The sequence below is a fragment of the Gossypium arboreum genome, chromosome 10 (genome assembly GCF_025698485.1).
Source record: "Gossypium arboreum isolate Shixiya-1 chromosome 10, ASM2569848v2, whole genome shotgun sequence".
NCBI lineage: Eukaryota > Viridiplantae > Streptophyta > Magnoliopsida > Malvales > Malvaceae > Gossypium > Gossypium arboreum.
The window spans coordinates 5,297,417-5,414,501 of NC_069079.1; the positions used below are offsets into that span (position 1 = coordinate 5,297,417).

Genomic DNA, 117,085 nt, shown 5'->3' on the forward strand with positions numbered 1-117,085 from the left:
AACAAAATAACGAGCTTTTAATGAAAATCACGAATCCCATTTTATTGGATTTGCTCCATTCCATGAAGTAAATGCATACATAATGAATTTAAAATATGTAATTGTGGTCGTGGTAGGTTGAACTATAATAATCATCAAAGAGATTGTAACACCCCTCACCTGACTTGGTCACTGGACTTGAGCTATGGAAATGCTATTACTATTACCAGAGCAAATCACATTAAAATTTTTAATAATAAATCATTCAATCATAAATGCATGCACAATGCAACATATAATTAAAATCGAAACTCAATCAAGCTTGCGAAAGCTTTCAAGTTAACCCGAGCATGATTAAGGATCAAATTGCAAACCTTTCAAAGTATGAGCATCGGTATTGATACCTAGGTCAAGTACCAATACTATCATTGGCTTCGATATTTCAAAAAATCAAGTTAAAATTCAAAAGTACCGATACTAGAAATAAGTTATCGATACCCTCATTAGGTTGTATCGATACCAAATTAAGTATCGATACTGTTTAAGCATTCTACCATTTTCAAAATTTTAGTCACAAGTCAAAATTTGACATGCATGTAATCCTTGTTATCATAGACTTTTATATAAATCATTATATAGTGAAAGTTTATATTAAAATCCTTTAAGGGTATAGAAATTCCCAAAAATTCTTCAATATGCTTCCACAAATATTTATATGAATTGAAATCGAATATATATGTTAAATTTGACTCAATGAACAATAATTGAAGGAAGATTATAAAATGATTCAAAATATTCATATGTATTTTTATAGAATGATCATGATCAGAGTTTTCTATGATTATTATTGGAACTCCTAAAGAGATTAAAATATATTTCCCCTAAGTTTTTCCTCACTCATTGACTTTGAAAAGGATGGTGATATAAATGCTTAGTAAATATGTTCAAATGATCATTTGAAAAGCTAGCATTCAAAATTGAATATGTAGAATTTGAGATATCATATGATGTTGTCATTAGGGGAGTAAATACGACATTGTACTCTTTTTCCCTTAATCGAGGTTTTGTCCTACTGGATTTTCTCGGTAAGGTAGCATGTTATGTGTATTATGATAAGGTACTCTTTTTCCTTCACTAGAATTTTTTTTCAAGGGGGAGTGTTATAAATATTTTATTGTTAAGCGAATATCTATCAAGATCAAGATAAGTTTGATATACATTAGAACTCTAATAGTTATTTGAGGTAGAACTTTATTTCATTTATCTACTTCTTATATCTATAATATAGACTTTGAAAAGAGAAGTATTTATGAATAAATTTTATAAGTTCTCTTTGCTCCTTCATTTTTATTCTTTTACTTTCTTTGTTATTTATTTCAAAGCAATTGACTTTTTTTAATTAAACTTTAAAAATATATGAAAACTAAGTATCGATGTGCCTTTAAATTGTATTTAATTAAATAAAATTATATAAGATATATAATGATAATAATTCACATATGAATTTATATATTTTAACCGTCTGTTATATATCTATTCTATTGTAAAATTTTCATTTGATTCAAAAACACAAACTCGATATAATTTTTACTATATAAGAAATTACACATTATTCATTTTGTAACATTAATCTCATTATAGGTTTTATTATATCTGTTTTTTTTATTGAATGCTTAAAACTATTCATAGCTCTTTCCCATAATCCTTAAATAGGAGGATAATGCGCTTCAGAGCACTAGAGTTCACATCCTCCTACAATGACAATAATACTAATATTAATCGAGTTAAGACTCAATCGATTATTCATCTAATTTTTTTTACCTATACTAATAAACAACTATAATTAAAAATAACCATATACTAAAAAACACTCTTTATTTTTAAAATTTTAATTTTTTTCTTTCAAAGTATTTATCTATAACAAATATTATATAAAAAAATGTTTTTCAGATGTAATGTATTCTACACACAAAATTATTTTGTTTCTAGAACATGTGAAATGTCTATTCATGCATCTTTTAGTATGATATTATCGAGACACCCCTTCACACACATTTCACTTAACCCAAACTAGATTTTTGCTTTGCTATTACTTGTTTGACAAAAAATTCTCAATGATTGTATCTTGGTGTTTGTAGCTTGTACACTGCATCAAGTATAACTTTTGTATTGCTATTTTCTATTATTATCTTTTAAAAAATACAATAAAGAGTATTTATACCAAAAAAAAAACATTTCTATATATATAATTCACATCTTAAACTCTTCGACTTAATTTGATAAAAATATCGTAAAGATCTTTGTAATAAAAATCAGATTTGTATCTTATTATTTTTACTCAAAATAAGTGAATTAATCTATAGATTAATTATTTTGTTAAAATTGCATCCATTTTTACTAACCGGTCATTATACACTTGCATAATGTACAAATGACAACCCAAATGTTATTGTCGATTATTTTGTCAAGCACGTCACCTTTTAACAGTACAAACAAATAGAATTTTTAATAGAAACGACTAATTTACTGTTTAATCTAATGTATAATTATTTTTTATTTTTATTTTTTAATAATAGAGACAAAATGTGATTTTACTTCTTATGGAGGGAACTCTATCATATATAGTGCTTGTCTGGTATATGTATATATATATTTGCCAAATTAAGTTCCTCCACCAAGTGGTTAAAATGGTATAGCATTGGGCCTTGGGATAAAGTTATGATAATGAAAAGGATCTAGACAAGTAGCTGTTGTAAGAATATATGGCAAAGTAGACAAGTTGAGGAATACAACAATCACTTAAACAAAAAGTACAAATTGATGTTAAAGTTTGATTTATTCATATGATGTCAACCTTTTTGTACTATTGGGGCTAGCAAGCTTACCATTAAATTTAATTTGGGTTTCCATTTATGAATAATTCTACTTATACCTCTTCAAAAACAGGTTTTGAATTCAAGCCCACCCACTTCAACATTCTTTCTAATGAATCAGCCAGTGACCATTCCAGCCCATAAAACAGCTTGTTCAGCCCTATTTTTCGAGAGGCAATGCCTAGCCAAAGTTGATGTAACCATTAGATGTAATGATTGACCGTTAAACCCTAACTACCATGTTGACGTAATGTACCACGTGTTAACGTAATGGTTTTTATATTTTATTTTATGTTAACATGACATGTAATATAAAATAGTATTATATCAATAAATTTGTACATGTAGGATTCCATATCAAAACGGTTTATTCTTCAATTGTTAATGACCACATTAGCAATGCCGTTAAATTTAATAATCAAATGATTTAATTGATCAATTTATTTGGATTAAAAATTTAATTAAATGTAAAAAAAAAATAGAAAAGGTTTGGTTTTTCCAAAATAATTCAAAGCTTACAATACTATTAAGCAAAATATATATATTATATTGTATTTATTAATTTTTATTTTGTGCATAGATTTAGTTATATATATATCAATTAAAATATATTACATTTGTTTATTAAAATTTAAAATTTTAGAATCTTAATAGTTTTGTATTTGATATTAATTTTATTCAATTTCTTTTAATTTTTTATTTTTAAATTATCAAATGTATGAAATTATATTTGATATTAGTTGAATATGTTTGAGAAAAGAACTATGCCAACAAATTATAATTTTCATTTTGTGACCTAACATTATTTTAGTGTATATATATATTATAGATGCCCAACTTTGATCTCTTAACTTCAACTTAAGTATTTGTCGTATTAATTTATGTTTTGATGTATATAATTAATTAATGAATTAAATAATGATGCCTCACTTAAAATAAAATTTAATAATTTTATTTTTAAAATTTTAAATATCGTATTATTATTTAAATTAATAACAACATATAAAATTATACCACTAACATATCAAATATCAATCATATATATTCTACATCATATTCCATCCATTTTTAAAAGCATGGCACATCCATTGTAGGAAATAAAGATATAGATAAATTAGTTTATTTTTCAATAAATTATCATCAGTCATTAAATTATAGGTAAAATTTTGTTTTGATCACTTAAGTAAAAAGTTACAATTTGGTCGTTAAATTATTCTGAAATTATCATTTAAGTAATGGGGCTATTAAAATTAATGTCATATGACTTTCTCTGTTCACATTGCATGCACTAATCGAAAGTTATCTTTTTATTTCTTTTGTACAGTTCAGTGTTTTCTTTTTCATGAAACAGCTTTAGATGTTACAAATCTACAAACTAAAATTCAAATAGTTTTTTCTTTTGATTTCTAACACTAACCATCAGATCGACTGGGATCTAAGGTATGTTCTTCTACTCGCCAATGGGTACTGATCTACTGTACCAATCATAGAATTGTCGCTTGGAGCTTACTAGCGAAACTTAAAATTAAAAAAAAAAAACTTAACAACTTAATAACTTAAATAAAAACTTTTGAATAGTTAGTGACTTAAATGAAAACTAGTTACCAAATTATAATATTTTTAGTTAAGTAACCAAAACAGAAATTTACCCATAATTTAGTGATTAATGGTGTAGTTTATTGTTTTATTTTTTATAAAAAGCTGATTTTATTTTTATTTTATATTGAAAAAATTGAAAGATATAGTAACACCAAAAAAGAAAGAAGTATCTTATCATTTGTAGATTTATAAAGAGAAAACAAAAATTTAAATATTTAGTGGGTGACATCAAACTAAGGGCTTTTATGTGTAAATGGACCTCCTAACTATATATCTCTCATTTAACTAATAATTTGGTAAACCAAATCTTTAAGAAAAGTAGGTTCCATTGTTAGCCTATCAGTGAAATTAATTCTAGTGATATTGGAACCTACGGTGATAGAAAAATATTTAATTTCTTCCATAAATTATTGGGTAAAAGTATTATGAAAATTTTTGTTTTAAAAATTAGATTGTATTTTATTTTATTTAAAATTTGAGTAAATTAGTCCTTGTACGTTATATTAAAGAGCAAATTGATATTTTTGTTAAAAATTTTATTCATTTATACTGTTAAAATATGGTCTATGTACACCGACCTGAATTTCTACAACGTCAGAAAATTTAATTTTTGGATCGAATTTATTAAATCGAGTTAATCGAAAATTAGAATTGAATGATTGTGTATCAAGTATAGAAGTATAGAGTCTAATTAATAAATGAAATGAAATTAGATTGATTTTTAATAATAGTACAATGACTAAATTGTAGAGTGAAAAGAATAGGATAATTTTATTAAAAGAATTTAAAAGGGATTTAAGGTGTGAATTTCACTAAGGTCCTTAGGATAAATATACCATTTAAAATGGCTATAATGTTGAACAAAATAGCATCAACCCATTCCCACTATCTATTACCATCAAAGTGTGGTTAATTATAAAATTAATAAGTTAATTAAGTAAATTAAACTAAACATTTTGCTAATTATATATATAATAGTTAGTGGGAGAAAAGAGAAATGTTTATCATCTCTTCTCCTTCTGTCGGCTAAGACAAACTAAACAAGGAGAAAGAAAATTTCCTAAAGGTAATCACCATTGCCGTAGCTTGCTCAAGGAAATTTAATAAGTGTTCTTTGTGATTTTGGTTGAATTTTTAATAAGCAATGATAGATATGAATGGCCCAATTATTAGATTTGTGCATTAATAAGTTTTTATTGGATTTACCATTGCAAAATGCTTAAAGAAAAATTTAGATGTTAAAAGCTAAAATTCATGTATGAGTGGGATAAATTAATTTATAAAATTACATTATAAAAATATTTGAATTGATTATAACACCCTGTATTCGACTCGATTGACGGGTTTGATTACTAAATGTCACGTTATCTCCGAAATAAACTATAAACAATTTACAATTAAATTGTACGACTAACATGACTAAAACAACCAAATATGCATTTTTCTTCTTTTTTTGATAAGTAAGGAAAGCATTCAAGAGCCTTAAGGTCTAATATTTCTTACATGGAAGTCCCCCATTTGATCTTGTAAAAGAAGTTGCCTAACATCAAAAATAGGGAAATCAATAATTTCTAAATCATATTTGTTCCTAGAACAAGACTTAGCTATGCAATCAGTCACTTTATTCACTTCATAGAAGACGTGTTGAAATTTGACATGTAACATCCCCACTTTTAACAAAAAAAAAAAAAAAGAGAAGAATAATATTTATGGTAGAAGTCCTAGAATAAGTGATCTATAAATAAATAGTAATATAAGAAATTGTGATTGTTTTTAGAGAAAACTGCGACATGAAAACATGGAGGATTATTAGTAGGAGTATGTGGTTAAGTTAAAAATTTTATATTGAATTTAGAGATTAAATTGAATAAGTTTGAAAAGTATAGAGATTAAAGTGCAATTATCCTATTTTATTTTAATAGGAAGGATTTAATAGCAATTTTTCTATTACTTAAAAAATCAATAGTTTCATAATCGCTTTTAAATGATTTTTTATTAAGTAATAGTATTTTAATAATTAATATTAATAATATTATATATATATATATATATATATATATATATATATATAAAAGAGAAAAATGAGAGAAAGATAACATCTTTCTTATCTTCTTTCTTTTCATGTCAAACAAAGAGGGGAAAGAAAAAAATTCTTCCATCTTTTTCCTTCAAATTCAAGTTTAAGGTATGATTTTTCTTCAATTTTTTTTATAGATTTTGAATCTTTGAAGCTTGCTTTATATATATACCAATAGTTTTTATTTTATCAAGTATTTTAAAAGTTGTCATTAAAGGACATTGATGGAAGCTTAGAAAACTTAAGTGAAATAGATATATTTTTAGATAGGAAATTATTAGAAAATGAGTTCTAGCTTGTTAGAAGTGTGAAAAATAAACAAAAATGGATGAAAAGTTTATTTGGTATATTTGCCCATATTAAAGGGGAAGTAGAGAATATTGGCCACTTTGTGTAATATTGGAGCTAAATGATAGCTTGTGAAGAAGTGAGTACTCTGGTAAAGACGGAATTGAAAACGAATAATCGAGTCGAAAGATATGCAAATTTCAGACTAGAAAACTTAAGTTGTCAATATGAGCAATCATGCATATTTAAGTTTGTTTTTATTAGTTTTAGTTTTAGAATGGAAACATGATATTGTTTCGTATTGAATTGCTCCTATTGTAGCTAAAAACGAAGCGAACATCTTGAAGGAGAAAGGCGAAGAAAAGGAGCAGAGCAATTAAAATTTTGGTTTGTGCTAATATCTTATTTTCATTACATAAAGCTTTAGAATATTTAATTTAATATGACTAGTTATTTTTATTTTCTTTTATTTTATTTTTATGAGTTTTGGATGAGTTTGACTGATTTAGTTAATGTTTATAAAATTATGTTCGAGATGAATACTATATTTTTCATAAGATTAAATTAGCAAATTTATGGTTATGATTTGGATTTGAGTATTATGATTTTAGATAATTGAGCAAGAAAATATTTAATATGTTTCAAATTGGAAGCCTATTTTACATTAAGGGATATGTGATTTGAACATGAAACAGAATTGAAATGAGAATTATATGAAAATGGAATTGAAATAGATCATGAAATTTGGTTTTTACCCCGTTTCACTAAGTAGACTAAATCAGATATAGTTGGCATGCCATAGAGTCTTTATGTCAGAGAATTTAGATCTCCCCAATTCCCAGAGAGTCAATGGAGAAAAGGCCAAGTTGGTCAGTTGTTATTGTTAGCCCCAATTCTCAGAGGGTTGTAGGCAGTCCCAATTCCCAGAGGGTTGTGGACTACTCTGATAGCCATCGTTGCCGAACAACTCGAGGTGGCAAATTCTTGTATCTGGTTATGAGTCTAAACTTTAGTACGGGGTCTAAATTGAAAAAAAATAAAAACAAAACTTGAATTTATTTGAATTTCTATATTGTGCAAATTAAATTAATTACACGATTTTGAATTTAATTAAAAAGCTTATTTTCTTTATTTGATTTGTCAATATCAAAATATTAAAGTTTATTAATATTAGAATTTTTTTATTGTGATGTTATTAATGATATTTATGATCATGTTTTAGTTTATTTCTATTAATTAATTTGTGTCCAATACTTATGTAATGATTTATATGATATTAGACCATTGAGCATAAAATTGCTCAACAGACGATTTGACTATTTTTTAAATGCAGGTAGTTAGATTCGTTAGATCGTTTCAGCAACATTCGAAGAACCGAAGCTCAGTTTAAATAATGTTAGTGAAGAGTTTACTTTATAGTTGATGTAAATGGCATGTACCTAGACTTATAAATATATAATATTATGTCGTAAACTGAATTTAAATATTTTCATTATGTTTTCTTAGCTAGTATTTTATAACTAATGTTTTGATAAAATAGTAAAGCATAGAAATCTAGTTTATTGATATATTTTGAGAAATTGTAGTGCTAGGAATTAATTTGGGAGATAATTTGAATGTGGATATTTTGTAAAAACCTAAATTTTGCAGGGGTTTTATGTAAAATAGGCAGAAATGCTGCCGAAATTTATATAAAATAATTTTACCACTACGTTTCCTTTTTAAAAAAATGGAAAAGTGAGTTGGTTCGGTAACGAAATGTGACATTTTATATTTGAATCTAACGACTAGATCGGGTATAAGGTGTCACATGACAGTTCAATTGCGCTTGCATTCCTCCTTTATTCTTCGAACTAAGGTTGCTGATAATGACCTTAGTCAATCATCTGTTAGCATATCCACTGCACTTTTATTGCCAGATTCAATTATCACCTTGGTGTATCCCTTCCTCCAATCTAGTTCAAGACCATGGATATAACAGGTCAATTTCGGTAAAATTGGAACAGTAGTCTCAAGACCATAAATTCGAGCCTAAAAATATAATTTATTTTTATTTTATTATATGATCTATATTATACTAGAAATGTCATGTGAAAATTTTGATAAGAAAATTTTATCGATTAAGTGTCTAATTACAAGAAGGACTAAATCGCATAAAATACGAAAATTGAATTCTAGTAGCTATAAGGATTAAATAGCTATGGAGTTCAAAAGTTAAGGTCCTTATATGGTAATTAGACCATTAATAAAAAGTATGTAAATATTTTTTGGATGATTCATCCAAGGAAAATAAGAAAAAGGCTAGGGACTAAATTGGAATTCCATTAAATTAGTTAATTAAAAAGATGAAAAGAAAATAAAATTGATATTTTCTCATCTTCTTCCCCAAAATAAGACATGTAAACCCTAGCAGAGAGAGAAGAAACTTTCATTTCCAAATTGGGTAAGTTTTCTTATCCCGTTTTTAGTAATTTTGATATTTTTGAAACTGGGATAGCCTAAACTATCTATTTGGGGGATCAATTTGAAAATTTATCAAGGTATAAAAATTGGTTCAAGGATATATATGCTGGAAATTTGAAATTTATGGTAGAAAACGAAAGACTGATGATAGATAAACAATTTTTACAAAGTGATTTTTCATGAAAACTTGATTTAGGGACTAAAATGAAAAATGGTGAAAATCTATGGAAAATACTGAAATTTGTGAAATGTATGTGCTGTAAAAGTTGTATGTATATTTCGACTAGGGTTGGGTTTGTATGTATATTTCGGCTAGGGTTGGGTAGAGGTTCTGATTTCATGAATTTCATTTTCCGAGCCTAAAGACAAAATGGTAATTTATGGGAAAGTTAAGGGCAAAATGGTAATTTCACCTAGAATGTATGTAACACCCCTATCCCGTATCAGTTTTCGGAACAGAGTTTCGGGACATTATTAGTATTTACATATTATTTAACAAAAAAATTCAATTAAATACTTACTGATTCAATGCATCATATAAATAAACATATTACCGTTCAATCAATAGCTTGGCATTTGTCTAAGTATCAAACAACAACATTGTTAGTATACTTGTACATATTTCATATAATTTCAACATTGATATACTTATTTTCTCGACATATCACACTTGAGTTTAATAATAGTCTCAATTTACATAATTTCCTTGTATCAACATATCAAAGATAATCATATATGTACATGTCATGAAAACATATTATTCTCTTGTCGTTTCTTCATAAGCATATATCATTCATTTCATTATATCAATATTTCATGCACCATCATTTTCATATATCTTATATATATTTATTTCAATAATTGTTCATGTTAAACTTAACATAAATTAAATTCCATGTACCTATACTTATTTCATTTATCTATCTTCTTAATTATTTCATACAACTATTTTGTAGATATATTTTCATATGACCAATTCTTGTAAACATTTCACACAACCATTTTGTATAACCAATTCATATAACCATTCGTCATCCGGTACATATTACCTGAATATTAGTTGTTCAACAGATGTCTTGGCATCTCTCATCCACGATCTTATTTATCTTCGACATGATGCCATAGTGTCTTTCAACTATGGTCTTGCTCATTTTCTGTCATGTTGCCATGGTATCTTTCAACCATGGTCTTATTCATTTCATGTCACGTTGCCATGGTATCTTTCAACCATGGTCTTACCCATTTCATATCATGTTGCCATGGTATCTTTCAACCATGGTCTTACACATTTCATATCATGTTGCCATGGTATCTTTCAACCATGGTCTTACACATTTCATTTCAGAAAGCACACTCCCTCGAACCTCATCCTTACAATGGGATTACCATCGAGCTAAATCCTCATAATATAAACTCATAGTGTATTGTCGGGATTACGGTCAGGCTAAATCCTGCAATGACAATTACTCTAATGAGCTTAGATCCGAATTGCCATCAAAGCTAAATTGGACCTAATTGGATTACCCGTCCGGACTAAATCCATTTTACAATATTCTTCAAGAGGGCTATATCAGGATAATATCTTACTATAGAAATTTTGGGCTATTACAACGTAAATTGAATCCAAATAAATATGAGATGTGTGAAATTGATGTAAAATTTACTCACTAGATCTGGATAGACCAAATTCAGAGTTAGAACGAGGAAAAAGAGGAAAATGTCAGATTAGTAGATGTTTGTACACGAACCTTTGTAGAGATAAGTTCGTGTAACTAAATTATGTTTATTTACATGCTTGTTTTGATTGTGATTTTGTAAATTGTATAAATTTCATATATATGTGAAAGGATTATATATCCAATCAAGCTCGATAAATAAAAATGTTCAAATTAATTGATAATGCCCGATAGATGTTAAAAGGGTAAACGATGGAAATGTTGTTTTTATGCTTGGAAGGGATGTGGAATATTATCACATGAATTATATGGATGTTAAAGATGTATGAAATGATCACATACCGGAAAATGCATGGAAATGTTAAATCTCGTTTGAATAAATGAAAATCGATGGATAAATATAATTGTCTGAAATAAATGAGGTTCTACATTTGTTGCAGAATGGATTTAGCTCAGGCGAGTAATCCTAATGACTTTATTACAGAAAGGATTTAGCCCGAACAGGTAGTCCTAATATAAGTCCTCTCGACAGTATATAATGGATTGGATTTAGCCCGGACGGGTAATCCAGATCAAGCTCTTTAGAGCATATGACACAAAAAGGATTTAGCCTGGACTGGTAATCCTGTCGTATACATGTGTAGCTCGAGAGTATACTCTCTGAAAATTTTACCTTAAGGGTACTGTTGGACATGAATTGACGGATTCTGATTTGTATACCTTGAGTGTACTACCTGTGTATCCATCAATATTTCGAATAAATTCAACGGGTAAAGTTCTGATAAGGGCAAAGATGAATTTAAAACAAATTAACATGGAATGATATATATGATAAGGAAATATGACATTAAAAGAATATTACATGAAATACAAGAAGATGATATTTGTATATGGAAATTACTTGACAAGAATGTTCATCCTTAATCATAGACTTGTACACCTTGAATGTACTATTACTTGTGTGACTTTAATACTTGAATAAAATGAGTAAAGTCTTGACATGAAATGATCTGAACTCAAAACGAACTACTATGAAGCTATACTTGTAATAATAAGAGATGGTCTATACATGTTAAATGAATACATGTTGTAAAAAGTATATGTGCATGAAAACTTGATTGTTGTTGAACCCATACATGTCTTGACGTTACTATGGAATATAGGACTAATAAGGGCAATGAGGATATGTGTAGGGCTTGGGATCAAAGTGGTTGAATATGCCTTACTTAGTTACCTCAAATAGGATGAATAGTAAGTTAAGTACCATGTTATATGAACTTACTAAGCATTTTATGCTTACTTTGTTTTATTTTCCCCTGTTTTAAAGTAAATCGGAAGCTCGTTGGATTGGAAGCTTGTCGGAGATCATTCACACTATCCATCGGCCTATGTCGGTATATATATGGTAAATCAATTATGGTTGTAATGTATAGGTTATGTTGGCCATATTGGCATGAAAATGCAAATGACTATTGTAATCTAGCCATTGAAATGGCTAGTGATGGTTATATTTTGGTATATGTATATATGTATTTAAATTCATGTTATGGTGATAACATAGGTACTATATATTGTTTGATTAAGAAAGGGGAAACAAGTATGCTTATTAAAGAATAAGATTGTAAACATGAATACTTGTGATGATATATATGCTTATTAAAGAATAAAATTGTAAATATGAATGCTTGTGATGATATATCATGTTGAATGATAGAGTTTTCTTATCTTGAATGCTTGAAATAGTTGGTATTTGTATGTGTGATTCAAGTGCAGGTCATGGGTGAAATTTTGGGTGAGAAATAAAGCTAGAAATGGTTTTATTTTATCCACACAAGCGTGTGTCTAAACCGTGTGTGACATACGACCTGGTAACACGGGCATGTGGTTAGGCCGTATGTCCCCTGCATCTTAATTTTGAGAAATAGAATGCTTAGAATTGAGCACACAAGCATGCGTCTTAGTCGTGTGTGCCACACGGGCGTGTAGCATGGCCGTGTGTGCAAGTCAGAAAGTTACACAGGGTCGGACACGACCTCTAATATAGGCGTGTCTCAGGGTCACACGAGCATGTGAGCCCTGCACCTTGGAAAAATTTTAAAAAGTCACAAAAAATTCTTAGAGGTCTCAATTAAGTCCCAACTCGATTATAATGTTCGTATTGGGCCTCGAGGGCCCAATCAAGGGACGTTATTAATGATCTCGGTAAATGAATAGTAATTTGCATAAATTATCTAAGTAATGTTCTGAAAAATCTTGGTAACGTTCCGTAACCCAGTTCCGGCGACGAATATGAGTATAGGGGTGTTACAATAGAGGATCACCCATAACTCAACCGTTAGAACTGAACCTATCCTAATAAATCATTAAAATCCTACTAAATAGTTACCATGTGAATAACGTAAAATGCCATCTACAGCTGACCAATTTTCTCTCTTTGTTGTAGCTCCATCCGAGTTAATTTTTACCTAACCATGGTTAGATGCCTTCTATTTGATGGCAGTAGTTCTTGATGATTCTTCTTTCGACTCTGCTGCTGCATTGCTTGTATGAATAGTGAGTGTTTCAGCTTGTCCAACTATCATTTCAAAGCTACCGTATTTCCCCTGAAATATTACTACATTCATGTGCTTCCAAATAAACTAGCAAGTAACTACAAAAAAAATCCCTATTTAATCGCGATGTTGCAATCTCGCAATGTGTGGATGAGAGTTCCTTGGCAGTTCCCACATAGAATACAACTACTATTGTTTGTCAATCTTCTTCAGACTCTTTCGTGATTTGTTAACAGTCTTTTCTTCAACATCAACCGTTTAAAAAATTCTTTATTCTAGGAGGCAGAAATTTCTTCCAAATTACTTTCGAGATATTGTTATGAGTAGTAGGGTCAATTTGAATCTGACTTTTATAAGCCTCCTTAACTGGGAACTTACCCGAGTCATTATTCTTTCATAAGCAAGTATCATCTCCCAAAACCTCCACTGGTGGAGGGCAAGAGCTATATACTCAAAAATCTCCTAATCAAAGCATTGAGCTAGTACACTCCAATTCCAACCACCATTTGGGTTTGTCATAGCCGTAATTTTAGCCTCCATAGAAACGACCGTTGATTACCGTAAGTATCTGTGAAGAGATCCCAGTTTTGATATCCAGTTATCCGTGAGGAAATTAACTGACATTCCATTACCCATACTCCAAAAAGTATTTGACCGAAAGCTTTCCCACACCATATTGATTAATCGCCAAGTATACGAGCTATTAGTTCTGTATAAAGAAAGAGGGCAAATCTCAAGCATATTATATTTCTGCCACAGAATCTTAACCCATGACTTATCCAGGTTAGTAATAAGTTGAGAAGCCAATTTCATTAGAAAGGAATAGTTTTGGGAAATTATTTTTCTCAAATTTAATCATCCATACATCACTGGTTCACAACAATTCTCCCAGCTCACTAACGACATTTTCTTTTCTTCATTAGAAGACCCCCACACAAATCTTGTAACACCCCTATTTCCTTTCTCTACAATTTTTTTCATCACTTTCTCTTATTTTCCTTTACTAACATATCAAGAACATAAAACTTTATATAAGAAAACTCTACATTCACATCATTCCATTGCTTTTTTCAATAATATTACACTTAAAAATATATTGAAATCTTGATATTCTTACATTGTTCTATTGATTTCAATCTCTAATTTGATTTTCTCTCTCCTCTAGCTTCTATTTCTTGAATCCAACTTGATATTCTAGCTCCCCATAGTCTCCTTGTCATCTTTCTCTCTTGATGGCTATGGAAATTCTTTTAATTTCTAAGTGAAAATGGTGGATTTTTTGTGAAAGGACCAAATTGTAGAGGAAATGAAGTTTCTTTCTTTCTTTTCTCTTCATATGTTGTGTGCATGAGAAAAAGATGATAGCTCTTCATCTTTCTTTCCTTATACATACTAAATAAAATAATAATAAAATAACATTTAAAAATCAAATAAAAATATTAATAAACTAATATTTATTTAATTAATTAATTAATCTAAAATATCTTCAACATCATCATTACCTTCTAAATTTCTATCTCCTTCTAATTGACCATTTTTCCATTTATGATCTTTTAAAATTTCATCATCGAGTCATCATTTAAATTTGGTAAAATTGCAATTTATTCCATCATTATTCTTCACCTATTCAATTTGGTCCTAATTCATCCATTTTCCTTAGTTTCTATATCATTCCACCCTTAAAATATTTACACTATTAGTCCTTCAAATTTTTTATATTTACACTTTAACCTCTCAAATTTTGAGTATTTACTCTTGTGCAACAAAACTTTTCTCACTTTTATAATTTAGTCCTTTCTTGAATTAATATATCATAATATACTCCCCAATGTTGACATAACTCAAAATTTCCCTTTTTGTCACTTTATTTATTTATTTTACTATATCAAGGATAATATCTTACTGTAAAAATTTTCGTGCTCAGTTTTTTAACACACTTCCACTGTTTTCATTGTTGATTGCATAAGATAACTAGGAATAGTTTATAACACTGATTTCACTAGGGTGATTTTTCCAGCCATTGACAATAATCTAGTAGCAAATCCATTCAACTTGCTTTGGACTTCATCAATCAAGAATTGAAAAGTTTCCTTAGTCATTCTATTGTGCAATAATGGAACTCCCAAATATGTGCCTAAATCATTCACCAACTGGAAACCCACCTCCTTTCTTAGCATCTCTTAGTTCGATTATTGTCAATAACATCTTAACATGTTTAATTAGTTAACCTGCTAAACGAAAATACAAACTATAACTTTCTAGTTTAAAAATCTTAACAGACGGACTTATGAAAAATTAACAATAACAATTTTAATATTTTGAATTGATTTCTCTTCATTGTAAATAAAATACTATATATGGTTAGAAAAAAACTGACCTGGAGGCTCAACCTCTAAGCCAACCCATTATATACATGTTACAACTAAGAACAAACACCTAAGCTTAAACAAATTCTAGCTTGATCCCTCTTCAACTCTTTACATACACTAATATATTTGGAAAAACATAACAAAAACTAAGTAAGTTCAAATGAACTTAGTGAGTTACTAAAATAACATACCGTCTAAGATTTTATAAATTAGAACTTCATGGGTCTAATCTCCTGTTTAACATCACTTGCACAAGTCTAGTTCACACATCTTCCTGGTGTATTGTTGTCCTCCATTGCTTTAGCTTAACTTGAAAATTTTTTCACTTTCTATATTGTCACAATCCTCCATTTCTATCGCTTGTGCTATAGGCTACAATGCAGAATGATTTCGTTTACCTATTTGCATTAATTTTATACAAGATGGATTATTATCTCTTTTTCTAGCAAAACATATGCGAATTACTTTAACAATTATTACCATTGTGGGTTAACGTACGACGGATTTATTCTAGAAAACTCATGTATAGAGATTCACACTTCGAGAATTTTGCATACGGATTTACACATAAAGTTTTATATACGCGGACTCGAGCTTGGTAAATATCTACTTGCAGACTATACATGCGAACCTTTATATGTGGAACCATAATCACAAATTCATATATGCGGGTTCTTACTTGTGAACTCATTCTTAAATGATAGTCATTGCCGGACTCTTGTTTGGCGGATGGTCACTGCGGACTCTTGATTTAAAGTTGTCCTTGGCGGACTCCTACTTGAAAAAAGATCCCTGTAGGTTTTAGCTTGAGAAAAATAATTTATACGAACTCTCATAGCTTGAACATAAGGACAAGCCCATGCGATCTCTTGCTTGGATAATAGTCCATACCGACTCTTGTGAAAGATAGTCCCTTTGAACTCTTAAGCTTGAAACATGAATATAAGATCAGCAAATTGTCATAGCTTGAACCATAAAGATAAATCTAGCTGATCGTCATACATACAAATTCATATAGAAGATTCATGGATGTGAACTCATATTTTGCAGACTCATACATGCGGATCCATAGACAAATATTTACATATAGATGCAGGTTCATATATGCGAACCATTCCACGAACTTTCGTATAGAGAAATTCCATGTACAACTTTGTCATGAAACTTAGAGAACAAGTCTAGTGGACTGTCGTAACTCAAATCATGAGATAAGTTCAGCGGTCGCCTTATCTTGCGTGTGTCCATGGCCATGGGACTTGCATATATACATGAGGCTTTAAGCCTTAAACTCCGCAAAGTCTCATACTTTAAAGTTCCCACGTAGGGTTATCATAAATATGTGTGCATATATCTCCGTACAATCCAACTGAACCTCCGCAAAACCAATAACATGTGGCATAAGGTGCACAACATGACATTTCTTCAATGTCCATCCACCATCACATACCTCTACGCTTCGCATATTATTCATTTAACGAATGACATATAACAAGCATTCAACTAAACATAATGATAATAACACAACATAGATCATACAAAACATATCACCTATCGGACTATTTCAATGATAACCTATTTAGTAATTACTTTACCAGTGATAGTTCATCAAAACAAAAAACTTATATGCATCTGTAGATCATTACTTTGCATGCTTCAACCGTACGACAAACATCCCACAATAATTCAACTCCTTATCATCATCAGAACATGAAGTCAAACATACTACAACAACACCGTACTGATATACATAATACAAACACTAAGGATTTGAGTTTAAAAACTTACCAGCAAAATACCTAAAAGCTGATAGAGACTACATCTGCTTAATTTTCCCTTATTGTTTGAGCCTCCTCTTTCTCGGTTAGCTAACCATAACAACCACATCAGAAACAAAACGAAGGCATACATATGTAAGAAAACCATGATTCACTTGCATACAGAGAAACTTTAAAGGTTAACAATGACCTTAATCATCACAATACAAATTCAATGAATTAAACTGAGATCCTCAATTTTTCTTCCATTTTCCTTAATCAAAAGATACAGAAGAGTTAAAAAGATTATCAATTTCATATAATACGTTAGTTTCTCCTCCCATGCAGACTACTTCTTAATTTTCCTCTATTTCAAAACAAACCAAAGAAGAAGATAAAAGAAAAAAAAATGAATACAAAAATGAGAAGAGTGCTCCCAGAAGATTTTACTAGCCTCTTCCCCAAAATCTTAATCCTAGGATCCACCACTATAGAAATGAATGAAAATTTTAATAAAAATGACCAATATGCTATTTGAACTAATGTATAGGGATTAATTGCCCGTTTTTAGTAGAGGAGACATGGTGTAATCTAACTTCTAGTATAATAGTCTCTATAATACTTTTACCTACATTATTGTTGTGTGTAAGTGTGGTTTCATTTTTCGTCTAATTGTGCATGTGATTTCTTATTTGGCTAATATTTGCAGTGAAGAAGTTAAGTATTTTTAGTTAAGATTTGAATTTTTTTTTTTAAATAATTGGAAGAACCATTATACATGGGTTAACATTTAATACATCATTATTGATATAATATAAAGGAATATTGAAGACTTGAAAATAATTATAATTAATTTTATTTAAATATTAATTGTGTACAGGCCAATTTTGGGCCAAACCCCTAAACCCTTACAAACCCAAAACCCATTAAACCTAACTAAACCCACTAACCTACCCTAACTTAAACAACCCAATACCCACCAAGCCCAATTAATACATCACCAACCCAAAACAAGAAAGCCCGATAGGCCCAAACTCGAAAAATTTGGAAAGCGAAACCCTAGGGTTTCAGGCGCCATGTCCCATGTGCTTGCCACCACGCCTCGACACTAGCCCCATACCCAGTACACCACTCCCCACGACGCCCCATGCCTCCATGCACGCGCCTGGTCCTCCATGCCCCGCAAAAACAATGTAAGCAAAGCGAGCGGATAGCAAAAAGAATAATAAAAGTGTGACAAAAATAGGCTATAAAAGGCGAACAATAATGTAAAAGGGCTTTTTTTTCTCCTTTCTTTTTTCTTTTTCGCTTTCTTAACAAAAAACAATTGATACTACGTTTTAACATCAAAAGGCGAGATTCAATACCCAAAACCAAGAATCAACAAGGCAAAATTAGAAATCAAAACCCTAATATGATTGTTTTTTTCTATTTCTATCTTCGATTTAATTTTTTTACACCCATAAATACATATAAATAAATAGATAATAATATTTTAAAACATAAAATAAAATACAAAAAGAAAAAATTTACCTCTCCGCCACAGATGCGGTGGCCGGCCAGGCCGGCCGATGATGGCCGATGACCGTCCGTGTGACCGGACCCCGGTCAAGTCCCACCGAGCTCCCTCCCTCTCCCTTTCTTTTCTCTCCTTTCTCTCTTTTTTTTTTTCTTTCCCACCTCACAATTGATTTTTTTAGATTTTAGGCTATTTATAGCCAAATAAACGGTACCGCTTTTGGTACCGGATTTAAACACAAAACGACGCTGTTTTGAGACGGGTCGGTCGACCCGATCCGCTCCAGGTCGATCCAGTGTTTTTGCGGAAGGGTCTAATTGTGCGAATGACCCTTCCGCTTTTTAGGCGTTTACAATTTAGTTTATATTTTTTAAAATTGGCCCGTTGATTGTTGCGTTCGCAATTTGGTCCCCTATGATACGCACCGCTTAAATGCGCCAAAAATTGCGCTGTAAGCCCCCGTCGCTCCAAGCGCATTCAAATAGGTCCTTTCCTTTTATTTTTTTAAAATTAAGCCCCAAAGCTTTGTTTTTAGTTCATTTTTGTCCTTTTTCTTATTTATTATTATTATTATTATTAGTATTATCATTATTATTGTTATTATTATTACTATGTATTAGTATACGCTTTTTACATGTGAATATTGTATATATTCATATATAATATTATTTTAATTATTGTATTTTAATATTATTATTATATTATATATACTTCTTCGTATTTTATTATTATTATTAGTATTATTATCGTTATTCATATTAGCATATGTGTGTTATCATATATATATATACACATTTCATATAGTATTATCTTTTACTATTATATTTATTATTATCCTATTTTCACTATTATTATTATTATTTTCATCATTATTATACATATATGCATATATCTACGTAATATTATTAATAGGTGTTCTAACATTATTATTATGTATGTATGTACATTCTAATATTGTGCATGTGTATGATTCTATTCAATTGTTAGTCTTGTATACTAAATTCATACGTATATTTCTCATGTCATTTCATGTATCCATTTTATTATTATATATGTATATAGGTAATAATTTTATTCAAAACCTCGTTTTAACCTTATGCATTATTTGTTTCGTTCCTTTCATAGTATCGTTATATATATTGGTATATATGTTCTTTAGGTGCATGTGTTCCTCGATATTTATTTTGTGTACATACGTAAATATTATGAATATATATTTAACATCACTAGTTATATATTTTATTATCTTATACATCTTGCTAATACCATTAATATTTACATATACATATTTTACATATATACTCTTAATTATTTTCATGTGTATATTCATCGTATTCTTTTGTGTTCTTGTATTCAATACTATATCATATTTAATCTTGCATGCACGGTTATTGTTTTAATATTTTTGTTATGTTTGTCATTTGCTTAAATATGTATACCTAGTCCTTTCATTTGTTTATTTATTTCTGTATTCGTTTTGTCTTACACGTTTTAAAAAATCACGTTTTTGTTTCTAAATTAATTTCGATAATCAAAGGCAACATATCGGTTTAATACCAAGTCGACGGTTCCATTGCTATGTTGAGTGGAATTTGTCGGTTCGTATTTAATCGGTATACCCTTCTCAAAAAGGAAATCAAAATTGAAAGTTTTCGTGTTTTGAATCGGATCACGATTGAATATTACTTTGAACTCATATTTTGAAAATCAAGACAACACTTGTTTATGAGATACCAATTTTTGGCGTCGCGAGGGTGCTAATACCTTCCTCGCGTAACCAACTCTGAACCCTAATTTTTCTCTGACTTTTTAACGTAGACCTTAACTCGGCCTTTTTCTCGTTTTTAAAAAAGGAAATCTAATAGGTGTCCGATCACACCTAGAAAAAGGATCGGTGGCGACTCCCGGTTTATTTTAAATCAAACTTTAATTTCCAAGTTTTTAATCGCCACAATTAGCGACCGAAGCTAAAGCTAATTTTTACGTCGCTACAAATTGTAATTTATTTTGTTTCTCTTTTGAGTTTTGAGTTTCCAGTTTCAAATTTTTGAGTTTTATATTTTGAATTTTAAGTTTCGAAAGTGATGTTTTTGTATTTATTTATGAAAAAGGGTTTATAGGACCAGTCGTTTGCATGAGGGGAAATGCATTGTACTCATTTGTTACACATGAAATTGTGGCTGCTATTCAGTCTAGAGGAGACGGATAATGCCATATGATTTGGATTCCACCCATGGATTGCATTCATTTTAAATTGATGATATTTATTATCCTTTTAAGCAGGGCGTATCTAGGGGGTTGGAAAGGATCCCCCTTCTTAAAATGAAGTATTTTTATTTAATTCCTTTAATATTTAATTTTAAAATTTTAAATTAATAAAATAAATTATATTTTGATTTTCCTCAAAATGATAAATATTTGATTTAATCTTTTAAAATTATAAAAATATAAGCTAATCAAATGGTGAAATTATATTTTTACTATCATAAAAATTAAAATTTAGTTTCGCTCTCCTAAAAAATTTCTGACTTCACCCTTATTGATTACTCAATATGATTTGAATATATACTTTGGCAAAATTATCATTAAATACAATCTTATCCTAAATTAAAGTGTTTTAAAATTGATTCAATTACACTTTACATCCTTAAATTATGACTCTTGTTCTAAATTGATCTTAAAAGTTCAAAACATTCTAATTACATCCTAAACTATCAATATTTTATCAATCGATCCTTCATTATTGAAACCGTTAATTTAACCATTAAATGACATACAAATTCTTATGTGACATAATTAAAATAAATGTTTTAAAGAAAAATAAAATTTTGCTACATAACTTTTAAAATTAAAAACTAAACATAAAATAAAATCGAAGAAAAAGAGAGCGAGCAATTGCTTCTATAAAATCTTGAAAACCTCAAAAATAAGATTGTTACAATATTCATTTTTTTAAATTTTCATTTTAAATTATGCCACATAAGAGCTAATAGCTCATTTAACACTTAAACTAACAATTTTAATAATAATAGAATATTATTGATATAACATTGATAATTTTAAAATATAATTAAAATATTTTCAAATTTAAGAATTAATTTAAAATGAATGTGTATTTAGTGCAATTTACTCCTTTAACAATTTTATTAATTTAGAAAAATCCATGTGACACCGACTATTTAAGAGAATGGGGGCAATATAAAATTTCAAACCTTATGTAGTTGTGGTAGGGATGATATAAGGTCACCCTCATGATTCACTCACACCCTCCATTTTCTTTCAAATGATTTTTTAGATACCATTTACTTGCATGATGTCTACTGATGGAGACCACCAAACCCTCCTTTCAAATCATTAGTGAATCTCAACCGTTGTTTTGTCAAAAATCAATTTAACGACTTTTCTTTTAAACAATATTTCTTATAGATTTTGTAGAGTTTCAGGAAATTGTATCTATACGTTAGAATATTTTTAAAATAAAATCAATATAAAACAGAAATAAATTAAAAATTAAAACAATTCATGTTAAAATCAACCCATGTATAATAATAACACATATGAAACTGAAGATCCACACATAATAAATATTTATGGTAAGATTCAAGTTTAAATACTCATTAACAATATTTAAAAATGATTTAAGTGATTTTTATATTTCTATTTTTCTAATTAATATTTGTATTGTATTTAGAAATTTAGTGATTTCAATATTAATTAATATGTTAATTTCTCTTAAAATGAGATATTAATCTGCATATCATTTTCGAAAATTCAAGTTTTAAGTTCTTCAACCGATTAATAATTATCACACACTTTAATCATCAGTTGGGTAGAAACTAATAGAAGAAAATTACTTGCCTTCCAATTTGGATTAGAAAATAAAATATCATAGTTGTTGGCTTCTATTTTTAAAATTTTAATTTATTAGTAAAATAAATCTTTGTTATAAAATAAAGAGAGATGGAGAGAATAAAAAATAAAGCAATAGAGGATGTACTTTATTGATCAAAGGGATAATTACAATGCTTTATCGTAGTCTCTATATTTATAGGTATAAGAAGTATAAAAGAAGTAGAGATCTAATTCTAATAACTATTAGAATTTAAAGTACATTAAAACTTTATCTTAATCATGATGGACATTCGTTTAATAAGATATTCATAACAATATTCTATTTTTGGCATCATTTTTATCGAATAATTATTAAGAACAAATATAAAACATTTTTTTCTAAATTTTGAATATATAAAACATTTAAATCTTCAAAATTTAGACATGAAATAGCATAATTGTGCGTGTGGAATTTTTAGATTTTTAAATTTTATATATAAATTATCATGTATTTTAGATTTGGTGTTTACATTATATAACATTCACCCCCTTGACTGAATAATAATAATCAAAGATTCAATTGGAGCATTTTTAACTTGATGCTCATCAAAGTACGGAGTTGTAGAAAACTTCTACCATTGTCGAGTTGTATCAAGTGCTACCTAAGACAAATAAGTCAAGTATTTATCTTCTTTTTGATAGAATTATTCGTCTTGTGCTAACGTGTCTACTGTAACAACCGAACGAACATTTTCAGCCATGAAAATTGTGAAGACAAGGCTTCACAACAGATGGAGTATGATTTTCTTTCAACTTACTTAGTGGCGTACATCAAAAAAGAGATAGCTCGAGATTTTTAACAGATTCTGTCATTGATGAGTTCAATCTTATGAAAAAGCAGAGAGTGCAATTTAGGATACCTAGTATTGAGAAATAAGATTAAGACCAAAATTTTTAATTTAATTTTTGGAATTATAATGATATTTATGCGAATTTTAGTATAGTATTAGTTTTTTTTTTTTTTGCATATTGGGAAGAAATGTTTAATTTTATATAGTGTGATTTTTTTACAGTTAAATCATTCATGCTTTTCAGAAAATATATTAAATTGATTTATTTTATAAGAAAAAAAAGTATCAGAGAATAATTGACACTTTTTTATGTTCAAAAAAAAAAATAGTTCAGATTTAAAAGTTCTTATCCCCTTAGAGTAAAATCCTGGATCCATCCTCAATGTAATGAATTTAGGCTCTGTTTGTTTCAATGTAAAAGCTTTTACGGAAAATATTTTTAGCTTTTTTTTATGTTTGTTTCATGTAAAATATTTTTACCCCTTCATTTCCGTAAAATGTCCTACCAATTTTTTTTCCATATGACATTTTTCAGACTGATAAGACTTTGTTCACTGTAACACCTTCATGCCCAACCTAAACATCGGGTTAAAGTATTGGGATGTTACATTCGGGTTAAAGTACTGGGATGTTACATTCTATACTACATTCTTCACTTATCAAATATTTTTTTATAAACTTTTATAACTTTTCAATTTAGCTATTTTTTGTCATAAAAGTTCAATATTCAGTAATTAATTATATTAAATCAATTTTCTTTCTTATTACACTTTAATCACATAATTTATCTCAATATCTTGTTTCAGATATGAAAATTCTATGTATTTCACTTCTATTATTCCATCCACACATTGTTTCAACTTTAACAATTTAGTCATTGTCATCATAAAATTCCATATTTTTCCACAATTTCACTTTTACAATACTTTATGCATATTTTATCATCTCATAACACATTCATTAAAGTTTTATCATAATTTCTTATTCACATATTAAATTGGTTCGCACTTAAACTTTTGTACAATTTTCAATTTAGTCCCTATTGCCATGTAACTTATTTTTCACCATATAAGCACTTTAATCAAATAATTCATTATAATATCCTATTTCACATAAAAAAAAATTCATGCATATTGTCGAAACCATTTTTATTTTGAAAAACAGAGGTTGACTTTAAAACGAAAATGAAGTCGCCATCAATCCTTTTTGTTTAGGTGTGATCGGGTCACCTTGTGATCGATCATTTTAATAAAGCATTTCGGTTTATTAAAACAACATTTTTGGTCTACGAAAAACTAGAAAACAGATTCGGGAGTCGGTTATGCCCGAGGAAGGATTAGCACCCTCGCAACGCCCAAAATTGGTACCGTATTGATCAATTAACGTCCTAATGTTGAAAATTTGAAAAAGATTTTAAAATACAATTCCTTTAAAATGTTTGGATAACTTGAATTGGATATTGAGATTCTCTCGCTTAGAAGGAATAAAATATCATATCCAGCACGATAGGACACAACATTTCAAACCCTCGATACAATATCATCTTATAATTTCCAAAACTCATGCATTTGAAATTTCAAAAGAATATTTGGCTATCTGGTCAATCGGTAAGTCGAAACCCAGCACGATTGGGCATGATTTCTCGAATTTCCAAACACAACATATTGCCTCATTTTAATTTAAGAGAACATGGACAAATTTCAAAAGGATATTCAGTTATTTCGTTGAACGAAAAATTGAAACCCAGCACGATTGGGCACGATTTCTTGAATTTCCAAACACGAAATATTTTCTTATTTTTTAGAAATCCTTATCCCGAGATACAAAATGTCATATCCAGTGAGTTAGGACACAACATCTCGAATTCCTGAGAATAAGCTTTTATTTGAAACTTATATGTTTTGATTGAAAAAGGAAACCCGATTACTTAGATTCAACGAGAAAAATTGAAACCCAGTAAGTTAGGGCACAATCTTCTCGAAGATGTCAAATACCGAGTACTGCCTTATTTTGAAAACTTTTGAATAAAATGATTTTACAACTTAAATGCTATTAAAACACGACCCTTTAAGCGAATAAAATGCGATGGAATAATAATGTACAACGCAAAGTAATAATTCATAAACAAAATGTTATAATAATAAATCACAAATAACAAATAAATACAAAGTAAGAAAATCTAAAATAATATATAAAACAATTCTAAGCAAATAATATATAAAAAGATTTAAAATGGATGTTATAAAAGCGATCTAAAGTATATAAAATAATTAAAAAAATAGTATTCATTCAAGATAAAATAATGTATAAAACTCTTTAAAATTTTATGTAAACAATTCAAAATATATAATGTGTAAAAAGTTTGAAACACATAATATATGAAAATATTAAAGTAAATAATGTATAAAATTGAAATGAGCGTTATATAAAAAGTTAAAATAGATAATAACAAAAAATGTAAAATAAATAAATAAATAGAATGATAATAAAAAGAGTAAAAAACATATATAAGAAAAAAGTAATAATGAAAATAATATTAGTATATAAATAGAAATAAAAATATAATAAATAGAAATATAATAATAGTAGAAATATAAATAGATAAATAAAATTAGATAAATAATAATAATATTAGAATAACAAAATAAATATAAATAGAAACATAAGAATAATAGGAATAATATATTAAGTTAGTTAATTTGATAATAAAATAGCGAAAATAAAAAAGGATTAAATCGAACCTTAAAGCAAAATTCTGGGGCAAATCAGAAATAAATAAAAGAAAATGGACCAATTTGAACGTGCGAATAACAAGGAGGGATCAAAAAGGAAATAAACCCCACCCTCCAAAACACACAGCTTCAAGGAAGACCAAAATGTAGTCAAAACAAATTTTAGGGCAAAAATTAAGAATAATGAAAACTTAATTGCAAAACAAATAAAACAGAAGGGCTAAAAGCAATCGGACGAATTTAGAAAAACAAAGAAATTGAAATGAAATGGACAAAATTCCCAGGTAATCGAAAGAGAAAAGAAAATAATTCAATTCCAATGGAAATAGGAAAAGAGAGAACAATCCAATTCCAAATTGAAGTAGGAATACCAAAAGTCCTCCAAAAGTAATTCGTTTTTCTTTTAAAGAACAAAATACCCCTATTTATATATGGAGAAAGGATTGTATGAAACAGTAACGCCGCGTCATCTGTATCCCTTTCCAATAGTTTTATGCCACATCAGTTTTTTATCCTAAATTTCAGGATTTTATCCTGAATTTTAGTATTTTAATTTGTATTTGATTTTTTTCAAGATAAAATCCTGAAATTCAGGATAAGAGTACTGATGTGGCATAATATTATTGGAAAGGGATACAGATGACGTGGCGTCACTGTTTCATACAATCCTTTTCCTTTATATACGTGGGGTTTACTAAAAATAGCCTAACTAATTTAATAATAAAATAAAAATAATATCTTTCTATTTTTAGCCTTTTATCGAGTCAACAAAATTTGATAACCCCTTGGCTTTCTCTATCTTTTTGATTTGGCCACAATTTAATGATTGTCTTTCAATTTGGCCATTTTTAGCTTGTTTTCGACCGATTGCATCATTTGGCTTCGGTTATTATTTTTTCGGGCTCAGGACAAAATTGGCCTATTAAACATATCACTTCTCTTGTTTCAATTATAAATTTCACAAAGTTTACAATTTTATCCTTAACATCACTTTGTAATCAATTAACTACTTCATTTAAACTCTATCATAAATTTCAAATGTATGTTTGTTTCATTGAAAACAACTTTTATGAAAAATTTTTAAGAAATCTATTAGACAAAATAAAATATTTTACATAAATTCAACTAAACATCAAAAAAATATTAATTTTTCCAGAAATCATTTTCCGGAAGCTATTTTCAGTAAAACAAATGGAACCTGAGTTTGAGAAATTTTCTAAGAAATAGTAATGAATCAGAAAAGGTAACTGGAAACGATAACAGATTCATTCTTCCTGCTGAATAAGGTTAGAAGGTGTTCTTTGTATAATAGTGTTTAACTAACAAAACAAAGTAACTACTTTCTTAACAGCTAAATACTTTCTACAGTTTGGATGAAGCCGAATTTTAAATAAAATAATTTTATTTATGAATATATAAATATTAATAAAAAATTATATATTTATTAAGCAAAGGCTTAATTGATTATTTATTAAGAATTTAATTGATTTTTAATTATTTTATATTTTTTTGGAAAAATAAAACCATTGGCAAAAACAAATTTCTTTTTATTTTGGTTTTTCTAACAACAATTATGAGAAAAAAAAAAGAACCGTCTATATGTTGTTTAAGTCAGAAAACACAAACACTAATGGTCCTACCAAGAGTTAGAATGTAAACAAAGAAAAAAGAAAAAAGGGAATTATCATGTGATGTTGGAATTTAATTTTCAGCTATTAATTATCTTTGACATCTTTTTTCCCATCATTCCCTAAGAGTGAAGTGTAGTTAATTGATTTTGTTTTCAACTGTGGCTTCCCACCTCAAATCAATATTTGTAAGTCGGTGGAGGTTTTGTTTTCCATGTTTTAAACTAAAATTTAAAAATAGTTTAATAAAACCATGATATGCTTATTTTATTTGAATTAATGATCATAATTCAATTCCAATGGACGGTGATAAATGTCAAAGGGAGGCTGATTGCAAAATGCTAAAAGAATCTAATTTTGCTTCGCTCCTCATACCTTTTAAAATTTTTAAATTTTGATTCTTCTATTTTTTATTCTAACAATTTAGTCCTTTTTTTTGTTTGATTTAAAAATTAAAATCCAACTAATAACATTATTTATAGAGTGGTGTAGACAATTTAATAAGTTTTATTTGATATATTGATAGTGTATAAGTTCATACATTGTAAGTGACTTGTAGTATGTTTAAGGTAGTCTGCACCTATGGACACACTATTTTTTCGGCCATTTCAATCGATGCACACTATTCCTATAATAAATCGGTGCAATTAACTTTCTTTTTCGCACCGATTAAAATTTCAGTTTGTATCAATCATACCATCTATTCCGCTCAATTCCCATCTCATCGGCCTGAACATTATATGCAAGTTGGTGCATGAATAATATTAAAATATACTTTTTTTCTAATTTTTTACAATTATGGTAATAAATAATAAATAAAAAAACTTTTACCAAAGGTTGTTGTATGAATATTTTATATTTAAAATTTATTTAAAAGTTTACAATTTAAACATCCACGTCACATAGCCGTTCATTTTCGTCACTCCTATTTGAATATAACATCACATTCTTTTTTATTTTTATTTTATTTTCCATGTAATTAAAATAAAACCAACGTCATTGTAATTCATTGAAAAAGATTATGATTTGAGCCCCAAACTAATTTTAATTTAATTTAAATGAGGCAACCCTAAAAAATTTGGGACATTTGTATTTTAGCCACCCAAATGCAATTTACTAACATCAAGAAGCAAATCAATGAAAGCACCAAGGATATATCCATGGCTGCTTTCACTAGTAGCTTTCAAATACCACCCAAAATGCTCTTCAAGGCTTCCCCAGTATTTTAATCCCTGAGCTTCCACCATTGCTTCCATGGAGTCTCTAAAACCAACAAAAGGATCCGATGAATCCATTCACAAAATGGTTTTCTCTTTGTATGGTGACTTGGTTTCAAATTCGGTCCCTAACTTGGATTCACCGGGCTCGTAAAACAACCTCTCGAATATTAATCTTACCCCTGGAATGATTGTCTCGACTGAGTCGACACCACCACCCCTGGTTCCTGAGTCTTGACTCGTCTGAGGCTGTTGAGAAACTTAGTGACTCAGATGAGTTGGAGAACCATGACTCGAGCGTTTGAAATTTTAACAAGAATGATCGAAATGAATGAATTATATAATATGTGTGCTTAAATTATATTTTTTTATTTTATTTTGGTTGCTTAAAATGATTTTTTTTTTTAATAATTGAGTGACTATCCCGGTAGTTTACCCAATTTGTATGCACCAATTCCGGTAGAAAAACATGTGCCACCGGTGCTGTACTAACTACCTTAACTGGAATTAGAGCATACCAGTACTAGTCCATGTCAGTGTATCATTTCAATTTATCTATATTTTTGGAAAATATTTAATATATGTATATAAAAATATTTACAAACATCAAATGAATGGTATTAAATAAATTTCAAATATAAAATGTTGGTGCATCAGTTTTTACATAATATTTTGGTAAAAGTTATTTATTTATTTATTACCATAATTGTAAAAAGTTAAAAATTTTAATATTATTCATGCACCAACAAGTGCATAATGTTCCTGCTGATATGATAGGAATTGGGCAGAATAGACCAATGCAACAAGTACAGATTGAAATTTTAATTGACGCAGAAAAATTAGTTAGTTGCATCAATTTATTATTGGAATGGTACCAATACAATCGAAATCAGTGCGAAACTGACTAAATTGAGTATGCTACCTATCACAAAATAAAATAAGTATATTAAATTTTAATGATTTTTAAAATTATTCAATAATTTATTGTGTTTTAATATGGTTCATTGATGATATACGAACAGTGCCCTAAATGCATATCCTAATTTAACGAAGGTTCATTAGCAGTACTATTGATTGGACTTTAATTTTTAATCAGATAAGTGCAATGATTAAATTCTTAGAATTAAAAGTATTGGGATTAATTTTCAAAAGTTGGAAGAGTATAAGGATTGAGCATAAATTAAACAAAAAATTGAGGGCAATAGACCATTATTTTCTTTTTAGAAAAGGAAAACCGGAGTCAGTGCTTGAACCACACAATAGGAGCATTTTTCACTTTGGATGCCTTTTATTCTATTTCAAAAAAGAACCGGTAAAGTAGGAGAATAAAATTAAAGGGTATAATGGCTACTGTGATTTCTTCTGGTGCTACAACCGGTGAGGCTGAGGACGGTGGTTCGCTAGAAGATTGCTCTACCAAAAAAGTTTGAAACAAGGATCAACGAACAAAGTTGAATATGTCGATTACGAAGAATTTGACTCAAACGCCAATATTGACCTGGAAAAACAAATTAGTAGGAGGTTAATCGGTATCAGAAAGGCCGAATGAGACTCAAGAGATGGAACTGGGTCATGATCTGGAGTTTGTAGAAGGGGATATTAAGAAATCGACCATTACCAGAATCCCATCTATTGATTTCTCAGAAAGGGTCAACTAGTTGCTTATTAAGGACACGACCTTGACAGTCGTTGTCAAGCTCTTAGGCCGAAATATTGTTGTAAAACCTTTTTCAACTCTTCCTTAACCTTTAATTCAAACTGACTTAAGGTGTTGGACCCCGATCTATCCATTTCATTTTGAATCTCCGCAAGTTTCTTCATCAAAAGCCTCTTGCGGGTGCCAATATTGACGTAGATAGATTTACTCTACCCCTTAATATTCAAAGTAAACTGTTGGATAGCCTCTGTCATATTACCCTTGAAAACCCAATTTTCCTTGACAAAATTTGAAAAGTTAGGATGTTCAACCCAACCAGACAGGAAACTGAAAGGCCATCCCCTAGGTAAGTCGACCTTTGAATTGAGAGAAAGAAGCAGTGATCTGTGATCAGATTTGAGCCTAGGAAGATGGAAGATTGAGCAACTAGGAAAAACTCTAATCCAAGTTTCATTTTCGATCGCTCTATCTAGCCTCTCAAATATTCCTCATCGATGCCAAGTGAAAGGTGGTCCCTTAAAACCTAAATCCTGCAAATTATTCACATCGAGAAAGTCTCCAAAAGGAGAACATCCAATTCCATCTCTTTTAACTCCTCTTTTATCTTTAGATGAAAGTAAAGCATTAAAATCACTAATAGCAGCCCAAGGAACCACTCTAGGCGGTATAACCGTATTAAAACCCTCCCAATGTTTTCTCTTTTTTGTTTGTCAAGACCTCCATAAACAAAAACAACAATAACAACCTAGGTTTGACCCCTCTTTAAAATCCAAACAACAATAAATTAGAGGTGGTTACAAATTACCTCAACTGAAATATTATCCTCCCAGCCAAGCCAGATACCCCTTGAAAAACCAATACCCTCTACTCTATGTGAATTCTGAAAACCCAAACTGGCAATGATCTTATCTACTTTGTAACCACTTACTCTTGTCTGTATTCTCGAAAAATACAGTGAAAATTTTTATTTGACATCCATGACAATTCCAAAAAAACACAGATAAATCTATAAAAAATAATTAAAAGAAATAAAAAACCAATCTTACTGTTTGGGAGCCAGGACATCCTCCTCCTGCTTTTTATTAGCTGCTGAAGACTCTTTGTCAACCTCCTTGTTAAATTGAGCACTAATTAGCTAAATCATAAAGCTCATCGAGTTTGTCAAGGATACCCGAGCGATTCCAGTTTGCTTAAAACGGTCCCCACTATCTTTGATAGTTCAATTAAGCTTTCGGCCAATGCGAATAGACTTTTATACCCACGGTTTTTAAAAGTAACACTAATTTTTTTTTTATGTATAATTACAATTAATCAAAACTAACATTACAAATTATAAATTGAATCAAAATTTATATATAATTTTAAGATTAATCACTAATTTTTTTTAATTCAGTTTTCTCGTAGAATTAAAATCTAAGCTTTCCTTCTAATATTATTCCTTCATAATCTGATGGCAAAAGGAAATAATCTTCCATAAAAGAAAGCTCATAATAATAGGTCTTTAGTATAATTTATAGCGAAATATCTTTTAACATTTTTCTGTACATTATTATGAATTAAATGTATTCTCATTTTTTTAGGTAAAAGTATTATAGATATCTCTATATAAAGAGTTAAATTATATTTTGTCTCGTTTATTTAAAAATTAAGTAAATTAGTTATTGTAAGTTAGATTAAATAGTAAATTTATTTATTTTATTAAAGATTTTATCTATTTCTACTATTAAAAACTAGCGTAATCGACATAATAACTAGACAAATACATGTGTTATATTATGTGTACCTCATTATGTCATACAATGACTAACTTTTAATAGTAAAAATAGATAAAACTTTTAATGAATGACCAGCTTTACTTTTTTATCTAACGGATAATGACTAATTTATTTTTTAATAAAAAATAAAATCTAAACTAATTCTTGATAAAAAAACCTCCATGATTTTTGTTTACCACAATTTTCTTTTTCTGGTAAGATTATTACGCACATATTCCTTCATTAGGCTATACTTAACTGAAAAAATATTACAATCAATATCAACTTACATGAGATGAAAAATATATATTGATTTCTTTACTTTAGTTTTTTAATCCTTTTAAATTATTAATTTCTAAGGTTACATGTGTTGACATAATTTTATGTATTTAATTTTGTAGTTATTTTTAAAAGATATATTTTTAATTATTATAATTAACATAAAATTATATTAATTGTTCAAATTGTTAAACATAATTAGAATATATATATATATTAATTAATTTGACAATTCAAATTAATATAATAATAAATTTTCAAATAATAATTAAATTATTTCATCATATTCAATATAAAATAAAATCTCACTTGATATAATTAATACATAGTGATATTATTCAATAAAATAATTAATTAATATATATCAATTATTTTGAAAATTCGCCTTAATAAAAAATTTATAATCATTATTAAACCATTTGTAAAAACTAGACCAAACTCTTCACTGTTAAATTTTTTTAATAGTCAATAAATTGACCATTACTAATATACAATTAAAATAATTATATTATATTATATTATATTATATATATGTATTATTTATAATATTTTATATATGTAATATAAAGCTAATTATTTTATAAATAATTAAAATTTTCTATTCAAAATAAACTAATATATTTTTTCTTTTTACATTTTTGGTTAATGGAAACCTAATATTTTAAATATAAAGTAATTTAATATAAAAATTTTAATTTTATGTATTATATAAATTTTTTAATAATTTTTTAATGGAATCAGAAATCTTATTTATAAGTATCATAAATTTTTAGTCAAGTAAATTTATTTAAATAGATATTTTAGTAAAAAGAACCTAATTTAAAAACGTGATAAATTTTATATATAATTTAAAAGAATAAATTCAATAATATAATGAAGAATAAATGTTCTACTAATAAATTTAAAAAATTCCAAACTCATATTTTTATATATTATAAATTATACATAACTATGGAGGATGGTAGGTTTATTGGTCCTAAAATTGAATAAATTACACTATTTATTATGTTCCCCGATAAAAGTTTTTAATCAAAGAACATTATTATTATTTATTTAAAATGTCAAAATAATTTTATCTTCTTTTATGTTGAAATCTTAACATATAGGTTTGAAGTAGATTTATTTGGATGAGTTAGTTTAAATTGAATTAATTATTTAATTTAATATTTATAATAACTAATTCAAAAATAAGGTTAAAATTCAATTAAAATTTGTCACGTGTTATGTTTTAGTGTTAAATTTTGTATGGGTTGATATTTGATACAATAACATGTTTTAATTGTATAAGTGAGTTTCAAATATTCTCGTATGTCTTTTTTTTAAACTTTTTTAATTGTTATTTTTTTATCATGCCTAAATGAACATATGTCACTCTTAGAACGCTATTAGTGAAGTCTAAGAAAATAGTTGATCATTTGATCAATCTTCTTCAAGTGTTTGAGAGGTTGCGTTAATGTCAATTGAAGATGAATCCTTTGAAGTGTGCTTTTGTTGTAACACCTTATATCGGTTTGGTCATCGAACCTGAGCTATGGAACGCCACATTAGTCACCTAAGTGACTCCCCATTAAATCCCAACCTAACCTCCAACACGCCACAAATTAAAATACAAAATATGCTTAAGTTACAAACATGCAGCGGATTGTCGTATAAGTACATTCATTAATACACTTTGATTAAATTTTATTCAGGTGGTATTCTAGTTTAAGTAAACAATATACACATCTCAACATCAAGGTTCACTCCTAGTGTAGCTCGCACATTCTAAGTATTAGCAGTGCAAGACTCATTAAGCAGGGTAAGTTTCATGAACTACCCCTACATTTTTAGAGACTGCGAACTCAATCCGCAGGGTTTATCCTGTTCTACATATCAAAATTTATTGAAGGTTTGCGGATAACAGTTCGCCAATCGTTTAGGGTTTGCACTTTGTATAGTTCAACAACATTGTCACTTCGCAACAACTTTGGCAAACTCTATATAAGTTTGTCAATTTTGAATATTCCATGCTATTGCTTATGGCAAACACTAAGTTAGAAATTAATTACTTAAGTATGAAATTTGTAAATTAAGAAAACATCAATCAGACTTGGACTTTTTTCATATATTTAAAATTTAGATATGTTTATATGGTATTACCGGTTCGCCAATAAAAACATAAAGAAAAACATAAGAAAACATAAAAATAACTATGTCCTAGAACAATCGGCAAAGTCAACAAAAATATATCTCTAAGCACAAACAGAATCCCACATTGCCTATATGTCCAGAGTTCGCTTGTTCTACCTTTCCAGTGTTTATGCTTCACTTGGATCACTCGCCTCGTTGCTACTCATCGTGCTATCTAACTATCTATAGTGTTTAGAAAGGAATGTGCGAGCTCTTGCAAACTCAGTGAATATACAGGAAAGAAAAACCACATATCACGCACAAAACATAAGTTAAGCAAAAGCTTTGGCAAAGTTACTGAATTGTGAATTGGGTTCGCCATACTTATGTGAAGTCTAGTTCACAGTTACTAACTATCAGTTAGCTTAAAAAAATAAAACATAATATTTTGAAAAACACATTTTTATCATGTTCTTTCCTGTTGGATAAGTAGATCTCCTTATAACTCATCACTTTGACTGAAAGAGTCTTAACATGTCCCATAAGTGTAGCATAAAGCTAAGCACTCTCCAAACACACCAACATGTCCCATTGAATAGAGCTTAGCTTGACATTCCCTTATCTTTTTGAGCTGTCCCAAGGCCTCTTACTCAAAACAAAAAACATAAAGGTGAGAGTCACAATCCTATGTCACGCTATTATATCCAACGATTTCAAAAGATTATAGTGTAAAATCATTTACTTAAACATAGAGCTCGCAGTTTATGAGGAGCTCGCAAAACACTATTCATAATTAACTCACAATAAAGAGCTTGTATATCACTATTCATAAAAACACATATTTAAACACAATCACAAAATAAATTTTAGAGAACACTTACTCTCAGAACTTAGGATAAAACACTAAGCTCCTGATTAACTTTATGGTTCACACATACAAGTGGCGATCATGAACATTCACCAATTTGCTGAAAGCTTTTAAACAAGCTTTGTTTTTCCTGTATTTTTTCTTGAAGATGGTTTTGTCAGGATTGTAATTTCACAAACATACATAAGTCATTAACAGACAAAACACATTAAAACTCATACACGAACACAAGTGAACCTAAGTTTGTACATGCTAGTCTTTTGGCGAACCTAGTTTCTTTTATTACAAACCTTTTCAAGAGTTCTAAGAAATAGAGTCTTACCTTAAGTTTTAAGAGCCAAGTTATGGGTTATTGTTTTCATAAAAACTTGACAACAAAAAGTGATCGATGAAGAGATTTGAGAGAGTTTTGTTGTTTAAATGAATATGGAATTTTAATGAAAATAGTTTAATTTATAGGCACTAGGTGTTTTTATGTTCTTAGGATACCATAGTTGCAGTAGAAGTAGAAAAGAGTTACATGCATGGATGGTGTTGTAAAGAGGAAAGTAAGTTGACTTCCTAATTTTGGTATAATTACCTTTTGACTACTCCTACTTTTGACTCTTGAACCAAAACAACTATCACAGCTTGCCAGGCCCACTGACGATCCCTGCTTCATCAAGTCCACTGGCAATTATAGTTTGCTAAATCTACTGGCAACCCTAGTTCGCTAGGCCTTTTGACGAACCCCAACTTGCCAGGCTCACTGGCGATCCCTACTTCGTCAGCCTACTAGTGATCATAGTTCTCTAAATCTACTGGCAACCCCAGCTCGCCAGACCTGCTGGCGAACCTCTTCTTGTAACAGCCCGATTTTTAGTGGTGTCGAAAATAGTGGTTCGAGGCCACCAAATCTGGTAAGTAAGTTCATAAATATTATTCTTTAATATTTACGAGTCAAGTATGGTTTTAAAAAGGTTTTTTACCCATTATTGTAATTTTAATGTTTTTGAGATTGTTACAATTAGGCCCAACTAAACCTTACCTTAGTTTTTTATTTTATTAAAAATTTTGGAAGTTTCCATTGATGAATATATATGAATTTAGTTATTAAATTATGAATTTGAGATATTAATTGTTATTTAAAATTAATTTATTAAGCGACTTTTGATGAATTTCTCAATTAGGGATTAAATTGTTGAAATAATAAAAATACAAGGGTTTGTTGTGAAATTATTGCAAAAATTGGCTGTATTAAATGCCATGAATATTCGAATACCATGGGTTTTCATAAAAAATGGTTAATTTGCATGATTTGGGCTCAGGGACTAAATTGAATAAAAGTAAAGCTTTAGAGGCAATTTTATAAAAAATGTCAAAATGACCAAATTGCATGAAATGAATTGTTTTATTGTCTAAATTAATAAATTGAGTGAAATTATTAATTTAGGTCAAGATCGGGTGGAAATTGAGAAAAATAAAAAATTACCAAAATGTCTCTGAATCTTGGTATTTCTGCAATTTAACCAGGTAAGTTCGTATGAACTGTATTCTATATAATTTTGATTAAAGTGAATGTTAATTGGTGATTGGTATTATATATATATGTTCTATTGTTGAAATTGAATTATTATTGGAAAAATATTATCGAATTTAATACTCAGTTTAGATTGAACGCGAGATTTGAGTACTTTCGTAAATTGGTGTATGGTGGTATTGGAGGGAGACATCAACATATTACCCAAGTAAACTGGGGTTCAGTACTTGTTGCAAACTCTCGTATTTTACTTTCTGTTTGGAGTGATATAGGTGGATCAACTCTCACGAGCTTCTATTCAACTCTCACGAGCTTCTGTTTAGCTCTTATGAACTTCTGTTAACGATGTACTCTTATCCGTTAGTCGTTCTTCGATTTAGGAAAGTTTTGGTAAAGTGATTTATTTAATGAATTTGAAAGTTATCCAACGATATTCTAAATGGTTCAACAGGTAATGTTTTGTTACGAAACGATATAAGTTTGATACAAACTAATACAGATATATACATGAAATACATGGAAATGATGATACATAATATATTGATATATAATGATATATGTATATGAATAAACGGCAAGAGAATGATATGTATCATGACATGAACATTGTAAGACCCAAATTTTGCCCGGGGCCCAATAAAATCACAGCCCAAATACCAAAACTCAACTAAAACCCAAAATACCCCAAGCCCAAATACAACCCAAAATAAAAAATAAAAAAAAATGAAGAAAAAGAAAAAAACCTAACCTCTTCACCTATGTGCCGCCCTAAGCGCCGCCCTAGTCCTCTTTTGTCTACCACTTGTAAAAAGAAAAGATAGTAAATAATAAAAAAAATGTTGTAACAAGGCTATAAAAGCCATCATAAAATCAAATGTAAAGAGGGGAGGAGGAAAAGAAAAAAAAACATTGTATTTTCACATAGAGATCAAAAATCCAAAGCAAAAAAAAAAAGGTTGATTTTAATTTCTTGTATTTCCTTTGTTCATTTTTCATTTTGTTATTTTATTTTATTTTCTTTATTTTATATACATATATATATACATAATTTAATTGAATTACTTATTTGAATTTCCTTGCAAACATGTTTATATTTTTCCTTTAAATCTATTTATGTATACCATTTGTTCCCCAATTTTAAATTATACTTTGTTTATTTCAAACACTTGCCTATATTACTATTTTTTTATATACAATGTTTATACTAAGTTTTATGCTTTATGTATCTTGTTAATTGTTGGTAAGTAAATCTTGTTTCAAAATATTTTGTATAATTATTGATTTATATTATATAGTATGTCATTCGTATATTCTTTTGTATATTCTTACATGGTTACATTTATATAATTCATTTATGTTACAACTTGCTAATATGTACATTATTCGTTTTAAAGGTACACATTACTATTGCTATGCACATAATATATATATTATATATATATATATATATATATATACATTTTTGAATCTTGTTTTTAAATTATTTTGCATAACACTAACTTTAAATTTCCTCTTGTAATACTTATTTTGAAGCTCATTTATATGTTAAACTTTATATGCTTTATGTATTATTTATTTTACAATCTATTGTAAATTTTTTGCATGTATTATCTGTTTATGTATATATATATATATATATATATATATTTATATATAATTTACCTACTTTTAAATTGTTCATTTCAAGTTTATTTGTTTTAACATTTTTATTACCTTTTAAAATATTTTTCTTAAAATAGATTTTATTTAACCATTAGTTAGAAACGTTAAATAGTGTATGTGGTAAGATTATTATCATTGGGCATGTTTCGATTTTCATGTTTGCACTTTTCAAAAATTTGTATAATATATTATTGATATATGTTTTCCATATTTGTTACTTTGTTTTGCATCCCAATGTATTATATTATGATTGAGATTGCCAACCTATTTGCCTGAAATCAACCTATTTGCTTGAAATTATTCATTTCATTTTCTTTGCTTCAAATGAATCGAATAAATACGTTGCAAGTTTGTTTCCATAATCACTCCCTTTTAAAAAATAAAAAATAAAAAATAAAATTTCAAAGCGAGGTAATATTTCGTGTTTGGTAATTCGAGAAATTGTGCCCTAACGTGTTGGGTTTCGATTTTCTGTTTGACCAAATAAATATTCTCTCTAGATTTCGTCCATGTTTTTTAAAATTAAAAATAAGGCAATATTTCGAATTTAGGAAATTCAAGAAAATAGTACCCTAACTTACTAGGTTTCAATTTTTCTTGTTTAACCTAAATAACTAAATATCCTTTTGAAATTTCAAATGCATGAGTTTTGGAAATTATAAAATGATCTTGTATCGAGGATTTGAAATGTTGTGTCCTATCGTGCCGGGTTGCGCTTTTTCATTTGTTCAAAACGATCGAAGATCCTTTTGGAATTTCACTCACGTTTTCTAAAAACTCTTTAAAATGAAAGAAATGTTCGATGTTTGGCAACTCGGGGAATAGTGCCTTATCGTGTTAGGTTGCAATCTCCCGTTTGTTCAAAATAATCAAATGTCTCTTCGGAATTTCACTCGTATCTTCTAAGGTGAGGCAATGGTCAATGTTTGGAAATTCAAGAATCATGCCCTCTTGTCTTGGGTATCGATTTTCGTTGGACCAAATAGTTGGGCATCCTTTGTTATTTTCGAATTATAAATTTTCGAACGTCGAAACAAGAAGATTTTTGGCAAAGGATTCGGGTTATTCAAATGTTATTAAAAGAACCATATTTCAAAAACATTTTAATTTTAGACAAAAGGACATTATTTAATCGATTTGGTACCAATTTTGGGCGTAACGAGGGTGCTAATCCTTCCTCATACGTAACCGACTCCCGAGCCTATTTTCTCATATTTTCGTAGACCAAAATCATTGTTTTAGTAAACCAAAATGTTTTATTAAAACAACCCAAATTTCTAGGTGATCCGATCACACCTAAGCAAGAAAAGATTGGTGGCGACTATATTTTCGCTTTCCAAAAAGTTGATCAATCATTTTTACTTCGAAATATAAAAAAAATGGTTTCGACAAACATATATGAATATCTTTGATATGTTGATATATGGAAATTATGTAAGTTGAGACGAGTAATAAACTTAAGTGTGACATGTTGAGATAATAAGGTTATCTATGTTGAATTTATATGAAATATGTTCAAGTATGATAACAAGTGTTGTTGTTTGATGCTTAGGCAAATGCCAAGCTGTTGGTTGAATGGTAATATGTTTAATTATATGTTGTATTGAAATGGTAAGTGCTCAAACGAAAATATGCTTGTGATCATGAAAGAGTTGTAAGCCTTAAAGTTATTTAAAATCCTACTATGCTGGGGATGAAATGTATAAATTTCATATTTGAAATGAATTGATATGATTAAAGTTTATACGAGCTTACTAAGCATTCATTGCTTACGTAGTTTTTTTCCTTTACTTTCAGATTATTGGAAGCTCGATCGGGTTGAAAGCTTATCAGAGCTATATCACAATATCCATTGGTTCTGTCGGTACTTTCAGATGTTTTGATTTTGGTTATAATGGCATGTATAAATATTTTGTTTAATGTTGGCCTATATGTAATTTGATGAGATTAGCCACTTATTTTGGCTTGTTTTGGATGCCTAATTATGGCTTGTTGATATGCATAATATTGATTTTAGGTTGACACCAAATTGGGTGAGAAATATGGATTGTAAATTGACCTATTTTGGTCCACACGGGTAGAGACACGGGCGTGTGTCTCAGCCGTGTATGACATATGGCCAGGTGACATAGCCGTGTGTCCCCTGTATCTTTTAAAGAGTACAATTCAATATATTCACACGGCCTAGCATATGGGCGTGTAACTTGGCCGCGTGTTTTGGTCGTGTGACCAAGTCAGAGAGTTACACGGGCACGAACTTGGGCTGGGACACGGTCGTGTGTCCCTAATTCGAATGTCCACATGGCCTGAGACACGGACGTGTCTATTGACCGTGTGAATCACACGGCCTAGCCACACAGTCATGTAACCTCTGCAGTGTTGAAAACTTTTAAATGTTTCTGAAAAATTTCTGAGTTTTTGATTTAGTCCTGATTTGTTTCTAACGGGTATTTTGGTCCTCGAGGGCTCGAATAAGGGACAATATGTATGAGTTTGTTTGGTTTCTGACATGAATGTTATGCTATATGAAATGTTGAAATTTTTGTATGTTTGATCTGTAAACTTCGGTAATGCTCTGTAACCTAGTTCTGGCAAAGGATACGGTTTGGGGTGTTACACTTCTGGTGAACACCAGCTCGCCAGGCCTCAAACTCCTAAGCCATATTTTAGGATGTTACATTTGTTGTTTTTTCAAGCAAGTTATTGGGGTTCATTGTAAGACACCATATGATTAAAATAAATTGGTAAATGAGATTCAAGCATGGAAATGCTAGAGCCACACAACCTTCATGAACTTAAAAGTTGCAAAGAGGATTAGGCATACATTTGGCATTTCATATCAAGCTTGGCGATTCAATGTCAGTTATTTAGTTGTCTAATGAAGAAAAATGTTCCTTTTGTCTATAATGAAGCTTGTAGCAATGCTTTTAAAGTTATTAAAGCTTATCTTCTAAGGTCACATATTTTAAAGGCACCTACACTTAGTCAACCTTTGATTATCTATATTGTTGCTTAAGAACGTTCATTAAGAGCAATATTGGCAGAGGAAAATGATGAAGGAAAAGGAAACTATACTCTATTGTCTTATTAGAACTTTGAATGGAGATAAACTAAATTATACTCCAACTAAGAAGACTTGTTAGGCATTGATGTTTGCAGTTAAGAAACTAAAGCATTACTTGCAGACACACTTTGCCCGTTTCATTTTGCAAGTGAATCCTCTAAAGTATCTTATATTTGTGCTCAGTGGAAGATTGGCCAAATGAGCTCTTTTATTGCAAGAATTCAACATAGCATATGTTCCTTAAAAGGTAGTTAAAAGACAAGCACTTATTAGTTTCCTTACATACCATCCATTTCAGATGATTGGACGTTTTCTATAGATCTTTTTGATGAAGATGTTCTTTTCATTAAAATTTCAAGACCATGGAAATTATTCTTTGATGAGCCTGGTAGTCATGATGGAACAGGAACAAAATTGTTTTTGTCACTTCAGAAGGGGAAATATTGTCTTATGTATCCAGTCTTGCTTAAAATTGCTCCAACAATATGGTATAATATTAAGCACTCATTATTGGATTGGAAATGAACATGGAAATGAAGATCACACAACTCAAAAAGTTTGAAAACTTGAAATTGGTCATCAACCAACTCCTTCCACTCTTTAAATTTTTGGGCCAATTACAACGTGCTATGTGTCAAGCCGAAATTACTATGAGTAAAACTAATGACATCACATGTTATGCCATAATTATTTTCTTTAATTAATTAAGAGGTAAATAATAAAAATTTATATTATCGCTATTAAATTAAATTAATTAAGTAATAATATTAAATCTTTAATTAATTAAATTGATAAAAATAAATAAAAGAGTTTAATTTTTGTGGATCACTCCAAATGAAGAGTTTATATTCCATAAAACTCTTTTTTTAAAGGGCTGACACAAGTTCTTTGAAAGAAAGATTTTGCAAACTTGAAGCTCTTTTCAAAATCTCAAAAATTTTATGAAGAAATTGAAAAACTTGAAGAAATCCTAAATAACACTATATAAATTCTGAAGAATGCCACCTTTCAATATTATTCAGTTGAATAAACGAGGTTTAAACCCATTTTAAGAACAAGTCACCACAACACTTGGAAAAACAATCCACATCCTTTCAAGAGCAAGTCACCATGATACTTGAAGCAACCCGCAATCATCCAATATTAAGTCTAGACAATCATTGAATTGAAGCTCTATTAAAGAGAATAATTTATGGATTATTTATAATAAAAAATTTAAAGATCGTAATTTCTTTTCAAATTTATAAATAAAACTTTTCTTCAAATGTTCGGTTAATTTTGGTTTCAAAACTTGTGTCTACACAATGTTCTAAAATTCGAAAAATGTTTTCCAACGAGCTTAAAAAGCTCCTTAATAAAATTTGGTCGGAAGGACCTTTGGAAGGCTCACATACTCATTGGATGAAATGGACTTGTTTTGATATTCTTAAAAAACCAAAGGACCTTGATTTAAGGACTAAAAACTTTAATTTGCTAAACAAGTTTAGAAAATGATCCAACACACTGATTCTTTATGGGTTTGCCTTCTCGAAGGAATTTGTTTCTTATCTTCTTCTATTATTATTGAACGTGGAATAAGATTTATGAAGGGTTAAGTTTACTTGAAAAGGGATTTCATTAGAACATTGGTAACAATAAGAGCACGTTTATATGGCATGGTAAATGAATTTCAAACCTTCATTCATTCAATGTTAATTTTCCTTTACCTTCAACAAATAACGACCCTCAACTTGTTCAATATATGATTAGGTCGCTTGCATGGGCTTAGGATACAAAGCTCATTCACTCGTTTTTCTCACTTAAAGAAAGGCAAGCTGTTTAGAAAATTCCTATTGGCTCCTTAAATTCTTAAGATAGACTTGTATGACATTTTTCAATTAATTGAGTCTAGGATGTGTGATCAAGGTACAAGCTTTTATCCTAGTCATCATTCCTCTTTTAGGGTGTGTTTAGTATTGCTTCCAAGAAGCACTTTTGGACAAAATCATTCCTAAACAATTTGCTTTTTGAGGGAAAAGTGCTTCCCCCAAGCCAAAAATTGGTCCAAAAGCACTTTTTTGAGAAGCTGAAAATTTTAGTTTCTCCCTAAAAGTGCTTTTACTTTTGAGAATCATTCCTAAACTAGGCCTTAATCTCATGTCCTCTAGGTTGGTTGGATATTATCCATCTTCGGAGTGGCCTTCGAACTAGAAGGTGCAAACAACTTTAAGGTCAAAATTTTCATTTGTAAGGCTTACTACAAATTGTTGGACAACAAAGAAAAAATTAGCGAAATGAACCCATCATAGAGATCATATATTTTTAAGAGGTTATGATGAGTATGAGTCTTTGGAGCATGTATCCTTATTTGCCCTTATTCTTGAGAAGTCTGGGCAACCTCTAGCCTAAAGAATTGACCTTGTTGAGAGGGATTCGATTGTTTCAAAATTTGGTGGGATGAAATTGTAAACTTCCCTAACTTCGCTATGTTTAGTGTTAAAAGTCTTATTGTTTACACGTGATGGGACATATAAAAGCTTACAACAAGTTTGTCTTTAATGGCGTAAATGGCGATTCAACGCAAACATGACTTGGATGTTTGATGCTCTTATACTAGTTTTTCGGAGGTATTATATGACAACATTATTTCTATGAACATGTTTTGTGTTTCTTTTGCTTGATTACAACTATGTATCGGTTTCTTGAAATTAAATTGTGATACATTAATGAGGAATGATGCAACTTGGGTTGGTATGGCAATTTTTTGTCAAAACTATTTAGGAATGGTTGTTGATGGGTGTAGCTATTTGAGAACGGTTGATTTTTGTGAGACAATGGATGTTTGGGTAGTACAGGAGTCTTGCCATTTGGCCATTCGTAAAAGATGGGACAAAGTGATTGTAGAGATGGATTGTAAAGACATTATTAACTTCATCTATTCCACTTTCTTATCCTCTGCTATCCCTTGCCATTTCTCAATCATAGTCGATGACATAAGAAGGCTTAGTGCTATTATTCAACAAGTGCAATTATCGCACGTTTTTAGAGAAGCCAATAAATTGGCTAGATGTATAATTTTCCCTCTCATTGGATATATTGTTGTGATCATCTTCTACCATTTGTCAATTTTTAATTAAAAAACTTTAAATGGGTAATTTTAAATGAAACATTATGATAAATTGCATAGGTATAAAATCTATATGAAGTAGTTAGGTTATTTTCATTCAAACCATTAAAAAGTTTTGAAAATTTGTACATTTTAGATATATTCTAATAAATTTAAACTATTATTTGATAAACTGATAATGTAGCTTTATTTTATCTTTAAGATGTATTTAAATAGATAAAAATTAAGAAAAATTGCATTTGAAACTTTGCTCACAATTATCCTAATCTAACACATAATTAGTTAAGAAATAAAAATTGTTCATGAAAATTTAAATATTGAAAAAGCTAAATGTAAAGGAGAATATGGTAACTTGAAATAAAAAAAACAAAAAGATGAAGCCCTTTTCTGTAAATAAACATTAGTAGTGAAGAGTCCATCCATGTTTGAAAAATTGAAAAAGCACAAAAGCAAGGAAAACCAAACAACCAAAGAAACTTGTACTAAGAAAAACATAATCTCTCTCCTCTTCTGTTCTATTTTCTTTCACTCAAAAAAAAAAAAAAAGTCTCTTTCTCACTCTACTGTATCTTATTGGAGAGAGAGTTGCCTAGAGAGAGAAAGCAAAGTCATCATCCTCAGAAAAAGAAAGAAAAGATTTGCCATTTGAGTGCAAAAACCATCTTATCATTCTTAGGGTTATCTTCAAACTTAAAGAAATAAACCCCCCTCAAAGAAAAAAAAAGGAACCCATCAAGTTGAACTCTTAACTTACTCAAATGAATGAAAAGCAACCCAAATGCAGGTACCCATTTGAGAGTTGATTATCAGGACCCGATTCCCCACTCCAAGATCTCACTTTTTTTTTCTTTCCTTTTTATATACGGTAACTCCTTGGTTCTCAAGCGATCTAACACTCTCATTTTTTACTTCAAATAAGTTCATTTATTTCTTGGGGATTTTTAGCATGCAGTTTATTTTCATTTCATATTTTGTTAAGTTGCTTTATTTATTTATTTATTCTGTTTTCCTTGTGCCTGCATGTTCTTGAGTTCTTTATAAATGGTTTACTTTATTTTAGTACTTGAAGTTGGGCCTTTTGGGTGGAATCGGATCTGGGATGCATCTGATTTACATCAATGAATAATGGATTTCTATTTTTGTGCCAAGAGTCTATTGTTTACTATGTGAATTTTTTGTTTTTCATCTGAGTTTCTAGATTGAGATCCATTGTTCATTTTTGGTAAGTGTTAGGGTCTAAAATTGGTAGCTTTTTTTCCTTAATTCCTTTTTTTGGGTTTATAATTATCTTTATTCCAAATTTATTGTTATTATGATTCCATCTTTTATTTGAAATGTGAATTATTAAGGTATTGGTTTCCTTGTTTGATTTGCACATGTTCGGTTAAGTTAAAATTGCCTTTGTAAGTGAAATTGCTACATAATAAGTTCTTGTTTGGAACACTTTAGTTCACTGTTTTTTTTTTCTATGTTTCTTATTACAGAATCTTCTTTGTTGCTTTGAAGTCTTATTATTGAAGTTATACTGATTTTGACAACACTCACCAGCAGCAGCTTCGTCTACTTTGCTTATGTGAAGGGTTAGCCTAGGGAAATTTGTAAATATTATAGAGGGAAGATGAAGTCTGACACGCCTATTGATTATGCGGTCTTCCAGTTGTCACCAAAGCGCTCACGGTGAGATATAATTCTACAACTTTGTATGTTCTGCATTTTCTTTCAATTATACTCAGTACCGTTATTTGCTATTGGCAGATGTGAATTGTTTGTTTCGAGCAACGGAAACACGGAGAAGCTTGCTTCTGGGTTGGTAAAGCCCTTTGTTACTCATTTAAAGGTGGCAGAAGAACAGGTTGCACTGCCACTTCAATCAATTAAGCTTGAAGTAGAAAAACGTAAAGATGCCAAGACTTGGTTCACAAAAGGAACCCTTGAGAGGTTTGACATATTGAACAATTGTGTATTTTCTTATTATTTCTTGCAAAGACTTTTGGTTTCATATTTTGATATCATTGCAACTTGTTTCTAGGTTTGTCCGGTTTGTTAGCACACCAGAGGTTTTAGAGTTGGTGAACGCATTCGATGCAGAGATGTCTCAGTTGGAAGCGGCTCGAAGGATATATTCTCAGGTAGTAATGGTCTTCATCTCTAATGTTTAGCAGAAGTGTTGCTTTATTTGTTGCTATTTTAGTTTACAATTATATTGAATCATGGAATCCTTTTGCTTAACTTTCAGGGGGTGGGAGATCAGCCTTCTGGTGCATCAGGTTTGTTTTTTTTTTTCTTCTATCATGGACAGCTATATTTAACGATTTCGTTGTACTTTTCTGTTTCCCATGTAGTACCAAGAGTTTGTTGGTATTTTGAGCCCTTGTTTGTTACAATTCAGTTTTTGATTCCATAAGCACACAACTTCAATAATTTTTGTTTTATTGTGAGCCTTAAGGTGGTGATGAAGTTTCCTTTTATTTTGTGGAATACCGTTTGACAATTACTAGTTTTAGGATTTGTGTTTGCTTAATTAATTATGCTTGTTATTGTTAGCCCAATGTGGTGGTGCAATCAGGAGGTGAATCAATTTTTGAAAAATTAATGCAAAATTAAGGACACATTTATGTAAATTTAGAAATTAAGAAAATGAAGCAGTTAAGAGAGTAGGTAAAGTAGGTTAAACATGAGCAATTTATAGAGGTTTGGCCTTCTGCCCAAGGTGTCTTGAACTGGAACACCTTGACTATGCTACATTGTTATCCTAATAAATTTAACTAAAGATTGTGATGCAATATATTAAGGATTATGATACGATATTCTTGTTTGATTCTGTCCTATTTTTGGGATAACCTTCTATATATATGCATATATATGACACTTTTGTATAAACTTGTATGCAATTGAGAATATCAACAATGTAGTCCTTTGGGTATTTTTCCATAGATGTAGCACACCATGCTGAACTACGTATTTTTTTGTGTTATTCTGATCTTGTATTCTCTTACACTTTTCCTTCTACATTCATAATTGAAATACAAGAACTTATTTCCTTGTAACATGGTATTAGAACTAAGATTTATTATGCTCTGTTACGTACACACGATGAGGGCTTGTAAATTGGTATTATACCACTTTTTTAAATCCTATATTTTATTGCCATGTATTCTTATCTTGTTCCTCCCATATGTTTTGTCAAGGTAGATTATCTTACATGATGAGGGATACACTTTCCCTAGTGTATAGCTAAAGTAGTTTTACGTACTTTCATAACATTTTATACAATTAATTTTTAACAATCTAACTGTTGAATTTATCAATATAAATTTACTTGTCATGCATGTAAATTTTTAATTGATCTGATATTTTTATCATATTGATCTAAAATACTATCTATTCTTATATATATTTAACAATTGAAAGTTTTTACATAAGACAAATAATTAGAAAATAATTTACTCCAAACTTGACATGCATGATCTACGTGAATGGAACATGAGATATGATGGCTGGATTATTAAAAATATTAATTGTACAAAAGGTTATGAAAGTGTGTAAAACTACTTTAGTTGGATTCCTCCCCATACACACATATTGCTTGGAAGAACTTGATTGATGCAAGTTTTTGTTTTTTTTTTTTTTTTGGTAATTTAAGAGCCTTCTGCTGTTGTTGGTTCTTGCCTTCTTGGGTTGGTACTCTGCCATCTTTGTTACCTTTGCAAGTTATTTTGGTCCATCACTCAGCATTCGGGTTACCTTCTAATTTGGTTTGAGATGATACTTTACTGTTTGCCTTGATTTAAATTTATTACAGCTGTTTATACTTCTTCCATTAATCAGACACTTGATCTTATGTTTACTCTTAGATTTGTATATATAAGTCTGGCCTTTAAAATGTAATTGAAGTAGGCTTTGCGCGTTTCTGAAACAACTATTAATCATCATTCTTTTGTTGCGATGAGACAGGTGGCATTTAGGTAAAATCTCAAGTTTATGATCTTGTCCTGATTGTAAGCAATAAACTGACAGTGTATGGATAATTTGTGATAGGTGGGGATGCTGCAGGAATGACAGCAGCTGCTGATGCGACAAAGTAACTCGTTTCTTTTTCTAACTTTTACATCTTTGATGGCATAATTTGTTTGGTTGAGCTTATCATTAATTGGAACTTGTTTTTGTGGATGATTGTGACATTTAAATACTGTTCTACTTACATGTTTGCAAATGTTAAGTTGATTTATTTTAAAACTTTATACATGCTAGAAATTTGCATGCTTTAGGCATGGAAGGGACAGTCAACAAGTTAATAATGATCATATATGGGCCCACTGACAATCAATGAATGATGACATGTTCAAGAAAGTAAGGGTAGCCTTCCTTTTCTAGCCTTAGGATGTTTGGAGTTGTTCAAGTAGAGTTTATATAGCATTGCACAGAAACTATTGAAATGCTTAAGTTTCACTCGAGATATTATTTTAGCTGTGGTTGGGAAATATTATTTTAGCTATGCAGAAAGTGGACAGTTAATAAATATGCTGGAGTTATTGCATTTGTTAATCATATAGACAGAAATTGCTCTGAATGAAAAATTTCAGGCTAACGCAGCTTTTGTTTCTACAATTGGATCTTCCATTTGCTTCACCACCTATGCTTTCTAATTTGATTTGTTGTATTTCCTATTTAACAGGAAGGAGCTTTTAAGAGCTATTGATGTACGTCTTATTGCAGTTCAGCAGGACTTGGCAACAGCTTTTGCACGCGCATCTTCTGCTGGTTTTAACTCTGACACTGTCTCTGAACTCCAACAATTTGCAGATTGGTTTGGTGCTCATCGCTTGAAGTAAGAACTCTAGATATCCTATTCATTGTGATGCTGTCTGTCTGTCTGTCTTTCTGTCTGTCAGCTCTGACTATTCTTCATGTAGCATGGGGGCCTATAGTTCAGTAGATCTTGGTTAGGTCATTCTGCAGTTTTTTGTAATGTGTCTAACTAAAAATACTGAGCTTGGACAATGTTTCTTTATGTTTTCTCTTGGACTTGGAGTGGCACTGTTTTATCTTTAGGATTTTGTTTAGTAAGAAGGAAAAATAGATTGAAAATTGTCTTATCTAGTGGATAGCCCGAAATATAAGAAAGGAGGTGGACACATCTAAACGTTAGATCAAACAATTTCTGTCCTCTTCTCTTCCTTCCCTACCAATTTGATGATATTCACCTGTTTTCCATGTAAGTGTAGAAATTTCACAATGCATGATACCTTTCTCCGATAACTTGAAAAGGAGGGAAAATGAGCAACTCAATGCAGAATTAGATGTTTGTTCAAGTTTTCCTTCTCTTAAACCATTTCTATGCCACCGTAGTTGATATGTGTGACAGGTGCTGGTGATAGCCATGTCTGACATGGTTAGATTCAATCTTCAAGTGTTTGGATTATGTAGAGTCCAAAAGAGACATAACCATATCAGTTTGATGTGTTCAATAGTTTCCCTTTTGGTCAGGTTTTCAAAGAGCTATTGATTACCTGTGTCAGGATTGATAAAAGAGTTAGAATCAACATTGTGCTCTGTAAAATGATTTATATTCCTTTTCAGAAAGGGTACGATGTCAAACCAATATGTTTCAGGATAACATGATTTTACTGTCCTTGTTGTGGGGTTGTTTTGAGTTATAATGATTGTTAGAAGGCTAAAGGGCTAAAAATTGCTTGAAATGGTACCTAGTTAAAACTGATCTAACTGCTAATCTGTCTCGAAAATGAAATCCTACCATGTGCTTAGTTGCATGCAACCTTCAATGAATCTAGATGTACTAAATTGACATCCCTTTTGGCTTTTTTTTTTCTTTTTCTATAAAACTTTAATCAACCGATCTAAGTAGCCTTTTATCCCATGTATATGTCAACTTAAACAATGATTGTCTTCCATTTGTTGGGCATTGAAGGTCCAAACTAGATTCATGTTTATTACCAGCAGATCCCAATGATGCAGCCCTTGAGAGTAAGAAACCTCGCCAACATCATTTCTTTTAATTATTTGGGTTTGGGAGCATTGGACTCCCCTTAAAAGTGGATTATTTTGTTACAAACGAGTTAAAAGATGGAAATTGTTGAAATTGTCAGTTGTTAGCACTAAGTAAACATGAGGAATTATCTCATCCGAATTTAATCACATGCTACCTGATATTTTTCAGTTAAGTTTGTCATATTGTCCTTGTTTTAAAAGAAAAAGTGGGGTATTGTTGGTGAGATTTGTCCTAATTCCCTCAATATTGGAGTCTGACCTGGTAATTTAACTCCAAAAAAAAGGGAAAGAAAGAAAGAAAAAAGAAGTCCACTTAATGTGTGGATTAACTTACTAGTATGGTAGTTTCAGCTATGTTAATCTGTTCTACCTATTTGGAGGATATATAAAAGGTCATATCCCTATACCATGTTAGGATATATGTCGGACACAGAGTCTGAGTAATTTAGAGTTTCTAAGTTCTGACATTTTGTACTCTTTACTTTTCTGTCATTTTTTTCTTCTATATCAAGATAATGTTGGTAATGTTTATTCTCATGCAAGTTTTAATATACGTGCAGTGAGGCTTGTACCAAATTCATGTCACTATGCCAGAGAAGACCAGAACTGATTTGTCGGTGGAAACCAAGTCTTGACGATCAAGTGGTCAGAGCATCATGGGGATCTGACATGTCAATCGATGACCCCGATGAAGACCAAGTTGGGTCCAATGTTAATAGCAGGCCCCACCAGCCTTCCCAAAATAGACACCAAGAGCAACAACAATCAAACACTATGCAGACACAGCATCATATACGCCAATCAAAGTCAGCCACATCTCAACAACCAAAGCTCTCGAGTGCTACGCAGCAACATTCTGAAAGTGAAAAGAAGGAAGAAGAAAAGAAAGAGGAGGGGAGGTTTGAGTCATCGCCTAGCCAAATCAGTCAACCTGCCAGGAGGCTTAGTGTGCAGGATAGAATCAATCTCTTTGAGAACAAACAGAAGGAAAGCTCAAGTTCTGGAGGCAAACCAACTGCTGTTGGAAAATCTGTTGATCTGAAAAGACTTCCATCTGATGTATCAGCTGCACCAGCAGTTGCTGAAAAGGCTGTGTTAAGAAGATGGAGCGGTGCAAGTGACATGAGCATTGACTTGGGTAATGACAAGAAGGATGTTAATACGGATAGCCCTTTGTGTACTCCATCCTCATCTTCTGTGTCCCAAGGTAAAAACTACATGTTTCAAGGTTTGTCCGAGGATAAGGAACGAAAAGATGAGAAGGGTTTGAGTGACAAGGTAAGTTCAGTTAAAGTTGAACCTAAGAGTGTTTCTGGTAGAGCTGCTGATTCTGGGTTGAAAGATCAGGATGTAGTGCAAGCACAGATAGCTAATAATCTTTTGGGGAAAGAAGAGGATCTGGTGTCGAAGGGGCGAATGAATTTGAAGGATCAATCGGGATCACAGAGCAGACATTATCAGTCTTTTACAAGTAAGTCAGAACAGGCTGAGTTGGGTGATCAAGTGGTTTCCCAGGAAAAGGTTAAGGGTTCTTTAACCAGAGAGAGGGGAGTTTCAGATGTGCAGTCTCAAGTTGTTCCTGATAGGACTGCAATTGTGGTGGTTAAAAACCAACCCGCTTATCGGTTCCAGGATGGAGTTTTTGTAGATGCAGTGGGGGATGCCACACCTGAGGGTGAATTAAAGAAAAGAGTGGAGCTTCAAGGGAAACACCAATCAGTGTCACAATTGCGATTTAGGACTCAAGGCCACTCCCGAACATTATCAGGGCAGTTTGAAGGTGGTATTGGACTAAAAACTAAGGAGGCTCAGTATAAAGGTAGTGAAGGCGAGCACTTCGCTCCTCAGCAACACTGGAGATCTTTTACTGGGGAAGTTGAGGAAGTGAGAAAGAAAGACTTAGCATCATCTGAGAAGCAAATAAGTAAAGTTGAGGATTCTGGAGTCCATGAAATGAAGTTCAAGAAACAGGTTCCAGTTGGTTCTGAATGGAGCAACAAGTCACAGGGTAGGAGGGGTGAAGGTGATTCTGTTTATGCAAATAACAAGCCTGTTCTTGGAAAATTGGTTCCTCAGAGTGAAGAGAGTTTAAGTGCCCCAACGGTGCCAGTAGATCAAACTCAGAGGATAAGGCAGTCAAGGGGAAACCAGGAGCTGAATGATGAGTTAAATGAACTTGAAAAACTTTTTGCAGAGCACAAACTTGGGGTTCCCCCTGATCAATTCAGTTCTGCAAGGAGAAGCAAGCCTGCTGATGTCCAGATTGAACCAGAACCGAGCCCAGTGTGCAAAAAACCAGCAGCGCTAGATGTATTTCCCGTACATATGCCTGACAAAAACTTGATTTCTGAACCAATGGGGAGTTTGAGTAATATGGCTGTCTTTTGTACTCCTTCGACAAAGATGGTAGATAACCGAGATTTTTCTGGTAGTTTGAGGCGGAGTTTATCTGGTAACAGCTTTTCCAATGATTCTAGAGGAAAATTTTATGAGAAGTACATGCAAAAGAGAGATGCAAAGCTGATGGAAGAATGGGGTTCTAAACGGGCTGAGAAGGAAGCCAAATTGAAAGCAATGCAGGATATCCTTGAGCGAAGTAGAGCTGAGATGAAGGCCAAATTTTCTGGTTCTGCTGAGAGACAGGATTCTTTGTCCAATGCTCGTCGACGAGCAGAGAAAGTGAGGTCATTCAATTTTCGGTCACAGAGGGGGCAGGTATCTCCTATAGCATTTAGGTATTCAGGAAATAAATGCCAAAATTCATAACTGGTAGAATTGAACCTCCTCTTTTTTTATATATATTTTTAAGTTTCGGGAATTTCAAAACTTGTGATGGAATTGTTTGTTACTAATTTTGATAAGATTATACATTTGGCAGCATCCAATAAGTTTAATTCAGAGTGAAGATCTTTCTGAGTTTTCAGATCAGAAGTACTACAAACATGATAGATCATATAATGACACATCTCTAGTCGATGGTTCTTCTAGGAGCTCCAACACTAAGAAGCATTTTCCAAATAAAAATGTATCTTTATCCACTCCTCGTACCACAGCAGCTGCAGTTCCCCGCTCAGGGGCCAAAGTTTCTATCCCCAGTTCTGGAAGGCGAAGAGTGCAATCTGAAAATCCTCTCACACAATCAGTTCCCAACTTCTCTGATCTCAGAAAAGAAAATACAAAGCCCTCTTCTGGAGCTAGCAAGACAACTAGCTCCTCCCAACTGAGAAACTATGCTCGGAGCAAGAGTACCAACGAAGAGATTGCACTCGGCAAGGATGACCAACCTAGACAATCTTGGTCCCTTAGACAAAGCTCTGCTGGTCCTGTGGAATTTTCGGATTTGTCTGCCATGCCCTCTGACAGCATTGTTTTGGCATCTTTGAAATTTGATAAAGAGCAGATGGGACAGAGCTTGAATGACAAAATTTTGAAGAATGCAGAAGCAAAGCCTTTTATCAGGAAAGGTAATGGCATAGTTCCTGGTGCTGGAGTAAATTTTGCAAGGTTCAAAGCATCAGAGACTTCTGAGACTCCAAACGATGAAGACTCTGATGATGAGCTAGCATTTGAAGCAGATGATTCCATGGATATGGCAAAAGGAGATGAAGAGGATGTGCTTGAAATTGGAGAAGTTGATGATTCTGTTGACATGGAAAACGGAATGGCAAGACTGAGCCAGGAATCTGACAAGTTGGATAATTCTGAATCAGAGAATGGTGATTCCTTGATGTCTCTTTCTCAGGTTGACCTTACATCAGTTGCTGAACTGCCTGCTGCAGTACCCTCTACATTCCATCCTGCAGCATCCCTGCAGGATTCACCAGGAGAAAGCCCTGCATCATGGAATTCACGCATGCATCATCCATTTTCTTATCCCCATGATACTTCAGATATTGACGCTTCTATGGATTCCCCCATTGGGAGCCCTGCATCTTGGAATTCTCACTCACTTGCCCAAACAGAAGTGGATGAAGCTCGAATGAGGAAGAACTGGGGAAGTGCTCAGAAACCTTTTCATGTAGCTCATGTAACCCATAATCAGTCACGCAAGGATGTGACAAAAGGGATCAAAAGGTTGTTGAAGTTTGGACGGAAAAGCCGTGGGACAGACAGTTTGGTAGACTGGATCTCAGCTACGACTTCTGAAGGAGATGATGACATAGAGGATGGCAGAGATCCTGCCAATCGATCATCAGAAGACTTGAGGAAGTCAAGAATGGGATTTTCGCAAGGCCACCCTTCTGATGATGGTTTCAATGATAGTGAGTTGTTCAATGATCAGGGTAACTCCTTTTTTCCTCTTGTATGTCAATTACATTTTTCTTAAAACATTCATTGATTATTCTGTTTTTCTTCGTATCTGTTTGTTAGTTTGAAGTTTCATTGATTGCATGCACTGTTCGATATTTAATAAAATAATTGCTATGGACGTTTTACTTAGAATATCTTCCATTTATTGTAAAGCTATAGGACTCTCTTCAACTGCGGAAAAGCATTGTGTTTGTGAACAAACACGTTGAACTGATTTAGCTTATTAGAGTGTATTATAGAAGTTACTGTTTTGAAATTGAGTCTGTATCAAAACATTTGTTTACTTTGTTTTGATGGGGTCCATCCTCCGGTAATTGATTAAGGAAAAATAAACCATTTGTTTATTGAGAGACTCTTGTACGTCTTATCTTGCTGTTGTTAGAATAAGAAATCTTAGTGCCTTTTGGTTAGTCAAGGAGGTTGCAGTTGTTTATATGGAGCACAGGACATGAATGGGAAAGGGTTGTTCGGAAGTGAGTTTACCTCAAGGAAACAAACCCCAGTGTTTGGTTTTCAAATTTAATGATACACATGCAAACAAATAAAATTTATTATTGGCTTGCTTATTGAACTTTATGATAAGTGTTTCTTTTCTTTGTTGCAACTTCTCCATTTCTTTGTTGTATATATGAACCCAATTTTAAACTAGAGCCATCAATGGGCCCTTGCAGTTCAAGCCTTACGCTCTTCTATTCCAGCACCACCCGCAAACTTCAAATTAAGGGAAGATCATATGTCAGGAAGCTCCATAAAAGGTGATTCCGTGTTCATGTTAATGTACTCATCTGATGCTTCTTGTTCTTCATAGTAAATTATGAAGAGATTCTATTGAACGAATGCTGTTGTCTCATAGATTATTGGTTTGAACCAATCCCCTTTCATACCAAGTCTGGTTCTATTTGATGCCCAAGAATGTCCTGTCGAAAGCAATATACTGCCTCTTGAACCAAGAGAGTATACTACATGAAAATTGCAATTATGGAATCCCAGTCTTTTGGTTGAATGTTATGCAACCATTGAAGGTCCTACCTTATTCATTAAGTATGAAATGAAGTCATTGCTATTAATAATTATCTCAAAATTTCTTTTCTTGAGCCATATTTTAGAACTTCAGTACCATTGGACTAATCCTCCACTAACATCTTGGATAATTTTGCAGCACCCCGTTCATTCTTTTCACTCTCAACATTTCGAAGCAAAGGTAGTGATTCCAAGCCTAGATGAATTTCTTCCTAGGAAGGTCTAGGTCAATGCTCGGAATCATCTTAAAACAGTATGGTGTAAAGGAATATCATAAGAGACAAATGCTCGGGTCAGGCATGATATACCGAATGGTATCACATAAAAAAATGGGTCTTGTAAATTTTCAATTCATAGAGTCTCGAGTCCTTCTTCCTGATCTGGTAAGTAAATTTCCTATAGTTGTGTTGAGATTTGATTATATATTGCATCGAACAAGAAATCACCTATTGGCTTAGAAGTCACTTTGGTTTTGGTAGTCCACAGGCATTCTTTTTATCCATTTCATTTGCTCTTTGCCTTATGAAGTATATCAGAAGTTGAACTGTGTTAGAACCAGAGGTATTTTGACAATGTGAAAAAACAGAAAAAAAAAGGAATTACTTTTTATCTCAGTAGCAATTTGTACTATATCCCTTTTGGTTCACCTATTTTATTTCACTATACTGTTTTCCGAGATAAAAAATACTTCTGTTGTCGATAGATTTTTGTAAATAGAAAATATGTTGATGGCATACAGAGCTATGGATGGATGAACCAGGTTCTCATATTCTACCATTTTCAGTTCGGGTTTTCACAATATTTATATGTATAATTATAATATACAGAGCAGCGTTTATATGAGTTGGCAGTTAGATTTAAAAGTCGCAGCTGCCTTTCTGCCTTTGCATTCTCTCTTTGCGAGCCTACGAGAGGTTTCCTTAGTGGAAAATAACAGAACCTTTGTAACAATTGCCCTGCGCCCTAGACATAGTTTTCAGCTTAATTTTGAACACGACAATTAAAATATAACATGATAATATATATATGCATGTATATTTTGTATGTTTAACAGATGGGACAGTTAGATAGAAGCATGCATGTGAAGCCCAATAAGAAAAATACTTTCAATGGTCAAAGAATTTATTGTGATCCTCTACTTCTTCAGCTAGGCCCTGGCCGGACATGTATTTGCTTGAACCTTGTTGACAATTTGCTTGTTTTAAAAAAAATGAAATCCAAAGCGATATCAGTCTGGTCAACAATGTGTTGTTTATTTTTCTTCGATGGTACTTAAATGACAAATGGAGAAGCCTCTTTGCTTTGCATTTGTTGCATTACGTATGATGGACACTGTCAGACAGGGAGAGAGACCTTTACAGTGATCGTTACATTTCTTATTTACATCTCCGTAGTCATTAAAATTTACAAGAAAAAGAATACCCACTAAAGTCAATGTCCCAAAAAGGATTATTGACATGAAAAAAGTTGTTCCGAATATTAAAAACATAATTTCTGTAAAGGGCAATGATTAATTTTAATGTCTGAACCATAATTTATTAAAATTACAAATTTTGTTCTTTAATAAATAAAGTTGTAATTTGTAATGCATGCCGGCCTGGCCTGGCCTAGCAGGGGTAGATAAGAAGCCAATTACAGATGAAGATTCCTTATATGCTTTTCATTTTTCATAGTTATATGATGCACTTCTTGCAAAAGACAAAAATCTGCCAGCGGGTGGTTATTCCTAATATCCTTGATTACGTAACCATTTTTAGTCGGCCTATGATCCTTGATTACCTTGATTACTTAATCAGTTTCTTAACGAAAGATATCGCTAATCTCTCTCTTGAGTGATGTAAGGAATTGAAAGATTTGGAATTACAACTTATATTTTGATCTTCATTGTAGACAAGCGGAACAAGCAATGGTCGTTGACTCCTAGGACAAATGACAGTCTTCGGACAGCTCTTCCTAAATTAAACGAATATTGTTTCGCTTCATGTTGTCCGTGGCATTCGTTTCTTCATCTCCTTTTGCTTAACACTTAAACTTGAGATTCTTCCAATGTTTTAGTTAAGACCCTTGTCTTTCAATCTCTTCTATGGCCGATTCCTCTTTCGAATTCGACTTCTCTTCTTCGTTAAGCCACCATCAACGCCATAACACGCCAGCTTCACACTATGCCTCAAGTACTGTCATGCCACGCCGCTTTGCTTGGGGGTCCCGTGCCACTCCACAGAGGTTCCATCACAACACTCCTGCAACGCCTTTTGCCACGGACGATGATATGTCATGGCAAAGTGAAGTTTCATGGCAGTTTGAGCCTTCTGGTTGGCAAGACAACCGCAATTTGGGCGCAGCCCTTAGTCCTTGGGCAGCATCCAGTGCATCATCAAATAGTCGGGCATTTCGTCGACGCTCAGCTAGTGAATATTATCTTTCTCACACTTCTAGAAGCTTTGTGAATCCGAGCTACGAGCTTTCAGGTCATTATGCTGTGCCTTCAGGGCGGCTTGAGCTTCAAAGCTACGTTGCTAGAGATAATGAAAGTTCATTACATCTCCGTTTCGGAGACCATAGTAGGTCTCATCACGATATTTCAAGACTGGCTACTATTAAAGAAAGCAGCAGTAGAAATGCTGGAAGCCCTTTAGTTGACGAAGATGAGCTTAGCTCTGTAGATTATTACACTCCACGAGCTGTTGAGAGGCATATACACCTGCTAGAGACTGATCCGAACCGTCATACAAGAGCTGATTCACGTAGGTCTTCAGTTTCACAGGCTTATACGGGTGATGACCGGGATGACAATTCTATTGGAGGGCATCATCATTTTCATAGAATATCGCACCAGGGTGATCATGAGCACGGTAGGAGCCGTCACACGAGGCACAAGGTGGATAATGATCTTGATGTAGTAATGCAGCAGGAGCTTGGTGGGAAATCAACTAGTCATCATTTTCTTGGTAATCATCAGTACGATGACATGAGCCTGTCGATAGATTTCAGTGAAGATTTTATTACAGGGCATGGTCATGGTCATGGCCAAGGTCATGGGTTATCACATCACGGTGTTCATAGTGATCTTGATGGTCATCATCAGATGAGACACAAGTTGGAAGGTCTTGACCATAACTTGCACTCAGCTACCCATCAATTCGGTGGCCATCATAAGTACGATGATTTTGATCTGCCCCCAAATTTCAAAGAAGATGACTATGAGGAGGAAGAGGATGTAGAACCACCAAAGCCAGCCAGTTTGTTTAGTTTGTTCAAGTATTCAACAAAATGGGATATGGTACTAGTGTTTTTAGGTTGTTTGGGAGCCTTAATCAATGGAGGTTCACTTCCTTGGTATTCTTTTCTTTTTGGTAAGTTTGTCAATAAGATTGCACAAGAATCATTGAAAGGTGAACTGACACAGATGATGAAGGATGTTGACATGGTAAGAATCAAAAAAAGAAATCTTATATTATTTATACCCAAAATTTCCAAATAGTATTGGTGATGAAAGATATATAGTTGATATGAAAACACTTACGTTTTCTTTTCTCCTGCTTCTGTATCTTCAGATATGTAAATTTATGTCTTGCTTGGCAGCTGTAGTGGTGGTTGGAGCATACTTAGGTAGTGAAAACATAAATTTCAGAACCTGTAATTACTTTGTGTCTTAATAAGTATTAGAAATGATTTTTCATTCAATCAATGGCAGAAATTACATGCTGGAGGCTGGTTGGGGAACGTTCAGCTCAACGAATTAGAACAAAGTATTTGAGAGCAGTTCTGAGACAGGACATCAGCTTTTTCGATACGGAAGTTAGCACCGGTGACATTATGCATGGTATTTCAAGTGATGTTGCTCAAATACAGGAAGTTATGGGAGAGAAGGTAACCATTGATTTCTCATTCCAATTGCTGTAAACCCGAGTTTTTGGGACTTTTAACTTGTTACACTGCTAACTAGCACTCAACCTGATGATTGCTCAATACTTGGAACTGTGATTTGCAGATGGCACATTTTATTCACCATGTATTCACCTTCATATGTGGTTATATAGTTGGGTTTTTGGCATCATGGAAAGTGTCACTTGTAGTTTTTGCTGTTACTCCACTAATGATGTTTTGCGGTATTGCTTACAAGGCTATTTATGGTGGTCTCACGGCAAAGGAAGAGGTAAAAATGACCACAATAGTTACTGGAAATGTTTTACAGTGTCAACTTGTTAGTCTTATTGTGTTTTGCTCCATATTTTTGGAACTACAGGTTTCTTACAGGAAAGCTGGTACCATTGCAGAGCAAGCAATTAGTTCAATTCGAACTGTATTTTCTTTTGTTGGTGAGGATAATTTGGCAGCAAGATATGGTGAATTATTGGCAAATTCAGTGCCTCTTGGGGCAAAGATCGGGTTTGCCAAGGGTGCGGGAATAGGGGTTATCTATTTAGTCACATACTCAACATGGGCATTGGCTTTTTGGTATGGTTCAATCTTGGTTGCTAGGAAGGAGATCTCTGGTGGTGATGCCATTGCTTGCTTCTTTGGTGTCAATGTAGGGGGAAGGTATCAGCCTCTATTTCATTAACCATAATTACAGTGCAACTTCTAGTGCTTACAGCAAAACAAAAGTCACTAAGTTGTTTGATCTTTCATTTCAGGGGCTTGGCATTAGCACTGACATATTTTGCTCAATTCGCTCAAGGCACAGTAGCAGCGGGGCGAGTATTTGATATCATAGACAGGGTTCCAGAGATAGACCCTTATAATCCCGAGGGAAGGATGTTATCGAGTGTTCGGGGAAAGATCGAGTTTAAAGGTGTAACATTCGCTTATCCATCTCGTCCTGACACTACAATTCTCAGTTCTCTCAATTTAGTCATTCGATCAGCAAAGACTCTTGCATTGGTTGGAGCAAGTGGAGGTGGCAAGTCCACCATCTTTGCTCTCATTGAGAGGTTCTATGATCCTGACAAAGGTATAATTCATTAATCATCTCAGTTTAATAGTAGCATTGAGCTTAACTATGTAACGTTTTAGTTGCTGATTTGGTTTGGGTCTTTTAACTGGTAGGAACTGTAACCTTGGATGGCTATGATTTAAAGACACTACAAGTAAAGTGGCTAAGAAGGCAGATTGGTATGGTTGGGCAAGAACCAGTTCTGTTTGCCACCACCATATTGGAAAATGTGATGATGGGTAAAGAAAATGCCACCAAGAAAGAAGCTGTTGCAGCTTGTGTTGCTGCCAATGCACATGGTTTCATTTATGACCTTCCACTAGGATATGATACTCAGGTCCACACTCAAAAACATACATTGAACATCCATATCAATAAAATTTTTCATGCCACTAACATGATTTCCACACATGTTCTGATTTCTGGCCTTGAAAATGGATTTTGCAGGTTGGAGCTAAGGGAACTCAGTTATCAGGTGGCCAAAAGCAGAGAATTGCTCTGGCTCGTGCATTGATTAAAGACCCTGGAATCCTTCTCTTAGATGAGCCCACCAGTGCCTTGGATTCCGAAGCCGAGGCAGTTGTACAACAAGCAATTGACAAGATTTCTAAAGGAAGAACAACAGTGGTCATTGCTCACAGGCTAGCAACAGTAAGAAATGCCAACACCATTGTTGTTCTTGATAATGGATCAGTTTCTGAGTCTGGTAGCCATCACCAGCTAATGGAAAGAGAAGGGGCCTATTATAAACTTGTCAAACTTGCTTCTGAAGCAGTTTCAAACCCTGAACTGAATGAGACAAAGACTCAAAAGGGAATGGAATTTTCCACATATGATAAATCAGCCTATGAAGCATCAAGATCACTATATGCATACGATATTTCGAAATCAAAGTACGTAAAGTCCATCCAAGTAGTTAACCAAGTGGAAGAGGAAATGCAACAAAAGCAAAAGCCTAGAGAATACCAAATTTCGAAGATATGGACTCTACAAAGACCAGAGCTCATCACGCTTTTACTAGGTTTTCTTTTTGGTATCCATGCAGGTGCTATTTTCTCCATATTCCCCTTGTTTTTAGGCATTGCTCTTCAAGCTTACTTTGATGACACTCCAAAAGCATTGAAGGCAGAAGTTAACAAGCTCGCCTTAGCTCTTGTTGGCCTAGGCTTTGGTTCTATAATTTTCTTAACTGGACAACAGGGTTTTTGTGGTTGGGCTGGAACAAAGCTGACAGTAAGGGTGAGAGACCTCTTATTCCGCTCGATACTAAAACAAGAACCTGGTTGGTTCGATTTTGAGGACAATGCCACTGGTATCCTTGTTTCAAGACTCTCAATTGATTGTCTCAGCTTTCGATCGGTCCTCGGGGATCGGTACTCGGTCTTGTTGATGGGTGTGAGTGCAGCTGCAGTGGGGCTTGGTATCTCGTTTTACCTCGAATGGAGGTTAGCCCTCGTGGCTGCTGCTGTTACTCCTTTCACTCTTGGTGCAAGCTACTTGAACTTAATTATAAACATTGGACCAAGATTAGATAATAAAGCATATGACAAAGCTAGCACCATTGCTTCTGGTGCAATTTCGAACATAAGGACGGTGGCTACATTTTCTTCTCAAGAAGAGATAGTTAAATCCTTTGATCAAGCTTTATCTGATCCTAGGAAACAATCAGTGAAAAGGTCACAAATTCTAGGCTTCGCACTTGGTCTTTCTCAAGGTGCCATGTATTGTGCATACACTTTAACACTCTGGGTTGGTGCCTCCCTTATTAAACAGCGCATTACAGGCTTTGGTGAAGTATATAAAATCTTTCTCATTCTTGTGTTAAGCTCATTTTCAGTTGGACAACTAGCAGGCCTCTCACCAGACACCACCATGGCTGCGACAGCGATCCCTGCTGTGTTTGATATCATCAACCGAAAGCCGCTGATTGGTAATTCCCGAGATAAAGGTAAAAAGATCGAACGTTCGAAGCCATTGGATATCGAATTGAAAATGGTTACATTTGCATATCCATCTAGGCAACAAGTGATTGTGTTGAGGGACTTTTGTTTAAAGGTGAAGGGTGGTAGCATGGTAGCATTGGTAGGTGGAAGTGGGTCAGGGAAATCAACGGTCATATGGTTGGTACAAAGGTTTTATGATCCAAATCAAGGGAAAGTAATGATGGGAGGCATAGATTTGAAGGAGCTCAACTTGAAATGGTTAAGAAAACAAGTAGCCTTGGTGGGTCAAGAGCCTGCTCTGTTTGCTGGAAGTATAAGGGAAAACATTGCTTTCGGGAACCCAAATGCCACATGGGGTGAGATTGAAGAGGCTGCGAAGGAAGCTTACATCCACAAGTTCATCAGTGGTCTCCCCCAAGGCTATGAAACTCAGGTACATCCTAACTTAGCCTCAACCATACTCTTCATTTTTCTTAGGGTAAACTACGCCAGCTTTGGTTTTTTTTTTTTCTTTTTTTTTTTGTCATCCAACTATGAAAAGTTACAAAATGATCATCAAACTATTATTAAATTTCATTTTTCGTCACCCAACTATGAAAAGTTACAGAATGGTTACTCAACTATTCAACTTTGTCTTTTTTGGTCATTAGCTGACTATCCTAACAATGAAAACACTCAAAAATCTAAAATAGTTGGATGACCAAAAAAAATAAAATTGAATAATTGAGTGATCATTTTATAACTTTTCATAATTGAGTGACAAAAAAAGAAAAAAAAACCATAGTTGAGTTACTACTAATATAATTTACCCTTTTTCCTAAAATATTCATATCTCTAACACATACATGCATGTCTAAACGTTAGTGCACCATCCTCAATTATCTGACAAATAGTTTTATGTTTCTTGTTATATAGGTTGGGGAGAGTGGGGTTCAGCTATCAGGCGGTCAAAAACAAAGGATTGCAATAGCAAGAGCCATACTTAAGAAATCAAAGGTACTGCTTTTAGATGAAGCAAGCAGTGCTCTGGATTTGGAATCAGAGAAGCATATCCAGGATGCACTAAGAAGGGTTTCCCGAAGTGCCACTACAATTATAGTAGCACATAGGCTTTCCACTATCAGGGAAGCCAATACCATAGCTGTTGTGAAAGATGGTGCAGTTGTGGAGTATGGCAGCCATGATAAGCTTTTAACTTCCCATGTTGATGGTGTTTATGCTAGCTTGGTTCGGGCTGAAAGAGAAGCCAATGCCTTTTCTTGACTTGGTTTTGACATTTTGGCCCATTAACAGTCCACCCAAGACCTTGTTGCTTCTTTACAAATTCTTGGTTTCTGTTATAAACCTAAAAGGAAAAAAACGTTATGATTTGATTTTAAGCATATTCAGTAACTTAATTTGAAAGTAATTAGTTATTTAGTCTTGTGGAAATGGAGAAAGAGAGAAAGAATGTATCATTTTTACACTTCTCAATGTCATTAACCTTAAATGGCACACTAAAGGTTCAAAGACTTATAATAATGACTTTAATTAGAATTTGGTTAGATAGTCTTATCCTAGTTCCACCTATAGACAGATACACACCTAAAATTATTAGGAAACTAGCCCCTGTTAGCTTATGTAAAGGCTAAGCTATTTGGTGGCTAAGCTATTTGGTTTTAAGGGGGGCAAAATGAATAACATCTTAATTCGTTTCATGACAAAAACTAATATTACAAGCTCAAGAAAACCCTACACCAACCATAAAAAGAAAAAGTAATCACAGCAAAAGGCAGCAATGGAGTGTTCTTAGTGATACATAATTACAATTAAAAATTTGAGTTTAATTCAATTTATTCAGACAATTATTCTCATTCAACGTATTTAAATTTCCCTATTTATCAATTTTCAAAGAAAAATATGCAATAAAAAACTATGAATGTATATATCAATTTTCAAAGTATTTTCTTCAATCATAAACGTAGATATTTGAGGATGAAATTGTTGGAGTGCTTTCCAAGAAAAATCTTTGCTAACAAATGATAAAATAATGTAAAGGAAGTAATGATTTCAAAAGTTTGCATTCAAACATGAGTGGTCATAATCAAAGCTATAAAAAGTCATAATGTGCACCTAATATTAATAATCAACAGATCCAAATCAAAAGTTTTTCGGTTCATTAATATAATAAAAAGCTATGGCATGCAAATTAAGACGAAGATGACATTTGGAATACCCTTACCTTCCATCCACTTGTAAAAGGAAATGCGAGCATGAACTGACCCACACCGTCTTTACAAATGTCATCCATTGGAAAATAACAGTATAATTGTGCTCAAAAGAACTATTTCTTCATAGGGGAATGTCACATGTGAGAGTCATTTGTGTAACCACAGTGAAATAAAATGGACCCCCAAAAAGGTTGAAAAGTCTCACACGATAATATGTCTCTTGGCTTTTAAGCCAAGAGATATTGATGGTAACGTGCCTGGCATGCAAAGCTATAGAGGGTTCTTTCGATCCAAATGGACCGAAACATTTCATTTTGGTTGCTCAAACTGTAGTCTTACGTGAAGAAATTTTGTGAGCATTCATCAGCTCCTCTCAGGTACTTGGTTGCTTGCATTACTGATGGTATAGTAAATCTAGGAGGTTATAATTATATACAACTATAAACATGTTTTTCTAGTGTCTTACAGTTTTACAGTTTGAGGGTTGAACCAGAGATATTTCATGCAGAAGAAAAAGAATGGCATCACTTACACCAGGAGTGTTATTAAAGCTTCTTCAGAGTATGAACTCTAATGTGAAAGTTTTAGGGGAATACCGATCCGTGCTACTGCAAGTGATCAGCATTGTGCCTGCTTTAACAGGATCAGAGTTGTGGCCCAACCAAGGTTTCTTCATTAAAGTATCTGATTCTTCACATTCAACATATGTTTCCTTGTCACAGGAGGACAATGAGTTGATCTTGAACAATAAGTTGCAGCTTGGTCAGTTTTTTTACGTGGAGAGAGTGGAACCTGGGACCCCAGTTCCTATCCTTGTTGGTGTCAGGCCAGTTCCTGGAAGGAACCCTTTCATAGGCAATCCAAAGGATCTGATGCAGATGTTGGTGCCATCCGAGGGTCTTATGGTGGCCGATAACGAAGGAAATAGTAACGGTTCGAAAGCGAAGGAGTCGGTGGAAGTGAGAGAGGAAAGCCCCAGAAAGAAAATAGTTATCAAAGAGGAAAAAGCAAGTGTTGCATCAAGATATATGCAAGGTGTTTTGCCATCAAATCCTAAAGCAAGCGGACCAGATTCAAATCACAGTTGCAAAAACACTGACAATGAAAATGGTGGTGCAGGTAAAAAAGCAAAAAGCAAGCAACAAGAGCCTAAAGGTCAAGTAAGATTCTTGCTTAACTTACAATTTTCTTAATGACAATATAAATGTATGAAACAGATAGCAATTTTAGACGACTGTCTTTACAATTACAGGCTCGACCGGCAAGTCCTTCTCGCAGTAGGCTGGAGGTACCAGTTTCAAAGCCTGAGGTTGTTGTTGCACCTAACACCAAGGAAACTACGGTGCCTGCGAAAAGCACAACCGTAAAACGCTCTTCAAGTAAACACGAAAATATGAACTCGAATTGTTCAGCAAACAACAAAGAAAAGAATAGTTTGCCAGAAACAGGTTCATGGAACTCTCTGCCTGCTAGTCTCTTGAAGCCAGGAAAGGTATATATACATCAATACTGAAATGTTTTTTAATGGTTAATGCGCATTACATTATATTTATCCCATTTCTTCCATTACTTTTCAATTAACTGGTAAGACAGTGATGAATTCTACAGATAAGTGAACAAAAATTCTATAAAAAAGCATAGTACTTATATTTTCATCTTTGATTAACATTTTTACAAGGGAATGCTTAGAAGAAGAAATTTAGCTTCTTTGGTTGCAGCAGAAGCTCAAAGTGAGGCATCTATGGCAGCAAATCTTGTCAAATGTCTTAGGTAAGTATTCTCTAGAGCAATATTTTGTTCCTATTACTCAATAAGAAAACATGAAGAACTGAATGCTTTATATATATATATATATATATATATATATATATGTAACAATGATTTATATCTTGTTCCAGCATGTTTTCTGATCTATGCTCCTCTGCCTCACCTGAGAACCCTCACCTCACACTCACCAAGTTCTTCGCCCTCCAACAGCTAATTGACCAGCCAAGTGTTACATCACATAAAGATAAACACCATCAGTTACCTAATCTTCCATCTGTGGTAGACACAGAAAAGTCTAACAAGAGGAAAGGTCTAATCCATGACAAAAGAATGTCCACAAGGTCTTCAGTACAGTTGAGTGGAGCTGAGAAGCTAGAATGGGCCAAAGGAGATGGTGCCAAAGAGAGAAAAGAACTGAGGGAAACCTTGCTGCATGAAACAAGAACTTGGTTTTTGAAATTCTTAGAGGTGGCATTGGACGTTGGATTCCGGATTGGTTCCCAGGAGAAGAAAGGGAAAACCGGCACAGCACGATTGACGGAACAGGACAACCATATTGCTGTCACATTGTCACAACTCAAATTTGCAAATGAATGGTTAGGTAAAGTAAAAAACAATTTAAGCTCAGATAACAATGGAATGATGGAAACTGTTGAACGGTTGAATCAAAAAGTTTATGCTTGTTTGCTTAGCCATGTGGACTCAGCGGCTTCAGCTCTAGAAAATCGACCTTGATCGTAGTTGATTCACCATGACAGTTCGTTGTCTTACAACGTTTTAGTCACCTAATGTTTGTAATAACTTAACAGTTTGAGGGCATATATTTAAGTTTCTGGTTTGTTTTGTCAGCAAATATATGAATCTAAGTCAACCATTTGTGTATAACAATAAACTCATTGAAGCTTTACTTCAATCATGATTGTTTACCTTTTGTTAACATTTAAGCCTGCAACAAACCTTTTGCACTGAAGGGACTGCTCCATGCATGCATTGTGTTTGCATCATAAGGCAAGCCAGTAGTGCTAGAAAATTGCAAGTGAAAACATAACCAACATGACATTAAAACAAACATCTAACAAATAAACATCAAATAGAACAATTGTAATGATGTTTTGCAGTCTTTGTGGTTAATAAAGAGAGACTTTCCAAGATGGAGAGCCAAGGCACATGCAAAATAAAAGACTATTTTTGCCTAATAGATTTAGCATGTGCCCTGCTTCTCCAGCATGGCTTACCCTCTCTCCTCCTTTTTTTGCCATAACAAAGAGAGTGATGAAAACACATATTCACTCAAATCTCAGTGGATTAGGGAACATTGATGTTAAGGGCATTGGAAGGCAATGAGAATGGGAGTAAATTACAAGGGATTTTATAAAGGTTGAAGTGGAAGTTAAATGTAGGAAAGTAGGCATCCAAGTGTGATAAGCTGGCAAAGACCCCATAAGGGAGAATGGCAAACAATATATTGTTGGACAGGGTGGCTGGTCTTCTGGGTCTGCTTATTTAATAAATCAACCCCTTCTTTTGTAATTTATATTTCACAGGGTATTAAACGATGATACGTTATTAAAAATTTTAAAATTTAATTAATTAACTTAAATAGTAATAATATTTCAAAACGTAACCTTTCATATATATATTTGTTGTTTATGTTAATCGAAAGCAGATGGCATGTTGAGTGAAACAGGTTTTCCTTTTGGTTGGCTGCCAAAAGGAGTAGGGGAGTATAGGTTGTAACACAGGGTATAGGCACATAACTAGGATCTAATAATATGTAAGAAATCCAAGATTATGGCAGACCACCCACCGCATAATTATTAGGCCATCGACAAGTACCCACCTTGTCATGAAGAATGCTTTTATAACTTGGTGAAAGTTTAATATATATGGGTGAGACGTGTAAAACTACAATGATTTTATATTTTACAATAATTTTTATATAATTAATATTTTAATAATTTAATTGTTAAATTTATCGATATAATTATATTTGTCACGCATGTAAATTTTTAACTGATCCGATACCTCTATTATGTTGATGTAAAAAAGTGTATACATTCATATTTATTAAACAGATGAATTTTTTTACATAAAACAAATAGTTAGAAATTTTAATTCACGCTAAATTTGACATGTATGATCAATATGAATGAAACATGAAATATGACTGTTAAATCTCTAAAATATTAATTATATAAAAGTTATAAAAATATAAAATTATTTTAATTTTATATTGGTATAAATGAATCATTCTCAAATATATATTCCTCGTAACTCCTCCCACTTTAAATCTGAGGATTATGTTAAAATTTATATTCTTGCTAGTTGTTATCATAACAATAGTGGCAATAATTTTAATTACTAATATTTTCTCTTCCAAAGATAAATCTTATATTTCAGAAAATTATATTTTTAAGGATAATAATATTAATAATAGAGTTAACTCAAAATAAATAGCAGCATTATTTTACATAATTCCTCTTCTAAAAGAATAATTCTTATTAAGAATAGTTATTGTTTAGAACAATCTTTATTTGAAAATAACTATGTTTTGAATGACAATGTTAGGAATAAAACTCTAGTTTAGAATAGCTGCCATCAATCATTTGAAAATAGCTCTTGTTGAGAATGTTAGAGTATGTTCAAAGACCAATTATATAATGATTGTAATAACATATTTTTTACATAGTCTATTAATGAATACATTATCATAATTATCTTTAAAATATTTTTAAATAAATTTTCTATTACATTGTGTTTTTATGATTTTAAATTATCTGTTTCAACAAATAGTTTTAATGTTGGAATTGGATTAAATTTCTTATAATTATGAAAAAAAAAAGAATTCTTCAAAGTATACAATACTTTAATATTATTGTAACTTGAAAACAATATATTATATGTAAACCGTATATTTGACCTATGCATTATAGGGTATACAAACTTTATTATATGTTACAAGGATTTAAGTTTTTATTTTGTTGACACATAAAAATACAATATGTGATAAGAAAAGAAAAAAATTATTTGTGTAGGAAAAAATTACTGATGGTCACTAAACTAACTATAAGTACGACTAAGGCAAGCACACGTATCAAACAATAGTATTGTTAAGGTGAGTAGGGAATATCATATCCACGAGGACTAAAAGTATTAGTAATTACCGTTTTTTATTATTTAATTAACAACTTAGAGTGATTGTTTTTAATCTAAAATTACTAAACTAATCTAACTAAGAACGCAACAAGGAATGAAATAGGAAAATAATCGAAGATAACCAAAGAGATAGATAATATCCAAGAAAGAATCCACCTAGATTTCACATATTATTATGAATCTGAATTAAACGATTTATTCACTCGTTTCTTGATCTGTAGAAATCCCTAAATTATGTTAATATCTCTTTTCGAGAGTAAAAACAATTGACTCTAGGTTGATTAATTGAAATCTCTTTCTAATTAAAACCCATATTGGTCGCATTAACTCAGTCTATGGATTCCCCTATTAGATTTGACTCTAATCCAATAGATTTATGTCATCCTATTTCTAGGATTGCATGCAACTCCACTCAATTATGCTAGACCTACTCTTAAACAGAGACTTTCGCTCCACTGAAATAAGCATATTAAACTTAAATTAATATTTCAGAAATATTAAAACAAGAAATAAGAACACATAATTGAGAACAAGAATCAAGTATTTATCGCGTAAATTAGAAATCATATAATAAGATTCATCATAGGTTTCATCTTCCTTATGTATCTAAGGAATTTAGTTCATAATCCTGAATGAAAACATCTCAAAGTCAGAATAACCACAAGACATAAAGAAACTCAATAAAACTTCGAAAGAAATTAAATGGAGATCTTCGATCTTGAAGGAGATCTACTTTCGAGTTGATTCTGATGGCGTTCTTCGAGTGCTTTCTTCGATCTTCTCTGAGTGACACGCCCGTGTCTCAGGTTGTGTGGGCATTCGATGTGAGGCACACGGCCGTGTCCCAGCCCGTGCCCATACCCGAGTAACTCTCTGACTTGGGTCACACGGCCAAGACACACACTCGTGTGCTAGACCGTGTGTCACACACGGCTGAGACACACGCTCGTGCCTCTGCCCATGTGGATGAAAATAGGCTATTTTACAGGCCATATTTCTCACCCAACATGGTACCAACCTAAACACCTCAATGTGCATATAAACATGGCATATTTAGACATTCCAAACCAATCAATAACAAGCTTATAACATCTTATAAGATCACACAAAACCATGATACTAATAGGCACCTTAATTGGCTACTTTAAACATGCCAATTTAAACTTCCAAAATCTATCTAAATGGTCAAACACATAAAGGAGACTTTGTGCCTAAAATTTAACATGCATACCATATCTCAATTTCAACCATTTGGTACACAAAATACCAATTCACAAACAAGACATTCACTTGGCAACCATACCCCACATACCATAAAGTCATTTACACATGTTTACATAACAAAACATATACCATTTTCAAGCCAAATCGAATGGCTAAAAACACAACAAGACATATAAGCTACTATTAGCCAAAATGATCTATATATGCCATTATAACCAGAATTATAAAACCACAATACCAAAATAGCTAACAGATAGTGTGATGAAATCTCCACCAACTTCCAACCCAAACAAGCTTTCGATATCTAAATACACAAAGAAATTAACACAAAGTAAGTATGTAATGCTTAGTAAGTTCGTAATTCAAAAATAAAGCTTACCACTACAATTTATAATCATAAGCCACTTTAGTTAATCCAACATGTCTTGGCCTTGGTCTAAACAACCATAGCCTCTCAATTTTAATTATCACATAAACTAACAAACCATCTTAAAACATCATTGTCGAAACTATTATTTGAAAAAGGGTCGACTTGGTTTTGAAAAGGAAAAAATTGGAGTCGCCACCAATTCTTTTTATGAGGTGTGATCAGATCACCTCGTGATCGTTTTAATAAAATGTTTGATTTACTAAAACAATGTTTTTGGTCTACAAAATTTAGAAAATGGGTTCGGGAGTCTGTTACATACGAGGAAGGGTTAACACCCTCGTAACGCCCAAAATTGGTACATAGTTGGTTAATTAGTGTCTTAGTGTCGAAAGTAGAAAACTTGGAAAGAGTTTTAAAGTACAATTCCTTTTTGTATTAATGTTAATTTAACAAAAATGCTTAGATAAATCGAAATAAATGTTAAAGACCTTTTTATCTCGAAGTAATGACACATCCAGTAAGTTAGGACACGACATTTTAAACCCTCGAGAATAAGCTTGTTTTTTAATTTTCAAAACTCATGTATTTTAATTTTAAAAGGATATTTAGTTATTTAGATTGAACAAGAAAAATCGAAACCCAGTAAGTTAAGGCTCGATTTCTCGAATTTCCAAATACAGAATATTGCCTTTGTTTTAAGAAAAAAATCTTATCTCGAGGTAACAAAATGTCACATCCAATAAGTTAGGACACAACACCTCGAATTCTCGAGAATAAGCTTTTTTATTTAAAACTTTTGTATTTCATTTAAAAAAGTATATTCAGTTATTTAGATTAAACGAGAAAAAATTGAAACTCAGTACATTAGGGCGCAATTTCTCGAATTTCTAAATACGGAATATTGCCTTTATTAAAATAACCTTTTTTATGCTTCGGGTAAAATTAATGTAACACGAATTCATTGTAAAAATATAAAAAGAAATCACGATGATAACATGCGTAATAAAATAAATGCGTAAAAAATAATAAAAAGACAAGGATAAAATAAAGAAATTAACACAACAAACGAGATGGTTATAGATAAAAAGAGAAAAAGTAAAAACTACGTAAATAAATGATATATAAACAGTTTGAGAAATAATAATATAATAAGTATAAAAATAATAAAGTTTGAAATTAAAAAATCATATAAGCAATAAGCATAATATTAGTAACAATAGTAAATAATCTAAATGTGAAATTATAAAAGTATATCAGTAAAAATAATAAAATGATAAAATAATTATATTTACAGAAAACATTAGGTAAACGAACAAAAGAAATACAATATTAGTAATAATAATAATAGTAAAAATAATAGTAATGATAATAATAATAATAATATGAATAAATATTATATAAAACAAAATAATGATACAAAATAATAAAGAACTCACAACTTGAAATTATATAAAAGTATAAATAAATAAATAATAAAATGACAAAATAAAATTGATATATTTAAAAAGATAATAAGTAAATAAATACAAGAAAGAACTATAATAATAATAGTAATAATAATACTAAGTTAATTAATTTAATAATATAATAATAATAATAACAAGTAGTAAACATAAAAAGAAAATATAATAATAATAACATTAAATTAATAAAAATAGAAAAATAACAAAAAAAGACTAAATTGAATTTAAAATAAAAGTTTGGGGAAAATATGAAAATAAATAAAAGAGAAAAGGACCGAATCGAGTGCGCGAATAACAAGGAGGGACTAAAGGGGAAAATATTTCCGCCCTCCAAAACGCAGCACTTTACACAGGGCTAAAATGAAATCAAAGCAAAATTCTAGGGAAAAATTAGAAATAAAAAAAACTTAATTGCAAAACTATAAAAAAGCAGAAGGGCTAAATGTGCAAATAACTCATTTGTTGAAAACACGCGGATCCTGCTAACGGGTCGGGTCAACACGCGGATCCTAAGGGGGAAAACGACTTCCTTTTGGCACTAAGGGGCATAAGTGAAATGGTGTTGTTTCACAACTCCTGTTTAAATCAATTTTTTTTAAAAAAAATCATTTTTACTCTTCTCTTAAAATAAAACAAAGAGGCAGTTTTAAAACTCGCTCCCCCCTTGATAAATTCTGGCCTGACTTTGGTCGATCACCGCCGTGGACTCCGCCGTTGATGACCGCCGTGTACGGCGGTCGTAGCTAGAAAAGTTCCCTTTTTCATGCGAATCAAAGAACCGGTACTTTCTTCCCTTTTTTATTTTATGTAAACGTATATAAAAGGAAAACAAATTCGAAAAGAAAAAAAAACAGAAAATAAAGATAAAACCACCTTTTCAGATCTTTTTCTTCTCTGTTTTGCTAGTTTTTGTTTGAAAGTAAGTTTGTTTTTTTTTTTTTTTTTGTATTCAAAGTGTAAATGTAATGACCCGAATTTTAAGGTTATCAGAAAAATGTATTTTCGGGTCTCCGTTTCTGAAAAATGGATTAGTAAATAATTATTAAAAATGTTTATGAAGTTAGTCAAGTGGTTAATTAGAGTTTAATGAAGTAAATTTAGCTTAATTAAGGATAAATGGATAAAATGATTAAATTGAATGAAGCGTGAAAGTTTAATTATAGAATAAAGAAAATTGAGGGGATTAAATAAGCAAATAAGCCAAAGTGAGTGCCAAGTGTGTGATAAAATAAAATACATGTGTGATAAATAATGTACATACATTTGTAATACATGTATGTATTTACTTATTATTTAAGTAAGTATTAATGTATTTATTATTATTAAATTGATATTATATGATAAATAAATAAAAGAAAGACAAGTGTATGAAAATGATTTGATATAAGTGTAGAAATAAAATATACACATTTGTAATACAAGTATTTGATAATAAATAGATATTTATTTAAATATTAAATTATTGCTATAATTATTAATTAATATTAATATTATATTATATTATGAAATAAATTAAAATAGTGACAAATGTGTGGTAATTATAAAATACATGTGTAATAAATTGAATACATACATTTGAAATATGTATATTTAATTATTAGTAGATATTTATTATTTATAAAAGATATTTATTAATTAAATAATTATATTATAAGATTTTTATGTAATAAACATATTAAATTATGACAAGTGTGTAGATAATAAATGGATACAAATGTAAAATAAATATTTGATATTAATTAGATATTTATTAAGTTAACATATTATATATATATATATATATATATATATATAAAGTAAAACAAAAGAAAAAGAAATGAAAAAAAAAAGAGATAGAAAAGAAACAGAATGAAACGAAACAGAGAGCAAGGAAGGAAAGAAAAGAAAGAAAGGGAGAAAAGGGAAATTTTAGATTTCAAGGTTTGAAAGTTTAATTGGTAAGTCAATTTAGCCTTTTTTACTTAATTTTGATGTTTTAGAAGCTTTGGAACAAGATTTTGATGAAATTAAGTTGATATTTTGAAAGTTATTAGATTTCTAGATAATGTTCATGTTGAGTAAAATGATGAATTAAGGGCTAAATTGATAGAAATTCAAGTTAGAAATGAAATAAGGATTCAATTGTAAAATGATTCATAAGTTTTATGCTTTAAGGACTAAATTGAAAGAATTTTGAAATTATGGTTTTATGATGAAAAATAGATAATTATGTCTAAGTTTGGTTAAAATTGAGTAGAAATAAAGTATGAATTGATAGAAAAGTAAGTGAATTTATTTAGGATTAAATTGAAATTAAAAGTAGAAAATCAACATTTTGCACTAGACTATTTTGGACAGCAGCAGTAGTCTAAATTTGAAAAATCACCAAAAATTTTATAAATTTAATTAGAGAATGAATAAAATATGGAATTAAAGCTTATTGAGTCTAGTTTCTTATAGAAGAAACAGTATAAGCAATTGAATTGTAAATTATGAGATATAATGAATTTTGTGAGACAATATCAGAATAAATTCGGGTTCCCCTGTTCTGAGTTTGGAAAATCACAAAAAATTGGAGAAAAATAATTAGAGGTTTAAAGTTATATGTTTAGAATCCCTAATGAGTCTAGTTTCAGGAGAAATCAACGGGAATATTATTCGAGTTCTGTACTGTGAGATAATTAATTTTTAGTGAAGAAGGATCAAAACTGTCAGATAGCAGAATAGGGGTGAATTTAAAGAATAAACTGTACTTAATGGCTAAACGAAAAATTCTAAAAATTTTATGGTAAGAAGATTTGTAAGTCTAGTTTCAGGAGAAATTAGCGGATCTTAATTTAGAATTTTGTAACTCAAGATATAAATTAGTAATGTATTAATGATTATGAATTGTATTACTTTCGTAGTCAATGTGGTACAAGAAAACTCGGCTAAGAAAGGACAAGACAAAGTCAACGGGAGTTAGCTCAGAAACTACGGTTTGTATTTCTATAATCCAAACTTAATACTTAAATTGTTGGATTTATTATTTAATATATATATGTAGTAGGTGTTTTGAGATGATTATTTGAATTAGATTGAATATTGATTATATTGAATTGATTTATGAATATATATATATGAATGTTTGAATTGAAATGAATATTGAAGTGGAAATTGAATAATAAATATTTGTTATATTGGAAAATATATGTAGTTGGAAGTGTGATGAAATTGATAGAAAATTGTGATTATTGTGAAATTAAATATTTATTAGTGAAAAGTGAATGAAATTATATTGAATTGAAAATATATAGTTAATGTCGAAACCATTTTGACAACAGGAATCGACTTTGTTTGAAAATGGAAATTAAAACAGGAGTCGCCACCGATCTTTATTAGGTGTGATCGGATCACCTTTGTTTTTAATAAAACATTTTAACTAAAACAGCGTTTTAGTCTACGAAATCCAAGAGAACAAGTTCGGGAGTCGGTTACGTGCGAGGAAGGATTAGCACCTTCGAAACGCCCAAAAATTGGTACCGAATTGATTAGTTAGTGCCTTAATGTCGAAAATTGAGAATCGGGAATGAGTTTGAAATACGATCCTTTTTATTAACATTAATTTTAAAAAGTTCGAATTAAATCAAAGTGATTGCTAAAGATTTCCTCGTCTCGAGATATCGAAGTATCACATCCCGTAAGTTAGGACACGATACCATGAACTCCTAAGCGCAAGTTGTCTTTAACTTTAATTGGAAATCCATGTGTTTTAAAACTCGAAAAGGATATTTGCTATTTAGAAACAATCAGGAAATCGAAACCCCGTAAGTTAGGGCACAATTCCTCGATGTTCCAAAATGCAAAACATTGCCTTATTTGGGAAATTTCATTTTTGAATAGTAACGAGTACGATATTTAAACGACGTGTATTTGTTAGATTAAAATAAAATGATTTATTGGATAAATGTATTGGGCTTAATGTATGATACGACTTAGGCTAGATAAAATAAAGATATATCGTAGAGCACGGGATAATACAACATGAAATACAATGTTTATACAAGCAAATGACAATAATGAAAATACGAATAAACCAAATATAATACATACAATGGTAACATTCACATAACATATATCGCATAGGCATTAATCAATAGTAATCAAAGACAAATGAATTAAATAAATATAGCCATTTTAAAAAAATAAAATAATAAAGCAAATTAAAATGAATAAAGTATAAAACAAATTTTATGATGATAAGAAATAAATTTAAAATAAATAATGTGAAAAGAAAGAAAGAAAATTAATATCAATAATGTACAAAAATAGAATATATGTAAAAGAAAATTTAAAATAGGTGAGATACAATACGTCAAAGAAATAATTAGTATATATATAAAATAGATATAACGATTTGAAATTGATAACATATATAAAATTTTACAATAAATAATAAAACAATTTAAAATGAATGATACATAAAGCAAGTTTATAAAATGAATGATGTAAGAGAATTTTAAAACCTATATTATATAAAGCAAGTTACAAAAGATTCATATGAATAATTTTAAAATGGGTGATATATATAATTAAAAGTGTAAAATAGATAACATGGAATAAGTAGAATGGGTTTAAAATAAGGTATAAAATAACTTTGAACTAAATAATATATAAGTTAATTTAAAATTATAAATATGAAGTTTAAAATATATAATACGTAAAAGGATTAAAATAGACAATATAAATATACTTTATAATAACGATTTAGATATGATATATAAAAATTATTAGAAATACATAATACATAATAACTAAAGAATAAACAACGTAATATAATTTGAAATAAATATATGGCAAAAAACAGTTTTGAAATAATAGCAAACATATAGAAACTTAAAATAAATGGTATATATATACAAATATAATAAGTAAGGATTATAAATAAATAATACATACATAAAGTAAGTTGAGATAAATAGTAATAATTAGAATAAACAACTTATTAAAATGAGTTACAATAAATAATAATGATATGAACAAACTGTGTATTAAAACAAATTAAGATAGATATAAAGAGAATGAATTGAATGAATTTAGGATATAGATGAAAATGAATCAGAATTTCAAGGTATAAATTTGAAATAATAAAAAAAGGCCTACCAAGGACTAAATTGAAACGCGCTGAGACTTGCGAAGACCAACTGGAGTAATATTCCAAGTCTAATACGCTGCATTTCGTATGTTTAGTCCAGGGATCAAATCAGAGAGGGAATAAAATAATCGGGCTAGATTTAAAAGAAGAAAAAAAAAAAGAGGCAAATCACGACTAAAACAAATATCAAGAAAAGGGGAAGGGACCAAAGTGGGTAATTTCCCATTTAAGGGAAACACACGGACCCCCCTTTTAAATGGTGCCGTTTCATAACTAAATAAAAGGCCCAATTTTTTTGTTTATTCCATTTTTTACCCTAGTGCTTTTAAAGAAAACAAAAAAGATAGCATTCCTTCTCTCTCTCTCCCTCTTTCTTCTCCTCTTAGCCTCCCCCATGGCCGGACATGGGTTCATAGGAAGGTGACTCCACGTTCGCTCCGTGAACGGCGACCGGTATCACACGAGGTGGGCTTCCCTTGTTCCTTCTCCGAATGGAGGTCGAAGACAAAGCCTTTGCGGCCCACCACAATGGAAGAGAAAAGAAAAGGCCCCGGTCGGTTCGTCGGAGCACCCCAAACAGTGAATCGGAGGTACCTTTTACTACTTTTCCTTTATTCTTGTTTCTTAAACGAAGAAATATATAAAAAAACAAAGAAAATCGAAGATTGAAACATCCACAAAAATATTCACCTTTCGAAAACTCTATTCCTTTTTTGATTTTATTGTGCCTGTCCAAAAAAAACTACAAGGAGAGATGTGGCTTTTAAAGCCGAAAAAAAATACAAGATTCGTTTTTTGTGTTTTTATTCTTTTTATCGTTTCCATGTTGTTTGCTAATTTTTCTTCTTCGTTTCTTGTGTTTCGCATGCTAGTTTCATCTTGCAGGTGTCAGACGCGTGGAAGGCCGGTGGTTGGTGCCCTAGGCGGTGGTGGTGGTGCGCGTGATGGCCAAGGGCAGAGGGGAGTGGCGGCTGAAATCTTGGTGGCTAGGTTTTTTGCTGTTGAAAAATGTTTAGTTTGTTGGGCTAGGTGGGCTTTAGGGTTTTGTATTATTTGGGTCATTTAGTTTTGGGTTTGGGCTATTCAATGTGGAAATTGGGCCTGCTGTTTTTTCTTTTCTTCTTTTTTTTTTGTAAAATGGACTTTGTTTTGGGACTTTTATATTTTGGAATTAATTTGGGTTTTTATTTCTTGTTGGCCAGGCCAAAATTGGCTATAACAGCTGCCCCTCTTTGCTCATTGTCGTGTAACGAGAATAGAACAAAGACCTTAGAAGAGCCAATTTTGCCTAGTCTTACTGAATCTTAACTTCTTTGGAGCTTCTTTTCTTCGAGTAACCTCATTTTATCCCACTGCATCCTCAGGGATATAGGAACTAGTGCTACGATTTGCTCAAATGCAATTTTAGAGAGAAGAGATTTGTAGCTTCAATCTACTCTGCTGGTACTTCAAAGGGATAAAATTTGGTAATTTTAACTTGCTCCACTGCGTCTTCAGGGAGATGAGGTTTGTGACTTCAAACTGCTCCACTGCAACTTCAGGGAAACAAGATGTACACTCTTCAGCCTACTCCACTACTGCTTAGGGAGATAGGGTCTACAATTTCTAGCCTGTTACCTTACTGCTTAAGGGGTTAAGGCTCGTCGTCTTTGATCTGTTTCCCTACTGCTTAGGGTGATAAGATCTGTAAATTTTTAGCCTATTACCCTACTGTTTAGGGGTTTAAGGCCCTTCGTTTTTGATCTGCTCCATTACTTTTAGGGAGATAAAATCTGTAATTTGGTCTGTTACCCTACTTCTTAGGGGTTTAAGACCTTTCGTCTTCGATCTGTTTCCCTATTGCTTAGGGGATTAAGATCTGAAAATTCAGCCTGTTACCCTACTGCTTAGGGGGACAGGATGGTGGCTTAAATCTGCTCCACTGCAACTTCAGAGAGACAAAATTTACCGTTTTCGATCTGTTCCATTGTAACTTCAGGGAGACACGATCTGTAAAATTACCGATGTTGCTACACCATCCTCCAGGGACATGATCTGTAGAATCAGTTTTATGTATCTATGCTTATGTCAAATAATTAGGATGCTATGATCAAAATGAATCAAGTGCTCCTAACTAAATGTGTATGAATGATGCTTGTATGAATGCAAAAATGTCATTTTTTAATGCTTAGTTTGATATTACTCGTTATTCATCGAGGTTTTATCGTAAATGTACTACTCTATCTTTTCTTCAACTGATATCTTCGGCAGAAAATTTGAAGAAATAATCAAAATTTGGGCCATTCTTTCCCCAATATTTCCAACCTTTGAACGTAGGGTGATTCAAACTAATTAGCCCCGTTTCGGATCTTCGTATCATTTAGAAGTATTTCAGAGTAATATGCAGAACTCTTTCTGAATATTATTAGTCCATTAATCATCATTTCAATGAAAGACGCTTAAAAAAAAGATCATCGCAATAGGCAAGATGAAATTTTATTGAGAGCGAAGCTCAAAATGAACAAGGCAATCAAGATGGCACATTTGCTAAGATACAAAATGAGAACTTATGAATTAATCAAGGTAGCACATTCAAAAAAAAATACAAAATGAATAAGATAAGAATAGGTGCCCCAGATATCGCAGTATGAGCTTCGTTGCACGAACTTCTCGAGGACCCTTTTGAACTCAGTATGTGTTTGGAAGACCAAGAGTACTTTGCTGATGCCCCAAAATGTAGCATCCTTCCTTCTTGTTAATTCAGAGAAGACAATACTACTGGATACCCCACTTCGATTTGAATTGCCCATTCCTGGGTTTTCAATTCAAAACCCCTTTGGTCTTAAAGCGCCTTTTCACGGGTTTTCGCCTTGGCCTCTCCATTTTTTTTTAGGTAAAATACCTCTTGACCAAATCCGAATTCACAGGATTAGGCAAGCTTTTACCATCCATCTCGGTCAAAATTAAAGCTCCTCCAGAGAAAGCCTTCTTTACCACATAAGGTCCCTCCCAATTCGGCATCCATTTCCCTCTGAAGTCCTTTTGTATGGGGAGGATCTTTTTCAATACGAGGTCTCCTTCATAAAATTCTCTAGGGCGAACCTTCTTATTATAAGCCCGTGTCATTCTTTTTTGATACATTTGACCATGACGGATAGCCTTTAGCCTTTTTTTTTCGATCAAGTTCAACTGGTCGTATCGAGACTGGATCCATTCTGCTTCATCTAATTTTAGTTCTGAAAGTACGCGTAGAGAGGGAATCTCGATCTCAATAGGCAGAACCGCTTCCATTCCATAAACTAAAGAAAAAGGTCTTGCCCCGGTAGAAGTTCTGACTGACGTCTGGTAGGCGTATAGGGCAAATGGTAATTTCTCGTGCCAATCTTTATAGGTCTCAGTCATTTTTCCTATAATCTTCTTGATGTTCTTATTGGCTGCTTCGACTGCAACATTCATCTTTGGGCCATACGGTGACGAGTTATGATGTTTGATCTTGAAATGGCTACAAACTTCCGCTATCATGCTGTTGTTCAAGTTCAATGCATTGTCGGATATGATTCTTTCAGGCATCCCATATCGACATATAATCTCTTTCTTTAAGAACTTACTAACTTCCGACTTTGTGATGTTGGCGTAAGAAGTAGCCTCTACCCACTTGGTGAAGTAATCTATAACCGCAAAGATGAATCGGTGTCCATTAGATGCCTTTGGTGAGATCGGCCCAATGACATCCATGCCCCACATGGAGAAAGGCCATGGAGAAGTCATGACATGAATGGGTGAAGGAAGTACATGCATTTTATCTCCATAAATTTGGCATTTATGGCACTTCTTGGCATAGATGATGCAATCTCCTTCCATGGTGGACCAATAATATCCAAATCTCATAATCTGTCTGGCCATGGTGAAACCATTAGCGTGTGTTCCACAGACACCCTCATGAACCTCTTCTAGGATTTGCTTAGCCTCGACAATATCTACACATCTTAAGAGTACCTGATTCTTCCTTCTTTTGTATAGGATCTCTCTATCCAATACATAGCCACTAGCCAGCCTTCTTAGTGTCCTTTTATCATTCTCAGTGGTTTGGTCTGGGTATTCACGACTCTTCACATATCGTAAAATATCCTGGTACCAAGGATGATCATCTTTCTCTTATTCTTCTTCAATGTTGCAGCAATGAGCCGGAGCCTCATAAATAATCATTTGGATAGGCTTCATATCCTCTTGTTTATTCACTTTGATCATAGAAGCTAAGGTTGCCAAAGCATCAGCCATCTGGTTTTCGTCTCGTGGAAGGTAGTAGAAAGTGATATCGTCAAACTCCTCGATTAACTCAAGAACTAGCCTTCGATAATTGATCAGCTTAGGGTCTCTTGTCTCCCATTCCCCTTTAAGTTGATAGATCACTAATGCAGAATCCCCATATACCTCTAGCACTTTAATCTTACGTTCTATTACTGCACGAATTCCCATGATACATGCTTCGTATTCAGCCATATTGTTTGTGCAATCAAAATCCAGTTTGCTGGTGAAAGGATAATGATCTCCGTTTGGGATACCAAGATTGCCCCGATTCCGTTACCCATAGCATTTAAAGCTCCGTCAAAATTCAATTTCCACAGGTGACCTTCTTGAGAGTCTTCTTCCGTGGTCGCAACATACATTAGGTCTTCATTTGGGAAGTCAAAGCTCAATGGTTCATAATCTTCTAAAGCTCTACTGGCCAGAAAATCTGCTATTGCACTCCCCTTTACAGCCTTTTGGTTCACGTAGACTATGTCAAACTCAGAAAGCAAAATTTGCCAACGAGCCATTCTTCCGTTCAAAGCATTTGACTCCATCACATACTTCAAAGGATCTAGTTTCGAGATAAGCCAAGTTGTGTGGTACAACATGTATTGTCTCAGTCTTCGGGTTGTCCAAATTAAAGCACAACACAACTTCTCGATCGACGAATATCTTGTCTCACATTCGGTGAATTTCTTGCTGAGATAGTATATTGCTTTCTCTTTTCTTCCTGACTCGTCATGTTGGCCCAACACGCATCCCATGGAGTTTTCAAACACTGTCAAGTACAGTATCAGTGGTTTATCCGGGCAAGGTGGCATCAGTACTGGGGCACTGGACAAATAATGTTTGACTTTATCGAAATTTTTCTCGCACTCCTCATCCCAAACACATGGATTATGCTTCCTAAGGAGACGAAATATAGGGTCACATTTCTCCGTTAGTTGTGAGATGAAACGGGCGATGTAATTTAATCTTCCTAGGAAGCCTCGAACTTTTTTTTGAGTGCGTGGTGGGGGTAATTCTTGTATAGCCTTGACTTTATCTGGGTCAATCTTGATTCCCCTCTCGCTGACTACAAATCCCAACAATTTTCCTGACCTAGCCCCAAATGTGCACTTTGCGGGATTGAGTTTTAGTTGGAACTTTCTTAATCTCAAGAATATTTTCCTCGGGACTTGCACATGCTCCTTCTTGGTTTTGGATTTTGCAATCATGTCGTCAACGTAAACTTCGATCTCCTTGTGCATCATGTCATGGAATAAAGTTACCATGGCTCTCTGATATGTTGCTCCTGCGTTCTTTAACCCGAATGGCATCACTTTATAACAAAACGTTCCCCACATGGTTACAAATGTTGTATTTCCATGTCTTCAGGATGCATTTTTATCTGGTTATATCCCGAGAAGCCGTCCATGAAGGAGAAAAGTGAGTAACCTGCTGTGTTGTCCACTAGTGTATCAATGTGAGGCAATGGAAAATTGTCTTTAGGGCTGGCTTTATTCAAGTCCCGATAGTCCACGCACATCCGTACCTTACCATCTTTCTTAGGAACTGGAACTATGTTGGCTACCCATTCTGAGTACTTGACCACTTGTAAGAAACCGGCGTCGAATTGCTTTTTAGCCTCTTCCTTTATCTTTAACAAAACATCGGGTCTCATCCTTCGGAGTTTCTGTTGTACTGGCCTGCATTCTTCCTTTATGGGGAGTCGATGTACCACGATATCAGTATTCAATCCGGGCATGTCTTGATATGACCATGCGAAGACATCCTTGAATTCCCAGAGTAACTCGATAATGTCTTGCTTTGTTTCTGCAGCGATACTAGCTCCAATTTTCACCTCTTTTCCTTCTCCTAAACTAACAATTTCCACTGACTCCTTATGAGGTAGGATTTGTTTCTCCTCTTGATCTACCATCCTTAACAAATCAGAAGATAAGCTGTAATTTCGGTCATCTTCAAAATTCTCAGTGTCCTCCATACACAAATCTTGCTCGAAAGGAATCTCTGGGTCATTGGCAACGTTGCTCATATCATTGATATCTAGAGACCTGTTATGGATGAAGAAAGAAATCCAAAGAACAAAAGAATTTAAGAATATTTAATTTGTGTGGTATGATTATGAATGAAGTAGAAAAAATAAAAGAATATTTGCTCAATATGATACGCAAAAATGCATTTTTATTGAAATGACGATATTTAGACATATGCCTATTTCATAAAAGGATTCTTATTGCCCCTAGGCATAGAACAATAAGCTTGTTTTGAACATTACTCTGAATTAATTCTAAAAGTTACAGGGATCTCCTCCACGGTCCAATTGTTCAAAACACTTCTAGGAATGTAAGGGCAAATTCCAGATAAATCCCCTTCTTCAGCTTTTTCTTCAGATATGGCGTTAATGCTCCAACTTTCCAACATCTCTTCTGCCACTTTTTGCATTGTCATCTCTTGTTTTGGATGGATAGTTCCTCCGGACACGAACGTTCGGGATAAATAAGGGAAGGTCATTGGTTCCCATTTGACATCCTCACCGCGCAGACGTGCTCTTCTCATCTCTTGCCTTTTTTTCCAGCTCCTTCTTCTTTTGCTTCGCGTCTGGCTTGAATCCTAAGCCAAAGCGGTCTCGTTTTTCTTTTAGCATTAGTATCTCGCTCCTTCCTTGGAGGCACCTTCCAAGTCCTCTTCTCGGAAGGGCTCCTTTGCCGACCGTCAGTCGCAGGCCCATCCTCGTAGCTTTGGATATTTTGAGCATTGAGATCTTGTTTCCTTCGACAATGAATGTAGCATTGACGAATTCTAGTGATCGAAAGGAACATTCCATCACCTCATCGTCCGCACCCACGTACGGTGTGTCATTGGTGACAGATGCAATAATATCTTCCTCCGCATTTATCGTTACCAACCTACCCTCATTTACCAACTTTAACTTTTGGTGTAGGGATGATGGCACTGCCCCCGCCGAGTGAATCCACGGTCTCCCCAACAGGCAATTATATGATGGCTTGATGTCCATTTCCAAGAAGTCCACCTCATATGTATTTGGGCCAATCAAGAGAGGTATCTCGATCCTTCCCATCACTTTTCTTTCCGTACCGTCGAATACTCTTACGACGTTTTGACATGTCTTCATGTGAGAGTTATCCACTGGCAACCTATTTAACGTGGACAAGGGCATGACATTCAATGCCGATCCATTATCAATCAATACCCCCGGCAATGTGTATTCTTTGCAGCAAGTGGTAATGTGTAGGGCCTTTGTAGATCCCATGCCTCCCGGTGGTATTTCATCATCATTAAAGAAAATAAAATTATCTGCGCTGATGTTATTGACCAGACGATCGAGTTTGTTGACAGAGATGTCATCCGCAATATATGTTTCATTTAAAACCTTCATCAATGCACTTCGGTGAGTTTCTAAACTCAAAAGCAAGGCTAGCACGGATATGCGAGCTGGCTGTTTGTGCAATTGCTCCGCAACACTGTACTCGCTATGTTTTAAGAATTTTAAGAATTCTTTAGCCTCTTTTTCAGTTACAGGTTCATTGACGGGTGATTTAGGTCTGGTCGTCTTTTTCTTTTCTTGTTCAACGACCACGGATTTTCCTTTAGCTGATTCTACCTTTGTGTTCGGAGTATAACGCCTTCCGCTGCGTGTATAGAAACTCTCGTCTTGACCTTTCTTCGAAGTTCCAACTGGATTCTCCCCTCCCGGGATCATTACGTTGCAGTCGTAATTCTAAGGAACCCTTTTGCTATCCTTATAAAGGAAAGCAACGGGCTTTTGAATTATGACCTTTGGCGCAATTGGTACTCCGACTTCATTGACTCATGGTCGGGATATAATTACGACCGGGTGATTGACCATTCGGTCATTGTTGGTTGGCCCTTGCTCTAACGTGCACACATCTTCTCCCTTCGGGCCCTCGGTGTACTCAAAGAATTCGATCTCTTTATTTTCTATCAATCTCTGTACCAGAGCCCTGAATTCATTGAACTTTTGGATCTCATGCCCTTCCTCGTCGTGGAATTCACAATAGTATTTCCCTCCTTCAGGCTTCTCCTCTAAACCTTATATAAGTAAACCTTCTTCCACCATTTTCTTCCAAACCCATCTCAACGGGGTCTTTACCTCCGATACGTCCATCTTAGTTCTCCTTCATCCTCTTTCGCTTATCGCGTTTACCCCATTATCTGAATGACTGGGTAACAGATTTCCTGCCACATTAGATTTTGTGGGATCATCGAACTTCACAATGCCCATCTTTATGAACCTTTCGACTAATTTTTTGAAGGCCATACAGTTCTCAATTGTATGCCCCGCAATTCCTGCATGGTATTCGCATTGCGCGTTTGCATCATACCATTTTGGGAATGGAGGTTGCATGGGTTTTAGGTAAAAAGGAGACACCACATGCGCATCGAACAGATTTTGGTAAAGCTCCCTATACATCATTGGGATTGGTGTGAACTGGACTCTTTTCGTGTTAGGCCTTGGGTCGGAATCTTGACTCGCGGAGCCATGATGGCTAGTAGTCACTGCCCTCAACTAGTTTACTGTGACCGGCTTGGAATAACCCTTATGATATGCGCTCGCATTGTTCACCTTTCTTTCCTTCTTAGAGCCGTTCTCTTGGCATTTTCCCCCGCTTCAATCTTCCCACATCTTACCACGTTTTCTATCATCTCCCTGGACATTACTATGTCTGAGAAGCTTTTAGTAGCACTTCCTAACATGTGGTTAATGAATGGGGCCTTTAGAGTGTTGATAAATAATATGGTCGTTTCCTTCTCCAAGAGGGGTGGCTGGACTTGCATCGCCATTTCCCTCCATCGTTGTGCATACTGTCTGAAGCTCTCACTCGGCTTCTTTTTCATGTTTTGTAGGGTAATTCTGTCAGGTGCTATGTCTGTCACGTGACCGTATTGTTTCATGAAAGCTTGAGCTAAGTCCTTCCACGAACCAATTTGGGCACGGCTGAGCTGGTTATACCACTTGGCCGCAGATCCGATCAGACTGTCCTGGAAACAGTGGATCAACAGCTAATCATTGTTAACGTACCCTGTCATCCTTCGACAGAACATCGTAATATAAACTTCAGGGCAGCTCGTCCCGTTATACTTTTCGAACCCCGGGGTTTTGAATTTTGGCGGGAGCATCAGATCTGGGACCAAGCTTAAGTCCTTAGCATCGACCCCGCCACGGTAATCAGCAGTCTCCATTGCTTTAAACAACATATTAAAATGAGTTACAATAAATAATAGTGATATGAACAAACTGTGTATTAAAACAAATTAAGATAGATATAAAGAGAATGAATTGAATGAATTTAGGATATAGATGAAAATGAATCAGAATTTCAAGGTATAAATTTGAAATAATAAAAAAAGGCCCACCAAGGACTAAATTGAAACGCGCTGAGACTTGCGAAGACCAACTGGAGTAATATTCCAAGTCTAATACGTTGCATTTCGTATGTTTAGTCCAGGGATCAAATCAGAGAGGGAATAAAATAATCGGGCTAGATTTAAAAGAAGAAAAAAAAATAAAAAGAGGCAAATCAGGACTAAAACAAATATCAAGAAAAGGGGAAGGGACCAAAGTGGGTAATTTCCCATTTAAGGGAAACACGCGGACCCCCCCTTTAAATGGTGCCGTTTCATAACTAAATAAAATGCCTAATTTTTTTGTTTATTCCATTTTTTACCCTAGTGTTTTTAAAGAAAACAAAACAGATAGCATTCATTCTCTCTCTCTCTCCCTCTTTCTTCTCCTCTTAGCCTCCCCTATGGCCGGACATGGGTTCATCGGAAGGTGACTCCACGTTCGCTCCGCGAACGGCGACCGGTATCACACGAGGTGGGCTTCCCTTGTTCCTTCTCCGAACGGAGGTCGAAGACAAAGCCTTTGCAGCCCACCACAACAGAAGAGAAGAGGAAAAGCCCGGTCGGTTCGTCGGAGCACCCTAAACAGTGAATCGGAGGTACCTTTTACTACTTTTCCTTTATTCTTGTTTCTTAAACGAAGAAATATATAAAAAAACAAAGAAAATCAAAGATTGAAACATCCACAAAAATATTCACCTTTCGAAAACTCTATTCCTTTTTTGATTTTATTGTGCCTGTCCAAAAAAAACTACAAGGAGAGATGTGGCTTTTAAAGCCGAAAAAAATACAATATTCGTTTTTTGTGTTTTTATTATTTTTATCGTTTCCATGTTGTTTGCTAATTTTTCTTCTTCGTTTCTTGTGTTTCGCGTGCTAGTTTTATCTTACAGGTGTCAGACGCGTGGAAGGCCGGTCGTTGGTGCCCTAGGCGGTGGTGGTGGTGTGCGTGATGGCCAAGGGCAAAGGGGAGTGGCGGCTAAAATCTTGGTGGCTAGGTTTTTTGCTGTTGAAAAATGTTTAGTTTGTTGGGCTAGGTGGGCTTTAGGGTTTTGTATTATTTGGGTCATTTAGTTTTGGGTTTGGGCTATTCAATGTGGAAATTGGGCCTGTTGTTTTTTCTTTTCTTTTCTTTTTTTTTGTAAAATGGACTTTGTTTTGGGACTTTTATATTTTGGAATTAATTTGGGTTTTTATTTCTTGTTGGCCAGGCCAAAATTGGCTATAACAGTTAATTAATTAAAATATAAATTAATTGAAAACTGAAAAATGAATTAATACCCTATTAACTAGTCGGACTAGTCGGATATAGTTGGCATGCCATAGGATATGGAAGAGTACGGGTTTTGCCGACCATCGATCGTGCACTTATGTGCCGACTACTATTATCATTATCATTCATATCGATTCGGCACTTTGTGTGTCGGATATTATTATCATATCAGATTCTTTATCAGTTACTATTTCAATTTGTTCGATGAGGTACTCGTGTACCGCATCGCTCTCTATTCTTGTTACTCTTCGGCTTGACCGATGAGGCACTATGTGCCGTATTAGTGTGTTGGTTGGATCCGTATATGCTCGAGTCCGAGTCATGTTAATAGGGGTAAATAAAGGTATAAAATAACCGATTATTCTTGAATAATTGATCATTACTCAATAATTGATCTTCTTGGATATTAGATCATTCTTGAATAATCAATATTCTTGAATAATTGATCATTCTTGAATAATCGATTGTCATTGAATGAATAATCATATCAATAACTTAATTGTTATGAATATCGATTTTACTTAATAATTGATCGTTCTCGGATAACCGATCAATTGATCGACATCTTGAATAATGGTTATCATTGAATAATTGATTATTACCGAATAACCGATCATTCTTGAATAAATAATTGTTACGATTGTTAATAAACATTCTTGATTGATTAATTGCTATTGAAATTAATAAATGATTTGAAATTTAAAGTAAACCAACACATTGGTCGGAAAGTGAATGTTTGAATACTCATTGAGTTTGAATAGTTCTATATATATATATATATATATATATATATATATATATATATATATATATATATATATATATAAAAATAATAAGTTTTATAATTGCTTAAGTGTTCAAATTATAGAAATACCACTGAGTGTATACTCACCGCATGCGGTTTGTTACCGTCTTGCAGGTTAAGTTAAGGCTAGACTGTTGAATCAGCATCCCAGCCGATCCCGAATTCAATGAGGTAAAGTATGTTGAGTATTGATAATGGCATGTACCTAGGATGTTTAATGAGAGTCATTTAGGTTGTAAAAGTATTGATGAAATAAGTAAATTATTGTTGGCAACGGTATATAGTATAAATTTTGAAATTTATTAAAAATTCGTAGTGATTCTAAATTAGTTCCAAATTGAATTTACTGTTCATATTGGACCACGAGGGCCCATTAAAGGGACGACATCTTAAAACTAGGATGAGTGTGAATATTTATTTTAATTAATGACCGAAATTGGACTGTACTGGCTGGTAATGTCTCGTAACCCTGTTCCGGCGATGGTATAGGGTTAGAGGACGTTACAGTCCCTTCTTTTTTACAAATCTATTCTATGGTTTTTATAGCCATTTCATACACTTTTTTATATTATTTTCTACTGTTCTTGCATTTCTTGTGTGTTCTTTGTTGTCCTTTTTCCTTTTTTCTTGCAAGCGGTGGTTGAGGGGTGTCAGACGGCACGTGGGTGGCGTACAGCGCTTGGAGGTGCTAGAGGCTGGCTGCGGCGCAAGGCTAGGGTTTTCTTTTTGTTTTGGTTGAAAATTGCTTAAGCTGTTCGGTCATTAGGCTTTTAGGGTTTTTTAATTTTGGGTTTTAGGTTTGGTTTATTGTAAATTGGGCTGTTCAATGTAATTTGGGTTGGTATGGGTAGTAGGCATGTTGTTTGTTTTGTAATGGACTGTAAGAAATTTTTTTGGACTTTTATTATTTGGTTTTATTTTTTTCAAGCCCAGGTCAAAATTGGCCTATTACAATCATAGCATAAGTACACCCTACTTAAATGCATTCACATTTTCAAGCATGTGTCTAAGCTTATTTCGATCGTCTAATAATTCATACATTTCCATGCTTTCATAGCAATTCTAATTGAAGCAATTGATGATCTTTCCTTCTTTTCATACCTGTTTAACCATAATTTAAGTAAGTAAAACAAGGCATATCACAACTCAATTTGGCCCAAAAGCCTAACACATAATCATCAATCCAATTAGCCATGCCATGAATTCATATGTCATAGATGTATATCATTTCTACGTATTTTGCGTACATATCTGTGCTAGTTCGTATTGAACTAATGTAACCTTGTAACAGCACTGTGTCCGTTGGCCCACTTAGACTAATACCAGATAAGTGAATATCTCGCACACTGTGTGCCAACATGTAAATCAATTTACCATTAATAGGTTTCATTTATTAGCTAAACACAAAAACAATCGATATTAGTATGAAATTATAACTTAACCAAATAAGATTTCAGTTCTTTCGATAATTCAAGTAACCTTACCGCAAGATCTATTAGAGACGTGGCACCCGGTAACGTAGAAAAGATTGCGCCTAGCGTTAGTCAGATTAACCGACAGTATTAAATGTGAGCCCAGCTCTAGTTGGATAAACCAACAATATTTGCACCCAGTGTTAGTCGAATATACCGACGATAGTAATTGTGAGCCTAGCTCTAGGTGGATAAACCAACGATATTTGCACCCAATGCTAGTCAGGTATACAATTATCTACTTCCATAAATTTCTCATTCATTTTCTTTAATATTAATTCCATAATATGCATATATTTTATATCAAGAGCTAATTTAGCATTAATTAGTTAATTCGTAATTAAAAATAAAATTTAGTTCGAGTCCACGAACTTACCTCAATTTTGCACGGAGATGACGGTTGTTTAATCCACGACTTTATCTTTTCTACGATTTTGTTCTGAAAGTTGCTTTTCTTGATCTATATAATCAAATTTAACTCATTTAATCATATTTCTAATTAATTCGATCTAAATTTCATGTTATGAAAAAATTACCATTTTGCCCCTATATTTTTTACCTTTTTTATAAATTAGTCACTAGGTTTGTAAAATGAAATTCATGTAAATTTCTCTACACCCAAGCCTAGCCAAATTTTATAGGTGCTCATAGCAGCCCATATAATTCACAAATTCACACATTTACACATAAATTTCACATTTCTCACTTGAACCCCTAATTGACAATTTCACTAAAAATCATTTAACAAAAGTTGTCTATTTAACAACAAGGATTTATTTTCTTCCATTAAAATTCAAAAAAAACTATCATGCCTTCATTTCAAGACCCTAGCCTTTCAACCATTTTGCAAATTAATCCACTATTTAGCCAGATTAAGTTACAAGGTTTCCAAAAACATAAAAATCAACAAAAACAAACACCAAATTAACTTAGATGCAAGGGACTTTGTGGCTGAAAAATTCACGCTTTCCAAGCTCTTATTTTGCTGATATTTTCGGTTGAAAAAGATAGAAGAAGATGACCATTTTTTTTTTTACTTTAACTTTAGTCAACAATTTACTAACCTCTCACCAACTTTAACTATTCATGATTTTACTCCATGTACATCCACTATCCCTTCTAATGGTCTACTTACTCAATAAGGACCTTTACTTTAAAGTTCTATAGCTATTTGACACTTTTAGCTAATAGAACACAACTTTCACACTTTATGCGATTCAGTCCTATTTCACAAATTGAGCATACAAACTGTAAAATTTCTTAATGAAATTTTTATACCATAATTCTAACATACTATAGACCATAAAATAATATTAAAATAAATTTTATGACTTCAGATTTGTGGTCCCAAAACTATTGTTTCGATTTTACCGAAAACGGGTTGTTACATGTACGCAAAGAAAAATAGAAGCAAGTATTAGCTTACTGGTTATCTAACATTTAACTAATACTGAGTGATATTACGTGGTTAGACCCTAATATGAAAAGACAACATGTATTAGTAGATGGAATCTAAACATGTCTTTAGTCTAATAAAAAATGAGCAAACCAATTTACAGACTAATATACCGTTTATCAAGTCCAATTTGGGAGATGTTTTTTCTTAAGCGTCGGAGTGGATGAATCTCAAAAAGTAGAGGCATGGATGTGACTAGCCGAATTGGCAGTACATCAGAAAACACCCAAGTAGAATAGATTCTAAATTTGTTTATGGATTTATTCACTTGTGACATTCATAGTATGGCATACTTTAATCCTAAGTGGATGATGAACTATATATGTGTGACTCGTTTACTTTGATGTAAGTAAAAACTTGAGTTCAAATAGATAAGGAACTGAAAGTTAGTGCGTTGAGTATATGACTTTTGCAGTATGTAGCATTATTTGCGAACATGACTCGTTTCTCTGTTCATTTGGTTCTATGAATTCATCTTCTTCCTTGATTACTCGAATAAGTGATAACCTTAGAAACTTTTCATGGGGCGATGATCATGAGATTTAAGTCGAAAAAAATAAGGAATTCAGTATGCTGCCACTAGGAAAATGAAAGCTCTGGCGTTCGGGAAAGCTAAGTGGACAAGAAGAAGAAACATCAAGTGAGTTTCTACACTCAACCCTTTAAATGATAAGTATGTTTTAAGGTTGCATGGCGCTATAAGTATCTGTCATTCTAGTTCAATGTGCTTAAATTAGCTAGGATTTCACGGTACTGCATCCAGAAAATACATGTGATGCATATAAGGGAAACACTGTTGGATTTAGGCGAAGTTAAGAAAGGAAAATGGGATGATTCTGTTAGATACCACCATACGATGTTGTTGTGTGCACTCGTGATGAGTAAAGCTCCGGGCCTTGTAAAAGGGACATTGCGGTGTTCGAGTATCAAAGTATAGGATGGTGAAATAGAGGAATAGATGGAAGGATAAAGGGAGAGTAAAAATAATGGCTAGACCATAGGACTGATGGGAGGCTATATGCCTAAAATGAGTAAGGACATAACTGAAAGATGCTATGGCATCATGATAAGGATGAGTAAGACCATAGCTAAAAGATGTTATGGCATCATGATATAAATGAGTAGGACCACGGCTAAAGGATGTTATGACGTCCTTTGATAGCCCTACGGGACGTTAAATACAGGATAATCTAACGAGACATTAAACATGGGATAGTCTGATGAGACATTAAACACAGGATAGTTCAATAGGACATTAAACACAAGATAGTTCGATGGGACAATAAACACGAGATATTTCGACGGAACATTAAATACGGGTTAGTCCGTCGAGACACTCAATATGGGGCAATCTACCAAGATGATAAACTTTGAGTCCTAATGCGTAAGACTATAGCTGGGCTATGGCAACATAAAAAGTCTGCCAAGACAATAAACACAGGTGGAAAACTAAGATAGAAGCTATGGGGAAATCCGACAGCTAAGGAAGAAGAGTTGGAAGAAAAAGTAAGTAATGGCAACGATGGCAAGCCAACAAACTATTGCGAAAATCAGTTGAATAAAGAAAAATAAAGTAGAAAGGGGAAATAGTCCACCAAAACAATAATTAGGGAAGCCAAAAAGGAAAAAGAGCGGTAGCTCGACAATAATCAGTCATATAAACTACCGAGCCAGTTGTGCTTGATGTATAAATAAGCTGAAAGAATGAGTAATTTGAGGATTGTAGTAAGTGTAATGGCCTAAATTCAAGGTTATCGGAACAATGGTTTCGTAACCATAGATCTGATTTAAAGAGAAATTTATTTCAATATTTTTGCTTGAAAATTGATATGATAGGAAAATCGTATGAAAATATTGATAGGAAAATTTTATCGATTTAGTGATTAGTTAGAAAAAGAAATTATTGAAGAAATTGGGTAAAATAAGGTATCGGGACCTCTATCTCATAAAACCGAGTCAAAAATATTTTTATAAATATTTATGAAATGTTATTAATGTGGTATTAAAATTTCGTTAGGAAATTTTAATGTTTGGGTAGTCAATTAAATGAAAAGGACTAAATTGTAATAGGTGTAAAAGTTGCTAGAGTGATTAAATAGCTTAAGAGTCTAATGAGAAAGGATTTAAAGGCAATTAGACCCAAAATTTATTTGGGCTGGACGGCAAGGGTATGAAATCAGCAGAAAAATTGATAAATTAAGGGTAAAATTGGAATATTACAAAATTAACTAAATAAAACTAGGACTAAATAGGAAATATCTAGATTTCTCTTCATTTCTCTTCAATTCCAGCAGCTAAAAACGCCATAGGAGGGTTCTCTAAGCTGGTATTTCATAATTTTGCACCAAGTGAGTTAATCCTTGCCTTTTTCTTGTAATTTTGAGTTTCTAAGACTTTTACAACTAGGTCCTACTATTAAATTCATTAGTTTTTGATTTCATGGATGAAATTGAAAGTCACCATGGTTGAGTGCTGTAAGTTTATGATGAAATAGAATGAAATTAAAGCTTTAATTTGTTTATGAGATGATTTTATTAGGCAATTTCAATGGAAATTGATTTTAGGACCTAATTGTGAAAATATTTGGAATTAAAGTCTATTGCTGAAATTCTGATTCCTAAAGGTTGTAAACTAGTTTAAGGTGATAGAATAAAATGTTAATTGAGAAAAATCAGCTCAATTGAGAGGCTAATTGAGTAGGGACGAAATTATCATTTATTAAAAGCTTAGGGGAAAATGGTAATAAACAGCTTGCACTAAAACAGTTTGGACAGCAGCAATAGACTAACTTTGAAAAATCACCAAAAATTGTAGGAATCGAATTAGAAGATGAACAAAATATGGAATTAAATCTTATTGAGTCTAGTTTCTCATAGAAGAAATATTGTAAGTAATGTATTTGTGAATTTTGAGATATAATGAATTTTATGAGACAAGGTCAGATTGAATTCGGGTTCCCCTGTTCTAAGTTTGAAAAATTATAAAAAATTGAATAAAAATAATTAGGGACTTAAATTTATATGTCTATAATTCTTAATGAGTCTATTTTTAATAGAAACAAACGATAAAATCATTTGAATTCTGTATAAAGAGATAATTTATTTTTAGTGAAGAAGGGTCAGAACTGTTAGACAACAGAACAGGGGTGACTTTGATGAATAAACTGTACTGATTGGCTAAACCAAAAATTCTGAAAATTTTATGGTAAAAATATATATGAGTCTAGTTTCAGGGAAAATTAACGGATCTTAATTTTTAGTTCCGTAGCTCAAGTTATAAATAATTTAGTGACTATGACTCAAGTAGACAGCTTTGAATGAACTATAAATAATAGTTGAATTATAGAGACTATTGCATATGAACATGAAATGTATTAAATTGATAATTAAATTTATTTATTTAGATCCAGAAGATTCAAATACGAAGCTAGATCGAGGAAAGGAAAAAGTTCGGGATTAGTAGATTTTTACTGTTTACAAACAAGTATCAAGGTAAGTTCGTGTAACTTGAATTATATTCTGAAATGCTTGAGATTGTATGTTATTGATGTGAATATGATTTGAGTGTTCATTGTATGAAAATTAATGAAACATTGATATATTTGATAAAATGGGAAGAAATCCCGGTTGAATGAAAGGAAAATTCGATGGATCTCTGAAAAGGAATTGACGGTAAAAAGGATCTAGCCCAAACGGGTGATCCTATCCTGATATAGCCCTCCCGAAGAATATGTGTAAAATGGATTTAGCCCGGACGGGTAATCCGAATTAGGGTCTAAATTTAGCTTGGACTGGTAATTCAGATCCAAGCTCATTAGAGTAATTGTCGTTGTAGGGGATTTAGCCTGGACTGGCAATCCCGACAATACTCTATGAGTTTATATTGCAGGGGATTTAGCCTGGACTGGTAATCCCGCTGCAAGGTTGAGGTTCGCGGGAGTGTGCTCTCTGAAATGGAAATGTGCGCACATGAATATGAATTGACAGACCCGGAATTGTACACTAAAAGTGTACCTCTGAAAATCCATCAAAAATTCCAAGAAATTCAACGGGATAAATATGGAAAAATAACAAGGAAATGGAAATCATAGTATATATTATTGGTACATGGAAATTATTGTACTAACTTGAATGTTGAGTTTGTGCATATTAGGGTAATAATGCGTTGAATGGATATATGGATGTTTATTGTATTGTATTGAAAATATTAGGTAAGTATAATTCTTGTTACATGAGCTTACTAAGCACGAAGTGCTTACCCCGTTTCCTTTTTCCCTATTTTGTAGTGTTAAGAGCTCGGAGGTCGGATTTGGTCGGAGACACATCACACTGTCAACCTCAGGATTTCGGTATATAAAGAAACTTTATTTTGGAAATCAATGGCATGTATAAGCTAACAAAGTAAATGTTAACGTGAAATAAATGTAAAGTTAGCCATTAGTATGGTTAACAAACCTGGTTATAGATATGTGATGACGTTATCTTATATAAATGCATGAATCTATCATGAAAATATGTTGAATTGATTTGGTTGATGTGGATTGGTCTCGATTTAATATTACAGGGAAGGTTAGATATTTATAAAAGGGCTATATTGAATATAAAAAAAAATTTAATTCGTAAACTCCGGTAATGCCTCGTACCCTATTCCGGCAATGAATACGGGTAGGGGTATTACATTTATTGGTATCAGAGCTACGGTTTAGCCGGTTCTAGGACCGATGTAGCAAATACGGGATTAGTTATACATGCCATTTAAATTATTATTGATAGTGTGATATCTCCTGACCATTTAAAATGTGTTTTTCTTATAGTAATGTCATCTGACCGAGCTCAATCTGAGGAAGCTGGGAGTCATGCTCCGGCTTCCGTACAAAGAGAAGAAACTAGCAGTCGAAGGCCCGAGACAGAGGGTCGAGGGGAGGAGGCAAAAATAGCCTTCTTTCAAATGATGAATGAATGGTTTAATCAATACTTAAGAACTAACCTCAGAGTGCAAAGTTCAAGCTCCCTCCTACTCCTCCACGGTTCCCGAGATCCCACAAGGTACAGGTACTGAATCTGTCAGAAAAGGAAAAGCTCCAGTAGATAAAATTCGAAAATATGGGGCTTAAGAATTTCGAGCAGCAGTTGATGATGATTTCGAATGGGCTGAATTCTGGTTAGAAAACACTACTCGGGTTCTGGAAGAATTATCTTGTACACCAGAAGAATGTCTGAAATGTGCCGTCTCACTGCTAAAAGATACAACTTACCATTGGTGGAATACTAAAGCTTCAGTTGTTCCAAAGAAGAAATTACATGGAATTCTTTCGCATCGAGTTCGAAAAAAAAAATATCACCAGAGGTTCCTTGACCGAAAAGAAAAGAATTTCTTGAAATGAAATAGGGCAATAGATCAAGATCTCGAATATGAAAGAGAATTTGTTCGATTGAGTAAATATGCTCGAGAATGGGTACAATCGAAGTGAAATGTGCAAACGATTCAAGAAGGGTTGAATGAAGACATTAAGTTAATGATCGAATTCTTGAAATTCGAGTTTGCTACATTGGCGAGAGAGCTTATAAAGCAGAAGAATTGAGCAAAGAAAAGAAACAGGCTGAGAGGGAAGCTCAAATTTTTAGTAAAAGACCGATGGGAAAATCCCAGTTTTCTGCTTCAAAGAACTTGAAGAAATATCAAGATCGTTCTACTTCAGCCATTGGGTATTTGGGCAAAGAGCGAGGTTCTCAACGCACTAATCCAAGGCCTTCTACTCCATCAGTGACCAGTGTTGGCAGTGTTGGCACTTCTAAACCGAGATGCCAGTACTGTAATAAAGCTCATTTTGGTGAATGCCGATTTAAGAGTGGGGCTTGTTACCGATGTGGTTCTTTTGACCATTTCCTCAGAGATTGTCCAGAAAGGGTTGAAAAAGAAGTTGAACATATATCGGCCGAGTAATCTAGTTTCGAGGCGGACCACCTCGACCATCCGGTAATGTCGATGGTAGTCGAGGAGCTACAAAAGATACTATGGGTAGGCTCGAGGTACGAGCACCGCTAGGACATATGCCATTCGTGCGAGAAGGTGCTTCACAGACCGATGTTATTATGGTACATTTTCTTTACTTGATAATTGATATTATCGCATTGATTGATCCTGGTTCTACGATTCATATATAAGTGTTAAACTTGCAATTGTTAAAAATTTATCTGTTGAACCTCATCAATTTGTGGTTAAAGTCTCGAACCCCTGGGCGGTCTGTGTTAGTGGATAAAATTTGTAAAATTGTCCACCGATGGTAAGAGGTTATTGTTTCCTACCGATTTGATGTTACCGCCATTTGATGAATTTGACGTGATATTGGGTATGGATTGGTTAACCCAAAGATGATGCGGTAGTAAATTGTAAACAAAAATATATTGTGCTAAAATGTCGAATGGTGAGTTGCTCGGGTTAAATCTGATCGAGACGGAGGGTTATCGATATGATTTCATAATGGCGACCTGAGGTATGTCAAAAAGGGGTATGATGCTTACTTGGCTTATGTACTCGACTCCAAGGTATCTGAGTCAAAGATACAGGCAGTTCAGGTGGTATGTGAATTTTTCGATGTGTTTCCAGAAGAATTACCAGGATTGCCACCAGAAAGAGAAGTGGAATTTTCTATAGATTTGATTCCGGGAACTACTCCGATCTCCATAGCTCCATACTGAATGGCTCCTATAGAATTAAAAGAGTTAAAGACACAGTTGCAAGAGCTTGTTGACAAGGGTTTTGTCCGACCGAGTCATTCACCTTGGGGTGCTCCGGTTCTGTTTGTGAAAAAGAAATATGGGTCTTTGAGATTGTGTATCGACTACCGACAGCTTAATAAAGTAACCATAAAGAATAAGTACCTGTTACCCCGGATTGATGATTTATTTGATCAGCTGAAAGGTGCTACTATGTTTTCAAAGATTGATCTTCGATCAGGTTATTATCAGTTACGAGTAAAGGAGTCAGATGTGCCAAAAACAGCCTTTAAAACCATGTACGGGCATTATGAGTTTCTAGTTATGCTGTTTGGGCTAACTAATGCACCTGCAGTATTCATGGATTTGATGAACCGGATATTCAGACCGTACTTAGACAGATTTGTAGTAGTATTCATTGATGATATTTTGGTTTATTCTCGGGATGAAGAAGAACATGCAGAACATTTGAGAATTGTGTTGCAAATTCTACGAGAGAAGCAGTTGTATGCTAAATTCAGTAAATGTGAATTTTGGCTTCGAGAAGTGGGTTTTCTTGAACACATTGTATCTACCGAAGGCATCAGGGTAGATCCAAGTAAAATCTCAGCTATTGTCAATTGGAGTCCACCGAATAATGTATCTGAAGTTAGAAGTTTCTTGGGTTTAGCTGGTTATTATCGGAGATTTGTACAGGGATTCTCTATGATAGCTTCTCCAATGACTTGATTATTGCAGAAAGATGTAATGTTCGAGTGGACTGATGAATGTCAACAAAGTTTCAACCGATTGAAAGACCTATTAACGAAAGCACTGTATTAGTGCAAATGAACCGGTAAGGAATTTGTTATTTACAGTGATGCCTCATTAAATGGTTTAGGTTGTGTTTTGATGCAAGAAGGTAAAGTAATAGCCTATGCTTCAAGACAACTTAAACCACATGAAAGAAATTACCCAGTACATGATCTTGAATTAGCTGCTTTTGTATTTGCACTGAAGATATGGCGGCATTACTTGTACGGTGAGAAATGTCATATTTATACTGATCATAAAAGCTTGAAATATTTGATGACACAAAAATATTTGAATTTGAGATAGCACAGGTGGCTTAAACTGATAAAGGACTATGATTTGATTATTGATTACCATCCGAGTAAGGCTAATGCTGTAGCTGATGCTTTAAGCCGGAAATCTCTGTTTGCTTTATGAGCTATGAATACCCGGTTATCATTGACTGATGATGGTTCAATCCTAGCTGAATTGAGAGCTAAACCGACATTTTTGCAAAAATATGTGAAGCTCGGAAGAATGATGAGAAGTTACAAAGTTAAGCGGGCACAGGTGAATCGTAATGATTCAATTTGATTGGTTCTGATGATTGTTTATTATTCAGAGGTAGGGTATGTGTACCTCAGAATTCAGAGCTCATACAGAAGATTCTATGCGAGGCCCACAATAGTACTATGTCTGTACATCCGGGGAGTAATAAAATGAATAATGATCTGAAAAAGATGTACTGGTGGTCGGGAATGAAACGTGATATCTCTGAGTTTGTATCAAGGTGTTTAATATGTCAACAAGTTAAAGCTGAACATTAGGTACCTTCGGGGTTACTTCAGCCAATTACTATACCGGAATGGAAATGGGAAAGAATCACTATGGATTTTGTATCGGGGCTACCTTTGTCTCCGAGGAAAAAAGATGCTATTTGGGTGATTGTTGATCGATTAACAAAGTCAGCTCACTTTATTCCAGTACGTATGGATTATTCTTTAGATAAACTAGCTGAACTATACATATCTGAGATTGTCAGGTTACATGGAGTGCCTGTCTCCATTATATCAGATAGAGATCCCCGATTTACGTCTCGTTTCTGGGACAAATTGCAAGAAGCCTTGGGTACTCAGTTGTATTTCAAGATCAGATTTCATCCTCGATGATGGTGGTCAATCTGAGTGTGTAATTCAAGTATTGGAAGATATGCTCCGATGTTGTATACTAGAGTTTGAAGGTAATTGGGAGAGGTATCTACCTTTGATTGAATTTGCTTACAATAACAGTTATCAGTCTAGTATTAAAATGGCTCCGTATGAAGCTTTGTATGGTAGAAAATGTAGAACACCGTTATATTGGAATGAGCTCAATGAAAGGAAGATACATGGGGTTGATTGGATCCGGAAATGTAAGAAAAAGTAAAGGTTATTCGAGATAGTCTAAAAGCGACCGATCGTCAAAAATCATATGCCGACCTTAAGCGAAAAGAGATTGAATTTCAAGTCGGTGACAAGGTATTTCTGAAAGTGTCTCCTTGGAAGAAAGTTCTTCGATTCGGTCGAAAGGGTAAATTGAGTCCAAGATTTATCGGCCCTATGAAATCATAGAAAGAATTGGACCGGTCCGCTATCGATTGGCATTACCACCGGAACTTGATAGAATCCATAATGTTTTTCATGTATCTATGTTACGACGATATCGATCAGATCCTTCACATGTTATTTCTCCGATAGAAGTAGAGATTCAACCGGATATGACTTACAATGAAGAACCAACAAGATATTGGCACGGAGACAAAAGAGCTTAGAAATAAAAGATAAATTTGGTGAAAGTATTGTGGCAAAAGCACGGATTGAGGAAGCAACATGGGAACCGGAGGAGGCAATGAGGAAACAATACCCAAACCTCTTTACTGGTAAGATTTTCGAGAACGAAAATCCTTAAAAGGGGGGGAGAGTTGTAATGGCCTAAATTCAAGGTTATCGAAACAATGGTTTCGTAACCATAGATTTGATTTAAAGAGAAATTTATTTCAATATTTTTGCTTGAAAATTGATATGATAGGAAAATCGTATGAAAATATTGATAGGAAAATTTTATCGATTTAGTGATTAGTTAGAAAAAGAAATTATTGAAGAAATTGGGTAAAATAAGGTATCGGGACCTCTATCTCAGTAAACCGAGTCAAAAATATTTTTATAAATATTTATGAAATGTTATTAATGTGGTATTAAAATTTCGTTAGGAAATTTTAATGTTTGGGTAGTCAATTAAATGAAAAGGACTAAATTGTAATAGGTGTAAAAGTTGCTAGAGTGATTAAATAGCTTAAGAGTCTAATGAGAAAGGATTTAAAAGGCAATTAGACCCAAAATTTATTTGGGCTGGACGGCAAGGGTATGAAATCAGCAGAAAAATTGATAAATTAAGGGTAAAATTGGAATATTACAAAATTAACTAAATAAAACTAGGACTAAATAGGAAATATCTAGATTTCTCTTCATTTCTCTTCAATTCCAGCAGCTAAAAACGCCATAGGAGGGTTCTCTAAGCTGGTATTTCATAATTTTTGCACCAAGTGAGTTAATCCTTGCCTTTTTCTTGTAATTTTTGAGTTTCTAAGACTTTTACAACTAGGTCCTACTATTAAATTCATTAGTTTTTGATTTCATGGATGAAATTGAAAGTCACCATGGTTGAGTGCTGTAAGTTTATGATGAAATAGAATGAAATTAAAGCTTTAATTTGTTTATGAGATGATTTTATTAGGCAATTTCAATGGAAATTGATTTTTAGGACCTAATTGTGAAAATATTTGGAATTAAAGTCTATTGCTGAAATTCTGATTCCTAAAGGTTTTAAACTAGTTTAAGGTGATAGAATAAAATGTTAATTGAGAAAAATCAGCTCAATTGAGAGGCTAATTGAGTAGGGACGAAATTATCATTTATTAAAAGCTTAGGGGAAAATGGTAATAAACAGCTTGCACTAAAACAGTTTGGACAGCAGCAGTAGACTAACTTTGAAAAATCACCAAAAATTGTAGGAATCTAATTAGAAGATGAAAAAAATATGGAATTAAAGCTTATTGAGTCTAGTTTCTCATAGAAGAAATATTGTAAGTAATGGATTTGTAAATTTTGAGATATAATGAATTTTGTGAGACAAGGTCAGATTGAATTCGGGTTCCCCTTTTCTGACTTTGAAAAATTATAAAAAATTGAATAAAAATAATTAGGGACTTAAATTTATATTTCTAGAATTCTGAATGAGTCTATTTTTAATAGAAACAAACGAGAACATCATTTGAATTCTGTATAAAGAGATAATTTATTTTTAGTGAAGAAGGGTCAGAACTGTTAGACAACAGAACAGGGGTGACTTTGATGAATAAACTGTACTGATTGGCTAAACCAAAAATTCTGAAAATTTTATGGTAAAAATATATATGAGTCTAGTTTCATGGAAAATTAACGGATCTTAATTTTTAGTTCCGTAGCTCAAGTTATAAATAATTTAGTGACTATGACTCAAGTAGACAGCTTTGAATGAACTATAAAATAATAGTTGAATTATAGAGACTGTTGCATATGAACATGAAATGTATTAAATTGATAATTAAATTTATTTATTTAGATCCAGAAGATTCAAATACGAAGCTAGATCGAGGAAAGGAAAAAGTTCGGGATTAGTAGATTTTCTTGTTTACAAACAAGTATCAAGGTAAGTTCGTGTAACTTGAATTATATTCTCAAATGCTTGAGATTGTATGTTATTGATGTGAATATGATTTGAGTGTTCATTGTATGAAAATTAATGAAACATTGATATATTTGATAAAATGGGAAGAAATCCGGTTGAATGAAAGGAAAATTCGATAGATCTCGAAAAGGAATTGACGGTAAAAGGATCTAGCCCGGACGGGTGATCCTATCTGATATAGCCCTCCCAAGAATATGTATAAAATGGATTTAGCCGGACGGTAATCCAATTAGGTCTCAATTTAGCTTTGACTGGTAATTCGGATCCAAGCTCATTAGAGTAATTGTCGCTGAGATTTAGCTCGAATCGGCAATCCCGACAATACTCTATGAGTTTATATTGCGAGGATTTAGCTCGACCGTAATCCATTGTAAGGTTGAGGTTCATGGAGTGTGCTCTCGAAATGGAAATGTCGCACATGAATATGAATTGATGACCGAATTGTACACTAAAAGTGTACCTCTGAAAATCCATCAAAATTCCAAGAAATTCAACGGGATAAATATGGAAAAATAACAAGGAAATGGAAAACATAGTATATATTATTGGTACATAGAAATTATTGTACTAACTTGAATGTTGAGTTTGTGCATATTAGGGTAATAATGCATTGAATGGATATATGGATGTTTATTGTATTGTATTGAAAATATTAGGTAAGTATAATTCTTGTTACATGAGCTTACTAAGCACAAAGTGCTTACCCGCTTCCTTTTTCCCTGCTTTTGTAGTGTTAAGAGCTCGGAGGTTGGATTTGGTGGAGACACATCACATCACAACCTCGTGATTTCGGTATATAAAGAAATTTATTTTGGAAATCAATGGCATGTATAAGCTAACAAAGTAAATGTTAACGTGAAATGAATGTAAAGTTAGCCATTAGTATGGTTAACAAACCTAGTTATAGATATGTGATGACGTTATCTTATATAAATGCATGAATCTATCATGAAAATATGTTGAATTGATTTGGTTGATGTGGATTGGTCTCGATTTAATATTACAGGGAAGGTTAGATATTTATAAAAGGGCTATATTGAATATAAAAAAAAAATTAATTCGTAAACTCCGGTAATGCCTCGTACCCTATTCCGGCAATGAATACGGGTAGGGGTATTACAGTAAGGATCCGCCGTTAGGAACTATTAAAAGATGCATAGTGAAACTGGTATGTTAGAGTAAGGAATGCAAGCACCTCAGGAAAAAGAGTCTTGGAATAAGAGGGGTCGGATGGAGACCTAGGATAGAAAAGTATTATGAGAGATAACATCAATTGTAGGTATGTCTGTTAAAACTATTCCTCTTTAAGAGAAAACCATAGAGGAAGTATCAACCAAACGGCTAGTTAGGCGAAGATGCCAAATGAAATAGTAACCATGAACCTAGATAGGCCACTTAGTGATAGTTGGCTGAGTACTGAGGGTCATAGTAAGTCGTAGCAGAAAGGCATGTTACGCTTAAGAGTAAGGTCATAAGACTGAGGCAGATTATGAAGAAATAATCCGACCTCTATTTATTCTAAACAGGATATAATCCACAAAGCGGCGAGAGATCCTATAACACCCCTCACCCATATCCGTTATCAAGATAGGGTTCAAGGTATTACCAAAACTTTACATTTAAAACATACTGGATCGACTCACCAGGTTTAGCTTAGATCTGAAACTTTTAGGCATTCACATTTTATCCCTTAAATGGGCCTTCGAGGCCCTAAATATACATAGAAATAATTCGGGATAGGACCGGGAACATTCATTAACTTTAGAAAAATTCCCTTATTTAGAAATGTCACACGCCCGTGTATGAGGGGCCGTGTAGTCACCCACGCCCAAGTTTCCTAGGGCACGTCCATGCCTTTAACCTATGGGCAATACTGACTTTTAGGCACGGCCAAGGCACACGCCCGTGGCCTCACCCCGTGTCCAAACTTGAACATTCTGTTAAATTAACACGGGGCAGACACACGCCCATGTGTAATAACCCGAATTTTACCGTTACCGAAACAGTGTATTTTCGGGTCTCCGTTTCTAAAAAATGTTTCGTAAATATTTATTAAAAATATTTACGAAGTAAAATGAGTGTTAATTAGCGTTTAATTAAGTAAATTTAGCTTAATTAAGAGTAATTAGGAAAAATGACTAAATTGAATAAAGGATGAAAGTTGAATTGTAGATTAAAAGAAAATGAAGAGGACCAAAATGGCAATTATGCCATTTGTCCTAAGTGAGGCGGTATAAACATAAAAATCTGAGATTTTTATGTGTTAAAATATATATTAAATTATTATTATTTATTATAGTTTTATATTTAATTGTTATTGTTATTGTTATTATTATTTAAATTGATATTATATTATAAAATGAATAAAAGTAAGATAAGTGTGGTAAAAAAAAAAATTATATGTGTACCAATGATATACATACACTTGTAATACACATATATGTTTGCTTATTATATAAGTATATTATATATTATTAAAAGTAAAGTAAATAAAAGGAAATAAAAGAAAGAAACAGAATGAAAAGAAACAGAATGTGGAAACGAAACAGAGAAGAAACAGGAGAGAAAGAAAGAAAGAAAAAGAAAAAGGAAAATTTGGGGTTTCAAGGTTCAAAGTTAATTTGGTAAGTCAATTTAGCCCCTTTTCTTGTAAATTTTGAGTTTATGGAATCCTAGAGATGAATACTACTTGATTTAAGTGAAAATTTTGAAAGTTGTTAGCTTTTTAGATATTGTTCTTTTTGAATAAAAAGATGAATTAATGGTTAAATTGATAGAAATTCAAGTTAGAAATGAAATAAGGATTAAATTGTAAAGTGATTCACAAGTTTTATGCTTTAAGGACTAAATTGAAAGAATTTCGAAATTATGGTTTTATGATGAAAAATAGATAATTATGTTTAAGTTTGGTTAAAAATTGAATAGAAATGAAGTATGAATTGAGATAGAAAAAGTAAGTGAATCTAGTTAAGATTAAATTGAAATTAAAGTAGAAATTGAATAAAAATTGTATTAATTAGATATAAATTAGTAGTGAATTAACGAATATGAACTGTTTTAATTCCCGTAGCTAATGTTGTCTCGAGAAGTTTCGGCTAAGTAAGGAAATAGCAAAGTCGACGAGGAAAAGCTTAGAAAAGCTCGAAAAATACGGTTTGTATTTCTATAATCCGAACCTAGTTATTATTTGTTATATTTATATACATATGACAATTGTTAGTGTTAGAATTATGATGTTTTACTATTGAAATGATATTGTATGGATTTAGTGAATAATAGTGGTAAATGAATAAATATGGCCTTCAGCAGTGTAACTTTTGAAATTCACCATAAATTGTGGAAATTGAATTAAGGGTTGAATAAAATATGAGATTAAAGCCTGATGAGTCTAGTTTCATATAGAGGAAACGGTGCATGCAATTGGATTTTATGTTATGAGATATTTAAATTGTTGTGAGACAGAGTTTGAATGACCTCGAAATCCTCTGTTCTGATTTTATAAAATCATTAGAAATTATACAAAAATAATTATGAGTTTTAATTTATATAGTTAAAATCCTTATCGAGTCTATTTTCAAGAGGAATAGATAGGAACATCATCTGAGTCCCGAATTATGAGATAAATAATTTTTAGTGAAGAGAGGTCAGAACTATTGGACAGCGAAACAGGGGAAACTTTTAGAAATAAACTGTACTAATTGGCTAAATCAAAAATTCTGAAAATTTTATGATAGAAAGGTATATGAGTCTAGTTTTAATTGAAATTAACGGAACTTAATTTGGAGTTTCGTAGCTCCAGATATAAATATTTCAGTGACTGTTGCTCAAGAAGACAGTTTTGACATGAACATAAGAAAATAATGGAATTATGTGTAATTATTCTGTAAACTCCGGTAATGCTCCATAACCCTCTTTCGGGATGGTTTGGGGTTAGGGGGTGTTACACCATGTGTCCTACCCGTGGGCTAATTTGACTTAAAGTTTTGGTGCAGGGGACACACGGCTATACCACGCGCCCATGGGGATGGGCCGTGTATCACATACGGCCTAGACACACGCCCATGTGTATAACCATGTGGACCTTAATAGGCTATTTTCCAGCCTTTAGTCACCCATTTCTACTTCTTTTTCTTAATAGATACCAAATTCAAGTAAAACATGATTATACACTTGTAAATGATCTTGATGAAGTTAGTTGTATGGAAACCTCATATCATTGGTTTTATACAAAAAGGTTATTTCCCATCTAGTATTTATGGGTTCTTATGTTATTGTAGCACATTCAAAGTTTGGCTCGTTTTTGAACTCATTGCCAATTGTAGCAACCCATCATATAAGAACATAATCATACATATAAAGGCAGGTCATAGCCTACTTCCAAATATGCCAATTCCCATGGCCTTATACAAAAAAATGAATACATCTTTACATGCCTTCATTTGGCAAATCAAATGACACATATGACAAAATACTCAAAAATACTATACATGCCATTGAACAAAATAAACAGATACATGCCATTGAACAAAATAAACAGAGTCTTTATACCAAAGCTTGTTTAGTTGATAGTGTGTTGACTCTCCAATTGTCTTCCTGTCCTTATGAGTCCTCGAGCTCTGTGAAATAGGGAAAAAGAGAGGTGTAAGCATTTTCAGCCTTAGTAAGCTCGAATAACCGGAAAGTAAACTTACCGAGTAATTAGCATACTTCCATACTTGAATCATGAAATCATCCATTATGAAATGATTTCCTATCACATGCACTCAATCGATGAGTTAGTCACATAATCATGTATCGTGTAATTTAAATAGATGAGCTCATCATTCATCATTTCATTCACATATGTATACCACGTTAATCTCGTTGAATTTCTAGGAAATCTCGATGGAATACCGATTATCCGTCAATTCATACAAATGATCATTTCTTATATGCACTCCCGCGAACCTCACATCATATGGAAGGATTACCAGTCCAGGCTAAATCCCCCATTATATGAACTCATAAGGTGATGTCGGGATTACTAGTCCAGGCTAAATCCCTTACTACAACAACCACTCTTAATGAGCTCGGATCTGAATTACCAGTTCAGGCTAAATTCAGACCCTAATCGGATTATCCGTCCGGGTTAAATCCATCATGCACACATATTCTTCGGGAGGCTTGATCATTCAAGGAACATCTGTCCAGGCTAGATTCCTTTTCATACTTGAGATCACGGATTACCCGTCCGGGCTAAATCCTTACTGCAACACATGCAGGATCTCAGTTCACATATCAATAAGGGTTTATCCATCGAATTCCCTATCCCCTACCCATATCCATTGCCGAAATAGGGTAAGAGGCATTACCGGAGTTTACTGAATATTTTCAGATAATTTCTAAGTCATTTATTATTAATATTTTGAAAATAATCATAACGTCTCTCTAATGGGCCCTCGAAGCCCAAAACATACATTAAAAATCAACCGAAATAAAATCGGGATCATAGAAAAAAATTTCGCAAAATCTTAAATTATATTTTCATCTAAGTATTTACCATTTCAATGCTCCTTATAATTAAACATGTTACCATTCAGTCAATAGCTTGATATTTGTCTAAATGTCAAACAACATTGTTAGTATTCTTGCACATATTTCATATAAATTCAACATTGATATACCTATTTTCTCAACATATCACACTTGAGTTTAATAATAGTCTCAACTTACATAATTTCCTTGTATTAACATATCAAAGATAATTATATATGTACATGTCACAAAATATATTATTCTCTTACTGTTTCTTCATAAACATATATTATTCATTTCGTTATATCAATAGTTCATGCACCATCATTTCCTTATATTCTATGTATATTTATTTCGGTAATAGTTCGTATTAAACTCAACATAAATTAAATTCCATGTACCTATACTTATTTCATTTATCTATCTTCTTAATTATTTCATACAACTATTTTGTACATATATTTCCATATAACCAATTCCTGTAAACATTTCACACAACCATTTTGTATAACCAATTCATATAACCATTTGTCATCTGGTACATATTACCTGAATATTAGTTGATCAACAGATATCTTGGCGTCTCTCTTCCACAATCTTGTTTATCTTCGACATGATGCCATAGTATCTTTCAATTATGGTCTTACTTGTTTTCTGTCATGTTGCCATGGTATCTTTCAACCATGGTCTTATTCATTTCATGTCACGTTGCCATGGTATCTTTCAACCATGGTCTTACACATTTCATATCAGGTTGCCATGGTCTCTTTCAACCATGGTCTTACACATTTCATTTCAGAGAGCACACTCCCGCGAACCTCATCCTTATAGTGGGATTACCAATCCAGGCTAAATCCCCTGTAATATAAACTCATAGAGTATTGTCGGGATTACCAGTCCAGGCTAAATCCCTTGCAACGACAATTACTCTAATAAGCTTGGATCTGAATTATCAGTCCAGGCTAAATTCATACCCTAATTCGGATTACCCGTCCGGGCTAAATCCATTTTAAACATATTCTTCGAGAAGGCTATATCAGGATAGGATCACCTGTCCGGGCTAGATCCTTTTTATCGTCTCGAACTATTTAACGGAGAGCTCATAAAGAGCCATATCGAGAAGCTAATCCGGGCTATAACGGGAAACTCAATAGAGCCGAAATCAGGTAGTTCACAAAGAACCATATCGTGAAGCTCACGAAGAGCCTATCGGGAAGCTCCGAATAGCCATATATCGGGAAGTTCAAGAGAGCACTATCGAGAGGCTCATAAAGAGCCTATCAGGAAGCTCACGAAAAGCTGTATTTCGGGACGTTCTTAAGAGCTACGGTGTGTCCACAACACATGCGAATCACAACCTATCGGGACACTCCGAAGAGCTATAACGGGAAGCTCGCAAGAACCATATAACGGGGAGCTCGAGAGGGCCAATATCGGGACGCTCTTTTGAGCTATGGTGTGTCTGCAACATATGCAGAACTACAACCAATTCGAGAAACTTACATCCATCGATTTTCCTTTGTTCAACGGGATGTATCATTTTATCAGGCATTATCAAATATATCCATATCAATTTCATATGCATGACAAAAATACAATTCACAAGTATGATATTTAATTCAAGCTTATAATTATGCATAATTCTGTTACACGAACTTGCCTGACTAAATTACAAAAATACCAAGATTCAAGGGCATTTTGATAATTTTTTTTTCATTTTCCTCAATTTTTCACCCAATCTTAAATTGACAATTTCATTCAATTTATTAATTTAGATAATAAAAAAATTCATTCTTTTCAATCTGGTCATTTTTTATATTTTTACAAAATTACCCCCTGAAGTTTTACTTTTATTCAATTTAGTCCTTAAGCCTAGAACATACAAATTAGCCATGCTAGCTGAATATTCATATATATTTTCCTCCTCCTCCTCCTCTCTATTCCACATCCTTAAAGTATATAACACACTTGTAAGTAATATCATCTATAATTTTTATTATTTATTTTTATGAATATTCAAGCTGTTCATCTGTGTCATAGTCACTAAATTATTTATATCTGGAGCTATAAAACTCCAAATTAATATCCTCTAATTTTTCCTAAAACTATACTCATATATATTCTTACCATAAAATTTTTAGAATTTTTGGTTTATCCAATAAATACAATTTATTCTTTAAAGTTACCCCTGTTCTGCTGTCTGAAAGTTCTGACCCTTCTTCACTAAAATTAATTATCTCCTTGTAAAGAATTCGAATGATATTACCGTTTATTTATGTTGAAACTAGACTAATTCAGGATTCTAAACATATAAATTTAAGCCCCTAATTATTTTTATCCAATTTTGGATGATTTTCCAAAGTCAGACGAATTCATTCTGACCTTGTTTCAAAAAAATCATTATATCTCATGATTTACAAATCCATTGTTTACATCATTTCTTCTATGAGAAACTAGATTCAATAAGCTTTAATTTCATATTTTTTTCATCTTCTAATTCGATTTATACAATTTATGGTGATTTTTCAAATTTAGTCTACTGCTGCTGCCCAATATTGTTTTAGTGCAAGTTGTTTATTATCATTCTTCCCCCGAACTTTAATAAATAACAATTTCGTCCCTACTTAATTAGCCTCTCAATTGAGCTGATTTTTCTCAATTAACACTTTATTCTATCACCTTAAACTACTTTACAACTTTTGGAAATCATAATTTCGGCATTAGACTTTTAATTCCAAACATTTTCACAATTAGGTCCTAAAATCAATTTCCGTCAATTTTACTTAATAAAATTATCTTATATCAAAATTAAAGCTTCAATTCTATGTTCATTCATCATATTCTTCCTGCACTCATCCATAATAACTTTAAAAATTAGCCCTTCAACATAAAACTTATGAATTACTTTACAATTCAATCCTTATTTCATTTCTAACTTGAATTTCTATCAATTAAACCCTTATTTCATCATTTTATTCAACATGAACATTATCTAGAAATCTAATAACTTTCAAAATATCAACTTAATTTTATCAAAATCTTGTTCCAAAGCTTCTAAAACATCAAAATTAAGTAAAAAGGGCTAAATTGACTTACCTATTAAACTTCCAAGCTTCACACCTTAATTTTCCCTTTTCTTCTTTCTTTTCTCTTTTTCTTTTTTTCCTTCCCCTGCTCTCTGTTTCGTTTGCTTTGTTTCTTCCTTCTATTCTCTTTCTTTTTCTTTTTTCTTTATATATATATATATATATATATATATATATATATATATATATGCACATGTATTTATATTTAAATAGTAAGTATTATTTATTTATTCATGTGTATATTATTAGTACATTTGTATCCATTTATAAGCATACATTTGTCATTATTTAATATATTTATCATATCAAATCTTATAATATATTTATTTAATTAATAAATATCTTTTATAAAATAATAAATATCTATTTAATATCTAATACATGTTTTACAAACGTATGTATTTTATCCATACACTTGTATATTTTATTTACTATACATTTGTCTTTGTACTAATTTATTTATCATATAAATATCTTATAATATAATTATAATAAATTAATTTAATATCATTTATTAATAAATATATATTTTATAATTTGAAATCTAAGTAAAAATTTAGATTTTTACTTTATATGCCGCCTCACTTATGTTAAATGGCTTAATTGCCATTTTGGTCCTTTTATTTTCTTTTAATCTATAATTAAACTTTCACACTTTATTCAATTTAATCCTTTTATCAATTATCCTTAATTATGCTAAATTCACTTAATTAAACTCTAATTAATCACTCAATTAACTTTTAAATATTTTTATAATTATTTACGGATCTATTTTTCAGTAATGGAGACTCAAAAATATATTTTTTTCTGATAACCATAAAATTTGGGTTATTACATTCCCTTTTGTAAACCTCAACGGAGACATTTTCCACATGTTATCATCAATATGCATTTCTATGATATTTCATGCCAATAATAAATGCAATCATCAAGTATTCATAAATCATACAATTATGCATATTAAGGGTTTACTTTAAGTTATCCGAACTTACCTGGTATTCTTTTCGGGGTTGTGTTTTGGTTATTCCGAAACCTTGCGTTTACCATGATCGACCTCCGGAATTTGTTCCTCGAGATCTATAACAAAAAAATTAATTCATTAATACCCCACATTATACATTACAAGTCTAATTCTCACCCCCGGTTCAAATGACCGTTTTGCCTCTAACTTTTCACATTTTTACGATTTAGTCCCTAGGCGCATATAATGAATCACATGAAATTTCTGTCTTACCCAAGCCTAGCCGAACACTTTTCCTACCTATGGTAGCCTAAATTTTCCATTATTTCCTCATTTCTACCACATATTTCATAATTTTTGCAAAATGGTCCCTATAAGGGTTTTTTTTATGAAAACTGCCTAGAAGAAGATGTTTAGTACACATCAAACTTTCATATCCCTCCATAAACCATTAAAATACATATAGCTCATGCATGGGTAAATTTTTAAACATAAACCCTAGCATGAAATATGGGTAGAAATGGAAAAAAAAAAAAAAGCTATTCGGATTTCAAAATTACAAAGAATATTAAAAATGGGGCTTGGGAGCACTTACTATTAAGCTTGAAAATTGAAGAGACCCTAGCTATGGTGTCCTCCAAATTTCGACAACTATGGGAAGAAGATGAGCATATTTTTGCTCCATTTTTCCCTTTTTATTTCATTAAAATGCCTAATGACCAAAATGCCCTTCCTTAATAACTTTTTAAAATTTTCCATGCATGCCCATTTTTGTCCAAAAACTTAGAATTTGGGAAAATTTCTCTCCAAGACCTTATTATTCATAATTTAAAGCAATTTCATACAAATTTCTTCTAGAATCCAAGTTTTGAAATTTATTCAATTTAGTCCTTAATTTCAAATTAGACATCTTATACTTAGAATTTCTTCATGAAACTTTAACACATGCATATATTCGCATTCTAGGCCTCATAATAATCATAAAATAATATTTTGGTGTCAAATTTTTGGTCCCGAAACTACTATTCCGACTAGGCCCTATTTCAAGATGTTACAGATCCCATTAGTCACCTCAACGAAAGGGAAATCAATGAGTTATGCTGGACTATAATTAAGATAAGGAAAGAGTCTACCATGAACTAAATAAGTTTAGAATAACCTCCAAGAGTTTTTAGGAGAGTAAGCCGAAAGGCTGCTTTAATAGGCCATAATGGTGGGAAGAAGAAATCCACATTGAGGATAAGTGGATAAAAAAAAGTGAATAAGAGAAGGATAAAGTTCACAAAGGTGGCGAGACATTCAAAGAATCTATCAAGGCCAAACAAATGTTGAGAGAATGATCGGAAGGAAATCGTTTAACGATCTATCTGCCAATGGATGGGATTGGGAATAAAATAAAGTCCACTAAAATGGTTTAAGAGAAATGTTTCAACGAGCAGGGAGTTGTTGTATCTTTTATTATTTATTTGAAACCAGGCAAGGTAAGGTATGTTTTAAACTTACATGGTTTGACATATGTTATGCAGGAACTGCGGAATGAAGAACTCGTGGAAGGGGCTAAGCCAGATCGTGTGGAATCAATGATTTATCGTTAAAATAGAGTCATACACATAGGAAGGGGGATACCTTTAGGAACTTCGCCAATGGGGCGATCATGTTGTATTTGTTTAAATTCTTCAGAGTCCGAAGTTAAAACAATGAACTTTGTATTAAATTTAGACTCTTTTGTAAGTTATTATAAATAGGTAATACAATTTGTTTTTAACTTAGTGAGGTCTTAGTTTAATCGATAGCCCAGTTTTGTTGTGACGCTCGCACCCGGATCTGACGAACTAGTCAAATAGGGGTGTTCCAGACTTAGATTAAATTATAAAGTGTTAGGTTAAAAGTCCAAGAAACACGTATAATTGGATGTCCTGCCCCTTCTAGTTAGACTAGAAGACTATTTTTCTATTATATAAATATTATTTGTATTTTACTAATTCAACCAAGATTCTCTTATTTCTCCATATAAACAAATGACACTGGTAGAGCTATTTAGATGCCTTTTATACAACTAGTAGAAAATTTATTTTCTATGTATAAACTTTATTGCCTGAGAATCACATTTTTGTCCCTTTTATCGAGAGATAATAGCGAAAAATATTGTTCGTTGAAAGCCGAGGATCTGTCTCGCTCAAAACACAAGTACTTTTCAAAAAAACAAGATATTGCTATAAATATCAACAAACAACTCGATTTTCAAAGTTTTTAATTTTAATTTTAATATAATTTTTACATAAAGTTTAATCGGCTAATATCAATTATCATATTTTTAAAATTAAACTTATATTATGTTTTAATTTTTAACCATATTATCAATTAAACATTACAAATTTAAAAAAATTTCTTTTTGAAATAAAGATTGAATTATCTTAATCTTAAATGGTTCGCAAATATATAAAAATTATTTTAATTAAATATTGCTAATATTAGTTAATATTTCTAATGCTGCATTGATTATTTTCAAGATAGACTATGATATAAAAACTAGTAATAAGGAAATATCTGAACTATTTATTTTTTAAAAGAATTTATATCGAACGTATTGTTCTTAGTAACAGTGAATCAAATTACCATATTAAAAAATAATTATTATATATTTAATGATTTTTAAAATAA

The 117,085-nt window shown here is 32.5% G+C and overlaps 4 protein-coding genes and 4 long non-coding RNA genes across 11 annotated transcripts; 6 read left to right on the forward strand and 2 right to left on the reverse strand.

The window, feature by feature from the left end:
• The first annotated feature begins 6,537 nt into the window (after positions 1–6,537).
• LOC128281781 (uncharacterized) lies at positions 6,538–8,307 on the forward strand. The gene is made up of 3 exons (XR_008272050.1): positions 6,538–6,636; positions 7,138–7,203; positions 8,150–8,307. It is a non-coding gene; the product is annotated as an uncharacterized LOC128281781 (long non-coding RNA).
• Positions 8,308–30,522: 22,215 nt separating this feature from the next.
• Positions 30,523–32,321, reverse strand: LOC108488497 (uncharacterized). The gene is made up of 2 exons (XR_001871774.2): positions 32,112–32,321; positions 30,523–30,906 (listed from the first exon to the last, which is right to left on the reverse strand). It is a non-coding gene; the product is annotated as an uncharacterized LOC108488497 (long non-coding RNA).
• Positions 32,322–45,855: 13,534 nt separating this feature from the next.
• LOC108489068 (uncharacterized) lies at positions 45,856–57,396 on the forward strand. The gene is made up of 11 exons (XM_017793328.2): positions 45,856–46,291; positions 46,911–47,103; positions 47,182–47,364; positions 47,456–47,555; positions 47,663–47,693; positions 49,465–49,507; positions 50,102–50,254; positions 51,996–54,150; positions 54,314–55,718; positions 56,418–56,501; positions 56,906–57,396. Exons 2-11 carry the CDS (start codon positions 47,045–47,047, stop codon positions 56,968–56,970), a joined length of 4,278 nt encoding a protein of 1,425 aa, XP_017648817.1. The 5' UTR covers positions 45,856–46,291; positions 46,911–47,044; the 3' UTR covers positions 56,971–57,396.
• Positions 57,397–58,480: 1,084 nt separating this feature from the next.
• Positions 58,481–65,146, forward strand: LOC108488094 (ABC transporter B family member 19-like). The gene is made up of 9 exons (XM_053020575.1): positions 58,481–60,193; positions 60,321–60,375; positions 60,461–60,636; positions 60,758–60,922; positions 61,013–61,308; positions 61,404–61,720; positions 61,816–62,039; positions 62,150–64,078; positions 64,561–65,146. The coding sequence occupies exons 1-9, from the start codon at positions 58,850–58,852 to the stop codon at positions 64,906–64,908; spliced, it is 4,854 nt and encodes a 1,617-aa protein (XP_052876535.1). The 5' UTR covers positions 58,481–58,849; the 3' UTR covers positions 64,909–65,146.
• Positions 65,147–65,915: 769 nt separating this feature from the next.
• On the forward strand, positions 65,916–68,514 carry LOC108487602 (uncharacterized). 4 transcript variants are annotated; one of them, XM_017791977.2, is made up of 5 exons: positions 65,916–66,232; positions 66,332–67,015; positions 67,108–67,347; positions 67,534–67,625; positions 67,754–68,514. In XM_017791977.2, the coding sequence occupies exons 2-5, from the start codon at positions 66,374–66,376 to the stop codon at positions 68,355–68,357; spliced, it is 1,578 nt and encodes a 525-aa protein (XP_017647466.1). In that variant the 5' UTR covers positions 65,916–66,232; positions 66,332–66,373; the 3' UTR covers positions 68,358–68,514. The 4 variants fall into 4 exon arrangements, with proteins under 4 accessions (XP_017647466.1, XP_017647465.1, XP_017647467.1 ...); XM_017791976.2 differs by having other exon boundaries at positions 65,919–66,232; positions 66,314–67,015; XM_017791978.2 differs by having other exon boundaries at positions 65,920–66,232; positions 66,364–67,015.
• A 7,113-nt stretch (positions 68,515–75,627) lies between these two features.
• Positions 75,628–77,001, forward strand: LOC128281364 (uncharacterized). The gene is made up of 2 exons (XR_008271571.1): positions 75,628–75,772; positions 76,721–77,001. It is a non-coding gene; the product is annotated as an uncharacterized LOC128281364 (long non-coding RNA).
• A 4,815-nt stretch (positions 77,002–81,816) lies between these two features.
• Positions 81,817–88,443, reverse strand: LOC108477481 (uncharacterized). Its single transcript, XM_053019951.1, is given in 6 exon segments — positions 81,817–83,486; positions 83,489–84,580; positions 84,583–85,271; positions 85,755–86,959; positions 87,407–87,494; positions 87,827–88,443. Coding segments are annotated over 6 exon segments (5,361 nt in total).
• Positions 88,444–96,986: 8,543 nt separating this feature from the next.
• Positions 96,987–98,123, forward strand: LOC128281538 (uncharacterized). Its single transcript, XR_008271763.1, has 2 exons — positions 96,987–97,102; positions 97,897–98,123. It is a non-coding gene; the product is annotated as an uncharacterized LOC128281538 (long non-coding RNA).
• The last annotated feature ends 18,962 nt before the right edge of the window (positions 98,124–117,085 follow it).

What these genes read in the sequence shown, in the direction of transcription:
- LOC108488094 (XM_053020575.1), top strand. Translation starts at nt 58,850, where the DNA reads ATGGCCGATTCCTCTTTCGAATTCGACTTCTCTTCTTCGTTAAGCCAC. An exon ending in AGGAAGTTATGGGAGAGAAG is followed by an intron (nt 60,637 to 60,757) that starts GTAACCATTGAT and finishes TGTGATTTGCAG; the next exon opens with ATGGCACATTTTATTCACCA. An exon ending in GGTGTCAATGTAGGGGGAAG is followed by an intron (nt 61,309 to 61,403) that starts GTATCAGCCTCT and finishes CTTTCATTTCAG; the next exon opens with GGGCTTGGCATTAGCACTGA.
- LOC108487602 (XM_017791977.2), top strand. Translation starts at nt 66,374, where the DNA reads ATGGCATCACTTACACCAGGAGTGTTATTAAAGCTTCTTCAGAGTATG. An exon ending in GTCTCTTGAAGCCAGGAAAG is followed by an intron (nt 67,348 to 67,533) that starts GTATATATACAT and finishes CATTTTTACAAG; the next exon opens with GGAATGCTTAGAAGAAGAAA. An exon ending in AATCTTGTCAAATGTCTTAG is followed by an intron (nt 67,626 to 67,753) that starts GTAAGTATTCTC and finishes ATCTTGTTCCAG; the next exon opens with CATGTTTTCTGATCTATGCT.
- LOC108489068 (XM_017793328.2), top strand. Translation starts at nt 47,045, where the DNA reads ATGAAGTCTGACACGCCTATTGATTATGCGGTCTTCCAGTTGTCACCA. An exon ending in ACAAAAGGAACCCTTGAGAG is followed by an intron (nt 47,365 to 47,455) that starts GTTTGACATATT and finishes ACTTGTTTCTAG; the next exon opens with GTTTGTCCGGTTTGTTAGCA. An exon ending in CTCGAAGGATATATTCTCAG is followed by an intron (nt 47,556 to 47,662) that starts GTAGTAATGGTC and finishes CTTAACTTTCAG; the next exon opens with GGGGTGGGAGATCAGCCTTC.